Source organism: Oncorhynchus mykiss, chromosome 10, assembly GCF_013265735.2.
Source record: "Oncorhynchus mykiss isolate Arlee chromosome 10, USDA_OmykA_1.1, whole genome shotgun sequence".
Taxonomy (NCBI): domain Eukaryota; kingdom Metazoa; phylum Chordata; class Actinopteri; order Salmoniformes; family Salmonidae; genus Oncorhynchus; species Oncorhynchus mykiss.
Genome location: NC_048574.1, coordinates 34483291 through 34619871, shown reverse-complemented (window position 1 = coordinate 34619871; position 136581 = coordinate 34483291). Strand labels below are relative to the sequence as shown.

Here is a 136581-nt window from a genome sequence, read left to right as displayed (position 1 = left end):
TGCCTGTCTTAGGTCAGTTAGGATCACCACTTTATTTAGAAGAATGTGAAATGTCAGAATAATAGTAGAGAGAATGATTTATTTCAGCTTTTATTTGTTTCATCACATTCCCATTGGGTCAGAAGTTTACATACCCTCAATTAGTATTTGGTAGCATCGCCTTTAAATTGTTTAACTTAGGTCAAATATTTCAGGTAGCCTTCCACAAGCTCCCCACAATAAGTTGGGTGAATTTTGGCCCATTCCTCCTGACAGAGCTGGTGTAACTGAGTTAGGTTTGTAGGCCTCCTAACTCACACACGCTTTCTCACTTCTGCCCACAAATTCTCTAAAGGATTGAGGTCAGGGCTTTGTCATGGCCACTCCAATACCTTGACTTTCTTGTCCTCAAGTCATTTTGCCAAAACTTTGGAAGTATGCTTGGGGTCATTGTCTGTTTGGAAGACCCATTTGCGACCAAGCTTTAACTTTAGAAATTGCTTGCAAGGATGAACCAGATTTGTGGAGGTCTACAATTATTTTTCTGAGATTTTGGCTGATTTATTTGGATTTTCCTATGATGTCAAGCAAAGAGGCAGAGTTTGAAGGTAGGCCTTGAAAGGCCTTGAAAGACATCCACAGGTACACCTCCAATTGACTCAAATGATGTCAATTAGCCTATCAGAAGCTTCTAAAGCCATGACATAATTTTCTGGAATTGTCCAAGCTGTTTAAAGACACAGTCAACTTAGTGTATGTAAACTTCTGACCCACTGGAATTGTGATAGTGAATTATAAAGTGAAATAATCTGTCTGTAAACAATTGTTGGAAAGATGACTTGTGTCATGCACAAAGTAGATGTCCTAACCGACTTGCCAAAACTATAGTTTGTTAACAAGAAATTTGTGGAGTGGTTGAAAAACGAGTTTTCATGACTCCAACCTGAGTGTATGTACTTCCAACTTCAACTGTATATGAACTGTATCTCAGCAAAATCTTTGAAATTGTTGCCTGTTGTGTTAATATTTTTGTTCAGTATACTTTCATGGGAATCACCATGACAACCAAGCAGGTCCCAGAAAGTGTTTCCATTCCTGTGCATGTTTAGTGTTCCAGACAACAGCAGACACCTCTACTTCACACAAAAGGGTTGTGGTGAAATGTACAGAAAGCAAAGTCACTCTCCGGGTACCCAATAATGGCTTTGGTTCAACATTGGACTAAATTCCCATCACATCTTACTAAACATACATATAGTCTCCCCACATAAAAAAAAATACTAGTTTACTATAGAATACTGCAGTACTTACTATAGAATTATGTAGTAAACTATAGTATACGATACTACACTGCAGTGTACCTTAATCATTTGTAATACTTAATATAGAATATTTTAGTATAATGTAAAATACTATAGTAAATACTACAGTATACTATAGACCACAAAAACACTGCACTAAGTATTACAGTAATGTCAGCAAAACTACAGTAAAGGCAGCAAAAACACTACAATGTATTTTAACCATAGTATAGTATTTTTTCATGTGGGTCACCGTTGTCCTGAGTACCTCTAACAGACTAAACAACACCTACTGTGACCTTTACTTACCCAGGTAAGTCATTGAGAATAAATTGTCTGACAATAACAACCCAGTTAACATGCCATGCATCGCATCCTCTTCTAGCTAGCCCTGCCCAAAACATTGAAGACATTATTTAAACGTCAGATCAGACAGGCAAAACCCCAATCCTATACATTTAACAGCCAAGGTCTTTTCTTGCACATCCCATGCAGTATAGAGATGTGTTTAAAAAACTAGTCAGACACAATCAGAGGCCTATTCCACATCCCTAAAAAAGCTCAAGTAGATCTCCAGTTACCGTTCCACCTAGGATAGTCCTCCTCCTTTTCCCACAAGCTCACTTTAAAATGGTAGCAAGCTGGCAGTCAGCGTACCTAGCTAATACCTTATGGTCCAAACGGGCTTCCGTCCTCAGCTACAATCCTAAGCTTTAGCTGCCAGGAGTGGCATCAAGGATGGTTGATGAGTATGAGGAAGTATTAAAAAAAAAAAAAAAACATTAAAAGTTGTATAAAAAAATTATAAATATTATTATATTTAACTCAGATGAGCATGCACATACAGATTGTGTGACGAGGGAGGGATTGTGAATGAAATGAAGACAAAGGGCTGGGGTGTTTCCCTCGCTCTGATACACTCTGGTCCGACGGAGTGTCCACTCACTGTTCAACTATAAGGGGAGTTTCTTCAGCTGCTCAAACGTGATGAAGAACTAAAGAGCTCTAGTTAAGGACAATACGTGGCGGCAGCCCTGGAGCACAATCATGACATTGTCTGTGCCCATACACAAATCACAAATACTTATAAGACTTAACTAAATAAAATGTACGTTTTGTATGGTATTACACAATATCACTGTAAATATAACAAGGTTCCTCCTTGCATATTTTGCTTCACTGTAAGAATTTGGCACCCTCTACTGGTAGCCAAGGAGAAAGGGGACAGGAGTGCCATAACACAAGCTGTACACCTGACAACAGTTCTCCGTTCCACTCTGCTGTTCTCTCTGAACCTCTGAGCAACAATAGGGTGATAGAATTAGAACATGCTCCAGTTCCCAAAGGGAGATTAGCTCAAAAACAAACTGACAACTTGTCCTGCAATGCTGAAGTCCACCTACTTTTACCAGGCATGGTTCTTGGATGTCTAAAATACTCAATATGAACTGATGCAAAACTGAACTGACCTAATAGAATGCAGAGAAACAGAGTTCAGATGACTCCGTTATTTGGATAATAGTGCTGGCAACACAGTGGGTTTGAACTTTGATTCCAGTGATGGAAAGGATACAATGATGTTCCATGGCCCCAGACGCAGCCAGTTGGGCCAGAAGCCCTTGTAGAGGGCAAAGAATCCTTCGTTCTTCCAGGTCTGCATTAATCCGTCCAGCGTGCCTTTATACATGGGGTTCCCAGACAGCACTCGCTGGTTCATCATACGCGTCCGCACCACATCCACTGGGTTGGAGGCTAGAGCCCCCGCCAGGCCACACGTAAAACTGGAACTGCAGGCAGAGAAACCGATGTGGGAGAAGCCAGAGGTTCAGGTGTATAATATGCACACTCACTGTTAGGTTTTCGATTATCTTTCTCAGAGAATATGACGGTACATTAGGAATAACAAAAATGATATATTTATATGCATTTTACAATATTAATGTCTAAACTCACATAAAGTGTGTGAGTATGGTGTCTCCCATAGTGCCAGACTTGATGAGGTGCTTCTTAGTGATGTCATAGACAGGAAGCTCCACTCCCACTACGATGGCTGCCCGCTGAGCTGTAGGGATGACGCCCTGAGGATGACAACAGTATAAATACAACAACCCGACAGTACCAGTCACTCAACGGTCTTCAGACGGCCAAAAATAAATAAACTCACTGGTCACAATCTTACAAAACAACAAAGCTCTTCCATGAAAATAAAAAACACAAAAAAATCTTGATGACAGATCAGAGCCACTGTTTGATAGTTTGTGACCGAGGGGGCACCACTCACCCTCCACAGGCCACGGGTTCCCTCTGTCTGGTAGATGTTTATGAAGTTGGACATCATGCTGCCTTGTAAAAGACTGCCCTGGGCCTGCATGCGGATCTGAACACAATAAAGAAAATCAGGGCCTGCGTTCAGCAGGGCAAAACGTTGTGAGACGTTCAGATTACGAGATGCCTCAAACATGCCTCTCTATTTATGACATTACTATCTGCAATGTCCAGTATCTAGATCTTTCTGCTATCTACACGTTTTCACCTTGACAACATCAGTGGGGTTGGCCAGAGAGGAGGACAGGACTCCAGACACCACTCCACAGAACACATTGATCACCATAGTCTCATCTGTCAGGGAAAAGAACGGACAGCCAGTTACTCCTCCACATCAAACACACACAAAGACAGAGAGAAATTCTAGAGGTAGGTGCAACGTAAAACAAGTGGCTATAATTCTGAACAAGAGACTTTCAAATGATCATTTAGAGGGGAACATGAAATCTAAAAGGTCGACAAACATGCAGTAATCAACTCCAGACAGAAAGTCATGAGAATTAGAAAGCATACAGAGCCATTAACCTATTCATTACAGCATAATAAGTCAAAGAATGACTACTAACTAGAACCCTCTGCAATTTGGATTTGTCACCATTCAAAACATAGTACTGTAATATTGTTATTGTATTGAAATTGCACCCTGCCCCTCTTACAGCACACAGTTTGAAATGGAATGGGGACTATGATTTATTTATTAGTGATTATGACAGTTTGGGTTAAGACAAGAAACAATTATCATTATAAGTCACCAGGTAAACAAAACAAATCTACAGTGGAAGTAAGTGAGACAGAGGAGAAGGAAAGACATGATGGATTAAGTTTAGATCAATAGTTACAGTGAAACCTTGATCAATGTGACCAAGAGTTAGTGTGGTCCTGGTGCCGTTCATTATGGCAGGAGAACGGGCGCTGGATCCCCCCGCCCAACCACCACACCAGGCAAACCACAGCCTGTACCAAAAATAAGCATTCAAAACACATCCGCACAACCTGGCAGAGTGAGGCATACAGAGTGAAGAAGCACAACAGCAGCAGAGGAGAAGTCTTCTCTTCACAACACAATCACAAATAACACAGTCCCCATTCCAGTGATTCATTTGAGCCGGATCCTGCCGGAACAGGATCCGGCACCTCTCCGTTTTAGACTATTTCTTTCCAGAACTTATTTGGCCGAATCCAGTACCTCCCGTGGCATGAAAAATAATTGTCACTTTTTGCAATATAAAAATTAAAATAAAAATGTTCAAAGAATAACTGCTGTCTGTTCAGAAAGAAATGAAGTAATTCAGAATAGCCTACTACACAATGAGAAGCCCTAGAATTCTGCCACATAGGACCAATAGCTTCTTTAAAAAAAATATTGCCTAGCTGTCTGTCGATTGTGTGTAGCCTAATAACAAGGCATAGCCTAATCAGGAACGCATGGCAAATCTGACAGTGAATAGCATGCATACAAATAAGGGCTTTCCAAAAACATTTCATATACAATTGCGGAATAACACAGGTTGGAAAGTAAATGGCTCCTGCTGAACAGAGAAGACTAATCTGTCTGCTGTAGACTACCAAAACATCTGATCAACTTCCAAATAGTGTTTTACAAAGTAGTATAACAGACACAGGGTTTAGGCTTTTGGCACGAACACATTGGCCATCACCGGCAAGTGAGCTGCACATCATTGGGTGAGCATGGAAAGCATTTTTAGGACTATAATTTCCTCCTCATATTGTAGCCTACAATATGTGTATCTCCACATGCCTAGGCTATTGATGGGTTCAAGACAAGGTTGTTTTTGTTGATCTCAGATTCTCAGTTTGTCAGTGTCGAAGTAGCCTGTTATTTCCATCATTTGTGCAGTATTAAAAAAACATCGTCCAGTCACGTAACATGACGTAGAACTGCATGACACGTGTTTATAAAAAGGCCACATTTTTCCCAGACAACAACAAAAAACACCCATGTGTGAAACTTATGGAAGTGCCTTTACTCTACTGCTCTATGCCAATATGCAAATGCAATTATACTCAGAGCTCCCTCTCGTGCTCACTTTTTGTTCCGGCACCTCCCAATTTACAAATGAAGCACTGCCCCACTCCCTACTAACCCCAATCCTTAAGTCTCAGATAAATCAGTGTGTCAAGCTCTCTACTAACGAGGTAATCTCTTCTCAAACTCCATTTGGTTCCGTTTGTCTACTGCAGGTTCAAATAATCCTGTAATTGTTTGTGCAGTAAATACTCAGTCTCTCAGTAGAGATTGCTTCCTGTGATATGGGAATACATGTTGGCGCCGGTTAATGTAATGCAAAACTATTAATAGACAACTGATGAGATTTGTTCCCTGTTGCAACGGAGGCTCCCAGTCTCCTGTTTATATTGGGCATTAGTGACGGCAGTTAGGCACTCTCGGTCTGTGTTTTCAGACATCTGCGTCAATGCAGGTTGTCCAGACAGGTATTTAACATGTTTTCCCAAACTGTTATTTTTGCTGATGACAGTATGAGAAAACGCCCTATAAGCTCTACTGGAAAGCCTAGAGACATAACAAAAAACACTGATCTTCAGAAGAAGCAACGCAATGGCCCATTTCAAAATTACAGGCTTTATTTAAACCCCTGTTGATTGTTTGTGTGTGCAAATTAACAGTATGGTGAAGTCACAAGTACTGACTGCTGTCCCCTCTACCCTTTCAGGTTGGCCAGCTAACCTCTTCCCTCCAAACTCCCACTCCACACAATGGCTGTAAAAGGGTGACTTTATTGTCCTGCCCTGGTATGACTGTTGTTAAGGTCAGTCCGTCACATGAATTTGGCTGGGACATGCAGTTCAGTACTCATACAAAAGGGTCGCCAGATTTCATGTGCATGTCGGAGATCCTTGACATTATAAACAACTGAAGTTAAATAATTCTGAGGGCAAAAGTAGATGCCACAAGATACGACCAAACCTCACGTGTGACCCACAACCACCACCCCACACAGTCACTCTCTCATTACTACTGACTTCTTGTCATTGATGATGCTTCCAGATTTATGCCCGGTTTTTATACAACATGCTAAAAGTCTATACAGTTGTAGAAGGCACCAGGCAAACAGAAGAGAGTACCTTATTACAAAATCATGCCATTGCCTATGACAGCACTAATGTATGCAATGCATTGTTGCTTACATCAGCTGTCAGGTGTCATAGATGGATGTTTAGGGCAAAAATAATAATTTAAAAAAATGAAAGAGCAAACAGAGAAAATGATGCGAGATAGAAAGCAGTAGGGAGTCATTGAAACCCACCTTCCGGATGGGTCACAAATAACCTCTTGAGTGTGTTGTAGGTCCCGATCTTGATGGTCCCATAGGAGGCTTGCCTCAGGAGAGCTGGGGAGATCCTGCACAGAGAAAGACAGGAGTCATTTCGGGGAGTGTCAATTTTATGAACAAGTGAAGAGCTTTTTGCCTAACGTTCACACCCCATTACTTTTCCATCAGGACTGTCAAGACGTTGGCAGACATTTGTATTTTGCCTGGGAAGCTTGGTTCCCTGCAACTCTCTCGTAAATAGAGTTAACGACTATTGCTGTTATCACATTGGTCACTCCGATCTCAGATTGTTTCTAGACTAACAGGTATTTCAAAGGCTGTCCCCTGATCAAAACCACAGCCAAGAAGAGCGTTTCCCCCCCAGGGAAAGCACCTGCCCACTTTCCTTGTAAAAAGTCACGCTCTCACATACAAGACCAGACTCCATTTCAGTAGCTCAGACGTCAATAGTTGAAAATGAGAGAAGGTTCTATTAGAGTGGCTTGAAGTTAATGGATAGTGGAGCAGGTTTATATGATAATGATCTAACTAAGAAGAAAAATATTATGTTCAATTGCGTGTTCTACAATGGTAGAAATGAGTCTCTTGGACACAGTGTATGCTTGCAAATTAAACATTTGTTGAAAAGTGCACCCCTTAGATTTCGATTTTCATATCGTCCTTCTCTCATACCGGGATATACGGTATTACCGGCTTAGTACACAAGGGGACATTAGGAAATGTAGCTGGCTATATTCTTTCTATTATAAACATTAGAAATATGATTGCCATGCATTGTTTATTGCAAAAAAATACATTGCTTTTTCACTGTAAGCTAATTTAGGCCTATGTACGAGGATGCCAGCCAAATAGACCTTCTGTTGTCATCTGATGAAAACGAAGCTATTTTCTGCCGAATGTGTTACACTAATACGTTTTCTGTGAAGAAAAACAACATTTGCACATCCCTGATCATGCTACTGTTTTTTTTAAAACATTAAATAAAAATAAAAAACACGCCCCGTCAATACACAGCTGGACTCACCAGCTCCCGCTTTCTCACGTTATGCTATTTACATACAAACACGTGACTGTCAACTGTTCTGGGGAACCACGTCAAGCTTCATAATGTAAAATAATGTGACAGGTAAAATGAAGATTGCGATTTGATTTATGTCCTAAAGTACTGCACAAGTTGATTGCAGCTATTTACTTAAAACGAAGCTACAAATATTAAATCTATTGACAAAATTTGCCCCGGGCAAAAGGGAAACCCTTAATGTCAATCCCTGCCCGAACGGGAATATGTTCTACCATAGCACACCATATCAAATACTGTAATATGTTGTTTTTTCCCCCCATGTGTATAGGCTAACATGTGTAAACCATATTATTTTTTGGTCACCCAGAGTACAGTGCCTTGATGCCCTCCTCCTTGCCGATCTTAAACAGGGCGTGGAACATGCCCCGGTAGCGCACCTCCATGTACTGTGACTGGCCCTGCACCTGCAGCCGCGTCTTAGTCAGGTCTATGGGGAACGTACCTGGGGGGAGAACAACCAACAACATCATGACAACATTGTTTAGTTCAGAGATCACTGGTAGTATTTAAATTAAATGACAAAGTGACCCCTCAGTATATAAGATCTGGTAATAGTATCTCACTGCAATGAGGTGGACTAACAATGCAGTGAATGCAATGCAAATCAATGTGATTGCTTTCAGCAAGTAGGTGTTGCATTGTTTAGCTTTTTTCTAAGGAGGTGTAATATAATTTATGTTAGTTTATCTAAGAGGTTACACAAGTAAATATAGAATTGCTCGGGGTTGCACACAATTGCGTCTCTGTAGATCTACTCCAATGGAGCACCATCATTAATAATTGTATGTAGCATCCATAATACAGGGCCATCGCCATCAGTCAAGAAGAAACACTGCTGCAAATCTGAGTGCTTCTCAATGCAGCTAAACATGGGTCTTAAATGTGTGTGGGAATAGAATAATGAAAAAAATGCATGATTAAAATAAATTAGTCTGAACAGGTTTTGGTGCATCACGTACCGAATTCTGCGACAATCGAAGCCATCCCTCCGTAGATGAACGGTTTCCAGTTCAGGTTGGCCATTTCGGTGGTGGCCGCTTCTACCTGATCGAGCCCCGCTAAAAACAACAGGCCGCCGAGATACATATAAATAAATTGTTGTAATCGTACATCATTTAACATTGTGCTACCTGATCTAATTACTCTACGAAATCTCATAAAATCAGCGTCACAGAATATTGCACCGGAAAGGATACCCTCTTGTCAAAGATTAATGAAAGAGCCATCGCAAATGTTGGGAATTTCTATTGGCTGCAATTTAAGTCAATCGAATTTTAAAGCATTTCAATTGGCTTTAGCTGCTACATTCCCCGCCCGCACCACTGAGTGTAATGTTTCCGTGAGTGACAGCAATGTCGTTCAGTATTTTCACCCCGAGATGACACAATGTCATGTTATTATCTGATTATTACGCGTGCACCAGTTAACACTTTAAAAATATAGAGGTGAGTCCCCGTCATCTGAAATGTCAGTCAACTCAACGGAATTTTGTGAAGCTGTTGGCCTGAGCCTGCCGGCAGCGCCGCATGTTAGCATTATTCAAACAAACAACCAGCTGGCTAGCTAGCTAACGTTAACAGTTCTATAAATAATGAGAAAACCCTCAACAAAGCGCAGAACCATATAATGACACCTACCTGTAATGTGAATAAAAGTCGTGCTCTGTTATTTTATTTTGGATCTCATATCTTCGACGTCAAGTGGGTTAACTCAATAAAAATAAAAACATCACAAAAGTTATCTGGCTACGTAGCTTTCCATTTATTGTGCGCTTGCGCCGAAACAGGAACTGAGGCACCGGAAGTTTCTTCTTTTCGGTGGGGTTTATCGGCAGTTGGCATCTAACGTTACGGTGCATTCCCGCCGCTTACTGTATTGGAGTGTGAGCCAGAGACAGGGAGAAACTAAATCCTACCTGCCAGCCCCGTTTCTCTTAAAAAAGGATCACAACTACAGGAGGTTGGTGGCACCTTAATTGGGGAGAACAGGCTCGTGGTAATGACTGGAGTAGAATTAGTGGAATTCCATTTGCTCCTTTCCAGCCATTTTTATGAGTTGTCTTCCTCTGCAGCCTCCACTGAATCTACTCAATATACTCTTTAAACTAATTTACTGTGTCCCCTTCTCCCTCATACTAGATCTCAGCCAATATCTTTTCCTCTCATATTGCCCACACTGTATACATGCTCCACTGTCTTTGTTTCCTGGCAATAATCACACTTTCCTGTTGGATGCTTTCCAATCACATTCAAAGTCTTATTCAACCGGCTGTGTCCCACACTTAATCTTGTAACAATAGCCTCCTTCCTCTCTTCTGCCCCTTCCTGACTTTCCTCTGTACTTGAAATAAATGCCTGCCCTTAGTATCTCTAGTCCATTGCTTCTGCCATCTCTGCACCATCACTGTCCATATCAAGCTTGTTGCCTCTGCCTTGCTCATTGAAACTACAACATCAACATACCCACTACTAAGTGCTTGTTTAGTCAGTACATCAACTTGCCACACCACATTCCTGCATTACAAATGCTGACCCAGTATGTCCTGCCCTTGGATCTTTTGACCTGTGTAAATTATCTGTGTAAATGGCCACAAAATCCTGATACACAGTATCCAGACGTCTATTCAACAAACCAGACGGATCAACACCCTCCCTATCTTTCCGTAGGCTCTCCAACACTTCTAGATTAACTACTGGAGGCGGGAGTAGCCATGGTGGATTTACCAGAATAGCTACAGTTGGACTAAACTCCCTTCCTTACAGTCTCATCTCCCTCGCCTGGGTACTACCCACCCACCCAAAGCTTGTGTTCTGTCCTCTCTCATGTTCCCAACATGCCTATAAAGGATGAGACACCCCATGTCACTGTAGGTTGACCCAATAATTAATTGCCAGTTACTGTATCATAATTCAAAGGCAAATCCCCCCATCTCAACATGTAGTGCAGACACTGGGGAGATCCAAAACACCCCACTACATATTCTGGGTCCTTTCCCCTGTATGACATCTAGCCTTTTCAATGAGGTCCGGGCTGCTGAACAATACACTATACTGCCATAGTCTATTACAGACAGTGATGGGAAAAGTACCCGATTATCATACTTGAGTAAAAGTAAAGATACCTTAATAGAACCTCTTAGGGATTCCTTCACCCCCATTCCCGCTCGGATCCCGTTAACAGGATTGATTTGACACCATCCAGTGAAATTGCAGCACGCCAACTTCAAAAACAGAAATACTCATAATGAGAATTCATTAAACATACAAGTGGTATGCATCAAAATGCAGCTTAACTTCTTGTTAATCCAGCCACAGTGTAAGATTTCAAAAAGGCTTTATGGCGAAAGCAGACCATGCGATTATCTGAGGACAGCACCCCGCATACAAACACATGAAAATCAGATTTCAACCAGGCAGGTGCTACACAAAAATCAGAAATAACGATATAATTCATGCCTTACCTTTGAAGATCTTCTTCTGTTGGCACTCCAAAATGTCCCAGAAACATCACAAGTGGTCCTTTTGTTCGATAAATTCCTTCATTATATCCGCAAAATGTCAATTTATTTGGTGCGTTTGATTCAGAAATACACGGTTCCAACTCGCCTACAAAGTATCTAATAAGTTACCTGTAAACTTGGTCCAAACATTTCAAACAACGTTCCTAATCCAAACGTATGTATCCTAAAACGTAAATAATCGATACAATTTAAGACGGGAAATACTGTGCTTAATATCGGACGAAAACAAAGTGAAGAGCGTTCCAGGTCGTGCGCTAAGAAGACTTGAGTCCCTTTGTGTGACACATGGAAAGAACAGGGCTACTTCTTCATTTCTCAAAGGAAAAACATCAACCAATTTCTAAAGACTGTTGACATCTAGTGGAAGCCATAGGAACTGCAAGCATATTTATATTAAAAAGAGCTTCCCATAGAAAACTAATGGAAAACACATTGAGCTCAAAATCGTTTTTCCCCTGGATGGATTGTGCTCGGGGTTTCGCCTGCCAAATCAGTTTCGCCTGCCAAATGTTATACTCACAGATATTATTCAAAAAGTTTTAGAAACTTCAGAGTGTTTTCTATCCAAATCTACTAATAATATGCATATCCTAGCTTCTGGGCCTGAGTAGAAGGTAGTTTACTTTGGGCACGCTTTTCATCAGGACGTGAAAATACTGCCCCCTAGCCCAAAGAGGGTTTAATAGAAAATTACTAAAGTAAAAGTGAAAGTCACCCAGTAAAATACTATTTGAGTAGAAATATGAAAAGTAAATGTAATTGCTAAAATATACTTACAGTTGAAGTCAGAAGTTTACATACACTTCGGTTGGAGTCATTAAAACTCGTTTTTCAACCACTCAACAAATTTCTTGTTAACAAACTATAGTTTTGGCAAGTCGGTTAGGACATCTACTTCATCATCTGAGTCAATTGGAGGTGTACCTGTGGATGTCGTTCAAAGCCTACCTTTAAATTCAGTGCCTCTTTGCTTGACATCATGTGAAAATCAAAATAAATCAGCCAAGACCTCAGAAAAAAAATGGTAGACCTCCACAAGTCTGGTTCATAGCTTGGGAGCAATATCCAAACGCCTGAAGGTACCACGTTCGTCTGTACAAACAATAGTACGCAACTATAAACACCATGGGACCACGCAGCCGTCATACCGATCAAGAAGGAGATGCGTTTTGTCTCCTAGAGAGAAAAGTGCAAATCAATCCCAGAACAACAGCAATTGACCTTGTGAAAATGCTGGAGGAAGTAGGTACAAAAGTATTTATATCCACAGTAAAATGAGTCCTATATCAATGCAACCTGAAAGGCCGCTCAGCAAGGAAGAAGCCACTGCTCCAAAATCGGCATAAAAAAGCCAGACTACGGTTTGCAACTGCACATGGTGACAAAGATCGTACTTTCCTCTGGTCTGATGAAACAAAAATATAACTTTTTGGCCATAATGACCATCATTATGTTTGGAGGAAAAAGGGGGAGGCTTGCAAGCCGAAGAATACCATCCCAACTGTGAAGCATGGGGGTGGAAGCATCATGTTGTGGTGGTGCTTTGCTGCAGGAGGGACTGGTGCACTTCACAATATGGATGACATCATGAAGAGGAAAATGATGTGGGTGTATTGAAGCAACATCTCAAGACATCAGTCAGGAAGTTAAAGCTTGGTCGCAAATGGGTCTTCCAAACAGACAATGACCCCAAGCATACTTCCAAAGTTGTGGCAAAATGGCTTAAGGACAACAAAGTCAGGTATTGGAGTGACCATCACAAAGCCCTGACCTCAATCCTATTGAACATTTGTGGGCAGAACTAAAAACGTGTGTGTGTGCAAGGAGGCCTACAAACCCGACTCAGTTACACCAGCTCTGTCAGGAGGAATGGGCCAAAATTCACCCAACTTATTGTGGGAAGCTTGTGAAAGGCTACCTGAAACAATTTGAAGGCAATGCTACCAAATACTAATTGAGTGTATGTAAACTTCTGACCCACTGAGAATGGGATGAAAGAAATAAAAGCTGAAATAAACAATTTTCTCTACTATTATTATGACATTTCACATTCTTAAAATAAAGTGGTGATCCTAACTGACCTAAGACAGGGAATTCTTACTAGGATTAAGTGTCAGGAATTCTGAAAAACTGAGTTTAAATGTACTTGGCTAAGGTGTATGTTAACTTCTGACTTCAACTGTATGTATTGAAAGTAAAAGTAAAATTATAAATAATTTCAAATTCTCTCTATTAAACAAACCAGATGGCACCATTTTCTTGTTTTTTTTTAGTTACAGATAACCAGGGGCACACTCCAACACAGGCATCATTTTCAAATGAAGCATTTGTGTTTAGTCCGCCAGATCAGAGGCAATAGGGATGACCAGGGATGTTCTCTTAATAAGTGCGTGAATTGAACCATTTTCTTGTCCTGCTAGCCATTCAAAATGTAACGAGTACTTTTGGGTGTAAAGGAAAATGTATGGAGTAAAAAGTACATTATTTTCTTTAAGAATGTAGTGAGGTACAAGTAAAAGTTGTCAAAAATATAAATAGTAAAGTAAAGTACAGATACCCGCCAAAACTACTTAAGTAGTACTTTAAATTATTTTTACTTAAGTACTTTACACCACTGATTACAGATTGTATCAATACAACATACATGGTCCTGAATGAGGAACGCCCAGCCCCCCACTCCTTCCCCGTCAGACAGTGCATCACATTTTGCACCTACTTACACTTTCTCACCACTCTCTCAATGTGTTCTGCCAGGTCAGCCTAGTGTCAAAGCACACTCCAAGGAACCTGAAGGCCCCCACCCTTTCCAAGTTTCTCCCATATAACCTCAAGTGTACCTCATCTCTCACTTTTCTCTTGGTAAAGAACACTATCTGAGTTTTCTCTACAGAGAACCTGAATCCCCGCATAATGCCCACCGCCCACCGCTCAATTGCTTCCTGTACCTTCCTGAATATGTATGGCACATTTCTTTCACTCTTCCATTAGGCCCCATCATCTGCACATAACGACCTCCCAATATCCGGCCGTACCCGAGAGTAAACATCATTGATCATGATTGAGAAGAACAGAGGACTAATCAAGCGCCTCTGCGGTGTATTGTTATCCACCAGGTAGCTGCCTGATAGAGACTTCTCTACCCTCACCTGGATAGACCTTCCAAACAGGAAATCCTTTATCCAGTTGTACATTCTTCCTCCTACCCCCATAATATCAAGCTTAATTAACAATCCCTCCTTCCACATCATACACCTTCTCCACATCAAAAAAGACAGCTACAACAGTCTCCTTGTTCACCTGAGCCTTCCTGACCTCTGCTTCTAAGCAGATCACTGGGTCCATAGTTCCCCTCCCCTTCCTGAACCCACTCTGATGTGGCGATACTAGCCCCCTGCTCTCCATGAAGTAAATTAGCCTCTCCGTAATGATCTGTTCCATAATCTTACATACATGTGATGTTAAAGCTATTGGCCGATAGCTTTGGTAACACTACTGCCTCCTTCCAGCTGCCTGGTAGTTTCCCCTCCTCCCACACTCTGTGTACAACACCAATGCCTTATCCAGGGCCTCAGCACTTAGATGGGTCACATCGGACTCCCGAGTGGTGAAGTGGTCCAAAGCATTGCATCGCAGTGCTAGCTGTGGCACTAGAGATTCTGGGTTCAAGTCCAGGCTCTGTCGCAGCCGGCCGCGACCGGGAGACCCATGGGGCGGCGCACAATTGGCCCAGCGTCATCCGGGTTAGGTCATCGCCCACTAGCGACTCCTGTGGCTGGCTGAGCACAGTGCACGCTGACACTTGGAAAAACGTTTTGGCATTCATCTCTGCCTTCTCTTCATCTGTTACAGCCACACTGGATAATCCCACTCCCTTCTCACCCCACTCATCCTATTAATCATCCCCCACACTTCTCCCACAGGTGTCGTCATTCCAATGGTGTCACAGAACCGACGCCAACATGACCTCTTTGCCTGAAGGATAGTTCTCCACACCAGGGCATGGGCCTGAAAATACTGAATCAGAATTCAGTACTCTAAATGCCCTGTTCCTATTCCTCACCATTTCCCCACACTCCTCTGTCCACCATGGGACTGCTTTCCTCCTCCTCCTCCTCCTCCTCCCTGAACTCTTAGGTATAGTATCAGTACCTGCCCCCACTAAAGCGTTTCTCACCCAGTTATTCATAATATCCACATCCCCACTCCTATCCACCCGAGCCATCACCTGCTCACTCAGCTCCTGAAACGGATCCCACTTTGCCCTTCCAAACACCCACCTGCCTACTCCAAATTCCCATCCCCCCCTCCCCACTTATCATGTAGCACTAGGTAAATATAAATCATATTGTGAGGGAAACCCACTAAGCATGTGACGTCAGGCCACTTCTTTGTTTTGGTCCTGCGTCTTTTGTTTGTTTGTCTTTTCCAGACTGGCCTTGGTTTCAATGTCCCCAGACCGGTCTATATTTGGCCCAAACATAGACGTTCAGATTTGGTCCAGACCGGCCTTGATTTAGCCCAAACATAGACTATATAATTGGTCAAAAAATCTAAACCAATCATAGATATAAATGTTTCACAAGTTATATGTTTTGGGGCGGAGTTTATTCAAATAATACCCTGCATGCATTGCAAGTGTTTGTTTTTACATTTACATTTTGGTCATTCAGCAAACGCTCTTATCCAGAGTGAATGTAATGTACTGTATCACAGTCATAGCAAGAAAGAATACATCTGTAACCATTACTCAGAATGTTATTGTTGTTGAAGTGGTCTGTTGGTTTATTCTGTATAATGTACTACTTTGAATGTTATTGCTATCAGTTTAAAAGCTTTTGAAAAAGCTAACGTAAGTGACAGATGAGAACAATAATAAATATTATGTTGCAATCGTCAGTTAGCTCCTCTTTCTTATTAACTGTTGAGTGTAGGGGGCAGTATTTTGATGTTTCAATGAAAAACGTACCCAAATGAAACTGCCTATTTCTCAGGCCCAGGAACTAGAATATGCATATAATTGTCAGATTAGGATAGAAAACACTCTAAAGTTTCCAAAACTGTCAAAATATTGTCTGTGAGTATAACAGAATTGATATTGCAGGCGAAAACCTGAGGAAAATCCAAAGAGGAAGTACCTCCTATTTTGAAAGCTCCCTGTTCCATTGCATTCCTTCCCTCCATTTAAAGGGATATCAACCAGATTCCTTTTCCTATGGCTTCCACATGGTGTGAACAGTCTTTAGACAGTTTCAGCCTTTTATTCTGAAAAATGAGCGAGAAATATCACATTGCGTCAGTGGATGGCTGGGTGCCAGCAGAGTTTTGCATGCGCGAGCAGCTTGGAGCAGATATTTTCTCTCTCTCTCCTATTGAAAAAGCTACAGTCCGGTTGAAATATTATCGATTATTTATTGTTAAACAACCTGTGGATTGGTTAGAAAAAACGTTTGACATGTTTCTACGAACTTTACGAATACTATTTGGAATTTTCGTCTGCCCTGTCGTGACCGCTCGAGCTTGTGGATTTCTGAACATAACGCGCCAACCAAATGGAGGTTTTTGGAGAAAAAAAAATCTTTATGGAACAAAATAAACATTTATTGTGTAACTGGGAGTCTCGTGAGTGCAAACATCCGAAGATCATCAAAGGTAAGCGATTCATTTTATTGCTTTTCTGACTTTCGTGACCAATCTACTTTGCTGCTAGCTGTTTGTAACGTTTTGTCTGCTGAGAGAGATGTCCTTACATAAACGCTTGGCTTGCTTTCGCCTAAAAGCTTTTTTGAAATCTGACACGCCAGGTGGATTAAAAACAAGCTAAGCTGTGTTTTGCTATATTGCACTTGTGATTTCATGAAAATAAATTATTTTTAGTAATTTACTTTGAATTTGGCGCTCTGCAATTCAGGGGATGTTGACGAAAATGATCACACTAATGGGATGGGTGCACCAAGAAGTTTTAAGAGGTATGAAAAATTATTATTGGGATATAATGCTTACTTCATTGAGAATGTATAGCAGTTTAAATACGGAAAGGTACACAAAAAATACCTATTTTATACCTAAATACCTACGTCCGTATAAGACATATTTTAGACATCAGTACAAGACATATTTTCGACATCAGTACAAGACATATTTTCGACATCAGTACAAGACATATTTTCGACATCAGTACAAGACATATTTTCGACATCAGTACAAGACATATTTTCGACATCAGTACAAGACATATTTTAGACATCAGTACAAGACATATTTTCGACATCAGTACAAGACATATTTTCGACGTCAGGAAAAGACGTCTTCTAACATTTCATTCAGTATCTGAAATGCGCGTGATGTCAACGTCTAGAAAATGCATATTTTCAACATATAGGTGTATAAAAAATAAACTGTCAATTGAAAAACAAATGTAAAGTTTATTATATCAGTTTTTATACAGCATTAATTACAAGAGACTCAACTGTTATAACATTTAGCTAATCAAGTGGTACACATTTATTAAACATAGCCTATCTTCCCATAATTTGCACAAGGAAAATTTTTTCGTATTATTCTATGAAGACATACTGCACTATATGCATTCATGTAGTAGATTTAACTAAACTCAATCACATCAATTCCAGCAGGGAATATTTTCCATGTCCAGGGATAGCATTGAAGCTCATTGAAAGCATACATTTTTTTATCATGCAGAAATAACTGATCAGTTTTCCACAAGAGGGCATGAAATGAATGACATCTTTGAATTATCCTGCAAACGGCTTTTCCAGCACTTACATTATAATGCAGGGAAATTGGGGCACTAACACAACGCTAATGCAGTTAAGACCCACTAGGATCTCAACAAAATCTATCTATTTTTTTAAACTATCTCCTGCTTTATTACGGTGAACTGCAATGAGAGCTTTTCGTCCTCTTGCTCTGTCGATGGCAGGTGCTCTGCAGGTCATCTCCATTGTATGGACAGGGTAAGGCAGGAGAGTGTCTCAGTCCTGGTGATGATTAGTGTTGAGGGACTCAACTTCGGCTCCATAGGATCAGAGAGTGGTGCGCATTAGCCTCATGACTCGTTGGTACAGCTGCTGGGCAACTGTCATGAGATTCCTAAAATGGTTTGTCAAAAGAACACAAAAGGCATGGGCAGTGAGTGGTGCCAAGCAACGCAAATTGTTCAAGCCAAGGTTCTGTTTAACATGCTGTAGTAAATATTGAGCAAAGATTACTTCATTATAAATCTATTAATAATTTTATGAATAATTACCCTAATAATCCAAATAAAAAAATACAATATAGATGTTGTATTGTCACATACACCAGATCAGTGCAGTGAAATGTGTTGTTTTACAGGGTCAGCCATAGCAGTATGGCACCCCTGGAGCAAATTGGGTTAAGTACCTTGCTCAAAGTCACATCAACCATTTTTTAAACTTAGGTATTCAAACCAGGAACCTTCCAGTTACTGGCCTAATGCTCTAACCACTAGGCCACCTGCCGCCTAATATGACCCTAACCGTGAGTCTTTTAAGACATGGGAAACAGTAACTCAGCAGCCACATATTCCATCTTCTTTTTACATCCCATATTGTTATACTGTATGAATTTCATTCTCTATCAAGCAAGTAAAGGTACGGCAACACATACAGAACAGAAGACATGCCACTACCTCAGATTTTTGCAAATTACCCTCAGATAAACAGATAAGACATTAACACAATTACACACACCATCATGACTAAGACATTTCTGCCCCTCACACAAATACAAACATACAGGCAAACACACATATACACTGAAATACACACACACATATTGACACAGACTCACCGAGCGCTGATGGAGCCACAGTTGTTGCGGTTGGGGTTCAAGCAGAAGAGCGAAGCGACACAGTAGACACAACACAACAAAATGGACAGGAGTCGTCTCTTCAAAGTCATCTTCAGTACAGAGGAATCTCAGGTCAGCTTCAGAGGTCAAGCCCAAGACAGGAGGTAGTCTATTCAAAGAATAATAACACCTTCAAGATGTTTCTGGCCAAGGCAACCCGTAGGTGAGGAGTGGGCAGTGCTAAGCGTAAATAGGGTGAGAATGACTACTGGTACAGGGGCAGTGGGCACAATTACTGCTGACCAACAGAAGTTTTGAATGGCACTGAAAGGTCTAGTAGGGATGAATAACATTCCCATATTGTATGTCTGTGGGAGCCAGAGATTATTGTGTTTTTTCCCCCTTTGTGATCCAAAGGGGATCTTTACTCTACATGAAAAGATCACTGTGTATTTGTATTTTTCTATTTATTATGGATCCCCATTAGCTGCTGCCGAGGAAGCAAAATTAAGGCAGTTTATACCATTTTAAAAACATTACAATACATTCATAGATTTCACAACACACTGTGAGCCCTCAGGTCCATACTCCACCACTACCACATATCGACAGTACTAAAGCCATGTGTATGTGTGTGTATAGTGCGTATGTTATTGTGTGTGTGGGTGTATGTGTCTGTGCCTATGTTTGTGTTGCTTCACAGTCCCCTCTGTTCCATAAGGTGTTTTTTTATCTGTTTTTTAAATCATATTTTACTGTTTGCATCAGTTACTTGATGTGGAATAGAGTTCCATGTAGTCATGGCTCTATGTAGTACTGTGTTTCTCCCATAGTCTGTTCTGGACTTGAGGACTGTGAAGAGACCTCTTGTGGCATGTCTTGTGGGGTATGTATGGATGTCCCAGCTGTGTGCCAGTAGTTTAGACAGACAGCTCGGTGCATTCAACATGTCAATACCATGTCAATAAATACAAGTAGTGATGAAGTCAATCTCTCCTCCACTTTGAGCCTCTTTATTGATTATAGTACTGTAAGTGGGAGTAGATGGTTATTTTTTCTTTTGTGCCTTGATTTAGATTTTTTTTTTTTTATTCTGTGTGTTTTCTAAAGGACCCACATATTAGTCTACAGACAACTGCCAGATGGGTCTTCCCAAAGCAGATGGGTCTTCCCAAGAGACATGCCACAGAAAACTCTTCCTCTCTTTCCTTACTGCCCTACTTATTGACATCAATGGATGGGCATAAAAAAAATCACTAATGACTTTATGATAAAGATACAAATGGTAACAAAAGCAGATCTATCTTAGTGTAGTGTAGTGTTGATGTTTGTACTGCAGACTACTGTCATTAACCCAGATTCAGTGGTCGTGGTGAACCCTTGTGGAAAATGGCCCAGTCATCCCGGATGTCTGCACCAGGGACTCTCTGAGGGGACTGGGATGATAACCAGATAGCAGGCTGGACAAGGGTCGAATGCAGAGGAACCACAGCTACAGACGAGAGAGGAGGGGAGATACTTTGCCCTCTGAGGAGCAAAGGCACATCGGGAGTGGATGAGTACCCATTGAACATTCTTAATTTTTTCCTAAAGAGCTTTTTACTTAATAGCTCAGGTTATCGTTGTGGAATTTCTTTCTGTTATATAAGGAATTTGACAGAGAAAGACATTAAGTACAGTTAAAAGAGGAAAAAATTGGTATTTGGATACCAATATACCACAGAAGGAGTGGATGTTGGTGGATATAATTTATTTGTTTTGGGGGGGAATCTCTCAGATATACAAGACTCAGATCTTGTAAAGGACTCAATGGCAGCTTACAATAAGTCAGGCTGGATGGGAGAGTCGGGTGCCAATCTCACTGCCATGATGCCAGGTGTGAGACCCATACTAACCCCTGTTGTATACACTTTCATGACACCAGAAATGATGGGATGGGTCCTGAGTGTGGCCTCTCTCCTCATCATCTCCACCAACCTACTGGTGGTGGCTGCTCTCTTTCAGCTGATGCGCAGGAAGGGCAGTCAGAGCTGGTGCTTCGTGCTCAACCTGGCCCTGGCAGATATCCTGGTGGGCCTGGCTATCACTGGCATTGTCACAGACGTGTTTCAAAATTACAATACCGTGAACAATGGAACTATTCCAATTACTCAACCGCTACTCCTGATGCACTCCACACAGAAGACCAAGTGTTTACTCCGCATGGCCTTCATCATCTCCCCCTCAACTGCGTCCATCTTGTCTATGTTCCTGATCTCTCTGGACCGCTACGTGGCCATCAAGCTGCCGCTGCGCTACTCCCAGCTCACTGGGAGGTGGACCGTGACTGGGGCCCTGGTAGCGCTCTGGATGGTATCCCTCACCGTTGGCTTCCTACCAGGTGGAACAACTAACCTCAATTATCTTATTTCAGAGGGGACACATGTCCCTAACAACAGGGTTACATTTAAATTCAGGGGGATAAGCTGAGACTCAATTTGTGAATTTCAATGTGCTTCCTGAATGGACAAAATTGGAATTGAATTGACCCCAACACTGATTGTTGATCAACTTGATAACGAACATCCTTATTTTAATTTAAATATTCAAAATACTATAAATTTAGAAGGTTTATTATTCCCCTCTGCTCCACAGGCATGGCATGGCAGCTCCAGCAGGGAGACTTTGAAAGCAGCAGCCTTTGCACCTTCTTCTCTGTCATCCGTCCCAAGGGCATCATTGTGGTGTTCTGTGCCGTCTTCTTCCCCGTCCTCTCTGTCTTCACCTACTTCTACCTGGACATTCTGAAGATAGCTTGCGGCCATCAGAGGCAGATCCGCCAGGCCGGCTCCAGGCTGCCCCAGCGCAGCCGCTACTGGGGCCACGTCAAGGCCCTGAGGACCGTGGCTCTGCTAGTGGGCTGTTTCACCCTCTGCTGGTGCCCATTTTTTGTGGTGTGTGCAGTGCAGGTGCTGTGTGAGGCCTGTGAGTTGTACAAGGTGCTGGAGAATGACCTGTGGCTGCTGGGGCTGTCTAACTCCCTCATCAACCCTCTGGTGTACGCCTGCTGGCAGAGGGAGGTGCGGCTGCAGATCGAGGCCCTCTTCTGCTGTGTTAAGGACAGGGTCAGGAACACAGCCGTGTTAGAGGCTAGTGAGAGATGTCAGACAGAGCTGCGTATACCCACTCATACTGTTATATCTGTGGACGATGCCATGAGCCTGGACCCCACCTTCCCCACGGTCACCAGTGAAGAGGGCCACACTGTACCGTTTTCTGCCTCAACCCCCTTGTGAATGACTTAGACATTTTGAGAACATCTCTTTGAGGTTGATCGAACCAATTTGGAAAATGCTTAATGTGGCAGCTTAGAGCTTTGTCCATTTCTGGCGGAAACACGTCACATGTCTAGCGACAGCAACTAACTGGCAAAATCAATCAAATGGGGAAAAAAATAACAGAGTGAGATAATGGATGTGGAGACATCATGGAACCTAAAACATGGAACAGATGGGCTTATTTGCTTTTTTTGCTCGGTTTCCTCCACTAACCTAATTGATATTATCTCTGCCAAGTATGCACTTTGTCCCTCTCTGCATTCCCATCAACCTCACTGTCTATGTGTGTCTGAGAGGTGTGTGTGTTTTGAAGGGGAACAGCTTTTGTGTGTACAAATGGTTGTTCTCTGTTCAGTCAGTGATTATATATAAACATTTTTTGACAAATTATTTAATTTGTTGGGAAAGTAGTGTGTATTACTACCTCCATTAGGGAGGTACATGGGAAATGTGTTTTATTGCCAATACTTCCTACAAAGGATTAACTCATAATGTCAATGTAGAATTGCTTTATAATTTTCTCATAAATTACCATAGTGGAAATATATTGATAAAACCTTGATATGAGGTAGGTAGAATATTATTGTTTGAGTGGTTGCTATTCAAAATAAATGATAGAATGCTTGGATGATTGATTATTCATTCATGGGCACTTCCTTGTCATATAAACACTTATTTTTAGGATAAATAAGTCCATATTTTACAACTAGCCAATAAAATTACACTTTGTGATATGGGGAATGATGGTGCTATAAAAGTAGAATTCATTTAGAAAAGAGATAATAAAAGTCAGTGTTTAGGCCATTGCAGTGGTATTGAGGAGAGCTTTTGCTTAATCACAAAATACCATTGGAATTGAATAATTGAATTGAATATTGAAATGAAGTTGTTCTGTGGGACTTGTTTGTACGATTTTTATAATAAAAGTTGTTCAATTCTGAGAACAAGGGAGCATGCCTTTGAACTACACCTCCCACAAACCCCTGTACGTAGTATGACGCGCCGGAAACTGATGTTGGTCAGGGGGGGGGCTCCATTTTAAAGTTAGCATCGTGTTTGCGTTCATGATAACTTCATAATGAAGTGAGTATAAGTGACCGATTATATGTTTTACATGTTGTATCGGCTGTAATGATTATCTAGTTACCCACTGAGGTGTAATGGGATGGTCATGTGAAGAGGTCTAGCTAGCCAGCTAACGTGTACTGCAACATCAGTCAACATGGCTAACGTTAGCTTGCTAGCTCGATTATAATGTTACTAATGACAATAATGTTAACGTTAAATGAATACACACTACTATATATAACTGGGTGGTTCGAGCCCTGGATGCTGATTGACTGACAACCGTGGTGTATCAGACCTTATACCACGGGTATGGCAAAACATTTATTTTTACTGCTCTAATTACGTTGGTAACCCGTTTATAATCGCAGTAAGGCTCCTCTTGGGGTTGTGGTATACTCCGCAAGAACAGCTCTTAGCTGTGGTATATTGGCCATATACCACACCCCATCGTGCCTTATTACTTAAATATATTATGGTCTGTAGTTCCTCATGAGACGACCCCATGGGGGGTTAAGAAAAAAGCAAAGACAGGATCAGCAGAGAGAATATTCTGCATTCTATTGCAAGTTAAACTCTATCCTTTCGTCCTTCTCCATCTCTCTGTGTCCTGCAGTCCCCTGACCAAGGTGAAACTGATCAATGAGCTGAATGAGAGAGAGGCCTCATTGGGGGTGAAGGAAAATGTGTCATGGCACTCTGAGTATAAGGATAGCGCCTGGATTTTCATCGGTAAGAGGCTGTGTCAAAGACACCCCTGCGATTGAATAGGATTGATCCGAACCCTGCTATTACAGCCATGTTTAAGGTGTACTGTCAGCTGACCAGTTGGTGGCATCAAAGTAGTGTTTTTTAAATTTTATTCAGTCAGTGGCTTGCTCTCTAGTCCATCTCACCAGCAGTTATAAGCCTGTTTCTAACTTCAGTGCTTCTGTTTTAACCTGCAGGTGGGTTTCCATATGAGCTGACGGAAGGTGACATCGTCTGTGTCTTCTCTCAGTGAGTCCCATACATACACCCCTTCCTCCAATCACTGTCCTTTCTCTCCCCGTTCTTCATTGTCTGTCTGTTTTTGTCTATACAATTACCTGTCTTTCCATGCTTATCTTCCCCTATTCCCTGTGTTCTTTGCATTAGATTAGGTGTGTTCCTGCTTCATGTCTGTCTGCAGGTATGGAGAGATGGCCAACATCAACCTAGTGCGTGATAAGAAGACGGGTAAATCCAAAGGCTTCTGCTTCATCTGCTACGAGGACCAGAGGAGCACCATCCTGGCTGTGGATAACTTAAATGGGATCAAGGTAAAGAATGGCAATCACTCACAGCTGAGAAGGAGAGAACAAGAGAGATTGAGACTAAACCAGTTGACGTGCATAAATGAAGGTTAGACGATGCAAAAGACGTAAATGACTCATTTTGTTGTGGTCTGTGTCTCTCTCTCTCTCTCTCTCGGTATCTAGATAAAGGGGCGGACCATCCGAGTGGACCATGTGCTGAACTACCGCCCTCCCAAAGACAATGAGGACATGGATGATATCACCAAGCGCCTGAGGGAGGAGGGCTGTGCCCCCAAACTACCTGACCCTTCATCCTCCGAGTCCGAAGAAGAGCAGTACGCCGTACCCGCGAAGAAGCCCAAGAAAGGTGAGACGAGACTAATGGAGGTCCAGGTCTGCTACTTGTCAGCCTCATTAGACTGGGGATTTGAAATGCAAGAACTTTCGTCAAAGTAGAATGAACACTGAACAAAAATATAAATGCAACATGCAACAATTAAAGATTTTACTGAGTTACAGTTCATATAAGGAAATCAGTCAATTGAAATAAATTCATTAGGCCCTAGTCTATGGATTTCACATGACTGGGAATACAGATATGCATCTATTGGTCACAGATACCTTTTTAAGAAAGGTAGAGGAGGATCAGAAAACCAGTCAGTATCTGGTGACGGATGAATGACACGACAGTGAACCTCAGGATCTTGTCACGGTATCTGCATTCAAATTGCCATCGATAAAATCCAATTGTGTTCATTGTCCTCAGCTTATGCCTGCCCATACCATAACCCCATCTCCACCATGGGGCACTCTGTTCACAATGTTGACATCAGCAAACCCACACAACGCCATACAGGTGGTCTGCCATCTGCCCGGCACAGTTGGAAACCGGAATTCATCCGTGAAGAGCACACTCCTCCAGCGTGCCAGTGACCATCGAAGGTGAGCATTTGCCCACTGAAGTGGGTTACGACAGAGAACTGCAGTCGGATCAAGACCCTGGTGAGGACAAGCTCGCAGATGAGCTTCCCTGAGACTGTTTGACCGTTTGTGGAGTAATTCTTCAGTTGTGCAAACCCACAGTTTCATCAGCTGTCTGGGTAGCTCGTCTCAGGCTGGATGTGGAGGTCCTGGGCTGGCGTGGTTACACGTGGTCTTCAGGTGTGAGGCTGGTTGGAAGCACTGCCAAATTCTCTAAAATGACGTTGGAGGTGGCTTATGGTAGAGAAGTGAACATTTAGTTCTCTGGCAACAGCTCGGCTGGACATTCCTGCAGTCAGCATGCCAATTGCATGCTGACTCAACTTGAGACATCTGTAGCATTGTGTTGAGACAAAACTGCACATTTTAGTGGCCTTTTATTGTCCCCAGCACAAGATGGACCTTTTTAATGATCATGCTGTTTAATCAGCTTCTTGATATGCAACACCTGTCAGGTGGATGGATTATCTTGGCAAAGGAAAAATGCTATCTAACAGGAGAGAGATGCTTTTAGTGTATATGGAAAATGTCTGGTATCTTATTTCATCTCATGAAACATGGGACCAACACTTACATGTTGCGTTTATAGTTTTGTTCAGTATAATTGCAAGGCAAGGACACGAGTACACCCGAGTAGTGGAGGATAACTTTGCTGTCTGTGTGTGTGTCATGTTCATATCCTCTTACCTGACCCTCCGTCTTTTCTTTAATCTCCAACCCAGACAAGAAAGAGAAGAAGAAAAAGGCTCTGAAGGAGGATAGGAAGCAGAGGGAGAGGCTAGCCCAGACTCACTCTGTGTCTCCCCCTAGGCCTGCCCTGGCAGTGAGGGTGAAGCAGGAGGAGGAGGACCTGGGCTATGACAAGTATAGCCAGCGGGGAGCGCCAGAGGAGTGGCTGGGGGCCAGGGAAGAGAGACCAGGGCCTGGGGCAGGGCCACAGAACACACACAGGCAGGTGGACAGAGGGTTCCGAAATCACCATGGGGAAGGAGAGAGAGAGAGGCCCAGGGAGGATGAGAAGAGGAGAGATGGAGGACTGCAGTTGGAGAGCAAGAGGACAGGCAGGAAGGAGAGAGAACCAAGACAGGGATAGAGAGAGAGAAAGAGGGAGGGACAATGAGAGGAACAGAGCGAGGGACTGGGACAGGGAGAAAGACAGGAACAGAGAGAGGGAAAGAGACAGGTCAAGTAAGCACAAAGAACACAGTCGGGAGAGAGACCAAAGGAGAAAGTAACATTAGTGCCTTGATTGTAGTCAAGACAACTGGACTGAGTGAAATCTTATTCTTTCCTTCACTATAGAAAGTCAGCAGGAACTGGGACCATGGAACTAATATGATTGGTTGTTTTGTTAGTATTTGTCATATCAAGCCTGTTGATTCCATATTCTCTGTTATGTGGAGACTGAGCCAAACAGTGGATGAGGACTTGAGTCATGAGAACATGGCCTGTTTCCACAACAGCAGCAAAGTTAAAGCGGAACTGGATTTCAAATGAAATTTTACCCTCAAACGGCTTAACAATGCTTAATCAGACAATGATTTACTGTTGTAAATAAAATGGTGTTTTTTTTTTTTTTTTACAAAGATGTTGTTTCCAACAAGATGCCTTATAAATAACATTTTATTTTTAAATTGGATTTCAAGTCATACAGAGACACATGGTAATATGGGTAACGCAAGATAGGAACTTCCTCTTGGCTCCAAAAATAGGTGATTTTGGGTGAAAAGAGACTGTCCAGAGCATGACACAATTTGTAATTCAGTGAAGAACCAAAGGCAAACAAGATACTTTGGGGGAAAAAAGGAATAATTCAGACCAAAGAAAGATTGTATTTACATGATCACTAGCTCATACCTGCTCAACAGGATTTTAACTGCAATTCATCTGTATCGCTGAATGATGTTTAAAACACAACATAGTTAAATCATCTAAGACAGAACAAAGCATAGATACAGAAATACTGTATATATATATATCAAGAATAAATTAACATTTTGTCAAAACATAAAAGGGAAAAAGAGGTAAAGCACATCCTGCCATTGAGGAAATGTTTTAATTCCACCAAGAGGTTAAGTGTGTGAAGGAACCTGTCGATAGTTGGCATGTGAAACACCGTAAATGTCATCAGTTCTATTAATCTCATCACACCGGGGCTCCAATGAAAAAACCCAACTGGGGTATAGAGATATTAGAGAACGAGAAGTTAACCCATATCCTCTTCCAGTGGGGGGCCAGGCAGACAAGCCACACTCGAATAACTGGGATTTTGGTCGCCCCGTTGTCTGGCTGCATGGATAGATCGTCAGTGCTATACTATGTTAGTTACCTAGGTGATGTATTCAACCTTTTTTCAAAGAGAGGCGAGGAAAACGTGTGTGTCCCAAAGAAAATACTTGTTAGGGACCCAATTGAAATTAAGTGAAGAAATTGCACCCATACAGCTGTTATAGAAACATCCCAGGATAGGATTCGGCTAAACTTGGGAAAAAATAAGTATTGGGTCTGGCTGTACAAAATATGTCTTGTACATTCATAGTACACATGACGTCATAGACATGGGTTGTATTTCCCGAGGTACATAAAGAATGTGTGTACTTTTCTGGTTTGTAGAATGATTCTAGGTGATTTACAGCTGGATGGGAATGTGTTTCTGTTCAATGTTCTGACACGTCATACGGAACAAAACATTGTGCAAGTGGACAACACTTAAGCAGATGAAGAGTTATAGTTAGACATGTTTTTTCTAGCCTACATAATGACAGCCAAGGTCAGGGATCATCAACTACATTCAGCCACGGGACCATTTTTGTTTTCGTGGATGGACAGGGGCCCAGAATTTTTTTAAATTGAACCTTTATTTAACTAGGCAAGTCAGTTAAGAACAAATTCTTATTCTACAATGACGGCCTACCGGGGAACAGTGTGTTAACTGTCTTGATCATGGGCAGAAAGACAGATGATTTATTTTTTACCTCGCCCAACGCTCTAACCACTAGGCTACTTGCCGCCCCAAAACATAACTGCAGAAATCTGGACCTAAAGATGTTTTCAGTGGAAACAAATGCACCATGAAATCTAATTTTGTGGACACTGACTCTTAGTTTTCATTGATTTGATCTCACATTGCCCCATAAACAATTAATTAATGAAATCCACACAGTTCTCTCTGGCTCATGATAACTGATGCAGCATTAAAGGCTTCAAGCCCATGTTACAAAAAGGTGAGCGTCACAGTTTTCATTTTTTGTAGATATTACAGATCAGCCATAGCAGAGCTGTCCTGCCCAAAGGAGAGTGTGTTGGCAGAATTGTCTGTCCACTCAGTGGGTAAGGCAGGGACACTGACCACTAGAATAAAATAGGATAGCAGGTAGTTACAACAGCTCTGAAAATAACCTCAAAACCTATGTACAACAGTTTGAGTAACCGTGGACACAAACACATCTCAGATCAACACAACCGAACACAGAATCTCCTATCAGCTTTTAGAAAATATATGGTCATCCAACATTTACATATTACAAATACTTATAAGACGGGGCAGAGGTGATCAGCAGAGGGTGATTTGGGGTATACTGCAGTGTCTCTGGGAGCAGGAGGGGACTCTGTTGGGTTACAGACATGTCTGTGATCAATGTCATCAGAGGTACTTTATGAAAAGGTGGGTTTTTGGTTGCTTGGTTACTATGACGCCGGGTGAAGGCGAGGTACATGGCTGGAGTACTATGGAATTCCCATTTCTACCCACAATGCCATGGGACTTTGCCCCAAAGTCCACAAAAACCGAGAGTCCGTTGAAGACACTGAGGGTGGGTCTGAGTGAGTCTAACTTCGTCATCCTCACAGACGCCTTCCCAACTTGGGAGTGCTAGTTAGGTTACGTACAAAAGTAAGGCTGTGGTGGGTTGACTGACCAGAGGGGAAGAGTCAAAACTACCCCCATATTACAGTATGTCAATCAGAGCGTAGAAGAACCGAAGAAAAACCAGGTTCTGCAGAACAAACGGTTTCACGAGACATACAGAGGAACAAATAAGAAAACGCGTGCCTCTGCCATGCTGCTCATCTCTGTTGGTGAGGAGTGGCTGCAGAGAAACAAAAACACAATCATAACAGTAGTGGTACTGGCTCGCACACTACAAATATGATTTCTGTGTCAAAACAAACATAATGCCATCTTAAATATGACATGACACCTGTTTTTCATTCATGAAATTGTATGACAACTGACCTTACCAAAGAAAGGGACTAACCGGGGCCTCCCGGGTGGCGCAGTGGTTAAGGGCGCTGTACTGCAGCGCCAGCCGTAACCGGCCGCGACCGGGATGTCCGTGGGGCGACGCACAATTGGCCTAGCGTCGCCCAGGTTAAGGAGGGCTTGGTCGGTAGGGGTGTCCTTGTCTCATCGCGCACCAGCGACTCCTGTGGCGGGCTGGGCGCAGTGTACGCTAGCCAAGGTGGCCAGGTGCACGGTGTTTCCTCCGGCGCATTGGTGCGGCTGGCTTCCGGGTTGGATGTGCGCTGTGTTAAAGAAGCAGCGGCTTGGTTGGTTGTGTATCGGAGGACGCATGACTTTCAACCTTCGTCTCTCCCGAGCCCGTACGGGAGTTGTAGCGATGAGACAAGATAGTAGCTACTACAACAATTGGATACTACGAAATTGGGGAGAAAAAGGGTTAAAAAAAAAAAGAAAGGGACTAACCTTCAAATCTATAAGAGTTTTATGCAACAGAGCGTGTGACTTTGGAGAAGTAATGTGCCTTTGTTGTTTGTATTGTAATACAGAATCCATGTGAATAACTAGGCCCTGGGGTTTCACCAAAAAGTGCTTATGACCGGTTTGATACCATGCTTACGATGGCATTATGCAACCTTTATGATGCATTATGACGAGAGCCTACAACCAAAACACCTGATCAGTGTCTTTATTCTACATGGCGGACATACATGCAGTCTTTTACTTCCAATCAGATCAGGACCGATCACCAATATTATTATACACACCAGGGTTGGGCTTATAATTGACAGCCTAATTATGAAAACGGTTGAGTTTTGCGGTTCTGAAAAGTAAGGAGTTGGTTAGTAGTCAGTGCAGTCCTTTAGGAGGGCATGAACAACCCCGGCTTAGCTCACACTAACCCAGACTGAGGCAGCACATTGGTCACTCTCAGGTCCCGACTCTGCCCATATGCGTCTGAGGCCTGATTGGTCCACTGACCAACTTACTGAAACTTAATTCGCTGTGAGGATTAGGAAGCGGCATCTGCAGGGGCTATTCACGGATGAAGTGGAGGTTCTCTGAATACCGCTGTGTGGCAGCCAATTGACTGACCGCCCTTTCTTACACTGGCAGTGTCCTTCTTGCCTGGCACTGGTTGGCAGAAGAGGAGGTAGGGGTGAGTGGGGTGGGAGCGGTTGAGGAGGGGTCCTGGGGGCGGGTAGAGCATCAGTCATCAAAAGCCCACCGCATGTAGGTTACTGTACACTGTCTCCAGCACACACAATGAGAGGACAGGCAAACACCCTGAAACTACTCTACAGCCCAGTCTCCATTCAAGCATTATGAGAGGACAGGCAAACACCCTAACCCTGAAACTACTCTACAGCCCAGTCTCCATTCAAGCATTATGGGGAGCCAACGAGCCTCAAGCAGCAAAACACACACATCCTCTCCATATCCCACCTATCCTCTCACACACAGTCTACTGCATCACACAGGAGGCAGGTACAGCACAGCAGTCAGTCACTGTGCACCGGTTTCTGCCCACCACATGTGTAAGTCTGAAAACGAGAGAAGCCTGTGGGTCTGTGTTTCCACATCTGAGCCGCTCAGCACATGGAGATGGTAACGTTGATCCCCAGGTTGCCGTTGTCGGCGAACAGGTGAGCGATGGACGTGTCAAACACCAGACAGTCGCTGTTCATGATGGCGGCCGCCACACCGTCGTGGATGGAGCGGGGCGTGGCCTCCCAGGTGAGGCGCCGCCGGTTCCCGTTGAGCTCCAGGCGGTAGGCGAAGTTCTCGGCCTGCTTCCTCGTTCCGATGAGCAGCACCACAGCAAAGAACTGCTGGTGGCCCTCGTACTTCTCTTGCTTCTCCAGGACCAGCATGAAGTGGTGGCCGAAGCAGGACTGCATCATGACCCAGTCCACGGCCCCCGGCAGGTTGATGTCTGTGGCCAGGAAGACGATGTCCTCTCCCTGCAGGGTGGTGATGGACTTGTGGGCGTGCATCAGGTGGGGCATGACGGCCTCCAGGGAGCCCTGCCACTTGCAGGAGGCCCCGGGGCACGGGCAGGTGTAGGGACGGAACTCACACACCTCCTCGTGATCAGGCTTCTCACTGTGGTGGAGGGACAGCAGGCATCCGGCTGACGCATACTGAGATAGAGAGAAAGAGAGAGAGAGAATTGCTTACAATTTAGTTTTCCTATGTATATTGAGAACCTACTCAAAGTGGAGTGGGGTTGAATGACCCAAGAGATGGGAGACAGAATGGGAGAGGAGGAACAATGCGGGGGAAGAGACAGAATGGGTAAGGAGAGAGAGGAGGTGGTTATAAAAGGAGAGATGGGAAAGAGAGAGGGAATGAAGGAAAGAAAGATATTGCAGACACAGGTGGTAGGAAAAACAGAGAAGGCAAAGGAGGAAGTAAAGAAAGAGGGACCAATTGAGAGATTGAAGAATGTGTGGGAGGATAGAGAGAGTGAGGCAGGGAAAGAGTGCAAGAGAGAGGGAACAAAGAAATAGAGGAGGGAGGGGGTGAGAGTGGCAGGGCACATGAAGGGTATGAAGAGAAGTAGATAAGAGTACTAGCTAAGCACCTTACTAGATATAAACCCTCTGGCATTACAACAGCTTCCCAACACATCCATGGAGATGTTAGGGAGGAAGAATCTTAGAAGATTGGATGGTTATTTTGTATGAAAACAAAGCAATACCAGGCAATTAAACTGCTTGTCGAAGGGGAGATTGAGATACATGACGTTGTTAGCAAGGCCGTTTTGAAAAAGATGTACATATTGAACCATCAACAGACAATCTTGCCTGTAAGACGGAGACATACCAGTAAAGATCGAGTGTAGCAGGAGACGATAGACTACAATATGGGAGGATATGTAAGTAGCTGGTCCGTGCTGGGAGTGCTGGGGCGGTATTGAAGGGTTGGAGCAATAAGTGGATTATCTAATGAAAAGTGCATGAAGGGGGGCGGTTTAAAGTTGTATTTGTCATACGTACAGGATACACGTGGTATAGCATACTCTGTCCAATGAAATGCTTACCTGTAGGCTCCTACTGGACAATGCAACAACAATAAGAAATAAGAAAAGAGAAGAATACGAACATAAAGTAAATGGCTCAATAGAATAGATTAAACATTTCAGCATCAGTAGAATACAGGAAGACAGAATTTATAGACCAATATTTACACATTTCAGGGAAGGGGGAATAAAATGTCTGGTAGCAGCAGTTGTGGTGTGTGTGAGAGAGAGAAAGTGTGGCGCAGCAGTCTAAGGCACTGCATCTCAGTTCTAGAGGTGTCACTACAGACCCTGGTTTGATCCCAGGCTGGAGCACAACCAGCCGTGATCCGTGATCGGGAGTCCCATAGGGCGGCGCACAATTGGCCCAATGTGGTTAGGGGTAGGTCGTCATTGCAAAATAAGAATTTGTTAACGGACTTGCCTGCTTAAATTAAGGGTCAATGTTTTTTTAAATACATAAAAAAACAGCTTGTGGCTGGAGTGTGTGGGGGTCCTTCATGATGCCTCAGGCACCGTTTCAAGTAGATGCCCTGGATGGGTGGGAACACAGCTCCAGTGATGTACTGCAACTCGTCAGGATGCTCTTGATGGTGCAGTGGTAGTATTTGGAGAGAACCCTGTGTGGCATGCCACATTTCTTCAGGCGCCTTATGAAGTAGAGGCGCTGTTGTGCCCCCTTGACAAGAGTGGTGGTATTGTTGATCCATCTCAAGTCATCTGTGATGTGGATGCCGAGGAACTTAAAAATGCTGACTCGCTCTACTGCAGTCCCGTTGATGTGGATCAGAGTATTCCCTCCTCTGCTTCCTTAAGTCAACAATAAACTCCTTTGTTTTGCTGATGTTGAGGGAGAGGTTGTTGTCCTGGCACCACAATGCCAGTTCACTTACCTCTTCCGTATAGGCTGACTTGTCGTTATTGGTTATAAGGCCTACAACCGTGGTGTCATCAGCAAGGATTTGGCTGATTGGCCTGGATAAGGCTGCAGGGAGAGGGGTTGTGAGGAACTAGAGCTGAAGTCACAACCTGAAGGACGCTGAAGTCACAACCTGAAGGACGCTGAAGTCACAACCTGAAGGACACCCAGACCCCTTCCAGAACAGGAGACAACCTGGGATAACAACAACCTTCTATGGTCAATATGGGACCTAGCCAGAAACAGATAGGACCATACGGTCTATGATGGACAATTTGAATTGTCCATCAAATAAGACATCTATTTGAACACACCTTCCTTCCTTCACATTCTACTTTCCTGAGATCCTCATGTTGATCACTGATCTGACCTCATTGAAGCAACATGGAAGAAATTGAAGCAAATGTGGCAATCGATCCATCACCCACTCAGTTCCGTTAGATCAGTCATTACTCAAAGCAAGGTAAGAACAAAGGACACATTTTTCTAAGCATTCCAACGGGGCTTATGTGCTGTGTCCTCTAGCTCACTTTCATCTGAAGCCCTGGGGTTGAAAGGATGGGAGGGTGCAAAGATGGGAAGCGAGGGAGGAGGAGGAGGTGGGGTGACATGGTGAGAGGTGCTTGTGTTTCTGCTCCAGTAAAACTACCCCAGGGGGTAAGTTTCAATATTAAATATTAATCTGTGTGGCAGGTTGGAGGCTTCCCACAAATCAATGGCTATGTTAGGACCCACTGGACCGATTGGCTGAATAACGGCATGACTGACTTTAACCATGCACTATGAAAAGAGCAGCTGGGTCAGAGAACCCTCAGGGGAGAGAGACACACAACTGCTAAAAAATGTGTGTTAGAATCAAATACTGATTCCCCTGTGTAATCAGTGTCCCAATTAATAACAACAACAAAAAATGTAAGTTTAGTGTCACTTCATTTGGGTTTTCAAATGCATCCAGTCACGCAAATTCCTCTGTATCCCTTGTCTCTCCATCTATCAGCCCAAATATTTGTCTGTGAGGTCAGATGTGTAGAGGTCAGTCAGTTTCCTTGGCAGAGTCCCTCAGGGAAGCTGATCCTCTTATCCACCTTTATTAATGACAGATTGACAGGATTTTGTGCCGTAATCCAGTCGGCAGGTCTTTGGTGATAAAGCTCAACCCCCTCCTCTACTCCGTGTGTGTGTGTGTGTGGGGGGGGGGGGGGGGGGGTAAATAAGGACCTCTGGTAGTGTGCCCCATGTCATCAATTAATGTAATTTAGGCTAATTGAATTGAAATCCCTTGTCCATCAACATTTACACAAATCTCCTCAGCGCCACCAAAAATGAACAACATACACTAAACCACTCAGATCACACCTCACGGAATGCAGCATGTCACCGTTCCATTTGGATCAAACCCATTGTTCAAATCTTCGCCCGTCAACACAATAACAGTGATTGTACAATGTCCCACCTCTATCTACCCCTCCCCCTCCCTGTGTGTGTACAAATGAATAGCCCAGCCTCTCTCTATGGTGTGCTACAGAGCCTCAGGGGTTTCAATCACTGCTACAGAGCCTCAGGGGTTTCAATCACTGCTACAGAGCCTCAGGGGTTTCAATCACTGCTACAGAGCCTCAGGGGTTTCAATCACTGCTACAGAGCCTCAGGGGTTTCAATCACTGCTACAGAGCCTCAGGGGTTTCAATCACTGCTACAGAGCCTCAGGGGTTTCAATCACTGCTACAGAGCCTCAGGGGTTTCAATCACTGCTACAGAGCCTCAGGGGTTTCAATCACTGCTACAGAGCCTCAGGGGTTTCAATCACTGCTACAGAGCCTCAGGGGTTTCAATCACTGCTACAGAGCCTCAGGGGTTTCAATCACTGCTACAGAGCCTCAGGGGTTTCAATCACTGCTACAGAGCCTCAGGGGTTTCAATCACTGCTACAGAGCCTCAGGGGTTTCAATCACTGCTACAGAGCCTCAGGGGTTTCAATCACTGCTACAGAGCCTCAGGGGTTTCAATCACTGCTACAGAGCCTCAGGGGTTTCAATCACTGCTACAGAGCCTCAGGGGTTTCAATCACTGCTACAGAGCCTCAGGGGTTTCAATCACTGCTACAGAGCCTCAGGGGTTTCAATCACTGCTACAGAGCCTCAGGGGTTTCAATCACTGCTACAGAGCCTCAGGGGTTTCAATCACTGCTACAGAGCCTCAGGGGTTTCAATCACTGCTACAGAGCCTCAGGGGTTTCAATCACTGCTACAGAGCCTCAGGGGTTTCAATCACTGCTACAGAGCCTCAGGGGTTTCAATCACTGCTACAGAGCCTCAGGGGTTTCAATCACTGCTACAGAGCCTCAGGGGTTTCAATCACTGCTACAGAGCCTCAGGGGTTTCAATCACTGCTACAGAGCCTCAGGGGTTTCAATCACTGCTACAGAGCCTCAGGGGTTTCAATCACTGCTACAGAGCCTCAGGGGTTTCAATCACTGCTACAGAGCCTCAGGGGTTTCAATCACTGCTACAGAGCCTCAGGGGTTTCAATCACTGCTACAGAGCCTCAGGGGTTTCAATCACTGCTACAGAGCCTCAGGGGTTTCAATCACTGCTACAGAGCCTCAGGGGTTTCAATCACTGCTACAGAGCCTCAGGGGTTTCAATCACTGCTACAGAGCCTCAGGGGTTTCAATCACTGCTACAGAGCCTCAGGGGTTTCAATCACTGCTACGGAGACTCAAGGGAGTAATAACACCAGCACAGTGCATGTCAACCACACTTCTCTACACTATGTCAATGACGCAGACATGCAGAGTATACACACATTTACAAAACAATCCATTTAGCTCTCTAAACCAGGTAGTGAAAAACCAACTGGGTTGTTGGCTAATCCTCTGACACTCACAAAAGCTTGCAAACTTGCCCAGTGGCGGTAAATGCTCTTTTCTTCCTCCCCTCGCTCATTCGCTCTTATTTTAATTAAAATGTTTAATCTAGCCTGGGCCTGGGCTCTGCAGGCCTGTTAAAATCTTAAGTAAAGCATTCTCTTTCTGGTACTGGCTGGCTTGGGATGGGGCTGCATGGGGCTGGGGTGAGGCTAGGTCTAGAGAGATGGGGCTGGGGTGATACGGCTGAGGCTAGGTCTAGAGAGATGGGGCTGGGGTGATACGGCTGAGGCTAGGTCTAGAGAGATGGGGCTGGGGTGATACGGCTGAGGCTAGGTCTAGAGAGATGGGGCTGATACGGCTGAGGCTAGGTCTAGAGAGATGGGGCTGGGGTGATACAGCTGAGGCTAGGTCTAGAGAGATGGGGCTGGGGTGATACAGCTGAGGCTAGGTCTAGAGAGATGGGGCTGATACGGCTGAGGCTAGGTCTAGAGAGATGGGGCTGGGGTGATACGGCTGAGGCTAGGTCTAGAGAGATGGGGCTGATACGGCTGAGGCTAGGTCTAGAGAGACGGGGCTGGGGTGATACGGCTGAGGCTAGGTCTAGAGAGATGGGGCTGATACGGCTGAGGCTAGGTCTAGAGAGATGGGGCTGGGGTGATACGGCTGAGGCTAGGTCTAGAGAGATGGGGCTGGGGTGATACGGCTGAGGCTAGGTCTAGAGAGATGGGGCTGGGGTGATACGGCTGAGGCTAGGTCACGAGAGAGATGTGGCTGGGGTGATACGGCTGAGGCTAGGTCTAGAGAGATGGGGCTGGGGTGATACGGTTGAGGCTAGGTCTAGAGAGATGGGGCTGGGGTGATACGGCTGAGGCTAGGTCTAGAGAGATGGGGCTGGGGTGATACGGCTGAGGCTAGGTCTAGAGAGATGGGGCTGGGGTGATACGGCTGAGGCTAGGTCTATAGAGATGGGGCTGGGGTGTTACGGCTGAGGCTAGGTCTAGAGAGATGGGGCTGGGGTGATACGGCTGAGGCTAGGTCTAGAGAGATGGGGCTGATACGGCTGAGGCTAGGTCTAGAGAGATGGGGCTGGGGTGATACGGTTGAGGCTAGGTCTAGAGAGATGGGGCTGGGGTGATACGGCTGAGGCTAGGTCTAGAGAGATGGGGCTGGGGTGATACGGTTGAGGCTAGGTCTAGAGAGATGGGGCTGGGGTGATACGGCTGAGGCTAGGTCTAGAGAGATGGGGCTGGGGTGATACGGCTGAGGCTAGGTCTAGAGAGATGGGGCTGGGGTGATACGGCTGAGGCTAGGTCTAGAGAGATGGGGCTGGGGTGATACGGCTGAGGCTAGGTCTAGAGAGATGGGGCTGGGATGATACGGCTGAGGCTAGGTCTAGAGAGATGGGGCTGATTCGGCTGAGGCTAGGTCTAGAGAGATGGGGCTGGGGTGATACGGCTGAGGCTAGGTCTAGAGAGATGGGGCTGATACGGCTGAGGCTAGGTCTAGAGAGATGGGTCTGGGGTGATACGGCTGAGGCTAGGTCTAGAGAGATGGGGCTGATACGGCTGAGGCTAGGTCTAGAGAGATGGGGCTGGGTTGTGGAGAGACACACAGACCAGCCCAGCCGCTGGCTGCTGAATTATTGAACAACTTCCACATTTAAGTTGCACATCATCTGCATTGAGCTTGGCCAGTGAGGGGAGCTTCTGGGGAGGAGTTGTGTTGTTTCACCTCCAATCAACACATATGCTCTAAACCGTTTCACCCTGCTCTGAAATTCTGTCAGCTTCGTTACTGATGGTGTTTGTTTTTTACAGCTTTTGCATGATATTTTACTGACAAAAACAAGCTGGTCAGTGGTTTTTATTTAACTGGACAGGTAAAGGAAAGTAACACATGTAACCATCTCACATTTGGGTAAATGATCAAATAAAGTACCCAGATGTGTGACCATTAACTTTGAGGGCCTTGCATGAACTCCACCTAGATAATCTATTTTCTGACAACCTCCTGCAGAAGCAGTCAAACCCTGCCAAACAACCAACCACCTCCTTTCAGCTGAGAGACCCAGCTTCTCTCCCACCGCTACCTCCTCCAGAGAGAGGACCAATGCAAAGTACACAAACTACCTCACTGGCAGTGCAGAGGTGGAACATTCAGGCCTGTTCTCACAGTTAAAAGTAGTTCGCTACAGTAAATTATTTAACAGCTTCTCAGACACCGTTTGCCAGGACAATTTCCTCAATGCTGTGCCTAAAAAGAGAGAGAGGCTACACTCACACTGCCTAACTGACTATTCTACTCTAAGCCAAAAAAGGCCCCCTGGCTGGGTTGGTATCGACTGGCTGAAGAGGTAGAGAGACCGTCTTGCCCTCCCTCCAGGATTTGTTCCATCAGGCCTTATGTTGTGTTGCAGCAGAAAAGGCCATGAGACTGCAGACTCATCAGCCTGCTCTTGTGGCTGCTCTTAAAAAATGAAAAAGGAGAGCCGCACACTCTAGAAGCTCAGATGCAATCATTTTGTAACCAACATTGGTTATAAAATTTGGCTGAGAGACCACCTGGCCCTGAGACTACAGGCTACCTCTGTTAATGGGTCTCTAACCTGATGAGACTTTACAGGTCAGTCAATTAGACAGAGTCTGGGATAACAGCCTTGGAGTAGTGTGCTTCAGTGCCATTTTAGTCATTGTGCTTTGCAAATTAAAACACAACTAGGCTACTTCTTTCATATTGATGTTGCCATAGCAGAATGGAACTGCAATGAAGGCGATTTGTTTGTGTGGATCCCCTGAGACAGAGCCCTGAGGAGGAGTGATGGTAAAGTTAGTGCTGAGGGGACTTAACCGACTCCACACTCAGGACACAAACCCTGATAGTCTCTCTCTCTCTCGAATGTACCAGGAGAGGGAGGGAAAATAATGGACAAAAGGGAGATGAGAAAAGATGGATTGAGTAAGCAAAAAAAGGAGAGATGTGGCAGAGAGAGAAGTGTGAGGAGGATGGAAAAAGAGAGAGGGGTGGAGAGAAAAACAGAGGTGAGAGACAGTAAGAGGATGCAGTGGGAGACAGGGAGTAAAACAGAGGAGAGACAGTAAGAGGATGCAGTGGGAGACAGGGAGTAAAACAGAGAAGTGAGAGACAGTAAGAGGATGCAGTGGGAGACAGGGAGTAAAACAGAGGAGAGACAGTAAGAGGATGCAGTGGGAGACAGGGAGTAAAACAGAGAAGTGAGAGACAGTAAGAGGATGCAGTGGGAGACAGGGAGTAAAACAGAGGAGAGACAGTAAGAGGATGCAGTGGGAGACAGGGAGTAAAACAGAGAAGTGAGAGACAGTAAGAGGATGCAGTGGGAGACAGGGAGTAAAACAGAGGAGAGACAGTAAGAGGATGCAGTGGGAGACAGGGAGTAAAACAGAGAAGTGAGAGACAGTAAGAGGATGCAGTGGGAGACAGGGAGTAAAACAGAGAAGTGAGAGACAGAAAGAGGATGCAGTGGGAGACAGGGAGTAAAACAGAGGTGAGAGACAGAAAGAGGATGCAGTGAGAGACAGGGAGTAAAACAGAGGTGAGAGACAGAAAGAGGATGCAGTGGGAGACAGGGAGTAAAACAGAGAAGTGAGAGACAGAAAGAGGATGCAGTGGGAGACAGGGAGTAAAACAGAGGTGAGAGACAGAAAGAGGATGCAGTGGGAGACAGGGAGTAAAACAGAGGTGAGAGACAGAAAGAGGATGCAGTGGGAGACAGGGAGTAAAACAGAGAAGTGAGAGACAGAAAGAGGATGCAGTGGGAGACAGGGAGTAAAACAGAGAAGTGAGAGACAGAAAGAGGATGCAGTGGGAGACAGGGAGTAAAACAGAGGTGAGAGACAGAAAGAGGATGCAGTGGGAGACAGGGAGTAAAACAGAGAAGTGAGAGACAGTAAGAGGATGCAGTGAGAGACAGGGAGTAAAACAGAGAGGTGAGAGACAGAAAGAGGATGCAGTGAGAGACAGGGAGTAAAACAGGAAGGGCAAAAATAAAAACCGTAATGAACAGCAGAGGAAAAGCGAGAAGCGGGTGAGGAATAAAAAGTGAGTGAGAAAAAGAGCAGATGTGGTCCTCTCCTCTTCTCTTCCTCGAGTTCCAGGAACAGGCAGTGACCTCAGGCTGAACAGAGTACCCAGAGGCTCATGTGTCCCGAAAAACCATCCAGCTGCCAGGCCACGGGTATTACGTTACCCTCTCGGCCAGGGAATGGGTCACAGAGGGCCCTCTGCATCCTCTCAATCATTCCCTCCCCCCCAAACCCAGCCCCAGTACACAGCCTTTACACCTCTCCAGTCCTCTGCCCACACTAGGATCAATAGCAATCTGGCTGAAAGTTTGGGATGAGATTGGCCTGCAGTGAGAGTCTAGTAATTGAGTTAGAGGCATCAAATGTCTCGGCTAGAACACCAGTAACGATCCATTCCCTCTTGTTCTCATGCACTTGTTTTTCCCTCTCGCACACTCTTTCCCTGGCTGCAATAGCATTTCTCAAAATGAGAGATATAGCAACATTCTCTTGATGCCATGAGAGGAGAACCCTTTGGGCTCCATAAGAATATAGTTTTGAATAGCCCTGTCATACCTCTTCTGAGAACACCCTTTTCACTCCCCATTTCATCTTGCTCGTGACTGACTGGGTTCGAACCAGAATGTCACAAAGCTGTGTTAGTCCACTTACCTACAGCCTATAGGGATAAGTTCAGGAAGTTCATGTAAAGGACGACACGCTGCCCGCCTAATCAGTACCGCTTCCCCTGATTCATGTTTAAGTTGTATGTACAGGATACACATGGTATACACCGTCCAATGAAATGCTTACTTGTAGGTTCCTTCTCGACAAACAACAAATAAGAACAAAGTAAATGGCTCAGAACAACCCTAATTCATCAGGGCATGGACTCAAGGTGTTGAAGTGTTCCACAGGGATGATGGCCCATGTTAACTACAATGCATCCCACAGTTGTGTCAAGTTGGCTGGATGTCCTTTGGGTGGTGAAACATTCTTGATACACACGGGAAACTGATGAGCGCGAACAACCCAACAGCATTGCAGTTCTGGCCACAAACAACTGTGCCTGGCACCTACTACCATACCCCGTTCAAAGGCACTTCAATCTTCTGTCTTGCCCATTCACCCTCTGAATGGCACACACACACAATACATGTCTCAATTGTCTCAAGGCTTAAAAATACTTCTTTAACCTGTCTCCTCCCCTTCATCTACACTGGTTGAATCCACTTCAATAAGTGACATCAATAAGGGTTCATATCTTTCATCTGGTAAGTCTATGTCATGGAAAGAGCAGTTCTTCTTAATGTTTTGTATACCCGGTGTATATCTGTGTGGGTGTGAGTGAGTGGATGTGTGCTAAGGTGTGGAGACTCAGTGCAGGTTGTCAGTCCAGTTCAAGTGTTCAGCAGTCTGACGGCTTGTAGACAGAAACTGTCTCTGAGCTTGTTGGTATCAGACCACATGCTCCGATGGTAAGGGAGTGAACAGCTCGTGGCTGGGGTGTGTGTTGTCCTTCATGATGCTGCGGGCCTTCATCAGGCACATTTTTGAGTAATGTCCTGGATGGGTGGGAGCAAGGTCCCAGGGTAGCCTAGTGGTTAGAGCGTTGGACTAGTAACCGGAAGGTTGCAAGTTCAAACCCCCCAGCTGACAAAGTACAAATCTGTCGTTCTGCCCCTGAACCGGCAGTTAACCCACTGTTCCTAGGCCGTCATTGGAAATAAGAATTTGTTCTTAACTAGTTAAATAAAGGTAAAAAATAAATACAAAATAATCTTCACCATCACCACCCGCTCGAGTCCGTGTGGAGGTGGTGTTGTTGCCAGTCCTCACAGCCTGTGGTCTGCCCATCAGGAGGTCCAGGACCCAGTTGCAGAGGGTGGTGTCCAGACCCGGGGCTCTGAGCTTGGTGTCGAGCTTGGAGGGAACAATAGTGTTGAATACTAAACTGTAGCCAATGAACAGCATTCTCACATAGGTATTCCTCTTGTCCAGATGTGTTACGGCCGTGTGAATAACGATGGAAATGGCAGATCGGTTGGTAGGCAAATTGGAGTGGGTCCAATGTGCATGTGATTCAGCTCATACCGAGACACAAATGGGGCATCGTTTGTGTTAGCTTTCTGCCGTGTTTCAGAAGTCAAGGCCCTAGCCTAGCAACTCCAGACTTCACACAGATACAGGTCCCTCAAGGTCTCTCATTCACGTTTGCTTGTAAATGTCTAAACTCACCAAAAATGACATTCGGTAGCTCCTAACTATATATGTGTAACTTTATGAGCTGTCTCAGCAATTTTTTTATTTTCGTTTGCGCTCGTTATCATATTTAGCTAGCAGCCTCCATTGAAATTCGACATTACTTGTGCTCACTTTGTCAGCATTCTGGGCAATAGAATTCTAGACTTTTCTTTGTGTTTTTGGGCGCCCCCTTGTGTACTAAGCTGGTAATACCGTATAGCCCGGTATGAGAGGACAGTAAGACAATATTGAAATCTAGATACCACCCAACCATAGTTATAACCCACCGTGCTATTGAAAAAGGCCTTTTACTATTGTGCAAGGGACAACACTTCAGGCTGATTAATGAGTTTCACAGATTCCCATAAGCTACATTCACCACCTAAACTCGCTCTACAGAAAACCCTGTGGTTTGAACCAGCGCAACTGTACATCTGAGTCCAGTGGTACCATTGTAAAGGACATCACACTGTCTGCTTAGCAAGTACTGCTTTCCCCTGATTCATCGCATATTGAGACTCAACCGCAGGACTTCTGCCTCGAAAACACACGTGACCATGTAGCAGCAGCTTTGGTGACCATGCTTTTGTGATAAGTAACTTGTCGGAGACCTGAAAACTTGAATTGTCTGAAGCACAGGAGACCTGGGTTAGAACCCAATCAGTCAAACTAACACGTTTTTAGGTCTCAGGCAAGGTTGTTCATCACATGCATGGATCCCCAAACCACCTCTGTTGCCCTCTCATTAACTGGGGTCTACAGATCATTCTGCTTCTGTTTGCAAAATAAAGTGCTGTTGTTGTGCAGTAAGCCTGATTTCGAACCCAGTCAGTTATATTGGTCCCGTGATATCTGAGTATGAGGTCAAAGGGGGTAAAATGTAACTGAAGTGGTTTGATGAACCAAGCTCTTTTGATGAGTAACCTTGCTGTAGAATTTTGTTAGGGATTAGTTCCAGAAGCTATGGGCTAAGTGGGCTAACACAGTCTTGTGACAGGCAGGAGACCCAGTTCGAACCCAGTAGGTCACAAGAGCAGGATTACATTGGCAGAGGAAAGGCTATCCTTAGAAGGGCTAAACTGTCAGGAATATTCAACAGTATTCTTATGTGGGCCAAATTGTTTTTATTTTGTGTTACTCCCTTCCAATGCGGCATGCGATCATCATAGAGGGAACAGATATTTCAGAGACTCTTAGCTTTCAGGAATGGGATCATCATAGTTTATAGCCAAAATGGTTCAAATGCTAGAAAATAAATTCAACATTTCACAAGAAGCTTCTGTTTACCACAGTAAGTATTTCATTATATTGGTTCTCCTCTACATTCCCTGGCTATGAAAGTACCAGGATGTTGTCTGTGGTTTTGAATCTGAATTTAGAGAACCGAATTTAAAAACGGAATCCGAATGCATCTGAGAAGTTGAATATATGAAACGTTGATGAACTTGAAATTATTGTTTGTAAACTTGATAGACAATGAATGCAATATATACCATTTTGAAACAGAATATATCTAACTTAAATATTCGATTTTAAAACTAAATGCAATATTCACTCAATAAAATTATTACATTTGTGCGTTACAAATAAAACAAATACTAAAAAGTTAATACAAATTTCAAAATTATGGAATTCAAATACAATGTTGGCACTCAAATCGCTCCATACGAGGCCCCTTATGACAAGAATCACACAAAACTTCACAAAAGAATGCAGAACCCTGAGGGGACAGACAAAGACTCGGTTCATTAATGATTTATTATTACTATTATTGCAGTATCTAGTCTTTCTAATGTGTGGTGTAAAAAGACTAGGTTTAAACTGTCTGAAAGATTGCTGAGTAAATTAAGGTACTCACCTTGCTCCCATGTTGCGGTTTGGTGAGGCAGACGGGCCGATTCATTCCCCCAACCCCAACCTCTGACCCCGGCCCAGCCCCTGCAGTGACCCCTGCACTGACCCCGTGTTGGCGGTGCCACCCTAGCAGGCAGCGCCACTGAGCCAGGTCCCTTAGGAGAGGCAGGCAGGACGCTGGGCACAGCATTACGCGTGAGAGAATGGACACACACACACTATCTGACACACTGTCCAACACACACTATCCCTCAACCAATTTCACACACCACTGAGTCTTTGCTATACCCCTCACAAGACCTATCAATGGCCGTGCTCTTGCTTTACAAGCGGATCCAATCTCAATCTCAATGCCTGTCTTCCAAAGTCCTGCTGAATTCACTATCTCAAATAGCTTAGGGGCTCTATCCCTCTGCAAACCAAGGATATAATACCTTTCCTCTCAACCATAAGCCAGGTATGAGAATCAAGGGGCTCCACAGCTGGCTACAAAAAGCAAATCGGAGTCTCAGTCCCGAAAAGCACACTGCTGTAATGGAATGGCAGCCTGAGGTGTAAGGAGAGCTGCCTGCCTGCCTAACAGACTCACTGCTCTAATGCTGCATGTAATGACTGAAATCGAACGAGTGATAAGTCCCTAACTCTCCTGTATGTGAGAGTATGTGTGAATGAATGGTCTGTGTCCAGTCCACAGTCACACTACATCTAGCACTAATCCTGCCACCTGCCAAGCTCAGCTCACACATGCATTGTGCCTCTGGCTGACACAGACCACACTGAATCAGACCGTTGTTTCTGTCCCGCCAGGCAACCGAAACAAAGCCACCAGGAGCTCCTCCACTGTAGAGGAATTCAGAGTCTGATGCTCAGAACACAGCAGCCCAGCTGACCTCACCGTCCGTCCCCTACGCAGAGAGAACATTCATTACCAGCATTGTCTCCTCCACTACAGCGCTGTGACCTCACTTACAGTATGGCTTCAGCCTGACTCATAGACACATGCCGCATCAGCCACACAGCTAAACACTAGCAAGCAGTAGAGAAGATAAACAGACCAATGCACATTGAGGGTAACAGCTCTCTCTTTCACTTGTTCCCGATCTCCCCCCTTCCCGCTCCCTCCTTTCCTGGCGGTCTCCTGCAGCAGTCAAATGCAAACAGCATGCAATCTACCTTATGAGAGCTCCTCCTCGATGGCTTACTGACCTAAACACGCAACCAACAGCAGAATGGTGGATGTCTACATAAACACACCAAAAGCTCCTACCAAATCACCAGCAGCCAGACAGAGCAATCCCTGCATAGCACACACAAGCACACGGACGCACTCTCGCTCTCTCTCTCTGCTGCGCTGCTCTCTCCTCCTCCTCTCAGCTCTGCGCGGTGACAGAAAAGCCAGAGCAGCCGCCACACAAAAACATCTGCAGCACACACACACACACACACAAGAATGGAGTGGGCGGGGAGACAGAGCCTGTCTGTGAGTGGGTAGGTGTTTCACAGCCAAGAGCAGCAATCTCCCGAGCCCCTCCTCTCATGTTTTTCTTTCTCCCTCTTTTTCCCGCATCTGTCTTTCCCCTAAAGGACAGACTGTTGGGACTCCAGACAAAACTCACCATCATCTGGCCCTTTCTTCATGTCTCTCTCTTGGGTCGTTCCACTTCAAAAAGCACAAGAGGATTTCGACACTCACCAACAGATAAGATTAGCATTCCTGAAACATTGTTTTATTCAAATATAATTTGATCTCTGAGAAATTAAGCTAATTGATTGCACCCAAATTGGCCATATAAATGTATGGGATAAATATAATATTCAATAAATATAGTACCTAAACATCCGATTTGGACCAAACTTTTTTCTAACAATGAGTTAGGCATGAGGAATCCAAAGAAATGCCAATCACACCCCAACGAGTATATACACTGAACAAAAATATAACCACAACATGTAGTGCCCCATGTTTCATGAGCTGAAATATAAGATCCCAGATATGTTCCATACGCAAAAAAAAAACGTATTTCTCTCAAACTTTGTGCACAAATGTGTTTACACCTCTGTTAGTGCGCATTTCTCCTTTGCCAAGATAATCCATCCACCGGACAGGTGCATATCAAGAAGCTGATTAAACAGCATGATAATTACACAGGAGCACCTTGTGCTGGGGACAATAAAAGGTCCCTCTAAAATGTGCAGTTCTGTCACACAATGCCACAGATGTCTCGTGTTTTGATGGAGCATGCAATTGGCATGCTGACTGCAGCAATGTCCACCAGAACTGTTGCCAGAGAATTGGATGTTAATATCTCTATCATAAGCCTCCTCCAATGTCGTTTTAGAGAATTTGGCAGTACTTCCAACCGGCCCACAACTGCAGACCACGTGTAACCACGCCTGCCCAGGACCTCCACATCTGGCTTCTTCACCTGCGGGATCGTCTGAGACCAGCCACCAGGAGCGCTGATGAAACTGTGGGTTTGCACAATCGGAGAATTTCTGCACAAACTGTCAGAAACTGTCTCAGTGTAGCTAATCTGTGTGCTTGTCATCCTCACCGCGTGTTGACCCGACTGCAGTTTGGCCACATAACCGAATTCAGTGGACAAGTGATCACCTTCGATGGCCACTGGCACGCTGGAGAAGTGTGCTCTTCACGGATGAATCCCGGTTTTAACTGTACCTGGCAGATGGCAGATGGCGTGTATGGGGCCGTGTGGGCGAGCGGTTGGCTGATGTCAACGTTATGTTGGCGGTGGGCTTATGGTATGGGCATGCATAAGCTACGGACAACGAACACAATTGCATTTTAGCAATGGCAATTTGAATGCAGAGATACCATGACGAGATCCTGAGGCCCATTGTTGTGCCATTCATCCACCACCATCACCTCATCTTTCAGCATGATAATGCACGGCCCCATGTTGCAAGGATCCGTACACAAATCCTGGATGCTGAAAATGTCCCAGTTCTTCCATGGCCTACATACTCACCAGACATTTCACTCATTGAGCATGTTTGCGATGCTCTAGATCAACGTCTATGACAGCGTGTTCTTGTTCCCGCCAATGTCCAGCAACATTGCACAGCCGTTGAAGAGGAGCGGGACAACAGTCCACAACCAACAACCTTATAAACTCTATGCAAAGGAGATGTGTCGCACTACATGGGGCAAATGGTGGTCACAGCAGATACTGACTGCTTTTCTGATCCACGTCACTCCTTTTTTTTTTAAAGGTGTCTGTGACCAACAGATGTATATGTGTATTCCCAGTCATGTGAAATCTGTAGATTAGGGTCTAACTCAGTAACATCTTTGAAATAGTTTCATGTTGCGTTTATATTTTTGTTCAGTGTAGTTTCAGTTCTCCATGTCTGACAAGTAGTTTGGAGCTGCGGCTCGGAGTACTGTTTCTTTATCGTATGTAAATGTAATTCCCAGTGAATTTGGTGTTGTTTTTCCCCAGTTCAGAGAAATTAGTCATTGAAGTTGTTACGTTTATGTCCCATCCTACATCTTGATATTACCAGGTTCTGAACACTAGATGGTCCTGTTCCGGGGGATTTCTTTTTTAAAAGCCCCCCCCCCCCCCCCCCCCCCCCCACATCAATGTTAAAGGGGTAATAGTTCACCCAAATTACAATATGACATACTGGTTTCCTTACCCTGTAAGCTGTCTATGGACAAGGTATGACAGAAATCCATGTGTTGGTTTTGTTGTCCACTGCTAACTTTTTTTGCATTTGTGGCACAAATCCAAGTCAACTGTACTTACATTAGCGCTTTCATGCTTTATGTCCAAATCATCCTGAAGAATCTAATAATTGATTGAGTAATTCAATGATGTTACTTATAGAGGATTTGGAAATGAACCACAGAAATGCTAACATAGGTACCATTGCTGTCATACCTTGTCCGTAAGCTGCTTATAGGATAAGGAAACCAATGTAATTTCGTAATTTGTGTGTGTGTGTGGGGGGGGGGGGGGGGGGGGGGGGGGGGGGGGGAAATCACCCCCAAATTCACTGAGAATAGGATGAAGAAGCAATATTCCGAGCCACAGCTTCATACTACTTCTCAGACAGAGAACTGATACTATATACTGGATGTTGAGGTTGTGGGGGTCCATGGGTGGCTTTTGATAATTCCTTATGTCTTCTCATTGTTACAAATCAGATGTTAGGTACAATATTTATAGAATATTATATGAATCCTATAAATTAAAATGGCAAATTTGGGTGCAATTAATTTGCTTAATTTCTCAGATATCAAATTATAGTTCAACAAAATAATGTTGCAGGAATGCTAATCTTATCTGCTTCTAACTACAGAAATGATTTCAGAACAATCTGAGATGACGGGTTTCATGGCTTGCTGAAATGGCATGGAATGACCCTCCCCCCTTTTCATCCCTTTCAACCAGACAGAGTGTGTGTAATGAGATTGGCCGTGTAAACAGCGGTGCTGGGAGCTGGTTTCATTGGCTCTGGCAGGTAGCTGAGTGGAGAGCAGCTGGCCTTGGCAGATTGACTTAAAATGTTCCTCTTTTATTCCCCAGGTTTCTTTTCCTCCCCTCATCCCCCGCATCGTATCCACGTGCTCCCCCTGTCCAAGGCCAGCCTCTATTACCTCCCTCAATGGGATGTGGGATGAGAAGCCGGAGATACATACATGCGTGTGTGCCTGCGAGTCTGAAGACTATAACAGAGTCTAAAAACAAGACAACAGATTCAGCAGCAGGTACTGCTGGAGGACTCTCTATACACCAGAGGGCAGAGGAGAAAGGGGAAAAGAGAGAGCGGGGAGGAGAAAGAGAGAAAGGAAGAAAGAGAGACAGGGGAGGTACTGCAATACCTTCAGAATGCACCTCCCCCAAGTGTACAAACAAGCAGTATGGGTAGGCACACAAACAAATGCATAGGGTGTGTAAGCACACACTCATGAAGACACCGAAATGCATATTGATAAATGTGCAAACAGACAACCACACGGCATCCCTGGATAAACTGCATAGCTAGCAGTCAGTGTCCCTGTAGTGGACATGGCAGACTATTTATAGCACACGTCGCACTGGAAAATTACTGCCTGCACTCTGTTCAGAGGTACTCTCGGCAGGCAAACGCTATTGATGTGTCCCGAGACCTTAGCTGTGAGAGACAGTTACTATCAGGAAAGGTTAGTGGGATACAATTAAAGACAGCCTGAACCGTGTGTGATGAGAGAGATGTGTGCTTGTCTCAGTCATCACATGGGTCATTCCACCTAAAAATACAAGAGGATTGACACCCACCACCTCAGATTGTGCTGAAATTGTTTCTGTAGTTAAAAACAGATAAGACTAGCAGTCCTAGAACATAATTTTGTTTAAATATAATTTGATCTTCGAGAAATTAAGCTCATAGAATGCACCCAAATTGGCCCTTTTTATTTATAGGATTCATATAACCGTCAACACACCCCACAACCAGTATCAGTTATCTATGTCTGAAAAGCAGTATGGAGCTGTGGCTTAGAGTATGGCTTCTTCACCCTATGTAATGTATTGCCTGTGAATCTGGGGATGTTTTCTCCCCCGTTTAGAGAAATTAGTCATTGAAGTCGCTTACCCTTTATCCATTAACCAAATCAAATTGCATTGTCACATGCTTCGTAAACAACAGATGAAAACTAAGTGAAATGCTTACTTAAGGGCCCTTCCCAACAATGCAGAGAGGGAAATATAGAAAAAAACTATAATGAGGAATAAATACAGGAGTAACAATAACTTGGCTATATACACGGGGTACCAGTACCGAGTCGATGTGCAGGGAGGAGTACGAGGTAATTGAGGTAGATATGTACATATTGGGAGGGGTAAAGTGACTAGGCAACAGGATGGATAATAAACAGTAGCAGCAGCATATGGGAGTCAAAAGAGTGCAAAGAGGGTCAATACAGATAACCAACTATCTACCCGGACTAACTATTTAGGTGTTTTATGGCTTGGGGCTAGAAGCTGTTCAGGGTCCTGTTGGTTCCAGATTTTATGCATCGGTACCACTTGCTGTGTGGTAGAAGAAAGAACAGTCTATGACTCTATGGCTCGAGTCTGACAATTTTTAGGGCCTTCCTCTGACACCGCCTGGTATAGAGGTCCTGGATGGCAGGGAGCTCGGCCCCACTGACGTACTGGGCCATACACACAACACTTTGCAGCGCCTTGCAGTCGGATGCCAAGCAGTTGCCATACCAAGAGGAAATACAGCCAGTTGCGCTCATTAGCATATTTATCTAGCAGCCTCCAAGGAAATTCACTATTACTTGGTGTTACGCACGCCTCTATGAAGAGGGAACGCAACACCCTGCTACAACTCAACTCTCCGTGAAGTGAAAGAGGTATGGACTGTAAGCGTGAGTAACGATGACACCAGGCAGAATGTGGTACCGTTTACAAGGACTTTATTCCTTTACACGGTAATATGGGGAAAAGGGGCTGGACGGAACCAAAGCAAAGAAAGTAAATCTCAAAGCCTCCTCTCCTATCTTACCTGCCTAACCAATACTTACCTAATTTAGCACCAAATAATCTCTCAAACAAACTAAGAAACAAAGAACATCAATAAGCTCTATCTGAGCAACAAACTCACAGAACATACCAACTGCTACCAACAACTAAATTATCCACAGCCATCAGCCTCCTCTCTCAGCAATGACCTCCCTCACATTCAATCTCTCTGCAATGACCTTCCAGCAATGACCTCCCAGCAATGATCTCTCTCCTGAACAGAACACTGGCTTTTATATAGCTTCAGAAGGAATAGGTAATTGGAGACAGCTGCGTCTTGACGAGGGGGCGGGGTCAGCTCCCCAATTAGCCATGGAGTCGACTAATCAGCTGCTTGAGGGATTTCAGGAAGCCATTTCCTGAAATAAACACATGCAAATACACAAACTACAACACAAACTGGGGAACGTAACACTTGGGCTAATTTTGTTTGCATTCTAGTAATAGACACCCAAACAGGCGTTTGTGTTTTTTAGCACCCCCTTGTGTACTAAGCTGGTAATACCATAAATCTCGGGATGAGCGAAGAACAGTATGACGATATGAAAATCTGGATACCACCCAACCCTTGTCCAGGGTGTCTGGGATGATGTGTTGAATAATGAACCATGAACAGCCTTTCAAAGCATTTCATGGCAACAGATGCGAGTGCTATGGGGTGAAATTCATTTAGAGACAGGATACCTTGGCGTTCTTGGGCACAAGGACTATGGTGGTCTGCTTGAAACATGTAGGTAGTACAGACTTGGTCAGGGAGAGGTTGAAAATGACAGAGACAAAACCCACCAGCTAGTCAGAGCATGCTCCATGTATGCCTCCTGTCTGGCCCAGAGGCCTTGTGAATGTTATCCTGTTTATCGGCTACGGGGAGCGAGATCACAGTCATCCGGAACTGCTGGAGCTCTCATGCATGGTTTAGTGTTCCTTGCCTCAAAGAGAGCATAGAAGGCATTTAGCTTGTTTGGTAGGCTTGCATCCTGGGCCTAAAATGAACATCTGCCACCTAACAAATGCGTGGCATTGGCGGGTAAGATGTCTGTTTCACCAGCCACGTTGGCAGGTGGTCAGGGTTCAAAAGTGCAAGCATTTCACTCACATTTGTGAATGGAAATAGTCAAGTGTGATCACATTTATAGTAAAATAAATGCTTCAGTAGCTGTTTTCAAAGTATTTCCGCCATTTTGTTTCATAGCATGTAAATTAATCGCACAAAGTCAAATAACTATGAATCCTATATAGCCTATGCCACCTCGCGCTGCAACACTGGGGGCTGTGCGCACATGAAGAGCTGAGAAAGATTCATTTTTAGAAGCACGGTGCACAGGCATAAAAGTTGGTTTAATACACTTGAAACAAATGTATACTGAAGTGAGACTTTGTCCTTGTGTTTCTTGGCTATTTACATTGTTCACAAGCTTGGTTGTTTTTCAACTGCTAGATAAGAGAAGACAACGCTTTTAATAGTCAGTCAGACTCAATCTCACAGGCACAGTCACCTCCCACCCTTAAAGGGGCAGGAGAAAATGTTTGTCTCATCTGTGATATTTTGCCTAAAAATACACATTTTAAATGTAATGAAACAATATACCACATTACTTCTTACTAGTAATACACTTGTTTTAAAAACATTACAAAGAATGCACATCTGTTTTTTTGTTAAGTATAATTTAAGTGAAATAAATATATTTGGGCTGGTAAAAAATCTGAGCAGCTGCTAGTTTTTAAATCTCCACAGTGGCTGGATCAAAAATAAAATGTTATGCCCTGCTCGCATCATTGGGCAGCTTGTGGCTGGGTTTCCCTTTGTAATCCGTGATAGTTTGCAAGCTCTGCCACATCTCACGAGTGTCAGAGCCGGCAAAGTAGGATTCAATCTTAGTCCTATATTAACGCTTTGCCTGTTTGATGGCTTATCGGAGGTCGTAGCGGGATTTCTTGAAAGCCTCCGGATTAGTGTTGCACGGTATAAATACTAGAACATTAAACACGGTTCGGGAATAGAATTTTTGTTACTTTTGGCACTTCCGTCAAATGCTTCTCATGTCAAATGGATTGAGAGGATCGAGTCATTCATCCGAATATTCTCAAGGAGGCAGTAGCTAGCCAGGCTACTTGCACTTGCCATAGACTGTACAGTGTGAGCCACTTTTGAGAAGCAAGCGAGAGGAGAGAGAAAATGCCAACAGCATGGCCTCTTCTGAAGAAAAAAAAAATCATACCCCCATCCCCGCAGCTTGTTGACAAAACTGGCTGCAGAAGCAAACTATGGGAACACTTTGATTGGAGCAGATGAGGGCCAGCCCACTGAAACAACTAAGCAAAATGTGTTACAAAGCAGTGCAAGGGAGGTTCATTTCCAAAAATGACATGAAAAACGAATTTACATGACATTTGCATTGTAACATTATTCTACTTATTTTTATTTTTTAGAGACAATGACATGAACATCAGCATGGCATTCATGTGAGCATTATAATAGGATTACACAACCCAAAAAGTAAAGCAATGGTCTACACATCATAGAAATACAATGGATTTTAGACTGTATACTACAATTCCCAGAGTGCATTTCACTCATGGCTCTGCCCAGGGCTGCTGGTTGGCTAGTGGCCACTGATAGCAAGCCCAGACAAACCCGAAGTAGTCTGAATACATTGCTGTCAAGTTATGAGTGCATTTAACAGTTTCAAAAGTGTTTGTCGTTTTGGAACTAAACTATTAATTTAATACATTAAACTATTTAGCTGTACTGAATAATGAATGTCATTTGATCCAATATTATGGCCATAGATGAGCAAATTAATCCTGATATGTATCGAATTACATTTTAAAACAGTTTAGATGTAATTTAAAAAGAATTGCCTGCTCTGGTATTTAATTTGGTGTTTAATATTTGCAATAAATGTAATATATTTGTTATTTTATTTGTTTTACAAGTTATCAAGATATTGTTAAATGTAAATAAAAAAAGTTGTTATTCTGTGACTTTAGCTAATATGCCTTCTTTTATTTTTGCTAATATGCCTTCTTTTATTTTTGCCGTGGTATAGTTTCGGTATAGAGTATCATTTCGATATCCCGTATCGTGATACTAAACCCTGATGTCGGTATCGAAGTAAAAAAAATCTGGTACGTGACAACACTTATCCAGGTTAGTGTCCCACTCCTTGAAAGTGGTAGCTCTTGCCTTAGCTCAGTGCAAATGTTGCCTGTAATCCATGGGTTTTGGTTGGGCTATGTACTTATGGTCCCTATGGGGACGACGTCGTCGATGCTCTTATTAATGAGGCCGGTGACTGATGTGGTAAACTCCTCCATGTTATCGGATGAATCCTAGAACATATTCCAGTCCTGTAGCTTAGCTCGCACTTCATCAGACCACTTCCATAATGAGCGCATCACTGGTAATTCCTGTTTGAGTTTTTGCTTGTAAGCAGGAATCAGGAGGAGCGACGGCGAGGGAGAGCCTTGTATGAGTTTGTGTGTGTGGAGTAAAGATGATCTAGAGTCTTGTTACCTCTAGTTGCACATGTGACATGCTGGTAGAAATTAGGTCAAACAAATTTCAGTTTCCCTTAATTAATAATCCCCGGCCACGAAAACTGCCGCCTCTGGATGTGCATTTTCTATTATTATTGGCCCTATGCAGCTCGTTGAGTGTGTGGTATTTTTGTGGTGGTAAATAGACAGCTACGAAAAATACAGATTAAAACTCTTGGTAAATACGGTCTGCAGCTTATCATGAGGTATTCTAACCCAGGTGAGCAAAAACTTGAGACTTCCTTGACATTAGAGATCGCACACCAATTGATGTTAACAAACGGACACACCACTCCCCCTCTCAGCTTACCAGAGGCTGCCATCCGACGTTGACGAGGCATGGAAAAGCAGCTACAGTAGGTGTATATAATCCATGTCCTTGTTCAGCCACGACTCAAAGAAACATAGGACATGACAGTTGTTCAGGTCCCATTGACAAGATAGTCTCAAACGGAGCCCATCCAGTTTGTTCTCTAGTGATTGTACGTTCGACAACAAAACAAGGGCACGGGTGGTCTAGATGCTCGACCACATAGTCTAATCATCGCGCCTCTCTTTCGAGTCCCGGGGATAAGGGCCTGGTCCAGGGTAAACATAACATCCAGAGCTGCCAACTCGTTGAAGTAGAAATATTCATCCAAATCAGGGTTAGTGTTCGCTGTTCTAATGTCCAGAAGCTGTTTTCAGTCATAGGAAATTATGCCGGAAACATTACGTACAAAAAAAAACACAATTTAAGAATTGTTCAGGAGCCCATAAGACTGCAGCTATCCACTGCAATGCCATCTTGTAAGTGATTTTGCTGGTCTCCTGTTTTGTTTGTCAACATTTTCTTTGTAACTTTAGGTAGAAAACCAATTTCAGAACAATCGAAGATGATGGGTGTCATGGCTTGCTGAAATGACATGGAACGACTCACACACAAACACATGCACGCACACACATATACTGCAACATGGACAAGTGCCACAGATAAGGACGAACTGGATGCCTATTAACCCAAAAGGGACCACAAGCCTCCACTACTGCCAAATTCTGACTGATTAAAGCGTGAGACCAAAGGGAAGGAGTGAGAAGGAGAGAGGGGATAAAGAGTACAACCGGAAAGGAGAGTGAAAATAACAAGAAAAAGCATGATAGATAGAGAAAATGAAGGGAAAAAAAGGCATGATACAATGATAGCGAAGAGAGAGAAGGGTTCTCAGGGTTCTTAAACACCCGGCAATTCAATTAAGTGCTGACGGATGAGAGTTTATGGTGCAGTCAAGAGTGACCATCGCTCTGGCTGAGATTAATGACTCCTCACACACAGGAGAGAGGGAGGAGGACGAGGAGGACAAGGAGGAGAAGAGAGGAAGGAGATTGGAAGAGAGACAAGTTGAGGGCTGAGAGAGGGAGGAAGAAGAGGGAAAAAGAGGGAAAAAGAGGATAGGAAAATATGGAGAAGAGAAGGAGGCGGGGAGGGAGGATAGAGGACGAGGAAGAATTACAAGGAGGAAGAGATAATATGGTCATTGTGATTCAGCAGTATAATAGAAAGGGACAGAGGAGGAGGAGGTAGCCAGGCTAGGGGCTTATAGAGCAGAGAGATCATGGTCTTTTGTTTTCAGGACATTCATTCAAGTACATCCCACCTCCACCAAGCCCAGGCTGCTAACAGCAGCATGATGACAATTGGTTCCAGTAAAATAAATCCCATTCAGGGGCCTGACGAATACACACTGCGTAAACAAAACACCTTCAGTCGTGGCCAAACGTTTTGAGAATGACACAAATATAAATTTTCACAAAGTCTGCTGCTTCAGTTTGTGTGATGGCAATTTGCATATACTCCAGAATGTTATGAAGAGTGATCAGATTGCCATGCAAATGAACTGAATCCTCCAAAAACATTTCCAATGCATTTCAGCCCTGCCACAAAAGGACCATCTAACATCATGTCAGTGATTCTCTCGTAAACACAGGTGTGAGTGTTGACGAGGACAAGGCTGGAGATCACTCTGTCATGCTGATTGAGTTTGAATAACAGACTGGAAGCTTCAAAAGTAAGGTGGCGCATGGAATCATTGTTCTTCCTCTGTCAACCATGGTTACCTGGAAGGAAACATGTGCCTTCCTCATTGCTTTACACAAAAAGGGCTTCACATGCAAGGATATTTCTGCCAGTAAGATTGCACCAAAATCAAACATTTATCGGACCATCAAGAACTTAAAAGATAGTGGTTCAATTGTGGTGAAGCAGGCTTCAGGGCGCCCAAGAAAGTCCAGCAAGCGCCAGGACCGTCTTCTAAACTTGATTCAACTGCGGGATCGGGGCACCACCAGTACAGAGCTTGCTCCGGAATGGCAGCAGGCAGGTGTGAGTGCATCTGCACGCACAGTGAGGAGAAGACTTTTGGAGGATGACCTGGTGTCAAGAAGGGCAGCAAAGAAGCCACTTCTCTCCAGGAAAAACATCAGGGACAGACTGATATTCTGCAAAGGTACAGGGATTGGACTGCTGAGGACTGGGGTAAAGTCATTTTCTCTGATGAATCCCCTTTCCGATTGTTTGGGGCATCAGGAAAAAAGCTTGTCCAGAGAAGACAAGGTGAGAGCTACCATCAGTCCTGTGTCATGCCAACAGTAAAGCATCCTGAGACCATTCATGTGTGGGGATGCTTCTCAGCCAAGGGAGTGGACTCACTCACAATTTTGCCTAAGAACACAGCCATGAATAAAGAATGGTACCAACACATCCTCCGAGAGCAACTTCTCCCAACCATCCAGGAACAGTTTGGTGATGAACAATGCATTTTCCAGCATTATGGAGCACCTTGCCATAAGGCAAAAGTGATAACTAAGTGGCTCGGGGAACAAAACATCAATATTTTGGGTCCATGGCCAGGAAACTCCCCAGACCTTAATCCCATTGAGAACTTGTGGTCAATCCTCATGAGGCGGGTGGACAAACAAAAACATACAAATTCTGACAAACTCCAAGCATTGATTATGCAAGAATGGGCTGCCATCAGTCAGGATGTGGCCCAGAAGATAATTGACAGCATGCCAGGGCGGATTGCAGAGGTCTTGAAAAAGAAGAGTCAACACGGCAAATAGACTCTCTGTTACAATTTCATGTAATTGTCAATAAAAGCCTTTGACACTTATGAAATGGTTGTAATTATACTTGAAAATAAGAATTTGTTCTTAACTGACTTGCCTAGTTAAATAAAGGTCAAATAAAAAAATACTTCAGTATACCATAGTAACATCTAACAAAAATATCTAAAGACACTGAACCAGCAAACTGTGTGAAAATTAATATTTGTGTCATTCTCAAAACTTTTGGCCACGACTGTACACTCCCTAACACTGGGGTAGGAAACCCTGTTCCTGGAGTGCTGCAGGTACTACAGGATTGTGTTCCAACTAGGCACCACACCTGATCAGCTGAGCTAATTATTCAGTTCAGTGATTACCTAAATTCAACACACCTGGTCTTCCAGGTCAATTATATCAAAAACATGAAGTGCCTGCGGCACTCCAGGACCATGGTTGCCTGCCCTACCGTATATACATCAGTACAATATGTTATTGGGATGGAATGGGATTTTTAGACATACAAGTTCAATAGATTTATCCAAGGGAAAGCATATTACACTACTGGGGCAATCAATACACGCAAACAGACAGGGTTGCAGGGAGGCTGAGATGTTATATGACTCAGGCTAGAGTAGGCTTCTCCAACCCTTTTCCTGGAGAGCTACCGTCCAGTAAGTTTTTGTTCCATCCCTAAACTAGTGCACCCGATTCTAATAATTAGCTGGTTGATAATCTGAATCAGGTTGGTTACAACTGGGGTTGGAGCGAAAACCTACAGGAGGGTAGCTCTCCAGGAACAGGGTTGTAGAGACCTGGGCTAGAGACTCTACCTCAACTATATCCCCAAGTCCTCATCAACAAAGAAACACACCTGTCAATCACAGCGCTGACACACACACACACACACACAGGAGAGCAACACTTCAGAGGGGAGAGGGGATGCTGGATTGTCACTCTGCCAGCGCTTCTTTGCAAGAACACACGCACACACACATCTGTAGACATGAGGGAGACATGAGGAGAATGTGTTCGTGGATAGGATGAGATGAGATTTTCAGGTTGACTGAGTGTGAAATGTAGATGATGGCTTTGAGAAGGAAAGCAGAGGAGAGGCAGGGAAAGACTGAGGAGAGAGAAGAAAAGAGTACTTAAGTGTCTGCTCCCAATCCAGTTTCATTAAATCACACACTTAAGATAGCAGTAGTGAGATCCAGACAGCTAATGCTAGCTTAATCAAATCCCCATTAGAAACACCCATGGTGAGACAGCTCATCATACTACATCTTCCCTGCATGAGTTATTATAAACTCACTTTTTATTGGCAATTCCATTTCATTTCCAAATTATGACTATCCTTTAAATTGGTGGTCTAAAAAAAAAAACACTGCTTTGCAGTTCTGGTTCCCTCCAGTAGGAGATTGTGGCGCTAGACATATTGCTGTAGAGAGCAGCTGATTAACCTCTCTAGGGTATGTGGGACGCTAGCGTCCCACCTGGCCAACATCCAGTGAGATTGCAGAGCGCCAAATTCAAATACAGAAATACTCATTATAATAATTCAGAAAAGATACAACTATTTTACATAGGTTTAAAGATGAACTTCTTGTGTATCCAACCACGGTGTCAGATTTAAAAAATGCTTTACGGCAAAAGCATACCGTACAATTATTTGAGAACATAGCCCAGCAGACAAATCATTACAAACAGTAACCAGCCAAGTAGAAGAGTTACACAAGTCAGAAATATAGATAAAATGAATCACTTACCTTTGAGGATCTTCATATGGTTGCACTCAGAAGACATTCATTTATTCAATAATTGTTCCTTTTGTTCAATAAATGTTCCTTTTGTTCAATAAAGTATATTTTTTTCCAAAAACCTCCATTTTGTTGGTGTGTTTTCTGCAGTAATCCACATGCTCAAATGCAGTCACAACAGGCACACAAAAAATCAAAATTGTATCCGTAAAGTTCGTAGAAACATTTCAAACGATGTTCATTATCAATCCTCAGGTTGTTTTTAGCCTAAATAATCGATAATATTTCAACTGGACAATAATGCTGTCAATATAAAAGGTAAACAAGAAAGGCACTCTCTTGGTCGCACGCATGAAAAAGCTCTGTGACACGGCAGGGTCCACTCATTTAGACTGCTCTTACTCCCTCCCTTTTCAGAATACAAGCCTGAAACAATTTCTAAAGACTGTTGACATCTAGTGGAAGGCATAGGAACTGCAATTTGAGTCCTAAATCAATGGATACTGTAATGGCATTGAATAGAAAAAGAAATCCTACTTCCTGAATGGATATTTCCCAGATTTTCGCCTGCCAAATCAGTTCTGTTATACTCAGACACTATTTTAACAGTTTTGGAAACTTTAGAGTGTTTTCTATCCAAATCTACCAATTATATGCATATCCTATCTTCTGGGCCTGAGTAGAAGGCAGTTTAATTTGGGAACGATTTTCATCCAAAATTCCAAATGCTGCCCCCTACCCTAGAGAAGTAAATTCCCTGAAAATCAACCACAACAAACATTGTGCCTTCCTACTTCCTAACACCTCACTTGGCTTTCGACATCCTACATACTTAAAAATGCAAACACAAAAAAACAAATTCATAAATTAATGCAAAATGTATGCAATGATTCACTCAATAAATAGCCCACTCAAATAATCCAAAAACATCCAAAGTGGGGAAGCAGCTAACTCTACTGTAAAACACACCAACTGAACAGCCGTTCCATCTACAACACAGCTGAGCTTTACTACCATACATCAGCCCTGCTCATACACACACCTCAGCAGGAGTCCTACTCTATCGATTTTAAAGGGATAGTTCACCCAAATTACATTTTGATTTATGAACAGGGTTTGACAGCAATCCATGCTTTCATTTACTTCTCTGGCACTGTTTTCAAATGCTAATGTTTTAGTATTTGTGGCACAAATACCATTCAAGTCATGGGACCAACATTAGCATTTTTCGCGCATCAATCCAATAAAAAATAAATAACAATAGAAACTCAGTCACATAGATGATTTGAACATGATGTGCGAAAAATTATAATATTGGTCCAATGACTTGATGGGATTTGTGCCACAAATGCTAAACATTAGCAATTGAAAACTGTGCCAGCCACTGCCAGGGAAATTAAACCAAAGCCTGGATTGCTGTTATACCTTGTTCATACCTTGACTGCTAACAGAATAAGGAAACCAATGTGTCATTGTATTTCGGGAGAACTTTCCCTTTAACAACACCACTGCCTCCTGTGACCACTGACCCATACACTGATGTTAGTGAAACACACACACACACACACACACACACACACACACACACACACACAGTGAGTGCCTGCTCCCTGTGTCTCAGGGAGCAGAGGAGTATGCAAAGCAGATGTCACATTGCCTGCTTCTAAAAATAACATGGGGTCATAGAGGCAGAATGGTAGTGTAGGATCAGTGAGCCCGTCATTAGTGTTAGCATGCAATGGAGCGCAGGAGTGACTAGTCAGGCCAGCACAGCGCTACAGGGCACGCAACCACAAGGGGGATGCTGCAGGGTGGAATGACCAGACTTAATTTGACAGCACCTCATAACCACTCATTCAATACACACCTGACACATCCAATTAAAATGTGTACTGTGTTTGGATAATCAATCAATAAATATATGAAAGACAAATCTCAACCTGCTAACAGTGTTGCTTCTCCCAAAAAGAGAATGTTCCCGACAACCCTTGCACCGTGAAATCAGACTATAAACTATTCTCGGTCTCATCACAGATCTCATAAACCGGGTCTAGGTCTGGGTCACCCTGCTCTAACTCTCCTGAGTCTAGGGCTAATTGCCTGGAAAGAAATTGAAAAGCAGATTTATAATATTGGTGCCGGACAATTGTCCGTGAGAAGAAGAAAAATATCCCGTTGCGAAATCATGCTTTTTAGCCTATTAATTGATGGAAATACATTTGACTGGTCATATATAAATCGGTCTATAGGTTAATTTGCATAATTTAGTGGAATTAAACTGGCGCGTTTGTACAGTATATTCTTTACGTATCTTATTTATCACACGTGTAAGCCTACAGTATACAGATACATAGCCTTTGAGTGGAAAATCTGTCAGACAACGCAAGAGCTGCTGTTGGTGCTGAAGCATCTTGTGGTGCTTTCAAGACAAATGATTTGACCAAAAATATGGTCAAATCATGTCGTCCGTAATAGGGATGCATGATATATCGGTGAACATATCGGAATCGGCCGATATTAGCTAAAAATGCCAACATTGGTATTGGCCCGATATCTAGTTTAATGCCGATGTTAAAAACCGATGTCAAAGTGCACTAATCCTTAATGTGGCTAGCTTCACATAGATGGGTCCGACCACCATTAATCAAAAAAGAACTGTCTTATAAATTAGGGTTATTTTAGATGATGACATCTAGCTATATAGTCAGCTAGCTAACTATAGCTACTGAAACGCATGTCGTTTTGCTATGTTTTTGGGGAAGAACATAGTTTTCATCCATGAGCTAGCTAGCTTTTTTTTATGACCAGCACTGTAGGTGCGCTAGACAACTTTACCACTATCATAGCATATGTATCGATGAATCGTTGTGACATATGAAATACGAGTTAAAGTGTTATCAATGTGTAAAAACTACGTAAAAAATGTATGAACAGTTAAATTATGTGATGTGCAATCATATTCAGATCCTGATTGGTCAACAAGCTTATTTGACGTGTATCTTTTTTGACACATTCCATAGAAATCCTGGTTGAGAACGAAACAATGGAAGAATTGAACAACAAAACAACACAGCAAGTAAGTGAAAGAAATAGGTTTTGATTATGTTCTACTGGTAACAGGGACATACGTAAATGCCAACAAAAGAATTTTTGCGTCAGTGTGGTGTGTGTAACCTTTATTTAACTACGCAAGTCCGTTAAGAACTAATTTTTCTTTACAATGACGGCCTACCCGGCTGACGCTGGGCCTACCCGGCTGACGCTGGGCCAACTGTGTGCCGCCCTATGGGACTCCCAATCACGGCCGGATGTAATACAGCCTGGATTCTAACCAGGGACTGTAGTGACCACTCTTGCACTGAGATGCAGTGCCTTAGACCGCTGCGTCCATGTGTGTGAGTGTTAAATAGTTAACTGTACTAGAATGCTTAAAACGCCGCTAAAATGTTTAAATATCGGTTATCAGTACCGTTTTTTTTTTGGCAAGGCAAATATTGTATATATCGGATATCGGTATTGGCCAAAAACGTCATATCGGTGCATCACTAGTCGGTAATCTTCAGGTCAGAAAGTTAGAGCTCTAGAAAGAGGCTTGAGTTGCCGAGTTGGAATTCCAAGTTAGATGACCGTCCAAAACTAGTTTTCCCAATCGAAGTTAGTTTTTTCCCCAGTTCCTAGTGGTCTTTCCTAGTTCCCAGTTGTTTTGAAGAGGCATAAAACAGCAACGGAAGGCAGGCTTCATCAGCGTCACAACACTTTGCAATGAGCTGAAAACATATACTTAATTTAATGTTTTAATACATATTATGAGGCATGTCCTTACCTTGCTTCAAAGTAGCCTATTAGTTCCCCTGTCCTCTAATGTGGGGTTCAGATTATTAATTATGAGATTGGGGATTGGAGGCTTTGCACAAGGTGAGTGAGTGTGTGTCTGGGAGGACATGTGTGTTAGAGGGTTTGTGTGTAGGCCTACCTGTTGTGTGTGAGTGAGCGAGAATGAAACATTATTATGGTGCAAATGCCACTCCTAGTATGTATAGGTTAATTTGGTTAGTGTCTGTGGTCCTCTGGCTGCTGCAATCAGGCTCTGCCACTCTGAATTCACTCAGATAAGGGATGTGATTAAAGGGGTGCAGAAAGGATGAAATTAGGTATTTGTCTGTTTACTTGTAGCCAATGATAAACCCCATCAGGAAGCCAGGCAGTTGAGTGCAGGCAATGCACAGTGTGTGTAAACAACAACAAACCGCAGAGGAACCGGTCCAGAATAGATGGGACTCCTACCCAAAATAAACTGTCAGTCCATGCAGGCAGGAAGGCAGGCCTGGGGCTCCTCATATCCATGTCTAATCCCATTACACAGTGTGGCCGCTGCAGGCCAAACTCAGAGACTGTTACAACACTTGTTACAACACTAATACCAGGAGAGAGGAAAGGGCTTGGCTTGAAAAAGTCCAAAAGACATTAAAAGTAGTTACATAAAACAGAGCTCACTGGATAGAGGAGGATGTCCAAAAAGCATATCAGAGATGTAGCCTAAATATGGAGCTGCTCCTGAGGAAATGGACCTGCATATAAACACCATATAACACAGTGGAGCAGTGGACTGCAGCTTTAGAGAAGGTAAACACAGCCATTCTGATGAACCATTACTGGTAGAACAAGAGCTGTAATGTCTAGGTTTGGATCCTGTGCTGTTGTCTGTCATAGGGATACCTGTCCCCAGTGGAGGTTAGAGAGGGTTAAGGTTTTGACTAGGGCTGGCACAAATAGTGTATAACTGACGGTAATGGATGAAGACTGTCATGAAAATAAAATAACAGTCATAATAACAAGTAGAAATAGAATGAACAGAACAGGCTTGGAACCTCTGACCCTGGCAATTTGACTGGTAAAATCATGGGTACAATCACAATGGCTGTCTGGTATTGCGAAGCAATCAACTCAAATCAAATTTTATTTGTCACATGCGCCGTGAAATGCTTATTTACAAGCCCTTAACAAAGCTGTTTTAAGAAAAAAGGGATAAGAAAAACAAATAATTAAAGAGCAGCAATAAATAACAATAGAGGGGCTATATACAGGGGGTAAAGGTACAGAGTCCACGTGCGGGCGCATCGGTGTCGAGGTCATTTAAGTAATATGTACATGTAGGTAGAGTTATTAAAGTGACTATGCATAGATAATAACAGTGGGTAGCAGCAGGGTAGAAGGAGGGGGGGACAGTGCAAATAGTCTGGGTAGCCATTTGATTAGCTGTTCAGGAGTCTTATGGCTTGAGGGGTAGAAGCTGTTTAGAAGGCTCTTGGACCTAGACTAGGCACTCTGGTACCGCATGCCGTACGGTAGCAGACAAAACAATCTATGACTAGGGTGGCTGGAGTCTGACAATTGTTAGGGCCTTCCTCTGACACCGCCTGGTGTAGAGGTCCTGGATGGCAGGAAGCTTGACCCCGGTGATGTACTGGGCCGTACGCACTACCCTCTGTAGTGCCTTGCAGTCGGAGGCCGAGGAGTTGCCGTATCAGGCAGTGATGCAACCCGTCAGGATGCTCTCGATGGTGCAGCTGTAGAACCTTCTGAGGATCTGAGGACCCATGACAAATATTTTCAGTCTCCTGAGGGGGAATAGGTTAGCTTCAGCGTGTAAATCAGCTAGAAAGATGTGTCGACATTGAGTAATTGTAAACTCTACAGCAGAGTCTCACAACTCAATCGCTGGTTGAAAACTGTTTTCTGCCCCTCCCAAAAGATAGGATTTGTAGATAATTGGCCCTCTTTCTGGGACTCACCCACAAACAGGACCAAGCCTCACCTGCTGAGGAGTGACGGACTCCATCCTGGCTGGAGGGGTGCTCTCATCTTATCTACCAACATAGACAGGGCTCTAACTCCTCTAGCTCCACAATGAAATAGGGTGCGGGCAGCAGGCTGTTAGCTTAGTGGAGTCTGCCACTAGCACAGTCAGTGTAGTAAGCTCAGCTATCCCCATTGAGACCGTGTGTGCCTCGACCTAGGTTGGGCAAAACTAAACATGGTGGTGTTCGCCTCAGCAATCTCACTAGTCTCATAAAGACCTCACATCTCAAAATAGGGCTACTTAATGTTAGATCCCTTACTTCAAAGGCAGTTATAGTCAATGAACTAATCACAGATCATAATCTTGATGTGATTGGCCTGACTGAAACATGGCTTAAGCCTGATGAATTTACTGTGTTAAATGAGGCCTCACCTCCTGGTTACACTAGTGACCATATCCCCAGTGCATCCCGCAAAGGCGGAGGTGTTGCTAACATTTGTGATAGCAAATTTTAATTTACAAAAAAAAAATGACGTTTTCGTCTTTTGAGCTTCTAGTCATGAAATCTATGCAGCCTACTCAATCACTTTTTATAGCTACTGTTTACAGGCCTCCTGGGCCGTATACAGCGTTCCTCATTGAGTTCCTTGAATTCCTATCGGACCTTGTAGTCATAGCAGATAATATTCTACTTTTTGGTGACTTTAATATTCACATGGAAAAGTCCACAGACCCACTCCAAAAGGCTTTCAGAGCCATCATCGACTCAGTGGGTTTTGTCCAACATGTCTCTGGACCTACTCACTGTCACAGTCATACTCTGGACCTAGTTTTGTCCCATGGAATAAATGTTATGGATCTTATTGTTTTTCCTCATAGTCCTGGACCATCGGACCACAATTTTATTTTATTTATATACCATCATGTTTGCAATTGCAACAAATTATTTGCTCAGACCCCAACCAAGGAGCATCCAAAGTTGTGCAATAAATTCCCAGACAACACAAAAAATCCTTGATGCCCTTCCAGACTCCCTCTGCCTACCCAAGGACGTCAGAGGACAAAAATCAGTTAACCACCTAACTGAGGAACTCAATTTAACCTTGCGCAATACCCTAGATGCAGTTGCACCCCTAAAAACATTTCTCATAAGAAACTAGCTCCCTGGTATACAGAAAATACCCGAGCTCTGAAGCAAGCTTCCAGAAAATTGGAACGGAAATGGCGCCACACCAAACTGGAAGTCTTCCGACTTGCTTGGAAAGACAGTACCGAAGAGCCCTCACTGCTGCTCGATCATCCTATTTTTCCAACTTAATTGAGGAAAAAAAGAACAATCCAAAATGTATTTTTGATACTGTCGAAAAGCTAACTAAAAAGCAGCATTCCCCAAGTGAGAATGGCTTTCGTTTCAGCAGTAATAAATTAATGAACTTCTTTGAGGAAAAGATCATGATTATTAGAAAGCAAATTACGGACACTTTAAATCTGCGTATTCCTTCAAAGCTCAGTTGTCCTGAGTCTGCACAACTCTGCCAGGACCTAGGATCAAGAGAGACACTCAAGTGTTTTAGTACTATATCTCTTGACACAATGATGAAAATAATCATGGCCTCTAAACCTTCAAGCTGCATACTGGGCCCTACTCCAACTAAACTACTGAAAGAGCTGCTTCCTGTGCTTGGCCCTCCTATGTTGAACATAATAAACAGCTCTCTATCCACCGGATGTGTACCAAACTCACTAAAAGTGGCAGTAATAAAGCTTCTCTTGAAAAAGTCAAACCTTGACCCAGAAAATATTTAAAAAACTATCGGCCTATATCGAATCTTCCATTCCTCTCAAAAATTGTAGAAAAAGCTGTTGCACAGCAACTCACTGCCTTCCTGAAGACAAACAATGTATATGAAATGCTTCAGTCTGGTTTTAGACCCCATCATAGCACTGAGACTGTACTTGTGAAGGTGGTAAATTACCTTTTAATGGCATCAGACCGAGGCTCTGCATCTGTCCTCGTGCTCCTAGACCTTAGTGCTGCTTTTGATACCATTGATCACCACATTCTTTTGGAGAGATTGGAAACCCAAATTCTACTTTTAAACTCAGACAAAACAGAGATGCTTGTTCTAGGTCCCAAGAAACAAAGAGATCTTCTGTTGAATCTGACAATTAATCTTAATGGTTGTACAGTTGTCTCAAATAAAACTGTGAAGGACCTCGGCGTTACTCTGGACCATGATCTCTCTTTTGACGAACATATCAAGACTGTTTCAAGGACAGCTTTTTTCCATCTACGTAAACATTGCAAAAATCAGAAACTTTCTGTCCAAAAAATGATGCAGAAAAATGAATCCATGCTTTTGTTACTTCTAGGTTAGACAACAGCAATGCTCTACTTTCCGGCTACCCGGATAAAGGACTAGATGAACTTCAGTTAGTGCTAAATACAGCTGCTAGAATCCTGACTAGAACCACATTTTTTTCATCATATTACTCCAGTGCTATCCTCCCTACACTGGCTTCCTGTCAAGGCAAGGGCTGATTTCAAGGTTTTACTGCTAACCTACAAAGCATTACATGGGCTTGCTCCTACCGATCTCTCTGAGTTGGTCCTGCCGTACATACCTACACGTACGCTACGGTCACAAGACGCAGGCCTCCTAATTGTCCCTAGAATTTCTAAGCAAACAGCTGGAGGCAGGGCTTTCTCCTATAGAGCTCCATTTTTATGGAATGGTCTACCCATGTGAGAGACACAAACTCGGTCTCAACCTTTAAATCTTTACTGAAGACTCATCTCTTCAGTGGGTTATATGATTGAGTGTAGTCTGGCCCAGGAGTGTGAAGGTGAACGGAAAGGCTCTGGAGCAACGAACCGCCCTTGCTGTCTCTGCCTGTCCGGTTCCCCTCTTTCCACTGGGATTCTCTGCCTCTAACCCTATTACAGGGGCTGAGTCACTGGCTTACTGGTGCTCTTTCATGCTGTCCCTTCGAGGGGTGCGTCACTTGAGGGGGTTGAGTCACTGATGTGATCTTCCTGTCTGGGTTGGCGCCCCCCCCTTGGGTTGGGCCGTGGCGGAGATCTTTGTGGGCTATAGTCGGCCTTGTCTCAGGATGGTAAGTCGGTGGTTGAAGATATCCCTCTGGTGGTGTGCGGGCTGTGCTTTGGCAAAGTGGGTGGGGTTATATCCTTCCTGTTTGGCCCTGTCCGGGGGTATCATCGGATGGGGCCACAGTGTCTCCTGAACCCTCCCGTCTCAGCCTCCAGTATTTATGCTGCAGTAGTTTTTGTATCGGGGGGCTAGGGTCAGTTTGTTATATCTGGAGTACTTCTCCTGTCCTATCCGGTGTCCTGTGTGAATTTAAGTATGCTCTCCCTAATTCTCTCTTTCTCTCGGAGGAGGACCTGAGCCCTAGGACCAAGCCTCAGGACTACCTGGCATGATGACTCCTTGCTGTCCCCAGTCCACCTGGCCATGCTGCTGCTCCAATTTCAACTGTTCTGCCTGCGGCTATAGAATCCTGACCTGTTCACCGGACGTGCTACCTGTCCCAGACCTATTATTTGACCATGCTGGTCATTTATGAACATTTGAACATCTTGGCCATGTTCTGTTATAATGTCCACCCGGCACAGCCAGAAAAGGACCACCCCTCATAGCCTGGTTCCTCTCTAGGTTTCTTACCAGGTTTTGGCCTTTCTAGGGAGTTTTTCCTAGCCACCGTGCTTCTACACCTGCATTGCTTGCTGTTTGGGGTTTTAGGCTGGGTTTCTGTACAGAACTTTGAGATATCAGCTGGTGTACGAAGGGCTATATAAATCAATTGGATTTGATTTGGTTTGTTGTGCCTGTCTTGGTGTGCTTGGACCATGTTAGTTCGTTGGTGATGTGGGCGCCAAGGAACTTGAAGCTCTCAACCTGCTCCACTACAGCCCTGTCGATGAGAATGGGGGCATGCTCGGTCCTTCTTTTCCTTTAGTACACAATCATCTCCTTGGTCTTGATCAAGTTTATGGAGAGGTTGTTTTCCTTGCACCACATGGTCAGGTCTCTGACCTCCTCCCTATAGGCTGTCTCATCGCTGTCAGTGATCAGGCCTAGCACTGCTGTGTCATCGGCAAACTTGATGATGTTGGAGTGTCGTGCCTGGCTATGCAGTATTGAGTGAGAAGGGACTACAAGAGGGGACTGAGCACACACCCCTGAGGGGCCCCCATGTTGAGGATCAGCATGGCCAATGTGTTACCTACCCTTACCACCTGGGGGCAGACCGTCAGGAAGTCCAGGATCCAGTTGCAGAGGGAGGTGTTTTGTCTCAGGGTCCTTAGCTCGTCTGGTAGGCTTGTGTCACTGGTCAGCTCTCGGCTGTGCTTCCCTTTGTAGTCTGTAATAGTTTGCAAGCCCTGCCACATCCGACAAGCGTCAGAGCCGGTGTAGTAGGATTCAATCTTAGTCGTGTATTGCCGCTTTGCCTGTTTGATGGTTCGTTGGAGGGCATAGCGGGATGTCTTATATAGGAGTCCCGCTCCTTGAAAGTGGCAGCTCTACCCTTTAGCTCAGTGCGAATGTTGCCTGTAATCCATGGTTTCTGGTTGGTGGTGTACTCCTCAATGCCATCGGAAGAATCCCGGAACATTTTCCAGTCTGTGCTTACAAAACAGTCCTGTAGTTTAGCATCTGCTTCATTTGATCACTTTTTTATAGACCGAGTCACTGGTGCTTCCTGCTTTAATAATTTCCATGGTAATGTACAATGTTCATTCAAAATATGTTAACTGATGTGGCTCAAGCAATGGAATGTATTCTTTGGTTGATTAAACTAACATTACAATCACAGCACATATTTTAGCACATATTTTACTTCCTGCTTTGCTCCTATGGGTACACTCACAATGGCCGCCAGTCCACCCATTATGCAAATATTTACATGGATGGGGATGCTCGTTTTATTCATTCCATTTCTATGGTAGCACATGCAGTCATTTTTTTTTTGCTATTCGAATAGTATTGGCTTTCCAATTATCGTCGTCCAAAACTCCATGACTGTCACAGCCTTAGTTTCTATGTTGGTACTACTGAGAAATTAAGATTGTTTCACTGATTACTGGTAGGCACGGATCCACACAGCCCTCAAACGTTAGTCTCTGCAGGCCTGGGTGCTGCGCCAGAAGCCTTAGCACCCCACCGAAAACACCTGAGGACAAATAACTGCCTGTATATCCATCCACCACATTACTGACCCAGCCCTTCATCTCTTTATACCCCCTTCTCACTCTTCTTCTCTCTCTGACAGAGCCTTTAGCCCTCCCAGGGAAAGAGGATGAAGCAGGGATCATCTTTGACAAGATTGTAGCACCACAGAGCGTGGATACAACTTGAATGCCTCCGTAATGCAATCAGAGCACCATTACAGAGCAGGAGCGACTACTTGCCTGACTGACAGAGAGAGGACATACAAGAGCTGCTGTGTTTTTCACACTACTATAAAGAAGAGAGCTTGACTGAATGGGTTCAAGCAAGCATGAATGAGGGTAGTGAGAGCCAATGTAATTGTACACATGAAACCTGCTCTGTTTAGAATGTGGGAATCCAAAGGGTGCATCAATGTGTATGTAGGCATCTGATCTGTGTGTGTATTGTGAGGCTGTCGTCACCATGTAAAGTGTGCAATCGTCAGGGTGTGTTTGTTTGTATGGGTTTATGTTGCTGTTTTTCACACAGATAAGTTTACCTCAATCACTCCACTCAGTGACCTCTGACCCTCAGGACCCTGGGATATTGAGCAATAAGTGTGATGACATCTGCACCATTGAACGTCTTGATTTCATAACTTTTAAAAGTATTTTGATCATACAAGACCGTGTGAATGATTAAGCTGATTTACAGAATGCGCTGTGGGTGATTCACTCAAAGTCAATGACAACATATTTGGCCCTTATGACAACACAACATACTTTATCTGGCCATAACGTTTGTCTGAACTAAGGTTTCTTGCACTTTGCCAGGCATTATTGAATGTTGTGGTCGGTTCAATTCTGATCTTCTCTGATAATTACATGCCAAGTGACTAACCATGACAACAACACAATATTGATCATAACTAGCTGCTTCACTGTTGCAGTTAAGAATATGCACCTGTAGTGACCCATGTGTGGCAACAACTCCTAAACCTTCTCTGCTTAGTTCGAGTACACTTTGTCTGTTTCGGATTAATGTATAGCTAAGTACACAAGTACAATATACCAGAAGAGATCTGATGGGACAGACACGACAGCCTAGCGATTTACAAACATGCATCATCATCCCAACAGCAACATGTTTTGATCTCAGGACGAGAGCGCACGAGGTGCTCGCACACCTACTTGTCAAAGTGTGCGCGAGCTAAGTAGCTAGGCTATCTACTACATGGCAATAAGTACAACACGCTAGCTAGTCATGTAACTGCATATATCGGCTTCAACGCATGTCCGTCTTTATTTACCTTACAAGGAAACGGTAGAGTAGAAGCAACTTTTTCCATAGCCAAGTTCCTGATACTCGGGGTGAGAGGGCCGCGACAAGTCGGACAACAACTCAGCTTTTGACGACATTGGTTGCAAACAAGATGTCCGGCCTGGCATTGCAGAATCGGTGGCAGAACGTAGTCAAAACAAACCGGGCACTCGAACAAGGCTGTAAGTTCAGCAGATTGTCCATGTAGCGATGCTGAGGGCAAGGCAACAGCAGCGACAGGTAGAGCCGAGCCAGACCCGGCCACAGCTCCTACTCCGGCCGCTGCAGCTGAGGCAGCAGCTCCCCCCGAACCGCCGTGCTTTCCTCCGCCTGCTTTCCCGGAACCGAGTCCTCCGCCCCCACCGCCCGCAGAGGACGGGCGGCTCATATCGATTAGTTCAGTTCTTTAGGATAAACCCAGCGCGGAGTCTGAAGCCCAGATTCCTGTTTACGCACTCCTCTGAGTGGCATTCAGACTACGCTCCAAGAAATCTCCAAGCCCCCGGGAACAGAACATGGTGTCTGAGTTTGACAGAAAGCAGAAAGCCCATTGGAGAGCATGGTTTGGACTGACAGCTTCTGCACCAATTAGAAAGTGTGCCTGGGTGGTTACGTAATGCGCACTGTGCACACAACAGACATGTTGACATGTAGTCACAGACAGAGCCTAAACCGTAATAAGCGAGAATTGTTTGCTGATAAAGACGATGTGATACCCTCTATATGCAATATTCCAGTCAAGGAAAAAGTAACATACATTGGGATTACCATATCTAAGGATCAACAGGAAAGATGCTCATTAAATGTTATACCTATTATTGAAAAAAACTAAAAGAAGTTGAACCATTGGTTGCAGAAGGATTTATCCTTGGAAGGTCGAGTCTTGCTTTCTAAAGCTGAAGGTATCTCCAGACTTACTTATGCAGCCTTATGCATACCTTTATCTTGACAACAAAATAGGTAAAGCAGTTGACCAGGTGCTTTTCAACTTCACCTGGAAAAATCATACACATTATATTAGGAAATCTGTCATTATGAACTCATATGAATATGGTGGCCTCAATTTTTTATATTTTCCTACTTTGAATAACACATTTAAGATAAGTTGGGCTAAACATTTTTTAAAGAATCCAACTTCAATTTGGAATTTCATCCCCCATTATATCTTCTTCCGTTTTGGTGGCCTCAATTTTATGTTACTTTGTAACTATAACATTGATAAGATTCCTGCAAAATGATATGCTTTTCATAGACAAGTATTCATAGCGTGGTCGTTAATATATAAACAGAATTTTTCCCCGCGTAGGTATTTCATTTGGAACAATAAGGACATTTTGTATAGAAACAAGTCTTTATTTTTTAAGAATAGGTTCAATAATCATATCTGCTGGTGAGTCAACTTTTTAATGCAGAAGGATTGTTAATCAATTATTATCAAATCAAATGTATTTATATAGCCCTTCGTACATCAGCTGATATCTCAAAGTGCTGTACAGAAACCCAGCCTAAACCCCAAACAGCAAGCAATGCACGTGTAGAAGCACGGTGGCTAGGAAAAACTCCCTAGAAAGGCCAAAACCTAGGAAGAAACCTAGAGAGGAACCAGGCTATGTGGGGTGGCCAGTCCTCTTCTGGCTGTGCCGGGTGGAGATTATAACAGAACATGGCCAAGATGTTCAAATGTTCATAAATGACCATGGTCAAATAATAATAATCACAGGCAGAACAATATCCCTGTAACACCTAGAGAGTTCGCCATAGTCTTTGATGCTATTCCATCTGGAACTCTCATGTTATTTAGAGGTGTAGCCAGACCTCACCTTCTTGACCTACCCTCGCTTAATCCAGTGGACTCTCCAATAGGGAAAATATGTTTCTTCTTGCTACCTCAGAACAGCAGATCTATACGTGCTTTATTTCAAAGGGATATTGTATCCATTCCTTATGTCACAAGTTACTGGAATACATTGGTCACTAATATCTGTTGGGAAAAAGTCTGGTTATTACCAAACAAATACTTGCTTGTTAACAAGGTCAAAGAGGTCTCTTTCAGAATGATCCATAAGTATTACCCTGCGAACCTGAAGAAACTCAAAAAATACATGAACATTGATTGTACTTTTTGTGTTGAGCATCCAGAAACAGTTTCACATTTATTTTGACACTGTCTACTTGTAAAACAATTATGGAAAGATATTCAGTTTTATAACTGTTAATATTCTTGATGACTTTTGTTTGTTTATGGGAGAATGTGCTGCTCGGTTTCCTTAACTATAATAAAGACAAAGAAAAACAATTTTACCTCATAAATCTAATTATGCTAATGGTAAATTTTCATATTCATAAATGTAAATGCACTAATAAAAAAACACTCTTCTGTGTTTTCTATAAGGAATTTGAGCAATTAAGACCATTCTATATTCTTCTAAAAAGAAAGCTGTTAAAACAATCAATGTGTGCATCTTTTAAGGTCTTTGTATAATCTGTAATTTGTTGTACCCCCTAGCATATGTTATCATTGTCTATTTATGTACTTTTTGTATGTATACAGACTTTTCTACATTGGTAATAAAATAATATATATTTATTTTTTTAAATAGTGACAGATAGAACATTTATTTTTATTTTTTATTAAACAGTAACATGCTAAACACAAAAAACAGAACAGCCAGAGGGATTCCACAAAGAAGTAAGAAAGAGAAAAAAATACAAATCCACATTATATCAATTCAAATACAGACATGGAGCGAAGACATTTTGTTTTGTATAAGTTTGAATTATGTTATAAATAGTTTTCCAAGTCTGATAAATAAAATTAAGAAAATAGTATTTTTCTTCATAAACGTTGATTTGTGTATGAAAATTTTTCCTAATAAAATAAAGAGATTTATGATATACTCACGTTCAATTGTAGAATCAGTATAGTAAAATATGTCAAACTTAGATATTTCAATGGTTGTATGCATTTTGTTGCCAAGATTTAATTTTACATGATTTCAGAACACTTCACTATGTAAACAATGACAGAATAAGTGAATAAGTGTTCAATAGATTCAGCTTCTAGTTCACAAAAACTGCATTCACTGATAACATCAGGTGTATATTTAGCTATTACACGGATAGAATCTATGGATAATCTTAAAGGAGATCTCCTTTACTTTATTGGTCACCATACATTTGTTGTCAGGTGCGTGAATGAGGACCCAAAAGCGAATTAACAAAACAGAGTTTCTTTAATGACGAAACACACGTAGGCTCAGATGGACAGGCAGATTCCGACAGGACAGGACAAGGTTAGATGAACAGGCAGATTCCGACAGGACAGGACAAGGTTGCAGCAAACACGACGATAGTCTGGTTCAGGCATGAGTAACACAAACGAGAATCCGACAAAGACAGAAGCAGAAACAGAGAGAGATATAGAGACCTAATCAGAGGGAAAAAGGGAACAGGTGGGAAAAGGGGTGAACGAGGTAGTTAGAGAAGACAAGGAACAGCTGGGGGAAAGAGGGGAAGAAAAGGTAACCTAATACGACCAGCAGAGGGAGACAGAGTGAAGAGAAAGAACAGGAACAGGACACAACATGACAATACATGACATTTGTGTGGTGTGAGCCAAGCACGGCGCCAGTTTACATCAAACGATGAAGCCCAACAAAATATCACAGAAGGAATAGACTTCCTGTAGAAAATATCCCTTAATTGTACGGGGTGCATACTGGCGGCAAAGAAGTCAGACGCAGGAGAGCAAAAACTGTGTTTCCAACGGCGCAGTTTAATAATAAAAACCCACCGGAAACCATAACAATCAATAAATGGGTACAAAACCCGCCGCACACCAGACATAACATGCACAAGCACTTACAATAAACAATACCGGACAAGGACATGGGGGGAACAGAGGGTTAAATACACAACATGTAATTGATGGGATTGAAACCAGGTGTGTGGGAAGACAAGACAAAACAAATGGAAAATTAAAGGTGGATCGGCAATGGCTAGAAGACCAGTGACGTCGACCACCGATAACCAAACTTCTAATGCTTAAGACAATCAAAGACAAAATTGTGACTTACGGTATCAAACGCTTTCTGAAAATCCAAAAATAAGATAACAGGGAAGTCATCCAATAGATCACAATACTCAACCAAATCTAACACCAGCCTCAGATTATTAGATATGTGGCGCCCTTTCATAAACCCTGATTGACATTCATCAATCAGATCATTCAAGCAAGACTTTAACCTTTTCGCAAGGATTGAGGCTATAATTTCATAGTCGTTATTTATGAGCGTGATTGGATGCCAAGTATCAATATTTAAGAGATCCTTGTGTGGTTTAGGTATAAGAGTAATAACCCCTTGCTTCAGAGAGGCAGGTAGTTCTCCCTTCTTGAAAGCCTCCTTAAAGGTTTCAAGTAAAAATGTTGTTATTTCTTCAGAGAAGGTTTTGTCAAATTGAGAGGTTGAGCCATCACAACCTAGAGATTGACAACAAGACCAATTGAATTCTTCCCTAACCGAGTTAACATTCTCTATAGAATCAATGAGATCCTTAGAGACACTCAAATTGTTATCTAAGGAGTAAAGATTCTCATAAAACTTAGTGGTAAAGTCTGATAACAACTCTCTATCCACAGTGGTTACCCCATTAATCTTACATTTCCGAAGTGTGTTCCCCTCTAGTCTTTTCCAAATGAAAAAAAGTATCTACTGTTCTTTTCGTATTTTTCAAGTCATTGCTGGATCTTATGCAGGCTCTTCTATCCTTTTCCTCATAAAATGTATCTAGTTGATTCTGTAAATCATTAAATGTTGTTTTCTCATTAAGATCAAGATGCTCAATCTCTGTGATATCCGCAATTGTCTTAGAGAGTTCAGCTACCTCACATCTCCTTCTTAAAGCAAGCCGTTTTCCATAAGTAATACAGGCTGAGCGGATACAAAGTGTCAGCAGTTCCCAATATTTCCCATATTCTGCATTAGATGTAGCTAAATTTCAGTGAACAGAAATTAGATTCTTAATCACATTTTTTAAATCATCATGCAATAGCAATGAGTTATTTAATTTCCAATAACCACCAGAGTATTTCTTATCATCATAACTGCACATTCTTACAGTCAACCAGTATTTTTACCTCTAGAGTGTTGGGCTCAAGACTAGAGGTTATCACCCACAAGTCAATTCTTGATTGTAGTGAACGATCTCTATTATTCCACGTGTATTGTTTCTCTACAGGGTTTTTAACTCTCCATATGTCAATTGAGTACACACAGATAGAACCTACCTCAGTGTAAAATCTTTGATGTAGTCAAATCAAATCAAATCAAATGTATTTATATAGCCCTTCGTACATCAGCTGATATCTCAAAGTGCTGTACAGAAACCCAGCCTAAAACCCCAAACAGCAAGCAATGCAGGTGTAGAAGCACGGTGGCTAGTCATCTTCTTTGAATATATCTTGGCGGATCCCAACCAACGTTTCAGATGCATCTACCGCCACCTACTGCCCTGGAGAGTGAGGCCAGCCTCATATTACTATCCTGCAGTATATTCTCCTACCTAGCCCTTTACTGATAAAATAGCATAAATCCCTACTAACCGCCCTCATCCCATCTACCGACCCAAAATAGCACCTAAACCCCATCCCTGTCCAAAGTCAAAAAATTCACAATAGGGGAGAGTGGGGTAAGTTGAACCAAAGGGTTAGTTAACCAAAGGGTTAGTTGAGCCACCCCTTGTTTCTAGGAAACCATACACAAAATTAATCATACAACTAAATATTTAAGAAGGGGTCTTCATTTCATTGCGTCTGTGATGGAAAAAGTGGTAAGCAAGTTTGACTTTGTGAAAGAAAACCGATTTTCACAAAGTCAAATGAATGTATTGGGTAAATTGAGCCAATGGCTGTCACGCCCTGACCTTTATTTCTCTCTTTGGTTACGTCGGGGTGTGATTTGGGTGGGCATTCTAGTTTGTCTATTTCTTTGTTGGCCGGGTATGGTTCCCAATCAGAGACAACGATAGACAGCTAAGCTGCCTCTGATTGGATACCCGACCAACAAAGAAATAGACATTGGGGATCATACTTAGGCAGCCCTTTTTCACACCTTCAGTTGTGGGAATATAGCTTTACGTTCGTTATTGTATTTTGTTGTTTTTCGGTGTTATTTTTAATAAAGACAAATGTACGCCTACCACGCTGCACCTTGGTCTCCTTCTATCAACGGACGTAACAATGGCCACCATATACCATACAAATGATTACATTTTGATTACCTATGCATAGTATGTTTGCAATGTGTGATTCATACGAACTCAAGATTCAACTCAAGTGCATTTTTATGGTTACAGAGCAGACATCATGCCCTGTGTATGAAAATGTAAAACATGCAAGGGTTTAGTGCCCCTTGAGGTTCCTGAGAGAGCAAGAAAGTGATAGAAGAGAAGAAGTCCATTTGAGCAGCAGCACAGTAGCGGTGTGTGGGTAAAATCACTGACTAAGGCAGCTCCAAAATACAGGTGTTTTAGCCTAGCTCAGTGCTTTCTGTGGTGGTGGGGCAGCTAGCAGAAAATATGGAGTGTAGGGGTTGGTAATGTTCTCTAGTTGCGCCGTGATTGGCTCAGTGTTCTGTCACTCATGGGGGCATTACGTCAACACAAAATCTACAGGGAGAGTGCGACAATTCAAACACATTGGGTGCTGCCGTAGAGTTACATTAGAAGTGCCCATCCAAGAAGGCTCAAGGTCATTGGCCACAGATAAAAATATGTCATATTATGTTATATCTACAGTAGCTTTGATTGAACTGATCATGTCAACATCATACTTTCAAAATCTTAGCAGGCTAGCAGTCATCATCATGAATCAAGTCGACAGTCTACTGGCAAATCCTTTTCAAGCCTTGTCATATGAAGAGAAATGATGATGAGAAATTATAGATAAAATGTATCGGTGCTCATCGGCCATTGGACATAAACATTACACAACAAGTTGGGAAATGCAAATTCAACAATGTGTGGTTTGGAAGGAATCAGGCTAACTGCAAGCGCTGCAAAGCAATCACTAACCTGCTATTCAGTGGAGTGGGTGTGTGGTCCAAGTCTGGTTTTAAGGGTCTCTTTTCCAAGCTTAAAATGATAAACATTCAACATTGGCCATGGTGTCAATCCAGCATGACTTCTGTCGCATTCAAAATAACTGGAAACTCGGAACAGGGAAATCTCAGATTTCAGTGAATTCAAAACAACTGGGAACTCAGAAAAAAATTAGCTCCAACTGGGAAAATATGTTTTGAACGGTCATCCAACTCGGAATTCCAACTCGAGAACTCGGGCCTCTTTCTAGAGCTCCAACCTGAACATCACTGATGGCATGATTTGACCTTGTTTTTTTCCCAGTTTCCCAGTTGTCTTGACAGCACCATAACTCCAGAGAATGCCAGACCTTGATCACAAAGTTTGATGACAAAATTTGCCCATGTAGGACCGACGCGCCACCTTACTGTTCAAGTGAGCACAGCACAACAACGGTGAGTCCAAAAATGTATTGTATGCTGCTGCATTAATGATGTAATATGCCAGGGAGATATGTATTCTGTAGCTAAGAAGGTAATACTAAGTGTATGTTGTGTAGTAAGCTGTTAGTAGCCCATGTGCCTCATCCTAATCATTTCTCTAAATAGCCTGTTTTAGAGAAATGTCCTCATCGAATATTGTAAGAGCTTTCATCTGCTTATATTCCCCCTTTATTTATCCTACAGTTCTGACTTGGTGTACATGGAGAATACTGTAAGAACGGCCCATGTTCTGAATTCTGTCGCTGTACATTTCAAAAGTGCTGAACAAATAGCTATAGTAACTTCCTAGCTCACTCATTAATGTCTTAATTTAAATTACGGTTCGCCTGTTATCCGCTCGTCGTCCCCGTATGCCATAGTTTGTACATCTCAATTGTCAGTAGAAACCACATTTGTTTAAGCAAGTCAGCCATATCAGCTATGTTTTTTTAAAGGCAGTAAATGAGGCTGAATGATCTTTCCCTGTCAGACAAGGCTCCGCTGATAGCCAGGTGTAGCACTGGTAAGGATTCACTCTATGGTGCTGAAAAGAAAGCTATGCTGTTGGGACAGCTTTATGTTGGCGCTAACAGTTTGTGGGCGCCCTTTGTCACTGTTATAGAGCAATTAATGTATTGTTTAGTGTTGTGGCTTTGCTGGCATGCACCAAAAAAAAAATTGGTTTGTTTGCCCCGCTAAGATTGACATGCTAAAATTGCCACTGTAATCAACATAAGCTAAATATGATGTGACTGTCCACGGTTCTGATTTCTGTATGCGTGTGTGCGTTCGTACAAGTAGAAACACATGTTGACACACCCTACTTGTAGAGAAATGTCAATACCATCCTCCTCTTTCATGTTTATGAAACAGTCTATCACTCTGTCATACAGTATACACTGTTTTGCTGTCCTAGGCTACCTGGCTAAAATGTTTGCTCGCTAGCCTATCTTCCATTCATAGGCAACGTTAGCTAGTTAACATTAGGCTTATTTTTAAATGTTTTACTTTAACCTTTATTTAACTATACATCTAGTTATGTATTGAACTTCCATCCTCTCAGGCCAGGGGCACAACAATGTATGAATTAATGGTTAGATCAGAATCATTGTTATAATTATTGACCAGTACGGAGAATTAAGTAAAAGTCCATATCCCCATCTCCATCCATGGCTAATTTAGGAAACTGACAATTTTAGCTGGGCTGGCTAACTAGCCACCGGAGGACAACAACACAACCAGATGCAACAATTCAAATTTCTGACTTATGCTCTCCATGGGATTTGATAGGAGTGATGTCAAATCCAAGCTGGCTTGCCTTGACACTTTTTGTTGGTGCGCCAGGACCATTCACAATTGAGCTCGCTCAGTTTAGCTCAACGTTGATTGGCACATTTTTTATACATTTTTTATCGACGGTGGCTAAATGCCTACTGGCTTCCCTTGCCTTCAATGCTATGGGTGGCAACAATGTCATACTCATTTGGACCAGACAGCATCAGATAGATGGCCTACACATAGAGAGACCTCTTGCGAATTGAAGGAAAATTATGAAACACAGAGAGACGCAAGATACATTCTATTATAATTTTAAATTGAATTTAAAAAAAAATATTGTTGGAAGCCTGGCTTCCCTTGGCAGCCATGAATATACGCCACTGCAGAAGCAAGGGATGAAAAATAGACTGAATGACACTGTATGGCTCAGTTGGTAAAACATTGCATTTGCACCGCCAAGGTTGTGGGTTCGATGCCTGGGGCCACCCATACGTAAACTGTATGCAAGCATGACTGTAAGTGGCTTTGGATAAAAGCGTCTGATAAATGGCAAATATATAGTGAAGTACATTGATAAAAAAAGTTAACAAACACATACCTGCGCGAAGGACTGGCTATAATAGAGTATCAGAGGCAGACAAGGTCTTATCTGATGACTCTGAGTCTGAGCTTGCTAAGAATCTTGAGTACCGGTTTCATGGGCTTAGTAGCCTCAAATGCAGTGAATTTCAAACACAGATTCAACCACAAAGACCAGGGATGTTTTCCAATGATTTGCAAAAAAGGGCACCGATTGGTAAATTTGTAAAAATAAGAAAAGCAGACACGGAATATCCCTTTGAGCATGGGGAAGTTATTAATACACTTTCAATGGTGAATCAATACACCCAGTCACTACAAAGATACAGGCCTCCTTCCTAACTCAGTTGCCGGAGAGGAAGGAAACCGCTCAGGGATTTCACCATGAGGTCAATGGTGTCTTTAAAACAGTTACAGAGTTGGTAGAGTGGCCAGACTGAAGCCACTCCTCATTAAAAGGCACATGACATCCCGCTTAGAGTTTGCCAAAAGGCACCTAAAGGACTCTCAGACCATGAGAAACAAGATTCTCTGGTCTGATGAAACCAAGATTGAACATCTCTGGAGAGACCTGAAAATAGCTGTGCAGCGCCGCTCCCCATCCAACCTGACAGAGCTTGAGAGTGTCCGCAGAGAAGAATGGGAGAAACTCCCCAAATACAGGTGTGCCAACCTTGTAGCGTCATACCCAAGAAGACTCAAGCCTGTAATCACTGCCAAAGGTGCTTCAACAAAGTACTGAGTAAATGGTCTGAATACTTATGTAAATGAGATATTTCCGTTATTTGTTTTGCTTTGTCATTATGGGTTATTGTGTGTAGATTGATGAGGGGGAAAAAAGTATTTAATCAATTTTAGAATAAGGCTGTAACCTAACACAATGTGGAAAAAGTCAAGGGGTCTGAATACTTTCCGAATGCACTGTAGGTATTCCTCTTATCTAGGTGGGTGAGGTTAGTGTTGAGTGCAATCGAGATTTCATAGTCTACGGATCTGTTGGGGCGGTATGCAAATTGCAGTGGGTCTAGGTCAGGATTCCCCAACTGGTGGCCCATGGGTGATTTTATTTAGCCCCCCAAGTTTCCTTTCAAACAATTAGGATTTTACTTTTTTAATCTGTTCCAAAGTATTCCCATGCTAACAGAGATATACACTGAGTGTACAAAACATTAGGAACACCTGCTCTTTCATTGACAGACTGACCAGATGAATCCAAGTGAAACCTATGATCCCTTATTGATGTCGCCTGTTAAATACACTTCAATCAGTGTAGAGAAGTGACAGGTTAAAGAAGGATTTTTTAACCTTGAGATTATTGAGACTTTGAATGTGTATGTGTGCCATTCAGAGGTTGAAGGGGCAAGACAACATATTTAAGTGCCTTTGAATGGGATATGGTAGTAGGTGCCAGGCGCACCAGTTTGAGTGTAACAAGAACTGTAGCGCTGCTGGGTTTTTCACACTCAACAGTTTCCTGTGTGTATCAAGAATGGTCCACCACCCAAAGGACATCCAGCCAACTGTGAGAGGCATTGGAGTTAACATGGGTCAACATCCCTGTTGGATGCTTTCGACACCTTGTAGAGTCCATGCCTTGATGAATTCTGGCTGTTCTGAGCGCAAAGGGGGTTGCAACTCAACATTAGGAAGTAAGCAAGAAATTATGTTTCAGTCAAATAGATCTGTTTGGGCTTCCTGCAGTTCATTTGCAGTACATATTATTTGCAATTATGTTCCAGTCTCCTGAACATCCACTCAATAAAAAAATTGGCCCGTGACTGAATCTAGTTGATGATCCCTGGTCTAGGGTGTCTGGGATGTTGGAGTTTATGTGTGTCATAACCAGCCTTTCAAATGACTTCATGCTTACATGTGAGTGCTACAGGGTGGTAATCATTGTGGCAGGTAGTCTTAGATTTCTTGGGAACAGGAATGATGGTGGTCAGCTTGAGACATGGGGATTAGAGACTGGGAAAAGGAGAACTGTGTGCGCGACCAATAAACTTTGATTTGGTCCGTTTCTTGGACCATACATCCATCACTAATCCAGTTAAGAAGAATTTAAACCCATATGTCCTAATGTACATCTATACTTATGTTACTCCGTTATTAATGTGCAATATCTGATTGCTGTAGTAGCTGGGGAAGTTTTGACAGGACCATCAGTTTCTTACTGTTCATCTCAGGACAATGACAAAAAGTGCGCTAGTCTACTGCTTTGATATTCAAGTGTATATTCCCAATAAAAATAATCAGATCATGGAGTCATCAGATTGACATCTCCCTCTATTATCAACTGAGTGGAACAAGTCCTCTAAACTATTCCCAGACTGAAGTGTAAAAATCCTATTGTATTCACTCATATCTTGCTTTCTGCATTTGAAGTACCATTAGAAGTTTCAAGCTTTATATTTGTTTTAAAACTTAGTTCCAAGCTAAATCCTGCACTGTGGTAATGTGTCCAACTAGTGTTCCATAAAATAAATTTCATAGACTACATTTATTCACACTTTTTTTATTTTTATATACAAAAATTAGTGGCAAACAGGCATGACACTACACTTACTAAATGTCCACAACAATGATGGGGGAATTGTAGGCTGACTGGCTAACCTCAAAACTACCTTCTACTATATTTACAGCACACTCTTGATTTCATCTAGCGGACTCCTTTATCAGATTATACATGAGGTCATAATGCATCATAGTCATCGTCGTCTTCATGCTTCCTCTTCAGCGATTCGCTGGCCGAGTTCTGTGACACCATGTTGGTGGTGATGAGGATCTTTTTGGATCCGATCAGGGAGGGGTTGATGAGGACATTTTGAACCATTGGAGTGGATGGTGTGGCTGTCGGAAAACAAAAGACAATAATATCAGGATTTATTATGAACATTTAAAATTAACATTTAAAATGCACATTTTATTAAGTGAATAAACAACTGAATTGAAGCGTCTGAGAGACTTGTATCAAGGGGTAGGGGTAAAAGTGACTAGGTAATCAGGATATAGAACAGAGTAGCAGCAGCGTATGTGAAAGTGTGTCCGTGTGTGGCATCAATAAGCATATGTGTTTGTATGTACCGTGTGTGTTGGAGTGTCAGTGTAGTGTGTGTGTGTGTGTGGATAGAGTCTAGTGAGTGTGCCAGTCAAGGGAGTCAGTGCAAAACTATTAAATTAAGATAAATAAATAAATAAATGGGAGGTCAATGTAAATAATTTTCAGTGCCTTCTGACACTGCCTGGTATAGAAGTCCTGGATGGTAGGGAATTCGGCCCCAGTGATGTACTGGGCCGTATGAACTACCCTCTGTAGTGCCTTGTGGTCGGATGCTGAACAGTTGCCATACCAAGCTGTGCTGCAGCAATTGAAGATACTCTCAATGGTGCAGCTGTAGAACTTTGAGGATCCGAGGGCCCATGACAAATCTTTTCAGCCTCCTAAGGGTGAAAGAGGCATTGTCGTGCCCTCTTCATGACTGTGTTGGTGTGCTTGGACTACGATAGGTCATTAGTGATGTGAACACAGGAACTTTAAGCTCTTGACCTTCTCCACTACAGCCCTGATGTAAATGCGGGTGTGTTCGGGCCTCCGTTTCCTGTAGTCTACAATAAGCTCCTTTGTCTTGCCCACGATGAGGGAGAGGTTGGTGTCCTGGCACCACACTGCCAGGTCTCTGACCTTCTTGGGCACAGTCACTATGGTGGTCTGCTTAAAACATATACAGTGAGGCAAAAAAGTATTTAGTCAGCCACCAATTGTGCAAGTTCTCCCACTTAAAAAGATGAGGCCTGTAATTATCATAGGTACACTTCAACTATGACAGACAAAATGAGAAAAAAAAATCCAGAAAACTCACATTGTAGGATTTTTAATGAATTTATTTGCAAATTATGGTGGAAAATAAGTATTTGGTCAATAACAAAAGTTTATCTCAATAACCAGTTCAAACAGGTGCCATTAATACAGGTAACGAGTGGAGGACAGAGGAGCCTCTTAAAGAAGAAGTTACAGGTCTGTGAGAGCCAGAAATGTTGCTTGTTTGTAGGTGACCAAATACTTATTTTCCACCATAATTTGCAAATAAATTTCATAAAAAAATCCTACAATGTGATTTTCTGGATTTTTTTTCTCATTTTGTCTATCATAGTTGAAGTGTACCTATGATGAAAATTACAGGCCTCTCTCATATTTTTAAGTGGGAGAACTTGCACAATTGGTGGCTGACAATACTTTTTTTGCCCCACTGTAGGTATGACAGACTCGGACAGGGAGAGGTTGAAAATGTCAGTGAAACTTGCAAGTTGGTCAGTGCATGCTCGCAGTACACGTTCTGGTAATCCATCTGGCCCTGTGGCCTTGTGAATGTTGACCTGTGTTACTCACATCGGCAGCGGAGAGTGCGATCACACAGTCTTCCGGTACAGCTGATGCTCTCATGCAAGTTTAAGTGTTATTTGCCTCGAAGCGAGCATAGAAGTAGTTTAGCTCATCTGGTAGGCTTGTGTCACTGGGCAGCTCTTGGCTGTGCTTCCCTTTGTAGTCTGTAATGGTTTGCAAGCCCCGTCACATCCGACGAGCGTCAGAGCCGGTGTAGTACGACTCGATCTTAGTCCTGTATTGATGCTTCGCCGGAGGGCATAGCGGAATTTCTTATAAGCTTCCGGGTTAGAGTTCCACTCCTTGAAAGTGGCAGCTCTAGCCTTTAGCTCAATGCGGATGCTGCCTGTAATCCATGGCTTCTAGTTGGGGTATGTACGTACAGTCACTATGGGGGCGAAGTCATCAATGCACTTATTGATGAAGCCAATGACAGATGCGGTGTACTCCTCAATGCCATTGGAAGAATCCCAGAACATATTCCAGTCAGTGCTAGCAAAACAGTCCAGTAGCTTAGCATCTGCTTCATCTGACTTTTTTATTGATCTGGTGGTTCCTGCTTTAATTTTAGCTTGTAAGCAGGAATCAGGAATTATGGTCAGATTTGCCAAATGGAGGGCGAGGGAGAGCTTTGTATGCATCTCTGTGTGTGGAGTACACAGTTGAAGTCGGATGTTTACATACACCTTAGCCAAATACATTTAAACTCAGTTTCAGAATTCATGACATTTAATCCTAGTAAAAAATTCCCTGTCTTAGGTCAGTAAGGATCACAACTTAATTTTAAAAATGTGAAATGTCAGAATAATAATAATAGAGAATTATTTATTTCAGCTTTTATTTCTTTCATCACATTCTCCATGGGTCAGAAGTTTACATAAACTCAATTAGTATTTGGTAGCATTGCTTTCAAATTGCTTAACTTGGGTCAAACGTTTCAGGTGGCTTTCCACAAGCTCCCCACAATAAGTTGGGTGAATTTTGGCAAATTCCTCCTGACAGAGCTGGTGTAACCAAGTCAGGTTTGTAGGCCTCCTTGCTCGCACACGCTTTTTCAGTTCTGCCCACACATTTTCTATAGGATTGAGGTCAGGGCGAAATCAGGGCTTTGTGATGGCCACTCCAATACCTTGACTTTGTTGTCCTTACGCCATTTTGACACAACTTTGGAAGTATGCTTGGGTTATTGTCCATTTGGAAGACCCATTTGCGACCAAGCTTTAACTGATGTCTTGAGATGTTGCTTCAATACATCCACATAATTTCCCCACCTCATGATGCCATCTATTTTGTGAAGTGCACCAGTCTCTCCTGCAGCAAAGCACCCCACAACATGATGCTGCCACCCCCGTGCTTCACGGCTGGGATGGTGTTCTTGGTTTGCAAGCCTCCCCCTTTTTCCTACAAACATAACAATGGTCATTATGGCCAAACAGTTATATTTTTGTTTCATCAGACCAGAGGACATTTCTCCAAAAAGTACAATCTTTGTCCCCATGTGCAGTTGCAAACCGTAGTCTGGCTTTTTTATGGCGATTTTGGAGCAGTGGCTTCTTCCTTGCTAAGCAGCCTTTCAGGTTGTGTTGATATAGGACTCGTTGTACTGTGGATATAGATACTTTTGTACCGGTTTCCTCCAGCATCTTCACAAGGTCCTTTGCTGTTGCTCTGGGATTGATTTGTACTTTTCGCACCAAAGTACATTTATCTCTAGGAGACAGAATGTGTCTCCTTCCTGAGCAGTATGGCGGCTGCGTGGTCCCATGGTGTTGCGTACTATTGTTTTTACAGATGAACGTGGTACCTTCGGGCATTTGGAAATTGCTCCTAAGGATGAACCAGACTTGTGGAAACTAACCGACATGCCAAAACTATAGTTTGTTAACGAGAAATTTGTGGAGTGGTTGAAAAACAAGTTTTAATGACTCCAACCTAAGTGTTTGTAAACTTCCGAATTCAACTGTAGGTCGTCCATAGTTATTTTCCCTCTGGTTGCACATTTAACATGCTGATAGAAATTTGGTCAATCTTATTTAAGTTTCCCTGCATTAAAGTCCCCGGCTACTAGGAGTGCAGCCTCTGGGTGAGCGTTTTCTTGTTTGATTATGGCAGAATACAGCTCATTCAATGCCATCTTAGTGCCAACCTCTGACTGAAGTGGTATGTAAAAGAGCTATGAAGAATACAGATGAGAACTCTCTTGGTAGGTAGTGTGATCTACAGCTTATCATGATATACTCAACCTCAGGAACGCAATAGCTCGAGACTTCGTTAGATATAGTGCACCAGCTGTTATTTACAAAAATACAAAGTCCGTCGCCCCTTGTTTTACCAGGCGCCGCTGTTCTATCCTGCCGGTACATTATATAACCAGCCAGCTGTATGTTGATATTGACGTCGTTCAGCCACGACTCCGTGAAGCATAAGATGTTACTCTTTTTAATGTCCCATTGGTAGTTTAATCTTCCCCGTAACTCGTCGATTTTATTGTCCAAAGATTGCATGTTTGCTAGCAGAATTGAGGGAAGTGGGGGTTTATTCGATCGCCTTCTCAGAAGGCAGCCCGCTCTCCGGCCTCTCTTTCTCCACCCCCTCTTCACGCAGATCACGGGGGTCTGGGCCTGCTCCCGAGGGAGCTGTATATCCTCCGCCTCGGGCTCGTCAGAGTTGTGAAAGAAGAAAAATGATTCTGCTAGTTCGTGGCGAGTAATTGCAGTCCTGATGTCTAGAAGTTATTTTCGGTCATAAGAGACGGTAGCAGCAAGTTACAAATGCAGATAAACGAACAAAAAACACAATTGGTCAGGAGCTCGTAAACCGGCCACCATTTCCTCCAGCGACATTTTCTAATGATGTAAATACGTAGTATACAATTTACAAGATTACAGTAGACTCCTTCACCAGCAATCTGAAGCAAGTTAGCAGTGTGAAATTAAGGTTAGTCTTACAGGACTTGGAGGCTGCAGTCTGTGAGGATGGGATCTGAACGCTGAAGCGCTGCCCCGACAGTGACACTGGCGTCCCCACTTTGGTTGTGACTGACTGCACCGAGGGAGTGCCTGGAAACATGCAGGAAGGAAGGAGTACATGTATTTTCTGTTTCATTACAAAAACAACAGATATGGTAGCAACAGGTCTGCACACCAGGAAGCAAACCCACATCCCATTGTCAAATAAGGACTTGGAGCAGTGTGTTAAAAAAAAAACATGTCATTTTATTACAAGGTATGAGTGAAAACATAGATTGCACAAAAGGGTCCCTCACCAAGGGTAGGCGTGCTGGGCCTGCTGGACACAGCTCCTATACTGAGGCGAGGCACTGTTATTCTCCCTGCAGATGAGGACACCTGCACAGAAGAGGAACAGTCAGAAGGATTCACAAAAGAAAACATACTGGAATAGAATACAATAAACATTGATTGCAAGTGCAGTAAAATCTGCAAAGCAGAACTTAAGGCTACCTTTTTCTGTATGGACTTAAGCCTGTAGTTAGGAGCAGTAAGACAGTAACGGTCAGGGGGCAGGCGTGGCCCAGTGTATGGCTTAATCAAGGGAAGAGGGGTCTGGTTCTTCTGCCTAGCTACATCCAGCAGGAACTGCACAAAGACAACATTGTCAGGAGTTAGTCTAGATCATTTATGAACATCAGAAAAAAATGTAATGTCTGTCTTGGCACTAGTTTTAAATCTTACATCTCGTGGTGGTGGGGAGGTGAAGGACTGGTCCATTCGACACTGGATTGCAAGTCTTATGTCGTCAGCATCCACAATGTTCTTCTTGGCATGTGTTGCATAGATTTTGGCATCCTCAATAATAGTTGTCACATATCCTGTAAAATCAAATGATATTTAAGGACAGCTGTTCATTGTCTTGATACGTTGGTGTCTTGTAACTACTAAACATGCAATATTGCACACTGAGCATAACTAACCTGATAGAGTTGAATGTATACTTACTGTAGGTAAATTCCAGCATTTGATTAATAACTCTGGGCTCATACTCTGTTATCCCCATGTCTTTGAGGATTTGGATCATAACCTTTGCAATGGAAAAATATGAGCACATAAGCAAGAAATGCAGTATGCTGTGTGGCTGCATGGACAAACATGAAGTAGAGTAACATTTCCATGTGTTGTCATCAACTGCACTAGCTAGTTACAACAATAACAGTCAGCAGCTGACGTTAGCTTGTCCTGCTAACTAACAAGCTAGCTATTAGTTACCATTCCCAATAGGCAAGTAGATGCCATTACACAAAAACAACGTTAGAATGATATGGAGTTATATTGCTGGACAGCTACTCTACAAATGCACATTTAAAATGAAGAGCGTCTGTTCTTCTAGTTCTAACGTTAGCTAGCTGACAAATAAATAACAAGCTAGCTAGTTACCGTAGTTAGCTAACGTTAGCGAGCTCACTAGCTAGCGAAATTTGACACAATCCTGCAAAAACTAGAAACTTTAATTCAGCTGTCATAAAAGATATCTAACTAAACACTCATCACCACTGAAGCTACACTAATGAAACTATGACACCTCAGAAATTGTACCTTAGACGGTTTACTCCTACCTGTGCATCTTTAGGAACAGTTTTCGGAGAAGCCATTTTCACGTTTGACCCTTACCCCGCCCATCCACTTCCGCACAGCCGTACTAAGATAAAATCAATATGCATAGTACCGCCACCCACTGGTTCACCGCGTTCATGACACTTAGCTTTATTGTATATTATTTGGGAGCTTTATAAAATATACACATTTACTGTAAATGCATTGATCCAATAAAATATATAGCTAGCTATTCTATGAGACAAAAATACAACTCTAGCTGTTGTAAAATTGAAAGTGCAGGAACTGAAATAATCTCCCTAGGTGGCGCTGTGAAACTCGAGGTTGATTTAGCTGCCAGTCAACAAACACCAAATAAGAATTGACGCGTAAATAAACGATGGCTAGCTAGCCAGCTAGTTACGAATAATGTGATACCTATCTTCTTCGAGTTTACATTTCTGTCAACGTAGGGATTTTGGTATTTTGCATTATCAAGTAGCTAAGCAACCATCCTGTAGGAAAGCAGACACGATTGGAGGCACGATTCCTAGACAAGTAACGTTAAGTAGATTGTAATTTGGCTGCTGGTACGTAAATCTCATAAACACTGAATAACATTTGAAATGCTGATGTTTGATAGTCAGAGCCCACAGTGGGTTTGTCGATGTCATGGTCGTTATACTGTACTCGATACCATCTACTGTATCTTGCCTATGCTGCTCTGTACCATCACTCATTCATATATCCTTATGTACATATTCTTTATCCCCTTACACTGTGTACAAGACAGTCGTTTTGGAATTGTTAGTTAGATTACTTGTTATCACTGCATTGTCGGAACTAGAAGCACAAGCATTTCGCTACACTCGCATTAACATCTGCTAACCATGTGTATGTGACAAATAAAATTTGATTTGATTTGATTTATAATGTTAGTTGGAGCTAACTTCGGTTGATGTTACCGACTAACATGCATTGTTTTTTTTATTTCCCTCTAGTAAGATGATATCCCAGGTGTTCATATTGTCCTCCAAAGGAGATCACCTCATCTACAAAGACTGTATCCTACGTCATAATATCTTACCTTTCCCTCTTACACATATCCTTAATCTTCAGGCATTTCTCCCAGTGAGTTGTCAGTGGAAATGCTGTGAATAATGAATGGCCTTAACCCAGAGTTGTCAGTCCGTGGTGAAGCAGGAAAAGATGCTGTCAACAAATTCTATGAGATGGTCACTGCATTGACTGGTGGCCAGCCTCCAGTTGTAATGGTAAGTTGAAGGGTTTGGCAAATAGGCATGGTGTGGGTTTTGATCAGCCGTTTATTACGGTATAATCATAGTTTCAAACAGTAATGTGATTTCCCTCCATGGTTGCCCACAGAAACACAAGGAGCTGCATTTTGTTCACATCAGACAGGGAGGGCTCTATTGGGTTGCCACGACGAAAGCTGATGCCTCTCCCTTCACCATCATCGAGTTCCTAAATAGGTAATTGTGTCTGTAAGGAATGTATTCTACAAGTAGCTTTCTGTGTATTTAATCTTATTTGGTGTGCATCAGTCTCTCCACAACAACCTGATTTACAGGTTGGCCTCTACTGTGTGTGTGTGTGTGTGTGTGTGTGTGTGCGTGTGTGTGTGTGTGTGTGTGTGTGTGTGCGTGCATTTAATGTTTTGCTTACTGTGTGTCACAGATTAACAGCCCTGGTTAAGGACTACTGTGGTTGTCTGTTAGAGAAGTCTGTCCAGATGAACTTTGCTCTCATTTATGAGCTGTTGGATGAGGTAGTGGTGAGTATTCTCTCTCCTCTGGAATCTATATTTATGCCATTTTGAAGGCCCTATATTTGATCCTAGTTATCCGTGCCTATCTCCGTTCCTCCTTATTCCCACTGTCATCTATTTTCCTCCCTCTCTCTCGTCCCACCTTTCTCTCACTTGATCCCCTTTAGGACTTTGGTTACATTCAGACGACCTCTACTGATATCCTGAAGAACTTCATCCAGACTGAGGCGGTCAGCTCCAAACCCTTCAGCTTGTTTGACCTTAGTAACGTGGGGCTGGTAAGACACCAATGCATGGTCACAATCACACTGACTCTTGGGGCTGCCCTGAAAATAAGTGCACTGGGTCCCATTTGCTAACATTTCCTGGTTATCTGCTTTTTAACCTTAACTTGTCGAGCCCTACTTACTCAGCTCTTTTATTCCACTTTCTTTTCCCTCCTGGTCAGTTTGGAGCAGACACCCAGCAGAATAAAGTGGCCCCCAGTGCAGCTGCCACACGGCCCATCGTGTCAAGTCAAGGAGAACAGGTAAAGACTGTGTCTACTGCTGGATGTTATGGGCTATTCCTAGGTGCTAGTGTGTTGATCGATGAAGATGTACAGATATGTATGAATTCTTTGTATATATGTATTCAACACCTTGTTTTTTCCCTTCTGTCTTCAGGGAAGCAAAAACGAGATATTTGTGGATGTGATTGAAAGGATGTCTGTAGTCATTGGTGCCAATGTAAGTATCACTGATTACATGGTGGAGCCATGCATATGATCAGTATCTCTTCCTTAAAGGTCAAGTCTCTCTACATATGTGAAAATGGCACATTTCTATGATCTGTAGTTAAGAGGATAAGAAGAACGTTCCTAACAAAACACTGCTCTGTAGCTAGGTGTCCATCCAATTGGCGACAGATTTTCATGTGAATATTCTAAAATCTGCATAAAGAAAATATGTGCATTTTCCCACCAGTGGTGTGTTTCTACCAAATGTGTGTAATGATGGTGACAGGTGTACGTAATGAAGGGCAGCCTGGCACCCTCGAGCGCTAGAGAGGGAGAGCTGGAGCAGGCATGGCGTAATCGATAGCCTACTAAACTGCATGGTTTCCAGAGTCGCAGTAGGACCACACACACCACATATCATCGCATGACTAAATTTACTTCGATATGATGGTTATTAAATCAATATTTGCATATAAATGCGTTTCAACCTCCATTTCTCACAAAAAAACAGAAGAATAACAAAAAAATTATGTCTGCATTTTTTACACAATATGACTATACTCACAAAAACTGTGGAGGGAAACGTAGTTAGTGATATCACAGGGTAGGATTAAACGTTTTAAAATATTGTGATTTTCAAAACCTGTAACGAGTTTCTTGTTCTCCAAGTCACCACACATCTCATAGTGTTTGAAAATCACTGTTGTAACTTCTGATGAGGTCATTGGGTAGAACCAATTCTATTATTATATAATTCTATTATGTTATATTTTTTTTCTTCAAGGCGTAGAAATGCACTGTTTTCACATCTCTGGCTTGGTGCTGGAGATCATGAATATGAGCTTGAAAAGGGGCAGAGTTGCACTTTAACCTATACTTACTTTCTGTCCTTTCCATTTCTCTCTCTCAAAGCAATTAATTCCCTCACTGTTCTCCAGGGAGTTCTGATGAAGGCAGACATTGAGGGAGAGATCAGAGTGAAGTGTTACATGCCAAGTTGCTCAGGTGAGTTTTCGTGTTTCAAGTCTTCATTTTGAATGATAAGCTGCCAGAGTAGGTACGGTAAATAGAGGGCAAGTACAAATCCAAATTCCTCTGTGTCAAATTCTCATCACTTTCTCTCCCTTTCCCCCTCTACTCTGTTCCTCACCCTGTTGATAGAGATGCGGATTGGACTGAATGAAGAGTTCAGCATAGGAAAGTCCCAGCTGAGTGGTTGGTACCATCCCTTTGCAAATACTACATCCTTCACTGGCAATATTGGTCAATTTTATAAGATCAGCAATCACTGTGCTGACTGTATGTGTGACCTGGATGATTACTACACTTCCTGTAAAATCCTGCATAAGATTAATATGAGGCCATTGTATTAAAATGTATGATTCCCTGCCACGGCATTGATTGTCATAATGGATGTTATTGACCTTTAGTTGTACTCTTATCCATGTTGTGGAAGAGCACAGTCACTATGGGCTGAATTCCCATGGATTCATATTTGCACACATTCTCGTTCAGCTCTCTCATTGACATCAAGGCATTACACAAAAGTCTGCTATCTGCTTTTATTCAAATGAGGATTCTGCCAAATATTCCAAATGTAATTTCCCTTCCCCCACCCTCTCTCCTCTCAGGTTATGGGGCAGCTGTTCGTGTGGATGAGTGCAGCTTCCACCAGGCTGTCAGGCTGGATGAGTTTGACACCTATAGAATTCTGAAAGTGTGTCCAAGCCAAGGAGAGGTGCTCATGGAATTGACTAAATCACACAAGTATTGTTGTAGTGTTTGTGTGTATCTCACTGTTATATAAACAAATGTATTCTCTCTCACAGTGTCTCACAAACATTTTCCTTCTCTAGCAAACAGTGATGCAATACCAGTTGTGTGATGACCTACCCACAGCCCCTCCATTCCGTCTATTCCCTTCTATAGAGAGGGACAGTGGTGGCAGGTACAGAACCCTGTTCATTCATGTTGGGTAGAGAACCCTTTACCAGAACCATCTCAAAATATGTAGAACACACAGATTTCCCTTACTCTTGATGACAGTAATTTTAACTTCCCCATTTTACTAACTTGAGTGTTGGGAAATCAAGTCTTTAAACAACCCAACCACCACCCTTAACACACACTTGTTCTTCCCCTGTAGGTTGTTGATGTACCTGAAGCTGCGGTGTGACCTGCCCCCAAAGAGGTCAGTTCTCCATTAACAGGAAATGCTTATTTGCTGATATGCATCTTCTGTATGTTGAGAATGTAGAGTTTGCATGGAGCATATGTGGTAGTCATTGAACACTTTATCATGTTTTATGATGCAGATTATAATAGTTTAATAACATATGATTGTGTAGTCTGTCAGTGTGATTGTCCTTGCCTTCTCTGACTGGGCTGCAACTTAAGTCCCTCTGTCACTGAGGCAATCTCTTTTCTCTTACAGCGCTGCTATTAATGTTTCTATTACAATACCGGTACCCAAGGGCTCGCTTCGGTGAGAAGAAACTCCTTTTTCTATCTCATGTTCCCTCCATCTTTTGCTTTGTCTCTCACTATGTGTAACCCCCCCACACACTACATAACAAGCTCCCCCTCCTCTCTCTTTTCTCACCCTCTTTGTTCTCCAGTCTCTCTCAGGAGTTGAGCAGCCCAGACCAGAGTGCTGAGCTGCAGCCAAAAAACAAGGCTGTCCATTGGGAGATCCCTCGCTTCCCTGGGGGCGCACAGCTCTCCGCCCTGTTCAAGGTGACTAAACATATCCGAACAACAATGGGAAACATGGAAATAGTAGATACTGGTAGTGTGAGGGTATAATAGGCCAGTTTCAATGATTATGATTTCAGGAAATCAGGAACTTCTTATCAATCAGGAAGAATCACCTCTCTGCACTCGTGTTTGCTGTAGATCAGATTGTTCGGTGCAGATCAGGTTCTCAAAATCCATGAGCCATTTCGCATAGAGCAATGATGCATATGCAGACAGCATCGAATGGTTCACCTGCAGTACCATTCAAAAGTTTGGACATAGCTATATGTTTTTTCTTTATTTGTACTATTTTCTACATTGTATAATAATAGTGAAGATGTCAAAGGTATGAAATAACACATATGGAATCATTTAGTAACCAAAAAAGTGTGAAACAAAATATTTTATTTTACATTTAAGGTCCTTCAAAGTAGCCACCCTTTGCTTCATTGACAGCTTTGCACACTCTCGGCATTCTCTCAACCTGCTTCATGAGGAATGTTTTTCCAACTGTCTTGAGAGTTTTCACATCCTGAGCACTTGTTGGCTGCTTTTCCTTCACTCTGTGGTTCAACTCATCCCAAACCATCTCAATTGGGTTGAGGTCGGGTGATTGTGGAGGCCAGGTCATCTGATGCAGCACTCCATCACTCTCCTTCTTGGTCAAATAGCCCTTGCACAGCCTGGAGGTGTGTTTTGGGTCATTGTCCTGTTGAAAAACAAATGATAGTCCCACTAAGAGCAAACCAGATGAGATGGCGTATCGCTGCAGAATGCTGTGGTAGCCATGCTGGTTAAGTGTACCTTGAATTCAAAATAAATCACACAATGTCACCAGCAAAGCACCCCCACACCATCACTCCTCCACCATGCTTCACAGTGGGAACCACACATGTGGAGATCATACTACTCTGCGTCTCACAAAGACACAGCGGTTAGAACCAAAAATCTCAGATTTAGACTCATCAGACCAAAGGACAGATTTCCACCAGTCTAATGTCCATTGCTCATGTTTCTTGGCCCAAGCAAGTCTCTTATTTAATTTTTTTTTTTTTACCTTTATTTAACTAGGCAAGACAGTTAAGAACAAATTCTTATTTTCAATGACGGCCAGGAGTAGAACGACAGATTTGTACCTTGTCAGCTCAGGGGTTTGAACTTGCAACCTTCCGGTTACTAGTCCAACGCTCTAACCACTAGGCTACCCTTGGTGTCCTTTAGTAGTGGTTTCTTTGCAGCAATTCGACCATAAAGGCCTGATTCACACAGTCTCCTCTGAACAGTTGATGTTGAGATGTCTGTTACTTGAACTCTGTGAAGCATTTATTTGGTCTGCAATCTGAGGTGCAGTTAATTGGCCATTTTTGAGGCTGGTAACTCTAATTAACTTATCCTCTGCAGCAGAGGTAACTCTGGGTCTTCCTTTCCTGTGGCGGTCCTCATGAGAGCCAGTTTTATCATAGCGCTTGATGGTTTTTCCGACTGCACTTGAAGAAAGTTATTGAAATTTTCCAGATTGACTGACATTCATGTCTTAAAGTAACGATGGACTGTCGTTTCTCTTTGCTTATTTGAGCTGTTCTTGCTATAATATGGACTTGGTCTTTTACAAAATAGGGTTATCTTCTGTATACCAACCCTACCTTGTCACAACACAACTGATTGGCTCAAACGCATTAAGAAGGAAAGAAATTCCACAAATTAACTTTTAACAAGGCATACCTTTTAATTGAAATGCATGCGCTGGTTGAGAGAACCATGTGTGTGCAAAGCTGTCATCAAGGCAAAGGGTGGCTACTTTGAAGAATCTCAAATATACAATATATTTAGATTTGTTTTACACTTTTTTTGGTTTCTACATGATTCCATATGTGTTATTTCATAGTTTTAATGTCTTCACATTTATTCTACAATGTAAAATAAAGAAAAACCCTTGAATGAGTAGGTGTGTCCAAACTTTTGACTGGTGTTGTACGTTAGTAGAAACTTTGCAAGTGCATTATATGCCCCTAATAGTAGATAGACAACTTTGTATATGATTGACCAACCTGCTGACCACTTCCTCTCTCTCTGTACATTCAGCTGGAGGTCTCTGGCCTTAGCGCTGCCTCGTTACAGGAAGTGGGACCGGTCAGTCTGAGCTTTGAGCTGCCGAAGTACACCTGCACAGGACTGCAAATTAGATTCCTCCGCCTGTCCCCGATACAGCCTGGACCGTCGCAACGCTGGGTCCGCTATGTAACCCATTCAGACTCGTATACCATCCGTATCTGATATGGACATACAGTACATACACACACCATTGATCAGTCAGACTCTGGCTTACTCTCAGTACAGATGTGAGCCCCGATCTTGACTGCCTGAAAACATCAAGGGACTTTTGTATCAAATGTTTATTCTGTATATGGCGGAGTGACCCAATACAAATCTACTACATCAAAAAGTTACCCCTACATTTCACTATTGTCATTATATTATGTAATGTGGGAAATCATTCAGGAAAGTCTATGAATGTGCATAAAAACATTTCAGCACATTTTGAGTTTCTGTAATGCAGGGATAATCAGGATCAATATACAAATAACCAGGACCAACCCCTGGAGGTCCGCAGAGGTACTGCAGGGGGTCCACAGCTAGATAAAAAAGTATGTTTATATATACAGTACCAGTCAAAACGCCTCCTCATTCAAGGGTTTTTCTTTATTTTAACTATTTTCAAGACATCAAACTATAAAATAACACATGTAACCAAAAAAGTGTTAAAACAAAATATATTTGAGATTCTTCAAAGTAGCCACCCTTTGCCTTGAGTCCACCTGTGGTAAATTCAATTGATTGGACATGATTTGGAAAGGCACACACCTGTCTATATAAGATCCCATAGTTGATAGTGCATGTCAGAGCAAAAACTAAGCCATGAGGTTGAAGGAATTCTGTCTATAGAGCTCTGAAACAGGATTGTGCTGAGACACAAATTTGGGGAAGGGTGCCAAAAAACGTCTGCTGCATTGAAAGTCCTCAAGAACACAGTGGCCTCCATCATTCTTAAATGGAAGAAGTTTGGAACCACCAAGACTCTTCCTAGAGCTGGCCGCCCGGCCAAACTGAGCAATCGGGGGAGAAGGGCCTTGGTTAGGGAGGTGACCAAGAACCCGATGGTCACTCTGACAGAGCTCCAGAGTTCCTCTGTGGAGATGGGGGAACCTTCCAGAAGGACAACCATCTTTGCAGCACTCCACCAATCAGGTCTTTATGGTAGAGTGGCCAGACGGAAGCAACGCCTCAGTAAAAAGGCACATGACAGCCCGCTTGGAGTTTGCCAAAAGTCACCTAAAGGACTCTCAGACCATGAGAAACAAGATTCTCTGGTCTGATGAAACCAAGATTGAACTCTTTGGCCTGAATGCCAAGCATCACGTCTGGAGGAAACCTGGCACCATCCCTACGGTGAAGTATGGTGGTGGCAGCATCATGCTGTGGGGATGGTTTTCAGCGGCAGGGACTGGGATACTAGTCCAGATTGAGAGAAAGATGAACAGAGCAAAGTACAGAGAGATCCTTGATGAAAACCTGCTCCAGAGCGCTCAGGACCTCAGACTGGGGTGAAGGTTCACCTTCCAACAGGACAACGACCCTAAGCACACAGCCAAGTCAAGGCAGGAGTGGCTTCGGGACAAGTCTCTGATTGTCTTTGAGTAGCCCAGCCAGAGCCCAGACTTGAACCCGGTCGAACATCTCTGGAGAGACCTGAAAATAGCTGTGCAGCGACGCTCCCCATCCAACCTGACAAAGCTTGCAGAGAATAATGGGAGAAACCTAAATACAGGTGTGCCAAGCTTGTAGGGGCATACCTAATTTGCAAAAATTTCGAAAAAACTGTTTTCGCTTTGTCATTATGGGGTATTGTGTTTAGATTGATGGGGGAAAATGTAATAAATTTTAGAATAAGGTTGTAACGTAACAAAGTGGAAAAGGGAAGGGGTTTGAATGCTTTCCCAAAGCACTGTATAGTGGTGTATGACTCCAGGATTTTTGGAGTCGACTCAGACTCCTGTGGTTGGAGTCGACTCTTGCTCAACTCCCAAAACACGCTGAAACTGATGTGCATACAGCACCTCATTGCAGAGTCCTACTCGGCAGTAGCGGTATATGGGTAAAATCACTAGAGAAGCGCTGTTTGCTCTACAACCTGTTCATTCATATGCCTTGCGACTAATATGTAAGCCAAAAGGCAGAGACCATAAGAAGGCAGAATAAATTCAACCACACCTTTGTTTTATCACAAAACTGGATAGCAACCTCTGTCCATTGAAGTCCACAAACCATATTGCATGTATCAAAAATCAAATCAAATGTATTTATATAGCCCTTCGTACATCAGCTGATATCTCAAAGTGCTGTACAGAAACCCAGCCTAAAACCCCAAACAGCAGCAATGCAGGTGTAGAAGCACGGAGGCTAGGAAAAACTCCCTAGAAAGGCCAAAACCTAGGAAGAAACCTAGAGAGGAACCAGGCTATGTGGGGTGGCCAGTCCTCTTCTGGCTGTGCCGGGTGGAGATTATAACAGAACATGGCCAAGATGTTCAAATGTTCATAAATGACCAGCATGGTCAAATAACAATAATCACAGGCAGAACAGTTGAAACTGGAGCAGCAGCACGGCCAGGTGGACTGGGGACAGCAAGGAGTCATCATGTCAGGTAGTCCTGAGGCATAGTCCTAGGGCTCAGGTCCTCCGAGAGAGAGAGAGAAAGAGAGAATTAGAGAGTGCATACTTAAATTCACACAGGACACCGGATAGGACAGGAGAAGTACTCCAGATATAACAAACTGACCCTAGCCCCCCGACACAAACTACTGCAGCATAAATACTGGAGGCTGAGACAGGAGGGGTCAGGAGACACTGTGGCCCCATCCGATGACACCCCCGGACAGGGCCAAACAGGAAGGATATAACCCCACCCACTTTGCAAAAGAACAGCCCCCACACCACTAGAGGGATATCTTCAACCAAATCAAATCAAATATAATTTTATTTGTCACATACACATGGTTAGCAGATGTTAAAGCGAGTGTAGCGAAATGCTTGTGCTTCTAGTTCCGACAATGCAGTAATAACCAACAAGTAATCTAACTAACAATTCCAAAACACTGTATAGTTTCCTAGGAACGCGAAGCGAGGCGGCCATCTCTGTCGGCGCCGGAAGTAAACATTACCATCCTGAGACAAGGCTGAGTATAGCCCACAAAGATCTCCGCCACGGCACAACCCAAGGGAGGGCGCCAACCCAGACAGGAAGATCACATCAGTGACTCAACCCACTCAAGTGACGCACCCCTCCTAGGGACAGTATGAAAGAGCCCTAGTAAGCCAGTGACTCAGCCCCTGTAATAGGGTTAGAGGCAGAGAATCCCAGTGGAAAGAGGGGAACCGGCCAGGCAGAGACAGCAAGGGCGGTTCATTGCTCCAGGGCCTTTCCGTTCACCTTTACACTCCTGGGCCAGACTACACCCAATCATATGACCCACTGAAGAGATGAGTCTTAAGTAAAGACTTAAAGGTTGAGGCCGAGTTTGCGTCTCTCACATGGGTAGGCAGACCATTCCATAAAAATGGAGCTCTATAGGAGAAAGCCCTGCCTCCAGCTGTTTGCTTAGAAATTCTAGGGACAATTAGGAGGCCTGCGTATTGTGACCGTAGCGTACGTGTAGGTATGTACGGCAGGACCAAATCAGAGAGATAGGTAGGAGCAAGCCCATGTAATGCTTTGTAGGTTAGCAGTAAAACCTTGAAATCAGCCCTTGCCTTGACAGGAAGCCAGTGTAGGGAGGCTAGCACTGGAGTAATATGATCAAATTTTTGGTTCTAGTCAGGATTCTAGCACCTGTATTTAGCACTAACTGAAGTTTATTTAGTGCTTTATCCGGGTAGCCGGAAAGTAGAGCATTGCAGTAGTCTAACCTAGAAGTGACAAAAGCATGGATTAATTTTTCTGCATCATTTTTGGCCAGAGAGTTTCTGATTTTTGCAATGTTACGTAGATGGAAAAAAGCTGTCCTTGAAACAGTCTTGATATGTTCTTCAATTGAGAGATCAGGGTCCAGAGTAACGCCGAGGTCCTTCACAGTTTTATTTGAGACGACTGTACAACCATTAAGATTGATTGTCAGATTCAACAGAAGATCTCTTTGTTTCTTGGGACCTAGAACAAGCATCTCTGTTTTGTCCGAGTTTAAAAGTAGAAAGTTTTCAGCCATCCACTTCCTTATGTCTCAAACACATGCTTCTAGGGAGGGCAATTTTGGGGCTTCACCATGTTTCATTTAAATGTACAGCTGTGTGTCATCTGCATAGCAGTGAAAGTTAACAATATGTTTTCGAATATCATCCCCAAGAGGTATCCCCTTGTCCGTGTAGACCAATTTGGGTTTCCAATCTCTCCAAAAGAATGTGGTGATCGATGGTATCAAAAGCAGCACTAAGGTCTAGGACCACGAGGACAGATGCAGAGCCTCGGTCTGATGCCATTAAAAGGTCATTTACCACCTTCACAAGTGCAGTCTCAGTGCTATGATGGGGTCTAAAACCAGATTGAAGCATTTTGTATACATGTACAGTATCAAACAGTTACATGACCTACAGCATGGTTAGTTTAATATTTACGACTTTTTGGACCACTAAACAACTATTGATTTAGAACCACAGAGAGTTACCGCAAGTCGCAAGAAAACAGGAGCTGCCTCCACTATTCCAGCACCATTTCAACTTCAACATTTCAACATCATCAAATCACCTCTGCTTAGTCTAATACAATGACAACTAAATGATACCAAAAATGATTTAGTCCAATCAACGTAAGCTAAATATGATGTAGCTGTCCATGGTTCTAATTTCTCTGTGTGTGTGTGTGTGTGTGTGTGTGTGCGCGCGCTTTCGTGCAAGTAGGAAAATCCTGTTGACTCACCCTACTTGTAGAGAAATGCCAATGCCATCCTCTTCTCTTTCATTTTGATGAAACGGTCTATCACTCTGTCATACAGTACAAGCTTTTGTTTTTTGTTGTCCCAGGCTACCTGGCTAAAATGCTTGCTTGCATTTCCGTTCATGGGCAACATTAGCTAGTTAACATTAGCCTTCTACATATTGAACTTCCATCCTCTCAGTTCAGGGGCACAACAATGTATGAATTAATGGTTGGATCAGAATCGCTGTTATAATCATTGGCCAGTACGGAGATTTTAAGTAAAACCACAAGTCCAAATCTCTATTTCCATCCATGGCTAATTTAGCCAACAACACAACGAGATGCAACAATTCAAGTTTTTCTGTCAATGATGTGTGCTCTCAATGGGATTTGATAGGAGTGAAGCCAAATCCAAGCTGGCTTCCCTTGACACTTTTTTGTGGAGCACCAGGACCATTCAATAAACTCGCTCAGTTTAGCTCGATGCTGATTGGCTAATTTTTCATACTTTTTTTTGTCAAGCGAGGTAAGATGCTCGCTGGCTTCCCTTGCCTTCAATGCTATGGGCGGCAACAATGTCATACTCGTTTGGACCAGACAGCATCAGATAGATGGCCTTACACGTAGAGAGACAGAGGGGCGCTGTTTCCAGTGAGAACGCACATTCAGCCTCTTGCAAATTTTAAGGGAAATTATGAAACAGAGTTAAGAGATTATTTATGTTTTTATATTTTGTCTTTTTTTGGGAAGCCTGGCTACCCTTGGTATCGATGAATACATACTACTGCTACTAGTAAGACTACATTTGCGTTCTAAAGGACTGACATGAGCATGATGCTGCCCATTTCTCATACATTTAGCCTATAAAAGGCCTATATCAAATAAAAGTGTATTTGTCACGTTCGCCGAATACAACAGATGCTGTATAGAGGGTAGTAGTAGCGTAAAAGAGAGGGGGGGTGCAAATAGTCCGGGTAGCCATTTGATTACCTGTTCAGGAGTCTTATGGCATGGGGGTAAAAGCTGTTGAGAAGCCTCTTGGACCTAGACTAGGCGCTCCGGTACCGCTTTCCATGCGGTAGCAGAGAGAACAGTCTTTGACTGGGGTGGCTGTGGTTGTTGACTATTTTTATGGCCTTTCTCTGACACCGCCTGGTGTAGAGGTCCTGGATGGCATCTTGTTTGAAAATAGAAGGTAACGTGTAGGAACTCAAATATTTATGTGATATTTCTGCAGTGTGCCGACTTGACGGATCCCATGGGATGATGTGGCACACTCTATGCTGATAAACCTATTTTTTTGCCTTGGTATAGCTCTATTCGGACTGGTTTTACTAGAGACGTTGGTTTTGTAATTGTTATATAAGCATGTGCGCTATTCCACGGCACGATTCACACAATATATGTTTTTTTGACTCTTATGACGGAAGCATGGAGGGTTTTGTTGTGGCGTAAAGCTATTTGATGTCTAGACGATAATAGGCAACACTGATGACTCTTATTTGGCTGCCAAATGTATAGGTCTCTCCATAATATTTAAATTTATGAAGTGCGATCATAGGCTAATCATTATTTTAACGATCCATGATAGACGTCCTTCCTAATAACGATGCCCCCCACCCTGCTGATTTGAGCTTCTGAACCATATTTGAACATGATTGTGTTTGTGGATGAGAAAGTGAACATGCCTTTTCCAAAAAGTTTTGCGGAAATAGTATAGTGCTTTGCGATGTAGCTAGGTTTTCACGCCAACCCTAATCTAGCGCGTCTGATTCAATAATTAGCTGGTTGATAAACTGATCAGGTTAGTTACAACTGGGGTTGGAGCGAAGACCTACAGGAATTTAGCTCTCAGAGAATAAGGTTGGAGAGCCCTGACCTAGGACATCAACAGCCAACCAGTGTTTCATTAAATAATCTATAGGCACAAGTTTTTATTGCACATTTAGGCCTAATTAAACTGATGCTGTTGGCGATTTTCAACTTCAATTCACTGGCACTATGAAGAATAGCTTAACCATACTCATTGATAGCCTAATATATACTTTTGGTGAATTTACGAGGCATTGCTAGACGTGCCATTGCTACACTGAACAAAAATATAAACGCAGCATACAACAACTTCAATGGTTTGACAGAGTTACAGTTAATATAAGGAAATCAGTCAATCAAAAATAAATGCATTAGGCCCTAACCTATGGATTTCACATGACTGGGTATTCAGATATGCATCTGTTGGTTCTCACAGAATGTAGGGGAGCGGATCAGTTAAATGAAACAATCTGAAAACCAGTCAGTATCTGACCAGTATCTGATTTGTCTCATGCAACGTGACACATCTTCTTCGCATAGATTTGATCAGGCTGTTGATTCACGCTGTCTGCCATCTGCCCGGTACAGTTGAAACCAGGATTCATCCGTGAAGACCACACTTCTCCAGTGTGCCAGTAGCCATCGAATGTGAGCATTTGTCCACTGATACCGGTTACTACGCCAAACTGCAAACGTAAGGTTTTCCAGAACAATCCTCATTCCATGCAATCTCACACATTGATCTTGTGTTTATATCAGATCCTCAAAAGGTTCTACAGCTGCACCCCCGAGAGCACTGGTTGCATCACTGCCTGGAATGGCAACTGCTCGGCCTCCGACCACAAGGCACTACAGAGTGTGTGTGTATGGCCCAGTACGTCATTAGGACCAAGCTTCCTGCCATCCAGGATGTCTATATCAGGCGGTGTCAGAGGAAGCTCTAAAAATTGTCAAAGACTCCAGCCACCCTAGTCATAGACTGTTATCTCTGCTACCGCACGGCAAGCGATACCGGAGCGCCAAATCAAGGTCCAAGAGGCTTCTTAACAGCTTCTACCCCAAGCCACAAGACTCCTGAAGAGCTAATCAAAGGGCTACCCAGACCCCTATTTTACGCTGCTGCTACTCTCTGTTTATTATCTATGCAAAGTCACTTTAACTCTACCTACATGTACATATAACCTTGACTAACCGGTGGCCCCGCACATTGACTCTGTACCAGTATCCCCTGTGTATAGCCTTGCTTGTTATTTTGCTGCTGCTGTTTAATTATTTTTTACTTTTTTCTATTTTTTACTTAACACATTTAAAATATTTTCTTAACTTCTTAAAGCATTGTTGGTTAATGGCTTGTAAGTAAGCATTTCACTGTAAGGTCTACACCTGGTGCATGTGACAAATAACATTTTATTTGTCACATGTATATATGTATGATTAAAATGAATAATAATAATAAACCTTTGCAAAGTCAATTGTCTGTGTACAGTGCAACAGACACTTGAAGTGAAATACAGTTTACATGGAAATGACACTTTGGGACACATTTAATTGCAAAGTGATCTTTCATATAATTGATATACATGTTAATTACTGATACCTCCACTATGCTCACATGTTCTTGACCTGATTTGTTTTATGTTGTTTGCACAGCCAACGCTCTCACAGGAGTATTTACATGAACATTCCTGCTGGCCTACTTTTCCAGAAATCCATTCATACCACAGAAACATAACCACTGAAGGTTGGCCTTTCTCAGTTAGGTACGGAAATCCATTAATCCAATCCTAGTCTCATGGCCATCCCACACTTGAACTGGGTGCAGAGATTTGTCAAATCCCGTACAACAATCGCAGGTCCTGCAGCCAGGCAGCCACTTCCTGTAGTTCAGGAACAGGATGTGATGCCATCAGGCGAGGCCAGCCATCTTGTTGAGCAGGGCCATCTGGTGCTGGAGGCCAGAGTTTGCAGTGGGTTGGAGTAGCCCTGAAACCGAGGAGGAGGAAAGAAAATAGGATAATAGAAACAGTCAATTTTACAATTGTAAACTGCCCTGACGGTGTCTCCAGTAATGACACTTCTGCAATATATATATTTACTTTCATTGTACTGGTGTGAGTATATAGTTTGTCACTGCTACATGTTTCCACATTGATGTTGAATTACCTACCATCATCTCGGCCAGGGGCACGGTGGCCAACAGCAACTTTATGGCGAATCTGGATGTCCCGGATGGCCCCTCGCCCTTGAGCTAGGTCACCCAGCACGAGGCTCAGGTGCTCCTCCCCCACCGTCACCTCCAGTGTCATCACAGGCTCCAACACAGAGCCTACAGAAATGGACAAACACAACACTGTTACTACTGTAGTATTACTATCACCAACAAACATGCTACTGTATTGCTAATGCCTTTTTTCTTCTATGGGCACTCACAAACCACTGAGGAGACTACAGTACATAGGCAGAGATCATCTCACATTGTGTACACAACTCTATCAAAGGTGTTCCTGTGCAAGTGCTAATGTACAGTACTAGTCAAAAGCTTGGACACACCTACTCATTCAAGGGTTATTCTTTATTTTACTATTTTCTACATTGTAGAATAATAGTGAAGAAATCAAAACAATGAAATAACACAGATGGAATCATGTAGTAACCAAAAAAAGTGTTAATTGTACATTTGAGATTCTTTAAAGTAGCCACTCTTTGCCTTGATGACAGCTTTGCACAAGCTTGGCATTCTCTCAACCAGCTTCATGAGTCACCTGGAATGCATTTCTATTAAACAGGTGTCTTGATAAAAGTTAATTTGTGGAGTTTTTCTTTCTTAATGTGTTTGAGCCAATCAGTTGTGTTGTGACAAGGTAGGGTTGGTATACAGAAGATAGCCCTATTTGATAAAAGACCAAGTCTATATTATAGCAAGAACAGCTCAAATAAACAAATCAAAATGACAGTCCTTCATTACTTTAAGACATGAAGGTCAGTTATTCTTGAAAGTAAAGAACTTTGAAAGTTTCTTCAAGTGCAGTCGCAAAAACCATCAAGCGCTATGATGAAACTGGCTCTCCTGATGACCGCCACAGGAAAGGAAGACCCAGAGTTACCTCTGCTGCAGAAGATAAGTTCATTAGAGTTACCAGACTCTAATTGCAGCCCATATAATTGATTCACAGAGTTCAAGTAACAGACACATCTCAACATCAACTGTTCAGAGGAGACTGCTTGAATCAAGCATTCGTGGTCGATTTGCTGCAAAGAAACCACCACTAAAGGACACCAATAATAATAAGACTCTTGCTTGGGCCAAGAAACACGAGCAATGGACATTAGACCAGTGGAAATCTGTCCTGATGAGTCCAAATTTGAGATTTTTGGTTCCAACCGCTGTGTCTTTGTGAGACGCAGAGTAGGTGAATGGTTGATCTCTGCATGTGTAGTTCCCACTGTGAAGTATAGAGGAGGAGGTGTGATGGTGTTGGGGTACTTTGCTGGTGACCCTGCCAGTGATTTATTTTGTATTTGAGCGACACTTAACTAGCATGGCTATCACAGCATTCTGCAGCAATACGCCATTCCATCTGGTTTGCGCTTAGTGGGACTATCATTTGTTTTTCAACAGGACAATGACACAACACACCTACAGGCTGTGTAAGGGCTGCATGAGATGACCTGTTCTCCACAATCACCCGACCTCAACCCAATTGAGATGGTTTGGGATGAGTTGTCCCACAGAGTGAAGGAAATGCATCCAACAAGTGCTCAGCAAATGTGGGAACTCCTTCAAGACTGTAGGGAAAGCATTCCAGGTGAATCTGGTTGAGAGAATGCCAAGAGAGTGCAAAGCTGTCATCAAGGCAAAGGGTGGCTACTTTGAATAATCTAAAAAATAAAAAATATTTTGATTTGTTTTACACTTTTTTGGTTACTACATGATACATGTGTTATTTCATAGTTTTGATGTTTTCACTATTATTCTACGATGTAGAAAATAGCACAAAAAGAAAAGAAAAACCCTTGAATGAGTACTTTTGACTGGTACTGTATATTTATAAATGTATTTATTTAGTTTTTAGGGGGTGCTGCGGCACCCTCAGCACACCCACTTACTGCAGGTATGTTCATATAGAAAAGTAGTGTAAGGGGTTGTGTCTGTTCTATAACTTCCAGTGCATTTGGAAAGTATTCAGACCCTTTGACATTTTCCAAATTTTTGTTATATTACACCCTTATTCTAAAATGTATTAAATTGTTTTTTCACCTCATCAATCTACACACAATACCCCATAACGACAAAGCAAAAACTGTTTAGACATTTTCACAAATGAATTACAAGTAAAAAAACGAAATATTTTATTTACATAAGTATTCAGACCCTTTATTCACCACTTTGTTGAAGCAGCTTTGGCAGCGACTTCAGCCTCAAGTCTTCTTGGGTATGACGCTACAAGCTTGGCACACCTGTATTTGGGGAGTTTCTCCCATTCTTTTCTGCATATCCTCTTAAGCTCTGTCAGGTTAAATGGGGAGTGTCACTGCACAGCTATTTTCAGGTCTCTCAAGAGATGTTCGATCGGGTACAAGTCCGGGCTCTGGCTGGACCACTCAATGAATTTCAGAGGCTTGTCCCGAAGCCACTCCTGCGTTGTCTTAGGGTCGTTGTCCTGCTGGAAGGTGAACCGTCGACCCAGTCTGAGGCTCTGAGCACTCTGGAGAAGGTTTTCATCAAGGATCTCTCTGTACTTTGCTCTGTTAATCTTTCCCTTGATCCTGACTAGTCTCCCAGACCCTGCCGCTGAAAAACATCCCCACAGCATGATGCTGTCATCACCATGCTTCACCGTATTGATTTTGCCAGGTTTCCTCCAGACATGACGCTTGGCATTCAGGCCAAAGAGTTCAATCTTGGTTTCATCAGACCAGAGAATCTTGTTTCTCATGGTCTGAGAGTCTTTAGGTGCCTTTTAGCAAACTCCAAGCGGCCTGTCATGTGCCTTTTACTGAGGAGTGGCTTCCGTCTGGCCACTCTACCATAAAGGCCTGATTGGTAGAGTGCTGCAGAGATGGTTGTCCTTCTGGAAAGTTCTCCCATCTCCACAGATAAATTCTGGAGCTCTGTCAGAGTGACCATCGTGTTCTTGGTCACCTCCCTGACCAATACCTTTCTCCCTTGATTGCTCAGTTTGGCCAGGCAGCCAGCTCTAGGAACTTCTTCCATTTAAAATCCAGACTGTATCACATCCAGCCATGATTGGGAGTCCCATAGGGAGGCGCACAATTGGGCCAGCGTCATCCGGGTTTGGCCTGGGTAGGACGTCATTGTAAATAAGATTTTTTCTTAACTGACTTGCCTAGTTAAATAAAGGTTAAATAAAAAATAAAAAATAAGAATGTTGGAGGCCACTGTGTTCTTGGGGACCTTCAATGCTGCAGATTTTTTTTCGTAGCCCTACCCAGATCTGTGCCTCAACACAATCCTGTCTCGGAGTTCTACTGACAATTTGTTCGACCTCATGGCTTGGTTTTTGCTCTGACATGCACTGTCAACTGTGGGACCTTATAAAGACAGGTGTGTACCTTTCCAAATCATGTCCAATCAGTTGAATTTACCACAGGTGAACTCCAATCAAGTTGTAGAAACATCTCAAGGATGAGCAATGGAAACAGGATGCACCTGAGCTCAATTTCGATTCTCATATCAAAGGGTCTGAATACTTATGTAAATAAGGTATTTCAGTTTTGTATTTGTGATACATTTGCAAACATGTCTAAAAACCTGTTTTCACGGTGTTATTATGGGGTATTGTGTGTAGATAGATGAGGAAAAATATTAAAAATCTAAGTGTATTTGTCACATGCGCAGAATACAACAGGTGTTGTAGACCTTACAGTGAAATGCTTACTTACAAGACCTAACCAAAAATGCAGTTTAAAAAAAGAGGAATAAGAAATAAAAGTAACAAATAATTAAAGAGCAGTAGTAAAATAACAATAATTTAATCAATTTTAGAATAAGGCTGTAACATAACAAAATGTAAAAAGTCAAAGGGTCTGAATACTTTCCAAATGCACTGTATACACATTGCAATTCAATCTGCAACGCTCTAACGTTACGTCCCAAAAAGCGTACCATTTTGGCGTAGGGCATTCTGAGAGTGCGTAGCTATTGCGCAATGCTACACTGTTCCCAAAAGTGCGTCTTTATCAGAACTGCACGGATCGGATGAGTTCCTGCTTTTGCGGAAGCGAAAAGGAACGGAAGCCAGCGCCAGATAGCTTGCAAGGGTGGAGTAAAATACACCATAAAATAAACAGATAACAATTCACAGAAATACACACTGCTTGTTCTTTTGCCACCAATATACCGAAAGCCTGCCGAGGAGATGGGGGACAAGGCGGGCACCAGGTAAGGATTCATTCCCCCGCAATCTCGTATTTTCTACTCCCTTGTCAGTGTGTGTGTTGTTGTGTGTGAAGGCACGAGCACGGGGAGCTAGCTACGCTAGCATCTTAGCATCACTTGAGACCAGCCTATTCCCCTTACATCAACATCAGATTGGTCCATACTTACCAAGGCAAGAATAGCAACTAGCTATCTAATTAAACTTTAGAGACCATTTAGCCAAAACGACCATAGTCGTAGGATTTCGAGAGCAGTGTTTGTGTTGTTGTTAGCCAGACCCATATGTTTCCTAGCTAGCTAATGTTAGCAGAGGTAGTTAGCGAGCTAGAACTCTTCGGGCGGAAGAGTCTTCGCAATCCACCGGAATATCCCTGTTTTACCTACACCTTGATGACGATAACATAATTTCTAGTTTAACTAGACAACTAGCTAGTTTCACTTCAATTGCAACAGTTTTAGTAAGCATGTTCTAGCTAGCTGCAGGGTGGGGTAAACGGTGTTATGATGGCCCCCGCGGTGTGTGTGGGTTTAGGTACAACTCGCATCCAACAACTAACGTTACTGTAGCTAGCTCAAAATGAACGAATGAGCTGATATGCATGATTGATGTACTGTTTTGAGTCCTGGCTAATTAGCTGTCTGTTTATTTGGCCCTCAGTGACATCTATTTGATGTACATTTTACGCTTAATCGCCCAGTGTTATTTCATGCATAGATAAATATCCTGCATGTAAACAAACAAACACAAACACAGTCTATCAAGCTATTGATACCATGTGCCATATACGTGATTACTGTATATAGGCATGTTGTATAGCCACTGTTGTGTGCTGTCCATATCAGGCCAGGACAAGGATGCAGCTATTCATACACTTGCCGGCCTGACACCTTTGATAACTTCAAAGTATTTTGCTCTTGGTAATCAGCTGCTTGTATCTTCATCAGTATGTACAGTCTGACTCTGAGCAGCTGTACTTCTCCACTAGGTTATTCTGGATCGATGTCCTCTGCAAGTGACTATAAATAATGTGGAATATATTTGGAGAATGCAGCATGGTTCTCTACTGACATTTTTCATTGATTTTATTTATTGGTTATTGTGCAGTGGACAGGGTCACTTTCATGTAGAAGGTTTGACGTAAACGGTCAGATTGGTGTTTAGGTTCAGTGTTTTGAGATTTAGGGTCAAGGTCAGGTTAATAGGCATTTCTCTTGTAGTTTCTGAAGCGTCAGCAGCAGTGATGACGACCCCCTGATGGATGCTCGTGAGCAAGTGGAGTGGTGTTTTTGAGGGGTCAAGGGTTTGGATGGTAACTAGTCAGGAGGTATAAAATGTAGCACTGGCTCGTAAATGAAGAGTCAGCAGAGCACTAGGCCAATGAGATTCAAACTGAGCATGTGCGAGAAGACAAGACATGCCCTGTCCCGTGTCCACTACACACTCACTATAGTTAAATGATATCCCAAGTCAAACTTACTACCATATGCTGTTAGTGTGCTCATGTTCTCCACCACTGGTGGGAAAGGGTAAAGTGTTCACCTTCTTCCACTAGCCCTGGTCAGAAATGGACTAGTAGTCAGTGGTCCCTCTTCATTCTCCTAATGTTAAGGAGTTGTTGACTTGTCCTTATCAGTTAGTTATCAGCAGTCACTGGGATGAGTTTCTTTGCAAATTTAGCCTAGATATCCCATTTATGACAGGACTACAGTCGTTCAATGCTCGCCAGTTAATATCCTCTTTCCTCCTATATGCACGCACACACTGTGTTACACCTTGCCACATTCCATGAACCTCTCACAAGTATGTGTGTTTGCGTACCTAGGTTAGGTATGCATAGGGTGTGTGTAGGCCTAGTCTGTGATAGTGAAAGTGCTCTCTGAGAATTTAGTTCAGAAACTATTGTTGAACATAATTTTTTTTCCTGCATGCTATCAATACTCCTTTGTAGATATTCCTAGTGAAATGAGGAAGGAGGTTTTTTGTCCTGTTGTTTTTGTGGCAGTCGGCAGCAGGAAATGGCCTCTATTTGCTAGGAGAGAGTTTCCTGTCCAGATGCAGGATATTAGGTCTAACCCTACACCTCAGGGACATGATAGAGGACAAACTGGACGAACACCAGGGGCGTATTCATTACGTGGATTCGGTTGCTAAATGTTTCTTAAATGGAAGCAAACAAAACGAGGAGTGACCTACCTTAATTTGTCCAATTAAAACACTAATTCTAGTAGCAAAATGTTACATTTTGCAACTGTTTGGACTAATGATTACACCCCAGAGGTGTGAAAGTTACACCCCATACTTTATAGGCTATAGCTTCTTACTTGATCAAATCTCTCTTTCTTTCTATCTCACTTTCTATCTCCCGTGTCCTTTTGTCAGAGTCTTCAAGAAATCAAGCCCCAACTGCAAGGTAAAGGACATGAGTATTGCATGACTAGTTGTATCCTTTGATGGTTTATGTTATTAATTGTGACACTTTCACATTTGTATAAAGTCCTCTACTTCCCTCCCTCCTTTCTGCAGGTCACAGTATACCTGGGAAAGAGAGACTTTGTGGATCACCTTGACCAGGTGGACCCAGTCGGTAAGTGCTGGATGGTCAATGAGTTTACTGGTGAGAGCATCATGGGACTCTCATAAAACTGCCTCATTTTATTGTTCGTAAACTCTGTGTTTCAAACAATTAATATTGTCTAATCAACACCTTACCTCTTTACATTTTCCTTTCTCACAGATGGTGTGATTCTAGTGGACCCCGACTATCTGAAAGAAAGGAAAGGTATGAGTTGGCATCTTCCTCATTCTCTCCACTGTTTTGTCTCCTCTATTATTTTGCCATTTTATATCAACCTCTTCTGATGTTCAAACCCCTCCTCCTTCTCCCCAGTGTTTGTGACTCTGACGTGTGCATTCCGCTATGGCCGTGAGGACCTGGACGTGCTGGGCCTGTCATTCCGGAAGGATCTGTACATCTCCACCTTCCAGGCCTTTCCTCCAATCGCAGAGGAACGCAAAGCCAACAGTCGCTTGCAGGAAAGACTACTGAAGAAACTGGGCCAGCAGGCACACCCCTTCTACTTCACAGTGAGTCAAGTAGAGACACACAACCACACACACACATGAACATGCATATACTTTGAGTCTGTAAAATATGGCAAATTTGTGTCTCTCTCAGATTCCCCAGAACCTGCCGTGCTCAGTCACCTTACAGCCAGGACCAGAAGACACTGGAAAGGTAAAGACGCTTGAGCATCACTTCATGAAAACTTACACATTATATGACGGATATCTAAATTCAGCCATTTCCATACCTTTAGAGTCAACAATACACATCCACATGACGCTAATAATGCCGATTTGATCGTTTATGTCCATGTCGCTTCTCCTTTCCTCCACCTTTCCCTCTTTAGGCATGTGGGGTAGACTTTGAGATCCGAGCGTTCTGTGCCAAATCGATAGAGGAGAAGATTCACAAACGGTACAAAAGCCATTTTACTCTGTCTTCTGCAGGAGCTTTTTAGGGTCTGTAATCATTGAAAACATGTGATATGCATGTCTGTGCATTTCTCTATGTTTTTAGTTAGTCAGCAAAGTTGGTGATCTGTAACGTGTGTGTTGTGTAGGAACTCTGTGCGGCTAGTGATCCGTAAGGTGCAGTATGCCCCAGAGAAGCCTGGGCCTCAGCCCATGGTGGAGACCACACGGAGCTTCCTCATGTCGGACCGCTCACTACACCTGGAGGCCTCTCTGGATAAAGAGCTCTACTACCATGGAGAACCCATCAGCGTGAATGTTCACGTCACCAACAACTCCACCAAGACTGTCAAAAGAGTCAAAATCTCAGGTACCTGTCTTTCATCAAAGTTGTATCAATTGTTTTTTTATGACTCTAGGCTCTATTCGCTCTTCTCTCCTCTGTTTTCTTTTGTATGTGTGTGGTTAACTCTTTCTTTCCCTCTCCCCAGTGCGACAGTATGCTGATATCTGTCTGTTCAGTACGGCTCAGTACAAGTGTCCAGTGGCTCAGGTGGAGGCAGAGTGAGTATTTTACCTGACTATTATACTTATCACTCCTCAGTTCCTTTATTTCCACTTTGCCTGTTTCCTTTTATACATCACACCTAGGGCTGTTGCGGTGAGGTATTACTGCCACACTGGCAGTCATAAGTCATGACCACAGTAAAATTCTACTTGAACGTTGAGTCAGGGTAATCTCTTTTTATGCACTCTGGACATGCATTAGTAGTAGCTTACCCAACTCCCTAACGATAATCAGGTGGCTAATGGCCTGGTACTCAGGGCTCTATTGTTCGTTTAACCCAGTGGTTCCCAAACAGGGGTACTAGGACCCCTGGGGGTACTTGGCCTATCCACAGGGGGTACTGGAAGACTGATTGGTCAAATCTACACGAGGGGGTACTCTGGGCAGAGCAAAATTAAATGGGTGGTACAGTAACCAAAAAAGGTTGGGAACCACTGCTCCAACCACTCTGACGTCTATGTAATCGAAAATCACATCAAACACTTATCATCAAGGCAGTAGGTGCTTTTACAACTTACCTCACTGTGCTTGATTAATTTGAAGAAAGAAGTTCAACAATAGGTTGAAACTGAGTGAAAAACATGGTCGTTGTGGATGTTGTTTCAAAGCCTAACACAACAAAATGGACAGCGCTTTCTAAGGTGATGATTAATTCAAAGCATACATATGCATATTAGAGCTTATGCATAGGCCTATATATGAGCCCAAGCCCCCAAATCCCCCTGAATTTAAATAAAGATTGTGCCATTAAATAGCCAACTACATATTATGCATGGCAGAAAAACATAAATACTGATTCATTATATCTTTGGTACATAATCGGTCTATCTTAAATGAAAGAAATTCAGATTTAGACTATAATTATAGTGAATTTGTTGTAGATTTTGAGTAATAGGGAATTTAAACAAATTATAATAATGGACTGACACATTACCTTGAGCTACAAAATATCTCACCACCGTGAGTTTCAATCTCCTCTCCTTTATTCCTTTCTCCAGCACGCAGAGAGAGAGGGGCTGTTATAACAGTTTAATGAAATATGTTTAGTTGTGAAAACATGTTACTATCGATGTTCCCAAACAGATTTCACTTGGTTTCACAAATTAAACACTGGGTAGCTGCAGGAACAGGGTTGGAGAGCACAGAGTTTGGCCTGAATATCACCTGTGTCGCAGCGAAATTACTGGAATAGTCTACCCAACATGAGTGAAAACCGTACCGGCAGGAAAGTGGCCTCCATTCGCTATTCCAGTGCATACGGATGACATGTATTTTTTGTATTGCTTGTTTGATAATGGGCCATTATAAATTGCAACTAATTTGACATATTAGTAAAGATGAGTTCATATTCAGAATAGTCTGATTGGTGGAAATATGATCACTTGATGAGAGAACAGCGTATGCAGCCTGAGGTAAGGAGCAGAGCTCAAGCTTTTTTGTTGTTGCGACTTTCTCAAATCATCAATAGCCTATAGTCGGATCATACAGCCCATATATCTTTGATTTCTAAATCATTTTAAGGTTTGTATCATTCACAACTAAAGTTGCCAAATAACTCTAAACCTAGCGCATAGGACTTGTTTCAAATAATCACTTTTACGCTCAACATAGCCACTTCATATGCGCTCTCTCTCGCTCCGGAATGGGAATATTATCCAGTCTATTTTTATCAGCTAAGTTCAATTATATTCTTCTTACTATAAAATCATATCATGTTCTCGGGACTTATACGCATATATTGTCTGCTAAACGAACAAGCCTACAGGTTATGGCATATTTTTTTATTTAAAAAATAATAATTTTATAGCCAGATAACACACAGCAGGCCAACTTATATACTGTTCTTTTGAAATACATTTATTTCAAATCATAATGTTTTTTTAGACCTGCCTAAAATAAATGAATTTATTGTTATGGTGTATATTCAATTAGTTTTATTCAACTTTTTAAAATGTCGATGTTCCAAAGGTGTGCGTCAGAGGCTTGTATGCTACTTGTCTGAGTGGAGCCTGGAGATGTTACTTTAACATGATTGTTAATTAACAGTCTGAGACGGCCAGTCTTTTGCATGACAATAACCTGCTGACCGCTGCAGCACCAGACGTCATGGTATATAGACTATGTTGGTGAGCATTAAAGGTTTGGTTATACCATGTTTGATTTCTGGCGCCGTTCTGCCATTGTATACCAGTATTTTAGGATGAACAAATGTTGAAACAACATTTACCCTGGTCTGGCAAGGAACAACAAAATGTTGAGTTTGTAATTCTAAACAAAGTTCCTTCTATGCTACAGGTAGAGGACAAAACATGGAAACTCTGTGGGAATGAGAAACAACAAAGCAGAGGCTACATTGGTTCATCAAAATTTGAGGCTACTTTAGATAGCAGAGAAACACCCTGTAATTTTGTGCATGTCAAAAAGAGTGGTGAAGCACTGTCTGTTACCCTGAGCACATCCCCCATCCTCTGGTAGTTCTGAACTACTGCAGTATAGCCAGTCATGCATTGTGGCTGGTAGCACCTGGGGATTTGCTGTTAGCTGGAATGACGCTGTGTAAAGCTTGTGTGTGTGTGCGTGTTTCTTTGGGTCGGAGCTTTCTCAGGGGCTACGTAGCAGATCTTAGATTGTTCTCGGATCTAGTTTGACTGTGTCTGCCTTGCTCGGTGGCGTTGGTGGCATCCATCCGCAAAGCCCAACTGAAGTGTAGCAACAGGAGGGAAGAGAGTGGATTTGAACCGCCATTCCTGAAGCCAGAACGACAACCCACTTGTCAGATATTGTTCACTTCTTCTTTTGTTTTCATCAATTTCCTCTTTTGCTTTCTGTTAACCTTTAATATTTTATACATGCAAGAAAGAAAAATAGTATCATGTTTATAGCTAAGTTAGCTAAAAAGTCCTCTTCCAGGCCCACAGCCTCATCTAGCAAGTATGGCTGCTGTTCAAACAAATTCACTGTAGACTTGATATTTATCTAAGAAGTGTAAGGCAATATGAATAAATCATACATATTTATCTTTTCAATAGTGTATGATCCATGTACTGTATGAATACTTTCCAGGAGTAGCCCTGTTATTTTGTATTAGTCTGGAAGTTTGATTTGGTACAGGGGACCCTTGTTTCTAATAATATCCTGTATAGTTCTGGCTCGGGCTTGCTCTCCCTCCCCCATCCTTTCCTGTTCATGCCATTATCATTTTTCAGATTTCCAAGGCATCTTTTAATAACTTCTAGCTTGTGATCAGGTGTTTTTCCATACCTTCTTGTCCAGATCTATTGATATTCCAGTTATGCTCCAGGTGTGCTGATAGGTGTGTGTGTTCCTCTCCTCAGTGACCAGGTGTCGTCTAGCTCTACGTTCTGTAAGGTGTACACCCTCACACCCACGCTAGACAAGAACCGTGAGAAGAGGGGCCTGGCCCTGGACGGAAAGCTCAAACATGAGGACACCAACCTGGCCTCCAGCACCATGTATGATGACTCACACACACAAACACTGTAGTCTGGCATCCAGAACCATGTTAGATAATAATTACACTCTCTCTAGCTTGGCCTCAGCAATATTTCACACACCACACATACTGTAACTTGGCCAGCATATGAGTTTACACATGCTAAGGGAGTGGTTGAGCTCATCCCTAGAAGATGCAAGAACCCATCCCTTACTGAGAACCTTTTTCACCACCCTCTCTTTCTCTCATGTTTGTGTTTCAGTGTTAAGGATGTAACTAACAAGGAGGTCCTTGGAATCCTGGTCTCCTACAGGGTCAAAGTAAAACTGGTCATCTCTCGTGGAGGGTGAGTTCCACATGAGTCTGGTCAATATCAATACGATGTTGTGGGGGGGTTATGTGCAGGTACACACTGCAGTGTTTTCCTTACGCACTACTTTTTCTACTTCATATATTAACTAGGCTTCTTTTAATTTAAAAACCTCAAAGTCTAAGGGTGTTTCTCAAAATACATACTACCTCCGAACACGCAAATTGGAGCACTTGAGGGTTGGAGTATGAGTTCAAATCAAAGTATGTGAAACAGATCACAGGGACCTTCTTGAATACCTACTCCATTTGTACATATTTTGAAGCATGCATCGACACAAGCGTCAACGGAAAGTATGCAAAGAATTATGACGGAACCATGTAAAAAATTATGCAACATTTCTTGAAATCAATGGCAGGCATTATTTGAGCTGAAGCGAGAGAATGAAATGTTGCCTGTTCACATCTCATATTTCCTGACTACAATATTTTATCTTGATAACATAAATACATGCTGTGTTAATTTTGGCATGTTTTCCTGCCTATGTACCGTATACTGGCTAGCTACTAGTACTGTTAGATGGCCACAAAGAATTGTTAGCTAGACTTGTATCATCTTGTATAATTTTTGCTTGATTTTATTTTACCTTCTATTTAACTAGGCAAGTCAGTTAAGAACAAATTCTTATTTGCAATGGAGGCCTACCCCGGCCAAACCCGGATGACGCTGGGCCAATGGTGCGCCGCCCTATGGGACTCCCAATTACGTCTGGATGTGATTCAGCCTGGATTCGAACCAGGGACTATAGTGACACCTCTTGCACTGAGATGCAGGGCCTTAGACCGCTGTGCCACTCGGGAGCCCAGCTGTTAAACTATCTGGTTAGCTACATTATTATGATTCACATATAGCTAGCTGATAATTATGAAGTAAAACGGTTGCTTTGTGTTTATCTTGTTTCGTCTCTATTGCCATTGTTTTCATGATTGGAAAACAGTTCAGTGAATGGGTAAGTCAATAGGGCTAACTGGCTAGCTACCCATGAAAAATGTACATCTACCTTGCATAACATTAGTTTTAGGTCAATTTTGCCTGTTTAACTACATTATTACGATTCACATATCTAGTTGATTATTATGAAGTGAAATGTTTGCTTTGTGTATATATCTTGTTTAATCTATTGTTGCCATTGTCCTGGCTGGAAGAAGGTTCAGTGAATGGAGAGGTAAAGTGTGAGGTAATACAGTAGGGAGACTGCGAGTGCTTCTCAAATGTATTGTTTTATGGGGTTTTTTTTCCCACACTTTCGTCTTCACAAGAACATGATCTGAGAATGCACTCTTGAGCATGAGAGTGTGGAGCACGGTAGTATGAAAAATTGAGAAACACCCTAAGCCTCTCGGTTCTAAGCTGACATGTGGAATTGTTTTAAGGTGGTCATAACATAGATCATTTAGCTATTTGTTTTGGAACTGTAGGACCCCTTTAGGTATAAAAAAATAACTATGCATATAAATATTAAACAAGTATTGAATTTGGCCTTTACTTCTATAGCCCATAGAAACGCATTGAATAACATATTCATAAATGGCAAAAGACAGAAAAAAAAATAATTATAAGGTTTAATAAGAAAGCTCAGGAAATATACACACTACAGGTCAAAAGTTTTAGAACACCTACTTATTCAAGTGTTTTTCTTTATTTGTACTATTTTCTACATTGTAGAATAATAGTGAAATAACACAGATGGAATCATGTAGTAACCAAAAAATGTTATAAAATATATTTGGATTTGTTTATTTGAGATTCTTCAATGTAGCCACCCTTTCCCTTGATGACATCTTTGCGCGCTCTTGGCATTTTCTCAACCAGCTTCATGAGGTAGTCACCTGGAATGCATTTCAATTAACAGGTGTGCCTTAAGTTAATTTGTGGAATTTCTTACCTTAATGCATTTGAACCAATCAGTTGTGTTGTGACAAGGTAGGGGGATATACAGAAAATTTGGTGAAAGACCAAGTCCATATTATGGCAAGAACAGCTCAAATAAGCAAAGAGAAACGACAGACCATCATTACTTTAAGACATGAAGGTCCGTCAATACGTAACATTTCAAGAACTTTGACATTTTCTTCAAGTGAAGTCACAAAGACTATGATTAAACTAGCTCTCATGAGGACTGCCCTTGAGAATTTTCCTGCAGTTATATATTGTTTCTCAACAGGGAATCCATGTTTACTTGACAGAATACAACCTTTTTTCTTAGGTTTTTGCCACAATAAATGTAATTGAACGACTAGACTAGTTTTTCTGACTAGATTACTAATCTACCCTTCCCTTCAAGTCTGAAACCCTACCAACTCTTTGACTCACAAACATCCTGTCCCCTCCCTGACAATCCCACCCACAGTGATTGATTGACAGGCCAAACTGTTAAAGGGATAGTTCGCCCACATTTCTAAATGACACATTGGTTTCATTACCCTTAGTGTCCATAGCCACAGAGCCAATAAAATACATAATTTTAAGAACAAACATCATTGTGGCAGTTCATATCTTGCAGTAAAATTGTAAATATAATTTTAATCTCAAGAGACTGGTTTAGTGATATATACGGTTATATTACTTAGAAAATAGCTCTGATCATATAGGCCTAGACAATATTAACAACACACTGAATTCATAAATTTTAATTAAGTCACAACCTGGGAGGTAAAGTCGTTAAAGTATTCAACAATTAACTGTGTATTTTGAATAGAATCAAGGAATTAGAATGTATCAGAGGTCACCAAAATAACACTTGTTCTGCAAAAAACAATATCCAGGAGGGCATGCCCCCCCCTCGCTGGCTACTTCCATGTCCTCAGGGAAACACTGACACACACATCTACCACTGACCACACACATGCTGTAGTCTACACACACGCGCACACACACACCTTTACACTCCAATCTGTATCATACACTCTGATACTCTGCCACTACAACTTGTGTATAAACAGTCATAAAATCACGTCTCCCAGACCCTCACTCGTCTCTCTGCTCCTCCCACTCCACTCACTGGTGCGCCATGCTTTGTGGTCTCCCCTCTCGGTTGCGGTTGCCTTGGTTTTGAGTTCCCGCCTCATTTCATCTTCCCTCCTGTGGTTTGTGTCTCTCTCGCCTCCTGTGTTTGTCCGCCCATCTGTTTGTTTGTGCGTCTCTCTCCCTCCACCCGTGCATCTGCTCTTGCATTGGGTCATCTCAGGCTGCTGAGTGGCGTGTTAGAAAGGTAATATGACATCCCAGCCACCACCTACATGTGTGTGTGGTGATCTTATACCCTACTGCCATTTGTGTGTGTGCGCGCTTGGTTGAGTGTCTGTGCGCCAGAACCGCCATCGGTGCCTCTTAAGTGTGTATGTGTGGTTATTTTACATACCAGCCATTGTATGTCAAATCTCACCTGCAGATGCTAAGCTGCAGCCTCCTGTGTTCTCCCTGCCTGAGTCAGTCCTAACCCTAAGGATGGTGTGAGGTTTCATTAGGCCCAAAGTCACACTGATGCAGAGTTATCAATGCAGTGTTGAGGGGAATTAAGCTTGAATATATTAAGTCTGCACATCTTGGTGTTCAGGCTTTGATTTATTACAATTCATTGGTTATTACTGTATAATGACTGTTTGGAAACAAAGTGCTACCCAGACCTGAAGAGTTCCCATTGGTGAAGATCAATGTTTGACAGCGAAGGAGGGTTGATGGGGATAATTGCCCCTTCACTGATCAAACATGTCACTAATCACTATTTCCTGGGTGGTTTCCTGTCAGATCTGGATTATTAATTGTGCAATAGTATATCATATGAATGAATCCATAGAATAACAAATTGTTATTGATTGACATGCATAATTGAACATGCATGTGGTCCTTCGTAGCTCATTTGTTAGAGCATTGTGCTTGCTACGCCAGGATAGAGCCTCCAATTCCCGGGACCCCCTCATACTTAATGTATGCACGCATGACTAAGTCGCTTTGGAATAAAGCGTCTGCTAAATGTCTTATAATATATATGCATGCATAATAATAATTATTGATCTTAATAAATGTTGTTTATGTTCTGTGTTTTTCCAGAGATGTGTCGGTGGAGCTGCCCTTTGTCTTAATGCACCCCAAACCCACAGAACTGCCCATATCCCGCCCACATTCAGGTACCTACAGATTCCCACCACCTCTCCATAAGCCCACTATCAGGTCTTTATCTCAGTATTTCAGGTTCCTCTCCTTCCCTCCATTTGCAGTGAATTGAGAGTTGAACAAATCCTCTGGCAAGCTTCCACCATATTCTTCCACCTTGTTACATTCACATATTCAAATGATCCGATCAGTTCAAATTAAGGCAGATGAGCACTTTAGAGTCCCTCAAGGGGCTTGCTTTTTTTGTGTCATTGGGAAGCAGTGAATTAGTGGAGACTCTACTTATCCTATAAGTGAAGAGGAATTGACAATGGACACAGTCTTGTGAAATCTGTCAGTAGTTTAGTTCAGCCTTGTGGGCAGGGAACAACAGTCCCTCACATACACAAGCACATCAAATACATAATCTCACTCTGGTATTTCCTGCCTGTAAATTACTATGGAGTTGCCATGGTGACATCACACTGACATGTCATTATCTGTGTGTTCTAACAGCTGTGCCGGAGTCGGACCCTCCCATCGACACCAACCTGATAGAATTTGAATCAAAGTGAGTATTCATCTGGTCTGTCTGACTATTGTAATCACTGCTTCTTTACTGCGTTTACACAGGCAACCTAATTCTTATCTTTTGCCCAATTATTGGCAAAAGACCAATAAGTGAAAAAAATATCAGAATTGGGCTGCCGGTGTAAATGCAGCCAAAGACACCCTAAGACTATTCCCAAAGATCTAAAACACTCACACTTCTGCCATGTTTCCTTGTTTCTTGTCGTCCTGCAGTAGTTTCTCCCAAGATGACGACTTTGTGTTCGAGGACTTTGCCCGCCTGCGGCTCAAAGGAATGGCAGACGACGAGGACTGTTAGAGCTCAAGCACACGGTGGGATGAAGGCATGTGGATGGAGAGGTGTGGTGGCCTCGTGGTCTTCCCTATGTTGCTTGCGGTGTTCTTTTGTCTTGCTTAAGCCACTTTTCTTGTACATGTTCTCTGTTTTGCGTTCTCGCTGTCTGCAGTGGTTGTTGTTATGGGGGGTGGCAAACACAAGAAAACCCAGCACCATGTAAATGTTGATGTAATATCGTACCATGGCAATGCTGACAGATCCACAGGTGTCATTTGGCCAGCAGTTTTTAGGAGTGGTGTAATAAGTGCTATAATGGATAAAAAGTAGATGATTTAAATGTCATAAAGAGGGATGATGTGCCATGGCTGTCCCCGCCGAGGGAGTGCCATTAAAAGGAAGGGGGCTTTATCGTTCTTTTTCCACCAATAGTGATTTAAATGTAATTATTTCTACAAATATTGATCATATTGATCATGTATTGATCATTGATATAAAACGAGGTTTAGAGAGTACCTGTAAACACACCGAGAGAAGGGCAAACACACAGACTGACACACTTTGGTTTGGTGATGTAATTTAGGCAACCCTTTCATCTGCCCCATCTTGACATTCCTGAATTTCTACCCTGTCATTCATTCTGTAAAAACCTTCATGTTTTAAGGGAAGAATAGAGGTATCTATGATTCACTCTCTTCTACAATAAAAAGAGGACAGACGATACGCTCCCACTTACAATAAACTTGCACACACTGGACCTGCACTGTATAGCCTAGTGATACTCCTCATTGTCAGTTAATCTCAATGCACCACTGACATTCATCAGATTCTTTTTCAAATAATCAGATTCTATTCACTTTTGTGCTGAATCCCAAACTGGCCCATAGCTCTTCTTCTGTAGGCACTCCTGTAGATCTGAAAGGCTTGGATAGATATAAGTCATGTGGGGAAATTCCGACTAGCCAATGAGAAGGCAGGGTGAATCAATTACTATAATATTTATACCTATCCAATCCTAGAAGTGCCTAGTGACAGGCTAGCTAGGGGTCAGTTTGAGGTTCATCATTGGTGTCAGAGCTTTGTAGAGCAACAGCGACACCAATGGAGCATGTTTTTCAGTGTTGTGAACTATGATCTGTGATTGTTGTTGTGCATCTATGGGTTACCTGTTTGCAGCTCTGTGTGAATATTTGAAAGTGCTGCCACTGAGCTGTGGGAGAGTCTTAATGTCTACAGAAAGTATGCTGATATGATTGATGGAACATGACAGAACTATTAATATTATTACTGTATCATTGACTATGATTATTCTCAATCATTTAATACTTTTGTTTGCCTTTTTTTCAGATTTTTTTTTTAAAATTAAAGGCAAAATGAATTAAATTCTCTAGTAGATACTCCTTTTCGTGTACGTTCTATCAAGTCTCACATCCAAAGACGGAAGAGAAGTTAATCTGACTGTGGAAGTGATGAAGTCAAGTATCCAAACATGGGCTCAGATGACTTCCTCGTCAGAAGTTCAATTTCTTTATCTACAATGTGTGTTCGCGTTAAATTTGTTTTGCACAGTAACTTGTCAGAAGTTATCAAAATGGCATCATGCTTCACCATTTGGGGCTCAAAGTGCCACTGACACATTTATACCTACTTTGCAGAAATGTGTAGTTAGGTAAGCTCCTCTGTGGGCCAGTGAGTGACCATTAAAAGGATGGTCGCACATAAAAACAGGAAGCAGTCACAGGACAGAGAGTGGTGTCTAAGTGAAGTGAAAAACATGACAGAAGTTTTACTTTATTGCTCATAGTATTTTAAAACAGTTAATAATAAAACATTGAGTTATGTCTTAGGTACTCACTTAAAAGCCTGTACATACAGTATCTGAAATTCACAACAGTATTACAGTTTGGTTTATAATTAGCTTTACCTATAGCTACATTGATTCAAATCAATATCTTTCAATAGATAAAAATAAAAAACATTTGAGCCAAATTCAAGGTCTGTTTTAGTACAGGAAGTTTTGGGAAAATGTGTCAAGGTCCACCCTGGGCAGTGTGCACCATCCTCCTCTGGGCAAAGCAGACCTTGATATTAGTAAGGAACGCAAGCGAGTGCCTGACACTGCTGTGTGTTCTGTGTCTGTGTCTCCTTACAGAGAAAAGACAGGAGAATGGACAGTGGGCAGTTATGCATACGTGTCACTGTGATTAGAGTATGCAATCCGATCTACAATAGCAACCCCCCAATGAGGATAATTTAAGGGTATTGGAAGTCTTACTCTGTATGGCAGTTACTGGTTCTGTTGAAGGCCTACCAGTCATCCAGGAGTTGGTCTGCTCACCTGGTCGCAGCATCGTTCTACGGAGGTGCTTGTTGAGCCGACAGGTGAAACGACACCATCTGGTAGGGGAAAAGCATTCAATCACTGTACCTCTATCCACGTCCAGTACTACACACATCTCTTAGCCCCAACCACATTTACATTTGTACATTTTAGTCATTTAGCAGACGCTCTTATTCAGAGCAACTTACAGGAGCAAATAGGGTTAAATTCCTTGCTCAAGCGCACAATGACAGATTTTTAGCACTTAGTCGGCTCAGGGTTTTAACCATTGACCTTTCGGTTACACCTAGATATATTACTTTACCTCAAGGGGAATAGGCTAGGAGTTTAAATGTTCTAAGTATTCAAACTAATTATAGAACCCTTGCTCTGTCACCTTTCCTGTGACAGAGCATTGTGCCTGTTCACCCTCTCTGCCGCCGCCTCCTTCTCATCCATCCATCTCTCCAGAAGCCCCTCTCTCTCTCCAGGCCGCTGCAAGCACCTCAACTCCCGCTGCTCCAACCGCAGGACTGCCAACTCCTTTGATTGGGTCTCCAATTCAAACTAACGCTCTGATAGGCTGGCCTGCAGAATGTTGCCCCCCCCCCCCCCCCTAGCTTGAGTGACAGCTTCCTTCTGATAGCGGGAGACTAATAGAAGATGGTGACATGAGTCTATGTAATTTTATATCAGACAACCTCACAACTAAGATCCCTCTCAGTTTCAGTATCTTTGTAGACAATGTCATGGATCCATTATTAAACCATATAGAGGACTGTACCATAATGTATAAACAGATTTCAATGGTTGATCACTTACTCTGAGTGGCAGTATTGAAGCTCTGCTTCTTTCAGGTACATGAGGGTGGTCAGGTCAGAAACTGTCCGAGAGAGCTGGGGAGGAAGAAGAGGAAGATTGGACTGGTAAGAGCAGGTCAAAAATAAGATAAACAATCACTGTTTTGATCCAATTCTGGGCAAGAAAGGCAAGGAGAAGCAATCTTGTGTACAAGGCTACTATGTAAGGGCTGGGTTGCCAGATGCAGCACAAGCGAAGACATCAGAGAATCCAATTGACTGGATGACATTGAATGGAACCAATGTAGCAGCAGCACCCACAACTCTCTTTCCACAATCTATGGAAAAGTGCACAAGAATCTTGAAACTGACCAAGAAATATGGGTTGAGTGGGACTGGATCCAGTAAGATAATTGACAGTCACCTTTTCTGTTATATGTTCACTCTCTCTGAGGTTGAGGTGCAATTCTCTGTGGTCAGCTGTCATTCCACCATATCCTTCAGAACTGTGGAAAATATTGATATATGGTTAGAGAATGCTGATGGACATCAAATCAAACATTAGGTTTGTATGTCAGTTGATCTTTCCAGATCAATAGGATGCATTGTTTGCATTACAACACATTTGCACAATTCTGGATTTCCTCTAGGTGTTTCCATCTCCTAGCCAAATCTGACCTTTACTCTGTTCCAGCTGGCATTCCTACCTGGGTCTCTGTGACTCATCCCAAAATGTCTCCCTTTAGTCAAGCCGCTCTGCTAATTTGGACACTGAAAAGAGACAATCACAACATGTTGGCAAATATATTCACAAATAACTCATTATTCAAATGTAATAAATCCACAGATAACTCTGACAATTTACAGGTGTTGAAGACACCAGTAAATGGGTCCTTTTGTTTACAATCTCTCTGGAACAGTCCAGCGCGCACGTGACTATTCTACCTTTCCATTGCCGTCTTTACTCTGAAGTTCTTATGGTAAAGTATTTAAACGACTTGTTGGAGGTTGCGATTGCTGTTGGCATAATTTTAAAACGTAAAATTGGCAAGAAACATTGTCAGTACTTGCATGTCTTTAGACTGAACACAGCGCCTGTCACAACGCTACCAAACATTCTACTGAGACGATAGAGGCGAAGCGAGAGATTTTTCTCTGCCCACGAAAATATTTGTTTGTTTGGAGGTCACTAACCACGTTTCCATCCGACAATTTCATGAAGATTAATTACATGGCGCATGAACAAAAAGTGACGACTCGGTTTATGGAAACATGAAATGCCGGTAAAATTGTATAAATGCCGAAATTCAATTTGTTCTTCAACATGGTGGGCTCTTTTTGTGTCGGTAAAATTAAATTATGGAGAAATGGCAGTGGAAACGCTTTTATGCGCAAATATTGCTATAATAACCATCATATCGAAGTAAATTTGGAGTCACGCGATGATATGTTGTGTGGTCCTCGCACATCGACTCGCGAAAGCATGCAGATTATTAGGCTACAGATGAACTTCACAGGGTGGTGAGTGAGTTTGATGCTCCTTTCCAATAAATAGGTTCTTATTCTGACAAATAATCTCGTTTTTATCCAGAATAATCTCATAATGAGTTGTTGGCTAGAGCGCATGTGCCAAAACCAGAGTGGGCAAATTGGATAATCACTGGATGACGACATCAATTGCACCATTGGAAAATATAGCTTGGACTGTAGCCTGTAAAAGCCTATTCCTGCTCTTTTCCCGCGATCCATCAAACACATTTGGTGTGTCATCATAGTGGTCTCTGATTTGAGGTCAGACTTGCTCAGGCAGAACAAATTTAAACCTGTGCCTTTTTTCAATGCTGATTTGAATGTCATTGAGAAAATAGAAGTGTCATTTTTTTCTGCAAATATCCTTTCTGGATATAAAAGTTATCCTCGAAGTAATCATCTAGTTTTTCAAAAGTATCTGTAATCTGATTACACAATTTTTGCTGGTAATGTAAAGTATTAAACATTTTTGTAATCCCTTACATGTAATCCGTTACTCCTCACCCCTGAAGGTAGACTATCACTGCAGACCGGTGGCGGTCAGTGCCGTTTAAAATGAGGGAGGATGATTTTTTTCTTATGAGCACGGCCTTATTTATATTACAGCATATTGGAAGAGTGTCACATATTCCATTCACCCAGTTCAATGTAACAGCGTTGCAACAGCATTACAACATGATACTCAAATTTTACCTATACCCATCACGAGGTTGCTACAACCTATGAATGAAAGTTTACAACGTAGGTGCACACAGGACAAGATAAAAATTGAGGTGACACATGGACACAGTGATATTCAATACAACCTTGCACACTCTTGCCTGCATCTAGCTGATCTAGGGTGTAATCATTAGTCCAACAGTTACAAACAAGTTTCTATTGGACATATTCAGGTATGTTTATCCCCATTTTGTTTTCCGGTTTAAGAAACATTTTTCTACAGAATCGGCGGAATGAATACACCCCTGATCACGCTTAAACACAGTTCACTTTCATAGCAGCCACGTTGTTTTCCTTTTCGCAACTATGCGCTCTCCTCTTACCTTGTCCAGTTCACTTGTGGACTTCAATGCACAACACATCAGCTGTATGTGACCAGGTGAAAAAAGCTTTCCAAGTCAAACCGCTACACACAGCCTACATTGTTGTCACCATGTTAGCTAAAGTAACGTCATAGTCAGCATAGCTAATAGAACTAATGCGTTAGTAAACCTGCTACAATCATGCAGTACAGTGTACAGTCAGTAAGCAGTTACACCGTGGGCCCCAGTTGCAATAAATTAGTAAAACCAAAAGCATACCTTGACTTGGAAGAGTTCCAGTGTTTTATTGGATGGGCATAGCCAGCTAGCTAACATAACATCCCTTTGTTTGAGCAGACTAAACTAGCTAGCTGCATTTGCAGTTTGTTTCTAGTAATCTCTCCTCCTTCAGGCTTCTTCTTCTTTGGACTTTATATGGCGGTTGGCAACCAACTTTAAGGTGCATTACCACTACCAAGTGGACTGGAGTGTGGACCCCAGTTCATCTTTTAATCACCCACGTGGGTATATGCCCCTAAAAAACAATGAGGAGATGGGAGAGGCAGGACTTGCAATGCGTCATAAATAGAATCAAGTTCTATTTTAACGCCTGGCTACGCAGGAGCTCGTTGACACGCAATGATTGAATAACATCTATGTGTACATTTATTTTGCAACACTCGTGCGACGCAAGCGGTGTGGTCAGCATGTAAGTCTATAGAAGGGGGTGAGAACCATGAGCCTCCTAGGTTTTGTATTGAAGTCAATGTGCCCAAAAGAGGACGGAAGCTAGTTGTCCACTGGCTACACTATGGTGCTAAACTACAGAGTGCTGTTGAGGCTACTGTAGACCTTTCCAAATTATGTGTTTAATCAGTTATTTGGTGACGTGATTATATTTAGTATAGTTTTATCTAAAAAATAATAACTTTTAAAATGTTTTTCAATTTTTATTTGAATGAAATTCACTGAGGAGGATGGTCCTCCCCTTCCTCCTTTGAGGAGTCTCCACTGTTGGACCCAGTGCTTGACTTGGATCAGCATCAACAGAGTGGAGACTGAAACGCCTACACCAGTAGAAATTCACTTTTTCGAGCTGAAAGACAATGGCTATGATGTTGCAGAACAATTTAAGTCAATAAGTAATCGTTTTATTGACTTAAAGTGACAAACACAAACAGAAAATTTGTGCCAACAATGCGTCTTTTCCTCAGTGGTGGAAAAAGTATACAATTGTCATACTTGAGTAATAGTAAAGATGCCTGAAAAGAAAATTACTCAAGTGAAATTCACCCAGTAAAATACTACTTGAGTAATAGTCTAAAAGTATTTGGTATTAAATATATCAAAAGTAAGTATCAAAAGTAAATGTAATTGCTAAAATATACTTAAGTATCAAAAGTAAAAGTATAAATTATTATAATTAATTTTTTTCCTTTTTGTGTACTTTTTAATTGTATTATTAAGCGATATTACAAATGCCTAGACTCCTCATGGTGTCTTGAAGTTCATTCCGACAGTTGGCTGGGTGACTTGCAGGTTCGACAAACTGCCAAAGTCCAGTAGCTTGAGCATCTCCTTGGTGTCTGGGTCGACCTCGATTATCTCCTGGTCGAGTGCAGACACCTCTGGGACGTAGTTGTCCCTCCTCTCCCTCTCCTCCTCCTGGAGCTTGATGGAGATGCCTCTGACGGGGCCCCTCTGGATGCGCTTCATGAGATGGGTCACATACCCAGCTACAGTGCCCTGCGAAAGTATTCGGCCCCTTGAACTTTGCGACCTTTTGCCACATTTCAGGCTTCAAACATAAAGATATAAAACTGTATTTTTTTGTGAAGAAACAACAACAAGTGGGACACAATCATGAAGTGGAACGACATTTATTGGATATTTCAAACTTTTTTAACAAATCAAAAACTGAAAAATTGGGCGTGCAAAATTATTCAGCCCCTTTACTTTCAGTGCAGCAAACTCTCTCCAGAAGTTCAGTGAGGATCTCTGAATGATCCAATGTTGACCTAAATGACTAATGATGATAAATACAATCCACCTGTGTGTAATCAAGTCTCCGTATAAATGCACCTGCACTGTGATAGTCTCAGAGGTCCGTTAAAAGCGCAGAGAGCATCATGAAGAACAAGGAACACACCAGGCAGGTCCGGGATACTGTTGTGAAGAAGTTTAAAGCCGGATTTGGATACAAAAAGATTTCCCAAGCCTTAAACATCCCAAGGAGCACTGTGCAAGTGACAATATTGAAATGGAAGGAGTATCAGACCACTGCAAATCTACCAAGACCTGGCCGTCCCTCTAAACTTTCAGCTCATACAAGGAGAAGACTGATCAGAGATGCAGCCAAAAGGCCCATGATCACTCTGGATGAACTGCAGAGATCTATAGCTGAGGTGGGAGTCTCTGTCCATAGGACAACAATCAGTCGTATATTGCACAAATTTGGCCTTTATGGAAGAGTGGCAAGAAGAAAGCCATTTCTTAAAGATATCCATAAAAAGTGTTGTTTAAAGTTTGCCACAAGCCACCTGGGAGACACACCAAACATGTGGAAGAAGGTGCTCTGGTCAGATGAAACCAAAATTGAACTTTTTGGCAACAATGCAAAACGTTATGTTTGGCGTAAAAGCAACACAGCTGAACACACCATCCCCACTGTCAAACATGGTGGTGGCAGCATCATGGTTTGTGCCTGCTTTTCTTCAGCAGGGACAGGGAAGATGGTTAAAATTGATGGGAAGATGGATGGAGCCAAATACAGGACCATTCTGGAAGAAACCCTGATGGAGTCTGCAAAAGACCTGAGACTGGGACGGAGATTTGTCTTCCAACAAGACAATGATCCAAAACATAAAGCAAAATCTACAATGGAATGGTTCAAAAATAAACATATCCAGGTGTTAGAATGGCCAAGTCAAAGTCCAGACCTGAATCCAATCGAGAATCTGTGGAAAGAACTGAAAACTGCTGTTCACAAATGCTCTCCATCCAACCTCACTGAGCTCGAGCTGTTTTGCAAGGAGGAATGGGAAAAAATGTCAGTCTCTCGATGTGCAAAACTGATAGAGACATACCCCAAGCGACTTACAGCTGTAATCACAGCAAAAGGTGGCGCTACAAAGTATTAACTTAAGGGGGCTGAATAATTTTGCACGCCCAATTTTTCAGTTTTTGATTTGTTAAAAAAGTTTGAAATATCCAATAAATGTCGTTCCACTTCATGATTGTGTCCCACTTGTTGTTGATTCTTCACAAAAAAATACAGTTTTATATCTTTATGTTTGAAGCCTGAAATGTGGCAAAAGGTCGCAAAGTTCAAGGGGGCCGAATACTTTCGCAAGGCACTGTATCTTGTTGCGCAGCTTCTTGCTGTGGATGATTGCGATCTCCTCGCACACCCTCTTGTTGGTGTGGAAGTAATTTCCCAGCCTGGTGTAGTACTTCTCAATGATGACACGGGCGGCCTTTTTCACTGTCTTAGTCCTGACTCGGGTTAGTTGAAGAGCCAAAGTATAAATTATTTTACATTCATTATATTAAACAAACCAGATGGCACAATTTTCTATTTACGGATAGCCAGGGGCACACTAACACTCAGACATAATTTACAAACAAGCATTTGTGTTTATTGAGACCGCCAGACCAGTGATGTTCTCTTGATAAGTGTGAATTGGACCATTTTCCTGTCCTGAGTACTTTTGGATGTCAAGGAAAGTGTATGGAGTAAAAAGTACCCAAAAAAGTAAGTATTATTTTGTTTAGGAATGTAGTGGAGTAAAAGGCAAAGTTGTCAAAAAATATAAATAGTAAAGTACAGATATATATTTTTAAACTACTTATGTAGTACTTTAAAATATTTTTACTTAAGTACTTTACACCACTGCTTTTCCAATTAAATGACATGCACATTTCTTTTTAGCCTACATTTAGTTTCAGGGCTGGGTTTTATTTGAATCGTACCACCCACCAGCACGGCATTGTTTATTAATCAGAACCACCTGCAAAGTTTGTGAGTCGCGACTGAGCTGAGCAATATAAAATATCATATTTGTCTGCAGCAAAGATGGTGGATAAATAAAGATAATTCACTCAGGCGTTTACCATTTAAAAATGTTTGTCAGTTTCGAAGGACACATGGCCCTCGACCTTCGCATCTCCCGAGTCCGTACGGGAGTTGCAGCGATGAGACAAGAGTGTAACTACTACCAATTGGATACCACGAAATTGGGGAGAAAAAAGGGGTATCACTGGAACTAAGGGGCCAAGCCTGAAATATAAAAAACAACCCCAGACTATTATTCCTCGTCCACCAAACTTTACAGTTGCCAATATGCATTGGGGCAGGTACCATTCTCCTGGCATCTGCCAAACCCAGATTTGTCCGTCGGACTACCAGATGGTGAAGCATGATTTATCACTCCAAAGAACTCATTTCCACTGCTCCGGAGTCCAATGACTGCTAGCTTTGCACCACTCCAGCCGACGCTTGGCATTGCGCATGGTGATCTTAGGCTTGTGTGCAGCTGCTCTGCCATGGAAACCCAGACTAACTGTTCTTGTGCTGACAATGCTTCCAGAGTGTTGCAACGGAGAACAGAAGATTTTACAAGATTTTGGCAGTGCCATTCTGTGAGCTTGTGTGGTCTACCACTTCACGGCTGAGCCATTGTTGCTCGTATATGTTTCCATTTCACAATGTCAGCAGTTACATTTGACCGGGGTAGCTCTAGCAGGGCAGAAATTTGATGAACTGACTTGTTGGAAAGGTGGCATCCTACATACTGTATGACGGTACCACGTTGAAAGTCACTGAGCTCTTGAATAAAACCATTCTACATCTAATGTCTATGGAGATTGCATGGCTGTGTGCCAAATCCACTTACGTGAAGAGGTGGCCACATACTTTTGTATATATAGTGTATGTAATAGGCAATTGATAAACACTATATATATATATATATATATATATATATATATACACCTACTCATTCAAGGGTTTTTCTTTATTTTGTACTATTTTCTACATTGTAGAATAATAGTGAAGACATCAAAACTATAAAATAACACACATGGAATCATGTAGTATCCAAAAAACTGTTAAACAAATCAAAATATATTTTTGATTTTAAATTCTTCAAAGTAGCGACCCTTTGCCTTGATGACAGCTTTGCACACTCTTGGCTGTGTCCTTAGGGTCGTTGTCCTTTTAGAAGGTGAACCTTCGCCCCAGTCTGAGGTCCTGAAAGCTCTGGAGCAGGTTTTCATCAAGGATCTCTCTGTACTTCGCTCCATTCATCTTACCCTCGATCCTGACTAGTCATGCCAAAGAGTTCAGAACAGACAATCTTGTTTCTCATGGTCTGAGAGTCCTTTAGGTGCCTTTTGGAAAACTACAAGCAGGCTGTCATGTGCCTTTTTAATGAGGAGTGGCTTCCGTCTGGTCACTCTACCACAAAAGCCTGATTGGTAGAGTGCTACAGAGATGGTTGTCCTTCTGTAAGGTTCTCCCATTTTAACAGAGGAATTCTGGAGCTCTGTCAGAGTGACCATCGGGTTCTTGGTCACCTCCCTGACCAAGGCTCTTCTCCCCCGATTGCTCAGTTTGACTGGGCAGCCAGCTCCAGGAAGAGTCTTGTTGGTTCCAAACTTCTTCCGTTAAAGAATGATGGAGGACCACTGTGTTCTTGGGGACCCTCAATGCTGTAGACATTTTTTGCTACCCTTTCCTAGATCTGTGCCTTGACACAATCCTGTCTTGGAGCTCTACGGACAATTCCTTCGACCTCATGGCTTGGTTTTTGCTCTGACATGCACTAACTGTGGGATCTTATATAGACAAGTATTTGCCTCTCCGAATCATGTCCAATCAATTGAATTTACCACAGGGGGACTCCAATCAAGTTGTAGGAACATCTCAAGGATGATCAATGGAAACAGGATACACTTGAGCTCAGTTTCGAGCCTCATAGCAAAGGGTCTGAATTCTTTCTTAAATAAGGCATTTATGTTTGTTGTATTGTGTGTAGATTGACGAGGACAAATTTGATCAATTTTAGAATAAGGCTGTTATGTAACAAAATGTGGAAAAAGGGAAGGGGTCTGAGTACTTCCCGAATGCACTGTATATTTGCTACTGCTTGACAAAGAAAATTCTTGGTCAACCAACAGCTTATCGGCCAAACAATCGACCAGTCGACTAATTCGGATCAGCCCTATCTGTCAGTCTTTATCTCTGCCTCTGTCTCTCTCTGTCTCTCTCGTTCTGTCTGTCTCTGTCTGTCTCTCCATCTATTTGCGTCTGTTTCTCTTTGCCTGCATTTCTCTCTCTCTCTCTGTCTGTTTATCTTTCTCTGTCTCACTTTCTGTTTCTCTTGTGACCAACAATAACCAACCTTGGCCTTGGGTCCTATGTGATTATTCTTTGTAATTGCTCCTAATTTTAAAATGCCTTTATTCTCTCTATCTAGGTAATATCAGCATCTGCAATGATGACCTGACATTCAGGAACATGGACATGAGCGAGATCCTAGAATCGTCCTGCAGTGACACGGAAGGAAAGGAGAGTGAAGAGAAGGAAGTGCTAAGGGTTGTCACACCCTAGTGGATTCCTACCTACTCGAATACCCCAACAACATCCTGTCGGTCCCCATGCCAGACCTATCTCAGCTCACACTCTCCTCCCATGACACCTCTCAGGTAGGGACTGCTGGTTTACTAACAGACAAACAACAACTGAACTTCTACAAGCTTGTTTATTTGTCTGGATGGAGTTGTAGTGATACCAAATACACTTTTTGAAAATCTCCTTATATTACCTAACCAAACAGGTGCCACGAGTTCCATTCCAAGCCCTGGCCATGGTGGAGCCAGACAGAGTACCCTCCAACATCACAAGACCTCCACCCATCATCA

At 42.7% G+C, this 136581-nt stretch overlaps 8 protein-coding genes across 13 annotated transcripts; 4 read left to right on the top strand and 4 right to left on the bottom strand.

Annotated features, from left to right (window-relative positions):
* Positions 1 to 901: 901 nt before the first annotated feature.
* slc25a14 (solute carrier family 25 member 14) lies at positions 902 to 9804 on the bottom strand. Its single transcript, XM_021618183.2, has 9 exons — positions 9638 to 9804; positions 8960 to 9058; positions 8304 to 8442; positions 6893 to 6987; positions 3814 to 3899; positions 3562 to 3657; positions 3234 to 3358; positions 2854 to 3067; positions 902 to 2275 (listed from the first exon to the last, which is right to left on the bottom strand). Exons 2-9 carry the CDS (start codon positions 9021 to 9023, stop codon positions 2234 to 2236), a joined length of 861 nt encoding a protein of 286 aa, XP_021473858.1. The 5' UTR covers positions 9024 to 9058; positions 9638 to 9804; the 3' UTR covers positions 902 to 2233.
* An 11060-nt stretch (positions 9805 to 20864) lies between these two features.
* LOC110534894 (glucose-dependent insulinotropic receptor) lies at positions 20865 to 22625 on the top strand. The gene is made up of 2 exons (XM_036989345.1): positions 20865 to 21789; positions 21966 to 22625. The coding sequence occupies exons 1-2, from the start codon at positions 21160 to 21162 to the stop codon at positions 22623 to 22625; spliced, it is 1290 nt and encodes a 429-aa protein (XP_036845240.1). The 5' UTR covers positions 20865 to 21159.
* A 983-nt stretch (positions 22626 to 23608) lies between these two features.
* On the top strand, positions 23609 to 30155 carry LOC110533714 (RNA-binding motif protein, X-linked 2). Of its 3 annotated transcripts, none has more exons than XM_036990111.1 (6): positions 23609 to 23750; positions 24349 to 24464; positions 24680 to 24731; positions 24904 to 25033; positions 25193 to 25376; positions 26713 to 30155. In XM_036990111.1, the coding sequence occupies exons 1-6, from the start codon at positions 23746 to 23748 to the stop codon at positions 27081 to 27083; spliced, it is 858 nt and encodes a 285-aa protein (XP_036846006.1). In that variant the 5' UTR covers positions 23609 to 23745; the 3' UTR covers positions 27084 to 30155. The 3 variants fall into 3 exon arrangements, with proteins under 3 accessions (XP_036846006.1, XP_036846008.1, XP_036846007.1); XM_036990113.1 differs by having other exon boundaries at positions 26801 to 26961; XM_036990112.1 differs by lacking the exon at positions 23609 to 23750 and having other exon boundaries at positions 24870 to 25033.
* Positions 30156 to 30562: 407 nt separating this feature from the next.
* LOC110533713 (E3 ubiquitin-protein ligase Siah2) lies at positions 30563 to 72944 on the bottom strand. 2 transcript variants are annotated; one of them, XM_021618178.2, is made up of 2 exons: positions 45183 to 46937; positions 30563 to 32374 (listed from the first exon to the last, which is right to left on the bottom strand). In XM_021618178.2, exons 1-2 carry the CDS (start codon positions 45366 to 45368, stop codon positions 31823 to 31825), a joined length of 738 nt encoding a protein of 245 aa, XP_021473853.2. In that variant the 5' UTR covers positions 45369 to 46937; the 3' UTR covers positions 30563 to 31822. The 2 variants fall into 2 exon arrangements, with proteins under 2 accessions (XP_021473853.2, XP_021473852.1); XM_021618177.2 differs by lacking the exon at positions 45183 to 46937 and adding an exon at positions 72385 to 72944 and having other exon boundaries at positions 30564 to 32374.
* Positions 72945 to 84310: 11366 nt separating this feature from the next.
* Positions 84311 to 91152, bottom strand: taf9 (TAF9 RNA polymerase II, TATA box binding protein (TBP)-associated factor). 3 transcript variants are annotated; one of them, XM_021618175.2, is made up of 7 exons: positions 90763 to 91152; positions 90149 to 90230; positions 89885 to 90021; positions 89654 to 89788; positions 89458 to 89539; positions 89141 to 89251; positions 84311 to 84661 (listed from the first exon to the last, which is right to left on the bottom strand). In XM_021618175.2, the coding sequence occupies exons 1-7, from the start codon at positions 90796 to 90798 to the stop codon at positions 84504 to 84506; spliced, it is 741 nt and encodes a 246-aa protein (XP_021473850.1). In that variant the 5' UTR covers positions 90799 to 91152; the 3' UTR covers positions 84311 to 84503. The 3 variants fall into 3 exon arrangements, with proteins under 3 accessions (XP_021473850.1, XP_021473851.1, XP_036846005.1); XM_021618176.2 differs by having other exon boundaries at positions 90743 to 90801; XM_036990110.1 differs by lacking the exon at positions 90763 to 91152 and adding an exon at positions 90584 to 90734.
* ap4m1 (adaptor related protein complex 4 subunit mu 1) lies at positions 91095 to 98642 on the top strand. The gene is made up of 16 exons (XM_021618172.2): positions 91095 to 91329; positions 91741 to 91802; positions 91928 to 92013; positions 92126 to 92232; positions 92438 to 92534; positions 92696 to 92806; positions 92977 to 93057; positions 93194 to 93256; positions 94185 to 94251; positions 94408 to 94461; positions 94878 to 94984; positions 95103 to 95194; positions 95393 to 95437; positions 95681 to 95731; positions 95865 to 95982; positions 98065 to 98642. Exons 2-16 carry the CDS (start codon positions 91745 to 91747, stop codon positions 98254 to 98256), a joined length of 1329 nt encoding a protein of 442 aa, XP_021473847.2. The 5' UTR covers positions 91095 to 91329; positions 91741 to 91744; the 3' UTR covers positions 98257 to 98642.
* Positions 98643 to 111098: 12456 nt separating this feature from the next.
* LOC100335039 (red cell arrestin 2) lies at positions 111099 to 124080 on the top strand. The gene is given in 14 exon segments (NM_001171899.1): positions 111099 to 111164; positions 113542 to 113572; positions 113686 to 113746; positions 113897 to 113941; positions 114050 to 114246; positions 114338 to 114397; positions 114573 to 114640; positions 114786 to 115006; positions 115128 to 115200; positions 118540 to 118677; positions 118921 to 119004; positions 123079 to 123155; positions 123637 to 123691; positions 123925 to 124080. Coding segments are annotated over 14 exon segments (1218 nt in total). The 5' UTR covers positions 111099 to 111141; the 3' UTR covers positions 124010 to 124080.
* A 7034-nt stretch (positions 124081 to 131114) lies between these two features.
* LOC110534915 (40S ribosomal protein S17-like) lies at positions 131115 to 133160 on the bottom strand (the record flags this gene model as incomplete). The annotated part of the gene is made up of 2 exons (XM_021619832.2): positions 131115 to 131396; positions 133019 to 133160. Coding segments are annotated over 2 exons (390 nt in total), but the record flags the coding sequence as incomplete, so codon positions are not given.
* Between the last annotated feature and the right edge of the window lie 3421 nt (positions 133161 to 136581).

Excerpts from the sequence above, each read along its gene's own strand:
- LOC110534894 (XM_036989345.1), top strand. The coding sequence starts at position 21,160 with ATGGCAGCTTACAATAAGTCAGGCTGGATGGGAGAGTCGGGTGCCAAT. Across the intron at positions 21,790-21,965 it reads CACATGTCCCTAACAACAGG|ATTCCCCTCTGCTCCACAGG; the intron begins GTTACATTTAAA and ends AGAAGGTTTATT.
- LOC110533713 (XM_021618177.2), bottom strand. The coding sequence starts at position 72,783 with ATGAGCCGCCCGTCCTCTGCGGGCGGTGGGGGCGGAGGACTCGGTTCC. Across the intron at positions 32,375-72,384 it reads CTCTACCGTTTCCTTGTAAG|TATGCGTCAGCCGGATGCCT; the intron begins GTAAATAAAGAC and ends TCTCTATCTCAG.
- slc25a14 (XM_021618183.2), bottom strand. The coding sequence starts at position 9,023 with ATGGCCAACCTGAACTGGAAACCGTTCATCTACGGAGGGATGGCTTCG. Across the intron at positions 8,443-8,959 it reads TTCGATTGTCGCAGAATTCG|GTACGTTCCCCATAGACCTG; the intron begins GTACGTGATGCA and ends TTCTCCCCCCAG. Across the intron at positions 3,900-6,892 it reads ATTTGTGACCCATCCGGAAG|ATGAGACTATGGTGATCAAT; the intron begins GTGGGTTTCAAT and ends TTTCCCTGACAG.
- taf9 (XM_021618175.2), bottom strand. The coding sequence starts at position 90,798 with ATGGCTTCTCCGAAAACTGTTCCTAAAGATGCACAG. Across the intron at positions 89,540-89,653 it reads TTAAGTCCATACAGAAAAAG|GTGTCCTCATCTGCAGGGAG; the intron begins GTAGCCTTAAGT and ends TCTTCTGTGCAG. Across the intron at positions 89,252-89,457 it reads GCCCAGCACGCCTACCCTTG|GCACTCCCTCGGTGCAGTCA; the intron begins GTGAGGGACCCT and ends GCATGTTTCCAG.
- ap4m1 (XM_021618172.2), top strand. The coding sequence starts at position 91,745 with ATGATATCCCAGGTGTTCATATTGTCCTCCAAAGGAGATCACCTCATC. Across the intron at positions 92,807-92,976 it reads ACCTTAGTAACGTGGGGCTG|TTTGGAGCAGACACCCAGCA; the intron begins GTAAGACACCAA and ends CCTCCTGGTCAG. Across the intron at positions 94,252-94,407 it reads TTACATGCCAAGTTGCTCAG|AGATGCGGATTGGACTGAAT; the intron begins GTGAGTTTTCGT and ends CCCTGTTGATAG.
- LOC110533714 (XM_036990111.1), top strand. Across the intron at positions 25,034-25,192 it reads ATAACTTAAATGGGATCAAG|ATAAAGGGGCGGACCATCCG; the intron begins GTAAAGAATGGC and ends CTCGGTATCTAG. Across the intron at positions 25,377-26,712 it reads CGCGAAGAAGCCCAAGAAAG|ACAAGAAAGAGAAGAAGAAA; the intron begins GTGAGACGAGAC and ends TCTCCAACCCAG.